This window comes from Schistocerca gregaria, chromosome 8, assembly GCF_023897955.1.
Source record: "Schistocerca gregaria isolate iqSchGreg1 chromosome 8, iqSchGreg1.2, whole genome shotgun sequence".
NCBI classification, from domain to species: domain Eukaryota; kingdom Metazoa; phylum Arthropoda; class Insecta; order Orthoptera; family Acrididae; genus Schistocerca; species Schistocerca gregaria.
Genome location: NC_064927.1, coordinates 379,280,386 through 379,424,564, shown reverse-complemented (window position 1 = coordinate 379,424,564; position 144,179 = coordinate 379,280,386). Strand labels below are relative to the sequence as shown.

Here is a 144,179-nt window from a genome sequence, read left to right as displayed (position 1 = left end):
CTTTCACTTTTAGTCAGGGATGAATATTTTCAAGATGATCACAATACATACCAAGAATGCAAAGAACAACCTTCATATCTCTTCCTTTCCTCTTTACCATATTTGTTAGGTAAAGTGCCTTTTACGATAATCTGTCTCGTGTATTGTCTTCCCTCATATCTTCTTCCACTGCATTTATAACTAAGAGCCTTTACTGGGACATTTTCTCTGCCCATACAGTCTACATATTTCCTCTATTTCTTCCCATTTCACTTTATTGTGTCGTTTAGGCTATAAATTCCTGACTTTTCCCTTAGATCCTGATTTAGATTTTATCTTGTATGTCCTTCCAGTCTTCTTAACGTTTCATTTTCTGAGCCTGCATTTGGCGTTCCTGATTTTTTGATGCCCGCCATTCTTCGCTTCCATAAGGAAGGGTTGGTCTGCTATTGTTTTATAATACTTCAGCTGGATTTCTTGATTTCTTCCCTAACTTTATTCTGCAAACTTGTTACGAGCCTTCCATTTACGAGAGTATGTTTATTTAATTATTGGTCCACGACATGGTTATGTTCAAAGTTAACGACGCATCTTAGATATTTAAAATGTGTAACTTCACTCAAAATTTTATTCTTCGAGGCTCTTTTACATCTTACCAGCTGTCTACCCTGATATTTCATCACTTTCGTTATAGGAGGGAGTTCTGAAGAGTAGTGCCTCCAAAGTTTTTATCTGAAAACTCTTAAAACTTTTTCAGTAAAACAAACATTATTAATATTCCGCAGCTTTCTTCCCTCATACCTACATATTTATTTCTCAAAACTGTCTCCCTGGCGACGAACACATTTCTCACAAGGAGATACCAGTCTGTTGATACCATCTCTGTACAATGTTTGGCTGTTAACGGAGCCATAACTCAACTCTACTTGCACCGCTTCATCACTGTCAAAGTCCTCGAAGGTGTTCTTTAAGTTTTGGAAACAGATGAAAGTGGCATGCGACCGCCGGCCGGAGTGGCCGTGCGTTTCTAGGCGCTACAGTCTGGAGCCGAGCGACCGCTACGGTGGCAGGTTCGAATCCTGCCTCAGGCATGGATGTGTGTGATGTCCTTAGGTTAGTTAAGTTTAATCAGTTCTAAGTTCTAGGCGACTTATGACCTCAGAAGTTAAGTCGCGTAGTACTCAGAGCCATTTGGGATGCGACCAAATAGGGAGTGTATGGAGGATGGTCGACAATAGTGAACCCATGGCTTCGTACTGCTGCACATTCAGCGCTCGTGTGATATGTGGCGTTGTCATCTTGAAGGAGAGGCAGAGACTTGTGTGGACGAACTCTTCAAATTCGAAATCCGATTACAGCACGCTGTTTCTCACGCACCGACATAGTCACGTTACACAGCGCCATATTACGTGCTACTATTCGGAGGCCTCTGTCGGAAGAGGTCTGCAGGTGTATAGACGTGAAGAAGACAGGTACTACATGTTACTAGTGTTTATTTTATTTAAAAAGCTTTAAGAGTTTTCACACAAAAAAATTGGAGGCATTACTTTTTTTTCACCACGCTCTCGTGTATATGGGCAAAGTTAGGTTGTAATCTGCTGCAGCTCTCATCTGAAAGTTATTTTCATTCTCTGTAATCAGAGTTAGGTCATGTGCATATACAATTTAGTCTAGTCTCACGATCTAAAACATGATCTAAAAGTACTCTTATGTTCAACATTTTCCATTTAATGTATACACTGAAGATTACTGGAGAATTAAAACAGCACACTCGACATGCCCCTGTTTGTGTTCACTCCCTTTGTGACTGTATTTCCCATATCTTCAAGAATTTCAGTGTTCCTGTGTAGACCCCTACAAGGAACTATGAGGTGAGGTGGATAACCTCATTCAGTCATCATATTCCATGTCATTCTTCTGTTCACGTTTCCAAATGCATATACAATATAATGCCAAAATGGGTTTCCCTATTGAATTCTCGTCTCTTTTTTATAATTTTTTACAGTCTAGAACCATGTTCATTTATACCTACATCTACGTGATTACTCTGATATTCAGAATAAAGTGCATGGCAGAGGGTTCAATGAACCACCTTCAACCTGTCTCTCTACCGTTCCACTCTCTAACGGCATGCGGGAAAAACGAGCAGTCAAACTTTTCTGTGCTAGCCCTGATTTCTGTTATTTTATCGTGATGATCATGTCTCACTATGTAGGTGGGGCCAACAGAATGTTTTCCCAATCGGAGGAGAAAACTGGTGATTGAAATTTCATGAGAAGAGCCCATCGCAAATAATAACGCCTTTGTTTTAATGATTGCTACTTAGTTCACGTATCATGTCTGTGACACTATCTATATCCGAATCCCGCTCCAGCTACTGCCGGGTCTGGGTGCTGACGCGTCCTCTCCATTTGCCTCGGTCCTCCCACCACTTTTCTTCCTCCACTACTGTCAGGTCACACCTCTCCTTTCAACAGATATTCTCACTCCCATTTTCCACCGTGTTCTTGGGCCCCCTCTAGGTCTTTTCCCATCCATCTTTAGTTCTTCCATAATTTTGGGGAGTCTCTGCCCATGCATCCTCTTAACATTGCCATACCATCTTAATCTCTTTCTTTCAATTTCTTCTCTCATACTTTCTTGTTTGAGGTCCTTTCTAATCTCTACATTCCTTATTCTGTTCATTCTTGTTTTTCCCTTAATTGCTCTGAGCAATTTCATTTCCCCTGCTTGCAGTCTGCTCCAGTCCCTTTGTCATTGTCCATCTTTGTCCACCATAGGTGACAATGGGATGTAATAATTCTTATACATAAGGAGTTTTGCTCTTTATGAAACCTCATTATTCCACATCAGATGTTTTATTGTTTTTTAGAAATTACCTCCCTTCTGTAACCTCCTTTTAATTTCGTTAGTTATTCTAACATCCCTAGATATTTCACTCCTTAGACAATTGAAACTATCTGCCACTTTGAGGGGTTCTCCATTCAAGGTAATATATCCATTGATTCCTTTCTCTCTTCCAAATACCATTACTTCACTCTGATCTTTATTTATTTTTAATCCATACCTTTTCATTATTTCCTTCCACGCATCAAGCTGTAACTGTACATCTACCTCTTTATCACCCCATATCACCATATCATCTGCAAAAATCATCTTTTTGTCTTTTTCTTTTACTATATCTTTAATTGCCCTATTCATTCCCTCCATCACAACATTAAAAAGTGCAGGAGATAGAATACTTCCTTGCTTAAGTCCTTGTCTTATTTCGAAGTATTCAGAGTTCCCCAATGGTGTTCTAATTCTACAATTGTGGCCTCTCTACATTGTCTTTATAACATTAATATATCCATCTTCTATATCTATCTTCTTCAGTTCTTCCCAGAGTCTTTCCCTGTCAACTGAGTCATATGCCTTTTCTATGTCTATAAAAACCATTATCACCCTTTTGTTATACTCCCAACTTTTTTCCATCAGTGCATGGATAGAAAATATCAGGTCGATCGTGCTCCTTCCTTTCCTAAACCCATGCTGTTCTTCACTCAGCTCCTTTTCCATCTTTCCACTTATTCCATTTAGTAAAATTCTTTCAAAAATCTTGACTGTATGACTCATGAGGGTTATTCCTTTGTAGGTTTTACAAAGTCTTTTATTGCCTTTCTTGAAGATGGGAACAATGTCTCCTATTCTCCAGTCGTCAGGTATTTTACTATTTCTCCACACACTTGATAGTACACTATACAGCCACTGCATTCCTACTGGACCTGCTGCTCTTATCATGTCCACTGATACTTCATCAGGTCCTGGGGCTTTCCCCCCATTCATCTTCTTCACAGCTTTTTCCATTTCTTCCCGTGTAATTTGTCCTAATTCTGCTTCCCAACTTCTCTCAATTTCCTCATTATTTGTTGTTTCCTCATGTACCTGCTCTTCAGCCTTTAACAGCTTCTTAAAATGTTCTTTCCAGAGATCTTTTATATTCCCTGGATCTTCAATAATTGTACCGTCCTCTGTTTCAATCTTTACTGGTACTTCAGAAGCCTTCCTTTTATTTTTCATCATTTTATAAAACATTTTCTTATTGCTCTTCACATCTTCTTCAAGTTTTTTGTAAACTCTTTGCTGTTTCCACTATTTCTTTGCACTTCTTCTTTTCCTTTGTATATATTTTATGGTCTTCGTCATTTTTAGTTTTCCACCATTTTCTCCATGCTTAATTTTTTCTTCTAACTGCTTGAATTGTGGTATCATCCCACCAACATGTCTGTCTTATTTTTTTCCTTTCCAGATGTTCTGCCACATACTTTTTGTGCTGCATCGACTAAGATGTCTTTGAATAAACTCCATTCTTTTCCTACATTGCAGAAAACTTCTTTTGGAAATTTTTGTGTTATTAATTCTCTGTACTTCTCTGCACATTCATTCTCCTTCATTTTCCAATCCTGTATCCTCATCACTTTCTTCTGTTTTCTATTTTTCACACACTGATTCAGTTTCCATTGTCCCACCAGTGAACTATGGTCTCCATCTGCACTCACACTTGGAATTACCTTCACATTTGTTACTTTCTCTCCCCATTCCCTATCTACTAGAATATAATCAATTACACTCTTTGTTTTTCCATCCCAATTGTATCTGGTGATAACATAACTTTCTCTCTTCATAAACCAGCTGTTTGCTATTTTCATTCCATTTCTCTGGCACAAATCCAGGAGTCTTTCCCCTTCTTCATTTCTGCCTCCCAAAACATCCCAATACTTGCTCAAATCCCTTTCTGTCTTTGCCTACCTGTGCATTAAAATCTCCCATCACTATATTAGCGCTCTCTATATGGTTTTCTAACACATTTTCAAAGTCCATCTTCTCTTCTTCGCTACATCCCACTTGAGGTGCATAAATCTGGATTACTTTTAGTGTTTCATTTTGGAATCTCAGGTTTAAGATTATGATCCTGTCTGATATATATCTCACATTTTCAATACAGCTTTGTACATTCTTATTCACCATCACTGCCACACCATTTCTTCCAGACTTGTTATTCCTACTCCAGTACAGTTTTCTTCCTCCTCTCAAATTCTTCTCACCTTTTCCCTTCCACTTTGTCTCGCTTAATCCCAATATACCTAACTTCCGCTCTGTTAGTACATCTGCCATTTCTTCCATTTTTCCATTGAGGGTTAATATATTAAGGGTGCCAATATTTAGTTTATTTTTTAGTCCAGTTGATTTCATCTTCTTGTACTGATGAATATCATCAGGTCTCCCATCATTTGCACCAGTACTTGAAGAAGCAGTGGGGTCAAATCCTGAGTGGTTCGTTCCGAGGCTCGTCTGTGTTTTGAAAGCAATATGTGAAGACTTTCCTACTGGCTTGCTAGGCCTAACGCAAGGAAGGATTTTCTGTTGGGGTTGTCTCCCTTAGCCTTTGGAGTTTATCCTCCACCACAAGGCAGTGGTTCCCTTCTCATTTTATACCCAGAAAGGAGGGTTGTCTCATGTGCCAGCTACGCCGTTCCGAAGTTTTCCTTCTCCGCCGTCGCTGCCATTAAGGTCTTCACCCATAACCCTGGGCATGGGTTCCGTGTTATACCCCACGGGATTGGGTCCCTGCCTGAACTCAGCCATCCTAGCACTCCGGCCTACTGAAGTGTAGGATGCCCACCTCCGCGACGTGGACGCGCCAGACAGGAATTACTCCAGTGGACGAATAGGGAAGGGCACCCTACCTCCCTGGAGCCCGGTTAATGATTGTGTATGGTGCCACAATAAAAGGGCTGTGACAGTATCTCCCCTATTTCACGATCATGCAAAACGAGCTGCCCTTCTTTGTACTTTTCCGATGTTATCCGTCAGTCCCACCTGATGCGGATCCCACACGGCACAGCAATACTCCAGAATAGGGCGGACAAGCGTGGTGTAAGCCAGGGGGGGGGGGGGCAAATGGTCTGTGCAGATTGGCGAATATTTCGTCATTCTGCGCATGACGTCAGCATAGGAGCACGTTGTGTCGAGACGCCAAAAGAGTTGTTTTACCGGTGTTGTTGTTTTGCTTTAGTTTGTGGTGTTGTTGCGGTGCTTTGTAAAAGTGTTGCGTTAAAATGCCTGGGTGTGCTGTAACAGGGCAGACAGTTTGCAGGCAAGAAAGACAATGAAAAATGCAATTGAGCACCTGGTTAGTATGTCTCCGAAAAAAAAAAGAAAAATAGACCAGTCAAGAGCGACAGATGAGTGTGACACTGATAGTAAACATATCAGCTAACTCTGTAAACGTATAGAAGAATTAGAATACAGGAACCGTAGACTGATAGCTACGTGTGCAAATCTCAGGTGTAGTGAGAAGCGTTTGAAACTCAAAGTGAAAGCTTGTCGTGAGAAAATAAAATATCAACAAAAGTGTCAAAAGAAGCAAGTGCAGGAGAAAGTGACTCAAATATTAGGCAAATTGTTTTCAAAACACAGATAAACTGCTTGTTGAGTGGAAAGAAGCGAGCAAAATGGCAAAGGAAAGATATTTGTAAAGCGGTTACACTTTGTGCTGTGTCTAGGAAGTGTTATTTGTTTTTAAGAAATCAGGTCGGTTTTCCACTTCCAGGATTGTCAACACTTAAAGAGATGGACGTCACTCTCTTTCAGATGCTTTCCTGGTGTGCTGACAGAAGTTTTGCAACTAATGAAAGCCCACTCATCTGTATTGACAAAAACTGAACGTGTGTGTGTGCTATCATATGTAGTGAAAACAATATGCACTACTGTCCAAACTAAATATCCGGAATTTTCGTCACACGTTATAAAACTGTATGTCAGAGCACGACTTTTCATTTGTAAGCGGTTCCTCAATACGAAGCATAAAATGCAGAAAGCAGCAGCAACACAGAAGCGGAAATCAAGACAGTGGCACTCTTCTTCTACTGCAAACATCTAAACAGGTAAATCAACTGTTTTAAATAATTTCCTGAGAACGTATTGGTGTTATAAGTAGTTGCTTGTCCTTAGTAAGAGTCGCTTGCTGCGCTAGCCGCTGCCTCGCTTTGCCCCTACAGTGACGCCACTGCGCCAGCTAATCACAGCCGATTTAGCTTCTGGCCCAACCTCCCTTTTAAATAACCTCGGTGTAAGCAGTCTCTTTATTATACCTGTTGCATCTTCTAAGAGTTCTGCCAATGAATCGCAGTCTTTGGTTTGCTCTACCCACAATATTATCTATGTAATCGTTCCAATTTAGGTTATTTGCAATTGTAATCCCTAAGTTTTTAGTTGAATTTACAGCCTTCAGATTTGTGTGACTTATCGCGTAATCGAAATTTAGCTGATTTTTTTAGTACTCATGTGAATAACTTCAAACTTTTTTTTATTCAGGGTCAATTGCCACTTTTCGTACCATACAGATATCTTATCTAAATCATGTTGCAAGTCGTTTTGATAGTCTGATGACTTTACAAGACGGTAAATGGCAGCATCATCTGCAAACAATCTAAGACGGCTTCTCAGAGTGTCTCCTATGTCGGTAATACAGATCAGGAACAACAGAGGGCCTATAACACTTCCTTGGGGAACGCCGGGTATTACTTCTGTTTTACTCGATGACTTTCCGTCTATTACTACGAACTGTGACCTTTCTGACAGGAAATCACGAATCTAGTCGCGCAACGAAGGCGATACTCCATAGCCACGTAGTTTGGTTAGAAGACGCTTGTGAGGAACGGTGTCGAAAGCCTTTTGGAAATCTAAAAATATGGGATCAATTTGACATCCCCTGTCGATAGCACTCGTTAATTCATGAGTATAAAGAACTAGTTGTGTTTCACAAGAACGATATTTTCTGAATCCGTGTTATGTGTCAATTAATCGTTTTCTTCGAGGTCCTTCATAATGTTCGAATACAGTATATGTTCCAAAACCCTACTGCAAATCGACGGTAGTCAATCGTTTATTGTCTCATTCTAAAACCTAGTTCTCATTCAGATACTCGTTTCCCCATGGTATTTTTTGTCTTTTATTCAGGACTGTGGTGCATAATTTGTAAGGCGAATACAGTAGGCTTATTTCTCGACATTTACTATGTTTATTTTTTAATGATAAATGTTGCTTCGGCTCTTATCCAGCCTTTTGTATGTTCTTGTTTCTCCAAAGCTGATTAAAAATATGAAAAAGTTTAAGCTGTAAGAATAACCCTCCATATTTCGACATTTTCCTATTAATACCATCTGAATCTGTCTCTTCCCTATCCTTTGGAGCTTTTAGAGCTTCCATCCGTTCCTCCTATTAATATCGTCCAGGACGTTTGTGTTATTTAGTTCAGGTATTGTCTGAATTAAAGCATAATCATACCAGAGATTTTATATTGAACTGCACATTCGTTCTTAGTATATAACTGAAGCGTATGTGATCATTTCTTGTCTGTTGATTAATTTCATCACTTTATAAGCGATCTTTTGTTTGACCTATAAATCTTGCTCTCTATTCCTAATAAAGTGTTCACATGATTGTGATTGCTCTTTCCAGGTGAAGTATTTCTCTTTATATTCACTATTGTTGTCAATTGTGGTATTATTTGTATAGAGCTTGAATGCTTCTTATTTTTATTTAGTTGCTCCTTCCATTTCTTGTGTCCAAATCTTTATTCCTTTGCGTTTCCTGTGTTTCCTTTTCTTCCTAGAAACTTTGTTATGTTTGACATGGCTTTTTAAGTGTATCTATTCTTCTACCAAGTCTTCTACCGTTTCCAACATTGCTCATATTTATTTCATCCGAGTTGGGTAGAGATCTCTTATTCTGTTATCTTCTAAAAGGTACTCCTTAAAAACTTGCACTTCCTTTCCATCTTTATTTGGATTCTTCAGTTTTCTCCACTGTGGATGGACGTCAGTTACTGACACCAATAAGAAGTGGTCTGATCCGATATACATTCCTCGATAAATTGTGATATCCGTAACCCGTCCAGGGAATCTCCCGTTCATTATTATTTGATCTAAAATATGTACATCCGCTTGCTGACCAGGTGAATTTGTGTATGTCTTTCTTCCTAAAGAGAGTATTGGTAATTTTTAAATGATTAAAGGTAGCAAAATCTAAAGGTCTTTTACCATTTTCATACATACGTTTTCTCCAAATGAGCCAATTTAATTTTCAAGTTCGTATATTTGCAGTTCTAACACTGAGATCTGTCTTGAGTGAAATCAGATTTTTATTGTTTACACAAGCAAGGTAGGAAGGAGGATTATGTTTTAACGTCCCGTCGATAACTTGTTCATTAGAGACGGTTCTATAAATGTCGATTATTTTTCGAAGCATAACGCGAGTAATGTGTTATTTTTGTAATATAACTGCTATATGCATGACATTTTGTGTTTACATTTCTCTACACACGCTATGTTTAGACAATACAACGTAGTTCGTTTGATAATGGTCACAAGGCCGAAACTGAAGTACTGGTTTTTATGAATAAATTGTTTTTTATCGACAGTTCCACATATTTCAAATTAAATTAGCTAGACTGTGACCCTTAGCTACTAAATGATAATTCTCGTTTCTCTTTCTTTTAATAATTTGTGTTGGCATTAAGACTTTTTCTCTCCGCGTTAACACAGAGGTCTAATTGAATATAAAGTAAACGTGTAAAAAGAATAAAAACAACGTTTTAGCTACAAGATAATACTTCCGAGTCACCAGTTGCTAACGACTGCACCGTTGTACAAATCATACTACGATCCTATTTAAGTGATTCAGGAGATAACAGAAGGATAGTTCCAGCATCCAGGTTAGTTTTAGGAACAGTATGCATAGAAAAGAGCACCTCATTCTCAGCTAAACATCCAGAAATGTATATTATACAGAAAAAAACTCAAAAATCCCTCCTGGTTTTAACTGTATCGAAAACGCTGAGCCATTCTTGCTCACATTCGAAAGCATGATACTACCGTAGCACTCTCTTTATTATGAGTGTGCGATATGATAGTAATACAGTTTCATATCATTCTTATCGCGCTTTGCTTAGAGGTTTATAGTGATGACCCTTTGTGTCGTTATTTCCATCTATTTAACGTCAGCGTTTTAACTTTGCCTTTACTCGCAAAGCAACAAAATTCTCGTTATTTCAGCATACGTAAATTCAGAAATGAAACAGTTCCTGGTGTAATCTTTGCCCTTGTATTGTTACGTTAAAAATAACGGTCAGAATTCCTCTAGGAAAATGTACTGTCGATGAAAGTTTTATAGCGGTCGTTTCTGAAGGAGTGACTGGCGCGATATCACAGAGTAAATTCCAATGATTTGTCTTTGGTTATGATAGAAAAGAACTCTACTGAAACTTAAGACAGAAGGTAGTTGTTATGGTGGTTGAACTGTTATTCTAATCGCGAATAGAAAAACATTATCAGAACTGAAAACCAAATTCACACCAACACCTTCGTCTGCAGAATCAAACAATTGTATTCACTATGATTATCACTCTACGTTTTCTCCTTAGGTACATGAATGTCTATGTAAAAGAAACATTCAGTAACAGACAAAATTGCTATACAAGCAATACAAAGGTACGCTAAAGAGACTGGTGGTAAAATGCAAGTCGGCATTTCGTTATGTCTGTGTCGGCTGTATATCGGTATCAGAGGCTGGCTGCAATCCTTTAGTAAGCTTCAATATATCTGACAGTAATATACTAATGGAACTGCGAAGATGTATGAAGAGATCATTGATAACAACTACATCCCAAAATGAAATATAAGTGCCATATTTACACAGTGCTTATAAAAATACATTAGCCCTCACAGGTTCAAATTAGTGGAAACAGTTTCTGGTAAAACTATAAATATCGTAAACAACATATCCACATAAAATTACTTAAACCATTATTTGTAAATTCTGATTATAACTGGTTGTTTAGAGCTACTTAACACAATATGACAGCAGATTCGACAGCCATCGTTGTCTATGACAAAAGAATGTATCAAAAAGGACAACTACGAGAATTCGTACAACCTCGTTCACACAGCTTATAGCAAAAAAGTTTTCATTCACGTGGTACGCTAGTAACGAATCTCATTAATGCAAGCGCAGCTAGTGTTGTCACGTTAGTGGTTTTACTACTAAATCTGGTGGTTTTGAGTATCTGACTAGGGCGCAAATTTTGTGTGTAGAAGCTTCTGGGGACTAGAGCGAATTTTAAAAATATTTTGGCGATTTTACGGTAATATTATTTTTGAAAATCATTTGATCCACTGAACATACAGCAAATAGTACTATTTACTTTGCTAAAGTCTATTATGTCGTCAATTAATATCACCAAATATTTGTAATACACGGTATCGTGTCTTCGTTCCCGTATTGTTATCTGCTGATGTTATTATGAGCTTCACTATTAATAAATCTGGAACAGTATGCATAGTGCATACCTTTCGTGTCGGTGTTAATGTGGAGCTTTTTGCGCCAGTGGATATTGTTTTAGTGCTAAACATGGAAAGGCGAAGTATAATGAGAAATTTTGTTCTGAACGGCTATGGTTATTGCAAATGAGATTCGCGTACTTGTCTTATACAATTATTGAATATAAGGTTTTAAAATCCTGACTCACTGTCTACTGAGATTTTATTTGTACCATGTATCATCTCAATGTGCATTATTCTGTGCTGAAACATCATCATAAGTGAAAACAACATTGAATGAGCCCCATAGAACTGCCATGTGGTCATTACATTTTATAATATTCAGTGACATCCTAGAAAGTAATAACAGCAGCTTTCTGAAGCTGTTTCCGGGCTACACGTGTATATACTATAAATAGTTGGTTTTGTGAAGCGCAAAATAGACATGTAGACAAAAGCTTGCTGTAAATATAATGGGAATTAGTAAATGCACGTACGTAGATATGTGAAAGCTCTGATATTGTAGGATTACACCTGTTGTTGCCTTTACTTTTGTGATTGTCTTCGGATTGAACGATTTTACATACCTCTCCACGCTGGTCTATGGAGCGTAAGTGTCTTCATCTCTGTGTAACTACTGCAACCTACATATTCCTTAATCTGATTACTGTAATCATCTCTACTTCTTCCTCCACGCTGGACGTTGTGGCCGAGCGGTTCTAGGCGCCTCAGTCTGGAACCATGTGACCGCTAAGGTCGCAGGTTCGAATCTTGCCTCGGGCATGGATGTGTGTGGTATCCTTAGGTTATTTAGGTTTAATTAGTTCTAAGTTCTAGGGGACTGATGACCTAAGATGTCAAGTCCCATAGTGCTTTGAGCCATTTGAACCATTTGGCTCTTCCTCTACAGTTTGTTATTATCCTTCAAACTCTTTTTATCACGAAACTGATTGCTCCAAAACGCCACGGGATGTGGTCTATCAACTGATCCCTTTTTTATTTTTAGTCAAGGTGTGCAACAAATTTCCCTTTTCCTAATTAGTTGTTAGTTGTTCCCTTCTTCCGTACTGTTCTGTAGAATCACATTTGAGAAATTCGTTTCTTTCCACACCTGCTTACCGTCCACGTTTCACTTCCGTATACTCTACACAAAGACCTTCAGGAAAGACATCCTACCACATCCTAGCACGTAACTTTAATAAGGTGTTAATAAATTCCTGTAATTAAGAAATATTTTTGTTGCTATTGCCTGTTTACTGATGATGATTGTGAGTTTAAAAAAACTAAGGTCGCCAGTCCCTTATTTACCCTTCCCCGCCTCCCTCGATCCCAGCACGAATTTAGTGTTCCCCATGCGTATGCGTCTACACTGCAAGTATGAGAAAATGTTCTGGGTATTTGCGCATTGTGTATCTGAGGCTGGTCGTGGGTACCAGCGTGGTATTCAACTGGTGGAATGTGAGAAACCGCCTAAAATCGACACCCAGTCTGGTTGCTACACTAATCCTCGTTGTTAATCGGTAGAGCAGATTTCAACCGGGAGAGGGTTCGCTATTGGCATTCAGTATTGTCTACCCACTTCTGCCATCAACAGTTACTTTGTTAACCAAATACGAAAACTAAGTAACTATTTTTAGTGACTCATGCCGTAATGTAATTCCTTTCGCATAGTCTGATTTAATTAGACTATACTTCCTTACTTTTGTCTTACTTTTGTTGTTATTCATCTTACGATCTCTTTTCAAATGCTCTTCCAATTTCGCTGCGGTCTATGGCAGAATTAGAATGTGAACGGCAAATCTCTAAGTTTTATATCTTCTCCCTAAATTTTAATCCCCTTTCTAGCTATCTCCTTGGTTGCTTTTACTGTTTATACGTTGTACAGTTTGCACATTGTCTAGGGTACGCGCAAACACTCTCTCACTCCTTTTACACCTGGTGTTCCCTTTAATGTACTTCGACTTCTATAATTGCACTCTGGCTTCTGTACAAATTGTAAATGAACTTTCGTTCCCTGTACCTTAAATACTTCAATGAGTGCGGTACAGTAAACACTGTCAAAAACACTCTCTAGATCTACAACTTCTATAAAGTTGGTCTGTCTTTCTTTACCCTGTCTTCTAGTATACTTCGTATGGTTAATATTACCTCGCGCTTTCTTACATTTCTCGCAACTCAAATATCTTCCCCGAGGTCACCTTTTACTAGTTTTTCCATCTTCTGTAAACAAATCCTATCAGTGTCTTGGAACCATGACAAATCAAAACCGATTCGGCAGTATTCACACCTGTCAGCATATGTGCTCTAAGGGACTCGAATTGTAACATACTTCACGAGGTTTGTCTCACTTACCTTGCACAATAGCTGGAATATTTTGTCATGGTTGGCTCTTCCAGGGATTTCAGTAATTCTAAAGGGATATCATCTTTTCCAGTTGCCTTGATTGAACTTAGATCATTCAGTTTTCTGGCAAATTTCTTCCTCAGTATCTTATCTCCTAGTGAGCTATATTAAGGAAAGGGGAATAAATAATCAGATGTCGAAGAGTATCGGTTAGTACCGATTAAAACTGAAACGACCACAAGAATGTGGTTATAAGGAAAGCAGATACAAAACTCAGATTCTTTGGAAGAATCATAAATCACTGTAACTCATGTACGAAGAAGGTCGCTTACAAACCTTTGACATAATATTTAAAGTTCTTTCTGCACAACAGGATCGTACCAGGCATACAAACCTCTACAATTCAGCTTGTACATGGCACAGGATCTTAAACAGAATACTTTAGGGTCATAGACAAAGTGCCTGAAATGTGTATTTACATTTTGTTGGTGTAAACTACTTGCACCGTATAGAAAGTCGTGGTAAAAGTTGAAAATGACTACCACCAGTTCCACGGGCCCTTATCCATGCGTCTTCTGCCGCACAACCTAACACAATCTCAAATTCCCTGAGCAAACAGTTCTTTGTGAGAGACTCTTAACCACAACACTCTGCGACTGGGGCGATCAAGTTTCTCGTAAGTTTCTCTTCACAGCAGTAAATTTCTTCCATTTAAGATGATGAATGATACGAAATTTTTCTCTGTACGTCCAGCTTTGTAGGTAGTACATCTTGCCACTATTTTCTTTAAACTTAATTATGAATTTCTTTTAATTTGATTTTTTGTTGTATGTTTCGTCTACATGTTTTATACTGATATGATGTTAAGAATCGTAAACAATACTTATTCTGAGCTGCCTAATACCAGGAAGGTTGCGTCATCAAAAGAGTTCTGGCCACAGCAGGCGACACACAAAATGTCGCCTGTTATTAAAATTTAACTGTGTGATTAGAAAGGTACAGACTCCAACAGCATCAAGGGTGGAGACGCTTCGAACCTGTGCCATATGCCACTGTGCTGTATAAAATTCGTTACTGTAATGAATAAATGAAAAAATATGATACACATATCAAATAAATGTCTGTACGTCCTGTCTTCTTCAATCATTCTCAAGCTGTGGACAGTACTAAATCCTACCAGTGACACACTAAAAACGATTAAATAATGTTTTTGAAAGTAGCACCAGCAAATTCGATGGATATCATTACGAAATTTTGGCACGCAGAGTGCTAGAATCTTTTTCTTTACATCAGGGTTGTACAGGGCATCCACACCTTTACTGACACCTTTATAATATTACTACCAGATCCTAAAAATATTCAGTTTACACAGATGTGGCTCACGACGTCGTTCAAGACATTGTACTGCTTGAAATATTCATTATTTTACGGCCATTATTTCTTTGCCTCAAAATAGTTTAGTATTCTCAACTGCTGGTACACTTTTATCCTGAATGTCTTTTATAATGGGTTTTATGAACAGTCGTACTCTATTTGGGAATCCAGGTCCACCTGTTATGCAAACAACTCTTTCATTTAATGCTCAAACATATTTCTGCACCATTTATGAGTACAAAATAACAACAGTTGTTTGCGTAACAGGCGGACCAGAATTCCTGTAGTGTAGGCTCCAAACACGGCTGCTCTTAGAATTTCAAAACAAAATGATAACTTTGCATTCTCTACACCTATACTCATTTACATACAACATTAGGTCCGGATAGGTCATATAGTGGGTGAATGACTTGAGGAAAGGAATTTTCTTTCTTGAAAGTTTAAAAATGTCGTGCAAAGGAAGCCGAAATTTTAGGATCTGTAATGTGTTGCAAGCGATAACGTTAGTCTCCCCATGACAACAACCTTCGATTCTACAGTAGCACTTTCGAATCTGGTTTATAGAAGTTTTCATCACCTGGCAGAAATGTAGTGGTGTAGAACGCTACGTCATTAACCAGGCCGCTAGTGTCCTAATACAGGGTGTTTCAAAAATGACCGGTATATTTGAAACGGCAATAAAAACTAAACGAACAGCGATAGAAATACACTGTTTGTTGCAATATGCTTGGGACAACAGTACATTTTCAGGTGGACAAACTTTCGAAATTACAGTAGTTACAATTTTCAGCAACAGATGGGGCTGCAAGTGATGTGAAAGATATAGAAGACAACGGAGTCTGTGGGTGCGCCATTCTGTACGTCGTCTTTTTGCTGTAAGCGCGTGCTGTTCACCACGTGCAAGTGTGCTGTAGACAACATGGTTTATTCCTTAGAACAGAGGGTTTTCTGGTGTTGGAATTCCACCGCCTAGAACACAGTGTTTTTGCTACAAGACGAAGTTTTCAACGGAGGTTTAATGTAACCAAAGGACCGAAAAGCGATACAATAAAGGATCTGTTTGAAAAATTTCAATGGACTGGGAACGTGACGAATGAACGTGCTTGAAAGGTAAGGCGACCGCGTACGACAACCACAGAGGGCAACGCGCAGCTAGTGCAGCAGGTGATCCAACAGCGGCCTTGGGTTTCCGTTCGCCGTGTTGCAGCTGCGGTCCAAATGACGCCAAAGTCCACGTATCGTCTCATGCGCCAGAGTTTACACCTCTATCCATACAAAATTCAAACGCGGCAACCCCTCAGCGCCGCTACCATTGCTCCACGAGAGACATTCGCTAACGATATAGTGCACAGGACTGATGACGGCGATATGCAGGTGGGCAGCATTTGGTTTACTGACGAAGTTTAGTTTTACCTGGACGGCTTCGTCAATAAACAGAACTGGCGCATATGGGGAACCGAAAAGTTCCATGTTGCAGTCTCATCGTCCCTGCATCCTCAAAAAGTACTGGTCTGGGCCGCCATTTCTTCCAAAGGAATCATTGGCCCATTTTTCAGATCCGAAATGATTACTGCATCACGCTATCTGGACATTCTTCGTGAATTTGTGGCGGTACAAACTGCCTTAGACGACACTGCGAACACCTCGTGGTTTATGCAAGATGGTGCCCGGCCACATCGCACGGCCGACGTCTTTAACTTCCTGAATGAATATTTCGATGATCGTGTGATTGCTTTGGGCTATCCGAAACATACAGGAGGCGACGTGGATTGGCCTCCCTATTCGCCAGACATGAACCCCTGTGACTTCTTTCTGTGGGGACACTTGAAAGACCAGGTGTACCGCCAGAATCCAGAAACAATTGAACAGCTGAAGCAGTACATCTCATCTGCAGGGGAAGCCATTCCGCCAGACACGTTGTCAAAGGTTTCGGGTAATTTCATTCAGAGACTACGCCATATTATTGCTACGCATGGTGGATATGTGGAAAATATCGTACTATAGAGTTTCCCAGACCGCAGCGCCACCTGTTGTTGACAATTGTAACTACTGTAATTTCGAAAGTTTGTCTGCCTGAAAATGTACTGTTGTCCCAAGCATATTGCAACAAACGGTGTATTTCTATCGCTGCTCGTTTAATTTGTATTGCCATTTCAAATATACCGGTCATTTTTGAAACACCCTGTATGAGTACCAAATATCTCCAGTTACATGCAGTGAGGGCTTGAGAGTCTGTTGATGTGGATCCATTCGTCGGGTGGCGACGTTGATTACGTAACCAGTGACATAATATATACATGGCACCATAACCATTCCCAGTGGATATAAAGATGCATACTTTCTATGATATTTTTCATGTCATTGGAAAACGGATTGAAAGTCAAAAAGAAAGAGATTGAGCAAACCCACAATTCTGGGCTATCCTGCGAGCCACTCGCTTTCTGTAGGACTAGCAAAATATACATAAAAAATGTAAAGTATCAGGTGAGAAAAAACGATTAAACGTCCAGTCCCTAGAGAGGCCGACAACGGGAAAACATCAGAGATCAGCCGTGGGAATAAAACCATGAGGAGACGAAATTGCTTGGAATATTTCAACTTGGAGGACAAGAAATGAGCATCCTACAGCTGAAATATTTTGATATCGAAAACCATCAGTATAGTTGTGGTATCAGGCGCCAAATGTGGCGTATTGACACCAAATGTAGTGGGTGGGTGCCAGGAGATGCCGTATTAAAACTCAGCGAGAATTTTCCAAATGATTTATTTGTCTCCACTACAGTGCTCCATTCACCTCTGTCTGCGTCACAGGGCCCCGCAATGCTGAGGAAGCTCCCCAGCGGCCTGTGCAACACAACGCTGTGTCGTGTCGGCCTTGGCCGGACCTTGAGTTCCGATGACGTCAGGATGGCTGCATCAGCAGCCGACTCAACGGGCACCATCCCCATTGAACCGCACTGCTCCGGCGGGAGCCGTAGGCCGGCCCCCCTGCTGCTTCTTCCTTGCTGGGGTAGCAGAGAACGCGGCGGCAACGATTACCCGAGATCCGGCGACCGAATGTGTGGCCCTCGCCGCGGATGTCTGTGGCGTGTTTCAGGAGCCGAGACGACAGCGCGCGGTAGTGAGCGGAAGAGTGGCTCGCCCTGGTTAGCTGCGGACCCCGTGTCAGCCTCAGTTGGTTGAACCAAAGACCCGCCGTGGACTGGGACGCGGGAACACGTGTATGAGACCCCAGTAGACACGGAGATGGAATCAGTTGCCAGAATTGTAGCTGCCTGTGATGTGATTCGAAACACACCAGGGACATTTGTCAGGGTGCGTTAGAATCTAATTCGACGTTGTCATGCTTGCACTGAGGTGGATGGCCGTCAGTTTCAGCACATGTTGTAAGACATAGTACAAATGGTACGTTCAGAGCGTAAAAGACGATATTTGCAGTTAAGTAAAGTAAATTAAAAATACACAGTAATGTGACTTTATTCCTATTACCTTCTTAAGATGGTTTCTCCGACCCTAGGTTCCCTGCCTCAAATTGCTCAGTGGAGCATCCTCTATGTCTTCTTAAATTTTTATGCGCTCTCTCGGGAACATCCTGTACGAAGTCTCCTGAGGCAGCTGTTGCTCTTGTGCTGTCAACAACAGCCTACGCATGGGACAGTAATTCCCTAGACAGGCTGTTGCTAGTTTCCGGCCAGTGGTGCAGTATTACAGAATGTTTCGAGTAGTCCATAACTTATTGCCGAACGGCAGGTGAAGATGTGAAAGGATTACGATGAACATGATGCAAAATACCCGGTCCTCCACTGTTGTGCTCAGACGTGGTCAACTGGAAACTTGACGCCAAGAATGTCTGCCCTCACATTCCCATACAGATTAGTATCGGTCCAATGTGACATCCGACTCCTCCCCTAATCTGGATATTGCACGACTTCACCAGTGGCCAAATAAAGGTCCACAATGATGCCCATTAAGAGTTCTCTCGGGTACTGATAACGCCGTCTGAGATGAGTACGCGGCATCTCTCTGTCCTTCCTGACGCTGTTCACGCCCCCTACGTCCCAAACCAGGCTTGGTAACAACACGAAACACGAAGAAGGTTAATGCACTATGGAAAAAGTCCTATCCATCACAGAGAATTCCAACGCAAATCATTCAATAACCGCGGATGTGTGTAAGTGTACGAAGCTACATTGACGTGAAGCCATGTACTCTGGATGATTCGCTTTCTTTGTCAGGAAGTGTGTATAAATTCTTCGCAAGCAGTATAGAGCGCATTGTCTAGGGTACCTCATACCAAAACCACACGCACTTTCGTCCGCGTTTTGACTTAGCAGTATAAATCTTCATACACCAAACATATCAGTTCTGAAACACCGCCCTTACGAGTACTAATACACTGAACAGCCACAGAAACTCGTACATCTGCTTAATATAGTGTACGGTTCCTGCCAGCGTAGAAATGCAACAACACGACGTGGCATGGACTCGATTAATGTCTGAACTAGTGCTGGAGGGAACTGACACCATAAAACCTGCATGGCTGTCCATAAATGCTTAAGAGTACGAGGGGTGGAGATTTCTTCTAAACAGCACGTTGCAAGGCGTCCCAGATACGTACAATAATGTTCATGTCTGGGAAGTTCGGTGAGCAGTCGACGTGTTTATATTCAGAAGAGTGTTCCTGAAGCCACTCTGTAGCAATTCCGGACGTGTGAGGTGTCGAGTTGTCCTGCTGGAATTGCTCAAGTCCGTCAGAATGTACAATGGACATAAATGGATGCAGGTGATCAGACAGGATGCCTATGAACGTGTCACCTGTCAGAGTCGTATCCAGACGTATGAGGGGTCCCATATCACTCCAACTGCTCACGTCCCATCATTACAGAGCCTCCACGAGCTTGAACAGTCCCCTGCTAATATGCAGGGTTCATGGAATCATGACGTTGTCCACATATCCGTACATGTCCATCCGAATGGTTCGCACGCTGACACTTGTTGATGACCCAGCACTGAAACCTGCAGCAATCTGATGAATTGTTGCTCCTCTGTCACGCGATTCTCTTCAGTCGTCGTTGAACCCGTTCTTGCAGGATCTTTTCCGGCCGCAACTGATGTCGGAGATTTGATGTTTTATCGGATACGGTACACTCGTGAAATGGTTGTACGGGAAAATATCCACTTCATCGTTACTTCAGAGATCTGTGCCCCATCGCTCGTGCACAGACCATAGCACCACGTTCAGACTCACGTAGCGCTGTATTCTGCCTGTTTACATATCTCTATATTGGAATACCGATCCGTATACCAGTTTCTTTGGCACTTCAGTGTTGTTTGCCGACGTTCAAATACTCTGAGGTCCACCATAACTCACTCACAACTATACTCTTCTGACCACTTGTGGCACTTAGGAAATATTGGAGACTTTGCATAGGTGCCGTTCGAGCTGAACAATAGCAACCTGGAGGCTTCGGTAGCATCTCCATTTACGTTGAAGTATGCATTTCTTACGGTGTTTCCACATTTCTGTCCAACTTCTGTAAGGGAAAGAGTTGGCTTTGCGAGTAGGTGTAGCACAATGGACCGCCGTTTCTAGCTCGTAAACGAAATTATAAGACAGAACAACAACCACTTCATTGACACAGTGCCCGAAATTCAGAGGTTTTGAGAAACTGGTTTCTCAGCTACATCGAAAGCCCCATGAGAAACAAGGGATCAATGCAACCAACGTTCACATATTGAGAAACATGCAGACTGCCTCCTCGATCTACACGAAAAATCAAATGGCTTGCAGAAAATGCAGAAAGAAATCGAAAAGTCATATACTATTACTACAAAATCTGTCACTATTTTTCTGTGGTTCACATAATTAAGTCAAATCATAAGAACGTTAAAATGACGAATTCATACACAAAATAATCACTTTGCTCAGTTTTCATTGGGAAAAAGACACTAACATTTCCAGCAAAGAATTAAGCAAAAGAGCATCGTAACACTGGAACACTGAACTTCCACCAAGCTTGTGTCACTGGTCGTACACTGTCAACGTGAACCAGAAGCTCCATTAAGTTTCTGCCTTGCAACGGTTATCGTTGGAATCCTGCCACGATATATGTCCTGACAACCATTCAATTATTTTGAGATAAACTATACACTGGAGGCTGTTGGTACACGGCACTGACTCTACACCGAACATTGGAAACGTGGCGTTTGCGGGTAGATTTACAGTGCGTGGTCCCTCACTTGCGGCGTTCATCGTTTCTAATGATTATTTCTCCATCAGCGGAGCACAGTCACTTGCATAGCAGTGATAATTGCGTGTACTCCCCCTGTGGAACTATGGGCCCGAGCAATCGAACCTCAATGGTCAAAAACTTGTGTTCAGGCTGAAGACAACAACAAACAAAGAATTAATGAGTGTCATGCAATTCACTCTACGAAATTTCTGTGTAATGTCATTTATCTTCGCATTTATTCTACACTGATCGATAGACTACTCCGTCTTCTTCCCTACTACATTGAGAGTGTTATTACTCTGTTTCATTTATTTCAGCCAATTCCCAGAACGTCATCTTTTCCTTTTATCATTTCCCTGCAAACGAATAAATCTTCTGCTATTTTTACTTCTTGCTCAACTGACTAATGTAGGCGATGTTGTGGTACTGAAAAAGCTTTTTGCGTTTAATTTACAATAATGTTGGAAGCTGAAGAAATAAATCAAAATTTGTGCCGCGACCGGGACTCGAACCCGGGTCTTCTTGCTTACTAGACACTGGAATAGTATTGTGATGATGACGAAGTTTGGTTTGTGGGGGGCTCAACTGAGGGATCATCAGCACCCGTTCAAAGTCCCAACTTTTTCGCAGTCCAGTTTCTTACACAGTCCAATCGACCCACTGTCACTGATGATGATTATGATGAGGACAACACGAACACCCAGTCCCAGGGTAGAGAAAGTCCCCAACCCGGCCGGGAATCGAATCCGGGACCCAATGATCCAGAGGTGGCAACGCTAGCCACTACACCACAAACTGCGAACCGGAATAGCGTTGTGATCTATACGATCTATACGAGCACATGTACGATCACATTTACGATCTAAACGATCACATGTAGTACAGGACTTCCCCATTACGTCCAACTTCGGGGTGCTATTCCAATGCCGGAGAGCGCTGGTGATAGTGGCACTGTAGGGGGAAAATAAGCTTGAGCTATGAATTGAAGTTTTTGTTGGTGAGAGCACTTCACTTGGGCAGTTCGTGCAGCACTGTTCATCATAGTGCTGCGGTGGTGTAACGATCAGCTTTTCTGCCTAGTAAGCAAGGAGACGCACCTACGCTCCTACAAGGACAAATTTCGATTCGTTTCTTCAGCTTCCAACATTACCGTAGATGAAGATGAGACTTAAATGTCTCAGCTAAAATTTAATTATAAGGTTTAATTTACAGCTCATATTCAGTATTTCGCCCTGTCTGTGGTTCGCCAGCAAATTATCTTCTATTCTCCCATAACGTCTCTTTCTGTTGTTTCCTCCTTTATCGTATTACATTTAGATTGTTGACCACAATCCTAGCTTTGTAGTTCCACTTTCATGTTGTCCAATATCGTATCCCTTCAACACAGTTTTATAAAACCTTACACACACGACTATAAGAGCATATCTTATTTTCGTAACACATTGTTAGTAATTCATTGCGGATTTAGAGCTAACTATCCCAAATAAACCAAAAATGAATTAATATTGGTGTCTGGTAATACTGCTGAACCGCTCAATTCAAACAGCATGTAAAAATTGGCATCCTTAACAACTTTCGTAGCTTTACAATCAATTCTAAATACGTTTATAACTGAAACAGCCACCTGCATTAAACCCTCCTTCCCTGCAGTTGCTCAAAGATTATTTCAGATTTTGCACTCACTTTGCTACAATTTTCACTAACTATTCTACACCTAATCCCAAACATTTCAAAATTTTTTTATCCTCCTCGGAATGTGATTCCTATGTAATTCGTTTTCTGTGGCGTTCTGACCCCAGTTCGCAGTTTCCATCTTCTTGGTCCTTTGTGTCCCCAATTTTCTTAATTGCATTCAACGCGTTTTCTTTCTTTCTCTCCGTACATGCCCTTTTTCCGGACCGTGTACCCTTCCACTTCTTTCAATGTCCACTTCGTACTCTTATCATCATTAAAATATTCATAGTGTTTGTAGTTCTTGCTTCGTTTCCTGATGGAAACCCTCTATTCCTCTTCTCATACTAAAACCATACATATTGAAATCATTCTTATCAGATAATTCACCTTTCTCAGCTCTGCTAGCACACTCGTAAATTTGAGCCTAACTGTTCGAAAGAAAGTATTGGGCAACGAAAGTCTATTTCGTTGTCCCAACGGTAGCTGTGTGTAATGTTACAGCTCCTTGCTACTATAGTGACTGACAAGGAGCGTGCGTCGAATATGGCAGGGTTTACAACAGTTATCAACTTTGATTAACTGCATCTGCTACAAGTAGCGCCATCCTACAATCACTGCCAGCATTTATGTATATCGTATGGTGTCATAATACGGAGACACAATACTACCTCAAACTCTCCAGTTCATGTGCCCCTCTTCAAATGTTGTCTATCGGACTGATATGGTCAGCATTAAGAGGCTACCTGAGAGGAATGTATTGAAACAGTGTCACCCTAAATTACACACAAAACACAAAGACTTCACTTTAGTGTTATTGTATGATGACTTACAAATGAAAAAAATAGTGCTATTTTGCGCCGCTCTAAACGAATTCCTCTATAAGAGCCATTAAATTTTACCACCTCATCACAGAAAAACAGATTTATATTTCTGGATATTCGTATAGTTAAAAGCAAATCCTATTATGTATTGTCACATTTTTAATCTGAGTGTAAGTGGTTTTGCACTTGTACAATTTAATATTGGAAGCTAACAATAGTGGGGAAGACATGGTTTAAAGAATCGTCGATTGACTCATTGTTAAGTTTTTATTTTCGACACAACTTTAGTAACCGGTTTCAGCCCGCAGTGGCCATCTTCAGATGCTACAAGAGGAAAAACAGAGGCGCTTATATTAAGACCTTAAAAATAGTAAAAATACTTTTCCTACGTCTACTTGTGCGTTAAGTAATGTGTAATTGTAATACTTGTGGGTCACCCCTGTGGGTGGTGTTTCACAAAGAAATGGCCAGGCATTGTTACACTGAATATAATACCAATATTTTGCTGATTCCAGACACCTTATACTTTTGACTCTTATGTGGCAGGTTATAACACACTCTCGTTTTTATGTGGCCTAATGTCTTGAAGCCAGTTTTAGCCCCATTCTTCCGGAATATGAATTCCGTTATATATTTTATAGTGACGTGCTTGGCCTCATAGGATGCCGGCTGTACATGTGATTTTTTCTTTTCTTTTTTTTATTATATTTTCATATATCGGATTCGCTATTTCAAGGTCATATGAAGACACGTCAACCTACGAACATGCATGTGACCCTGAAATAGCAAACGTCCTATACGGCAAAATTAAATCATGTCCACCCAGTTACTTATATCGAACCGCTTTTTTTTTACAAGTGATCTGTGTTTAGAACTACGTAGTTTTACTGTAAGCATTTTTGTCACTGTTCATTACAACAGCATCAGTGAGGAAACTGTTCTCACTCTTATTTTTTCATCACTACTAGTTTATTTGCACTTATTGTCCTTTCTTATTACAAGTAATGAATGCACACCTGGGTCGTCATATCTACACAAACGCAACACCTGCACATGTGGATCACACTACATCCATAACTTATCAATGTGCAATTTCCACTTCTGCAGAGATGACGTACCTCTGTATTCTGAGGTGAATACCGTACCTACAAAGGTGCACTTGTGATTTCAGAAATATATGTACCTTTCCTTGGCTCTGATGGCTCCTACTTCCACCTTTCTTAAGACAAGAACGAAGGGGGTGGTGTTGCTAAGAAACAACGGGAATTCCTGTTTACGGAATCACATAAAATGTGGCCTTCAGAGTTGGAACAGATGTGACAATACGTCGAATGAGAATTGTTGTAATCACCAGTTTGGTTTGATGCACTTCACGACTGTGGTCTACCTAGTGAACACCTGTCCATCTCTGTATAACTTACGTCTTCTATACAAGCTGTCGTCTCTTGTCACAACCGCCCCCCCCCTTCCACGCCCCTACACATCCCCCTATTATCAACTTCACAATCCCTTCACGACTCTGCAATTGTCCTGTCAAACTGCCCTTTTCTGCCCTGTTTCAGCGCCTGTGTCCAGTGGAGCATCTCATTCGCTACACGATTTACTCAAAAGCATCTCTTCTCTTCTTGTCCTTTTTGCTAACAATGTGTGTCTACCGAGGCTACCCATGAACAGTCGTTCCGCGTATCGGGGTGGAGAAACTGCTGCCAAATTAATCATTCTTACGCCTGTCAGTTGTTGCGTAGTACTGGGTCTATGAACATTATTTATCAGCAACTGGAATCTTTCATCCACTGTTGCACTCATGAGTCGACGTCCCCCACTGTTGACATCGATCTTCCATATAGAAAACTAGGAACTACTTACAAGTAAGTGATCAGTAAGCTCGGCGTACATGACCTTAAGTTCGTTTACCAAGAACGACATAGCATTTGGACGACATTACGTGAACTACAAACACTTCCTTTTCGAACTGTTGATGTATTTGTGACGTGCCATAATGTGCTTCCTAAATTTTGTACAATGTTATCTCTGCAGGCGTTCTGAGCTATTAATACGTTTGCGATCCACATCTGCAGTTGCCTGCCACAATTCACCGCATAGTGTACTACAGGGTATCAGTACTACTCTTTCACCCCCTTCCCTGAATTTTGAAAAGAGGCAGCCATCAACTTTTAATTATTTCCTGAAAAGATCCGTGTTATGGACGGTAACGTAGGGGGGGGGGGGGGGGGGTGGCGTGAGAGGAAGGAGGCAATCATACGGACATAGTTGATAGAAAGGGCGTAGTTCTGAAGTTTAAGCAGGAGACCAGGATGCCATACGCAACTGTAGACTTTTTCGAGGTCTAGGGATACAAAAATGGTGGAGCGAAGGGATTTGAGATGGAGGGATGGGAGATGGGCGAGGTGTAGGATTTGGTCATCAGGAGAGAAGGAAGGCCGAAAGCCACAGTGGGTGTTAGGGAGGAGGTGATGGTGGTGGTGGAGACGGTGGCGGATGCGCCGGGTAAGGATGAATTCTGAGAGCTTGCTGAACACAGAGGTGAGACATATAGGGCGATAGGAAAAGGCATCAGACTGAGGTTTTCAGGAAAGGGAGGGCCATTGTGCGGTAGGGCGGTTCTCAGCAAGGCGGTGGAAAGCAGACCAATATGTGGGAGAGTTTATTAGGAGCGTGGTGTTGAGTTGTGTGCATGTTGCCAGGCATGGCGTTTCTTCGTAGTAAGCGTGATGCTGATGTGTCGTTGTAGCCAGTGGCGAGTGCGTGTGTCCCAGTCACAAGTGCAGAGAAGGATCGGTGGAGGCTATGGGATTCACGAAGGAGAAGGATGGCCTGTGGGGACAGGGCTGGGCAGTGAGGGTGGATGGCTTAGGTAAGGATACACGTGGCTACGGCATAGGTCAAGGTCTGGTGGAAGAAGGTAGCAGTGTGGGAGATGTCGTCAGAAGATTGGAGGGTAGGGTTGTGGCGTTCGACCTGGGTGTGTATGGAGTCCCGGTAGGCGTCCCAGATGACGCGGGAATAATCATGGACAACTTTAGGAGGAACGTCAGGTAGAGGAACGGGGTGGGGATGGCGACCATCAGAGATAGTGAAGAGAATGGGGGTGTGGTCGTTGCCCATGAGGTCAAGGACTTCCGCAGTGAAGCACCCAAGGAGGTTGGGAAGGGCCTGGATAATGTCAGGAGTGGTGTTGGTTTTGAGGCAGGTGTGTTTTGGAAGGGGAACCAGGTCTCCCTGGAGGGTGGTGATAAACCGATGCCACGGCTGGAGATCAGCAAGATCACGGCTGTGGATGTTGAGGTCTGCAGCAATCAAGTAAGTAGAGAATGTGCGGTCAATGTGGTGTAAGACGTCGTGGTCTCCTGACCTTCATTGCTTACATATTCCGCCCTCACAATCATATTCCGCACATCAAGACGCTTCATTCGAACCCAAACTCGATAAGATAAAATCAAAGTTATATGAATTCGTATAAACGATATGCAAATAACTAATAAATTGCAAGTGCGCACCGTGGCTGAAATACTCGAGGCTGGTGAACACACATACATTCCAACGCGACGGTCACAGGAGCTTTTAGTTCGAGAGAGGCAACCGCACGTCAGGAGGTCAGTCCCAACCAATCTACGTTGTTCGGTGGCCGCCCGTGGAGCAGACAGCGTTCGCCCGAGGGAAAGGAGGAACGACCCCGTGTTCGGCTTAAAAGCAAATTCCGCTACATTGTGTGGGAGCGGCCAGCCTACGCATTCTTTACACATAGCACGCAGTTTCAGAGATTTTCACAGGGAGACAGCAAACGCCAAACGCTGATACTACAGATTTCCGGATTGGTTGCCTTAAATGAAAGTCATTCTCCCGTTTTAGAAGAGCAATGCTGATTGCCAGACGATATTTCTGACGCCTTGAGCTGAAGGAATAATGGAAGAGACCGAAAGATATACCCCTTCACGTCTGGCGTGGAGAGACGCCGTTCCGTTGTCGCTCTTGGAGCGAGGCACAAGTCTCTCCTCAAAACTTCACTGGGAGAGCACCTCTGTCGAGAGCGAATCTCTATATTGAGTCCTTGCGATTAAGCGTTGTTCACTGGGTTGGCCGACACACTAATTGTGCAGTCTGAACGGACAGAGTTATAGTTAAACGCCTGCGAGCGAATTTTTGAGTGGCATCGCGATGGACTGGTTATCTTACCGGTGTACCACGCCAATAGTTAGGCTAGCGGCGAATAGGAATCCTTGACTTCATCAAGGCGTAGGGAGAGTTTGATTGGCGAAGGTCAATCCAGATAGAACGAGAATTATCTTATTTGTGAGCAGCGAGCGGTGCAGACAGCAGTCATCGCAGCTTACGGTATTGTGCACTTCAGCTATTGCGAGCCCCATATTTCCTCCACAACAGTACACTCCACTGCATTTCACACGCGACAGCCTCGACCGTACCTAGCAACATTCTAAAGGATAATTATTCAAGTTGAGTAGGCGCACCTCTCAGGCATTCTGCCAAGTCAACAACAATCTCAAACTTTGTACAGAAATTTCATTAGCGAATCCTATCCTTGAGAGGTAACTTCACATTCCGAAAACAACCAGGATATATCTTGTTCAATTCATAACTAAAAGTGCCATTGTGGTTTCTCAGAATTTTTGCAAAATAAATAATAACTTTCGTTAATTTCATGTTTTTCTTACACTAACTAGCACTACTCCAGTACCCAAGTATCCCACTAATTACGTAAGAAATTTTGTGAATTTTTGTGTCGTTTCCTTACAGCGGACGACTCCAGAAGATATATTATTGCTAAAAGTTTTTCAGGCATTTCTCTTTAAAACGTTAGGAGCGTCTGTCTGATTTCTGTAGTAGTTTGGGGGTGGAAATTGCATCTTGCAGGAGCCACAGGGTAAAGGGTACATCTCAGATTAATCCGTTGCGCAGAATAACATAATCTCAGATCAACCCCACGCTCACAGTGGACCAGGAAATCGTATGGGATGGGGGTGCGAGGGCGGATGTGGATGGTATAAAATGTTTTGTAATAGTACTAAAAATATTTCTGCAATTGTAAATTTTAATGAGAGTGACGTGTTTGGGTATTAACTTGCGTACCCAGCACACTGGTTGATACGACCCAGGCTATTCTCTGGTAATCTGGTTGTTTCGCCTGTAAGGAAGGGCATCGTTGTGTCTGTGGATATCTGGTCTGTAAGATCATACTCTGTTTATGTCGTTCACACTATGGTATGCAATTCACGGTATGTTGTATCAGTATACGACGTGTATTCTGTGCATTCACACCACAACTGGCAATATTTGTCTTAATTTGGTATCTATGTGGATGTTAAACAGTCAGTCAATTATGTGGTGTAGTGGTTCCAGAAAATTTTCCTTATCACTGTAGTTTATTACCAAACATGATGATATCAGAATCTAGCGTGGCAGTCCAAGATTGTGGAAGGTTAACATTCCCGAAGATGGAGGATATGTAAAGTGTCATACAAGTCTGTCCTCAAGGCCACCGTAAAGGGCTTTTCTCGCAACTCCTATTACTTTATGGTGGACATAAACCAGGCTAAATTGGTAGGAAATTAGAATAGTGCTCTGCTTATTTAAACGTTTAGGACCATTTTCTGAGTTACTCCACATATTTGTGTAGCAGTGGCATATGACTTATTATCATTGTCACATATTTCAATAGGAGAAGAATGTCTAGCATAGCTTTGGGGTGTCCAAGGTTATATATTATATCATTATCACTAAACGAAGTACTGTTGACAGATTATGTAAGTGCACACGCCGTCATGAGCTACACTTGTTTGTAGTTCCAGTCTTGATGTTGTCGGTGTACGCTGGTGCTTCTTACACTTGCGTCACTCCAGCGAACACGTTTGATGCTATGTGTATTTTGTAGGTTCATCTTGTTATTACTGACAAATCAACATGCTTATGTTGTATCATGAATGGAATGTCTTCCTGCTCTGTAAATATATATACGCACTTTAAAATTCAGAAGGCGCATAATTTATATTTATACATTACTTAACTTCTGGAAAAATTCCCCGTTTACTGTAATTTCTCCTTTGTTGCGTTGTATGATGGCAGCAAGCTTTTGGAATAAAAGTATTATTCAGCGATCTTGGTTTCAAAAGAATTTTCTTTTTATCAAACAGGAAATTAGTTACATAACTATATATTTTCGAGGTGACCACCACGGAAACGCCAACGTCATGTAACCGATGTGTCATATGACGGTGCACTATATGTGTTCTCTTTCATAAACAGTATGGATCGTTACAACATTGTTCCCTTTCAATTTCAGAAAATTAATTACCGCAAAATACTCCAACTTCTCAATCGAATCAAATTTAATACGCTAAGAGTTCAAGATGTCAATCCTACTTTTCTGAGCAAGTCAGAACAAAAATTCTTCAAGTGTATCATCGAGAGAGGATGTGGCTCTAACCGAAAATAGTGCTTTATAAAACTCAAAAGTTAGATTTGCTTTTTTCTCGACATTTCTAATTTGTTTGCATAATTTTGCTAATACGTGATTTGTTCCGATGACATCAACAATGAATTACCGTGTTGCTTTTTGCTTGATTCAAGCTCAACTTTCTGTCAAAAACCACTTTTGTCAATGATAACTGCATGTTGGAAAAATACTTTTTCTTCTAAGGCTGCAGTATAAGTCATAGGAGCACTTAAGGTACACTCCTGGAAATTGAAATAAGAACACCGTGAATTCATTGTCCCAGGAAGGGGAAACTTTATTAACACATTCCTGGGGTCAGATACATCACATGATCACACTGACAGAACCACAGGCACATAGACACAGGCAACAGAGCATGCACAATGTCGGCACTAGTACAGTGTATATCCACCTTTCGCAGCAATGCAGGCTGCTATTCTCCCATGGAGACGATCGTAGAGAAGCTGGATGTAGTCCTGTGGAACGGCTTGCCATTCCATTTCCACCTGGCGCCTCAGTTGGTTGGACCAGCGTTTGTGCTGGACGTGCAGACCGCGTGAGACGACGCTTCATCCAGTCCCAAACATGCTCAATGGGGGACAGATCCGGAGATCTTGCAGGCCAGGGTAGTTGACTTACACCTTCTAGAGCACGTTGGGTGGCACGGGATACATGCGGACGTGCATTGTCCTGTTGGAACAGCAAGTTCCGTTGCCGGTCTAGGAATGGTAGAACGATGGGTTCGATGACGGTTTGGATGTACCGTGCACTATTCAGTGTCCCCTCGACGATCACCAGAGGTGTACGGCCAGTGTAGGAGATCGCTCCCCACACCATGATGCCGGGTGTTGGCCCTGTGTGCCTCGGTCGTATGCAGTCCTGATTGTGGCGCTCACCTGCACGGCGCCAAACACGCATACGACCATCATTGGCACCAAGGCAGAAGCGACTCTCATCGGTGAAAACGACACGTCTCCATTCGTCCCTCCATTCACGCCTGTCGCGACACCACTGGAGGCGGGCTGCACGATGTTGGGGCGTGAGCGGAAGACGGCCTAACGGTGTGCGGGACCGTAGCCCAGCTTCATGGAGACGGTTGCGAATGGTCCTCGCCGATACCCCAGGAGCAACAGTGTCCCTAATTTGCTGGGAAGTGGCGGTGCGGTCCTCTACGGCACTGCATAGGGTCCTACGGTCTTGGCGTGCATCCGTGCGTCGCTGCGGTCCGGTCCCAGGTCGACGGGCACGTGCACCTTCCGCCGACCACTGGCGACAACATCGATGTACTGTGGAGACCTCACGCCCCACGTGTTGAGCAATTCGGCGGTACGTCCATCCGACCTCCCGCATGCCCACTATACGCCCTCGCTCAAAGTCCGTCAACTGCATATACGGTTCACGTCCACGCTGTCGCGGCATGCTACCAGTGTTAAAGACTGCGATGGAGCTCCGTATGCCACGGCAAACTGGCTGACACTGACGGCGGCGGTGCACAAATGCTGCGCAGCTAGCGCCATTCGACGGCCAACACCGCGGTTCCTGGTGTGTCCGCTGTGCCGTGCGTGTGATCATTGCTTGTACAGCCCTCTCGCAGTGTCCGGAGCAAGTATGGTGGGTCTGACACACCGGTGTCAATGTGTTCTTTTTTCCATTTCCAGGAGTGTATTTACGATATAGTAGACATTTTCACTTAACTGATTTACTTATTTCCGGTGACTATTCAGCTGCCGTATCACAGCACGGGAAATATCCGATATGCTTTTGAGTTGATGAAAATACTGTAAAATAACACCTCTTTCTCAGATCAGCGATCAGAATAGGACTGTCTCGATCCATTTCATTATGTATTGCTAAAACAATCATGGAATCCTGGGCCACCTTCAGCATTCCTCAAATAACTGCAAAAGAGGCTTTGGAGGGAAGGGTATAAGATGTGGTTGCCCACAATTCTCAGTAATCGTTCATAGAAAGCCTGAAGCATTTAGGTCGTTTTGGACGGCGACGTTCACTTTCCATTTAACTAAAGACAAATTATTTGTAGGAATTCTGTTACAACTAATTATAAATTTAGTTTATAACTGATGATTCAATTTGTTAGTCTTTACCCGACTCGCTGGCCATCCCTCTAGGCCCCGTTTGAGCATGGGGCCTTTTCAACAGGATAAAGAAATGAATGGCTACGTCTGCCATAACGCCTGTATTGTCAGAGATACTTATGAGGAACAAAGCTGATAAACACGTTTAACACGTTTAAATATCTACAGCTATTCACCTAAAATATCCATCTACATCTACATCCATTCTCCGTAAGCTACCTGACGGTGTGTGGCGGAGGGTACCCTGAGTACCTCTATCGGTTCTCCCTTCTATTCCAGTCTCGTATTGTTCGTGGAAATAAGGATTGTCGGTATGCTTCTGTGTGGGCTCTAATCTCTCTGATTTTATCCTCATGGTCGCTTCGCGAGATATATGTAGGAGGGACTCTTCGGTGAAAGTATGTTCTCGAAACTTTAACAAAAGCCCGTACCGAGCTACTGAGCGTCTCTCCTGCAGAGTCTTCCACTGGACTTTATCTATCATTTCCGTAACGCTTTCGTGATTACTAAATGATCCTGTAACGAAGCGCGCGCGCTCTCCGTTGGATCTTCTCTATCTCTTCTATCAACCCTATCTGGTACGGATCCCACACTGTTGAGCAGTATTCAAGCAGTGGGCGAACAAGCGTACTGTAACCTAATTCCTTTGTTTTCGGATTGCATTTCCTTAGGATTCTTCCAATGATTCTCAGTCTGGCATCTGCTTTACCGACTATCAACTTTATATGATCATTCCACACCGCTAATATTTGCCAACCGAGTTTCGATGCTGATTTACTGTTTTCAAGGTATGGAAATGTATAGGGGTTCCATCAACGTTTGGTACTGCAGTACTTGTGACTACAATTATTTACCCATTTTTCATCAATCGACAGAGTATTTTTCAACTTTGTCACACGAATTGTTCCTCGTATTCTGGAAGAATTTCCGCCAAAACGTAGAATACTTATATCGGGTGTTACTGAATGACATTTTAAAACTTTTGGAGATTGTAGAGGATGAAATTCGGAACATTTTGCAAAAAGCAACTATACGCAGAAATGTAAAATACAGTTTGTACAGCAGGCCACTGTGGCCGAGCGGTTCTAGGCGCTTCAGTTTGGTACCGCGCAACCACTACGGTTGCAGGTCCGAATCCTGCCTCGGCCATGGATGTGTGTGATGGCCTTAGGATAGCTAGGTTTAAATAGTTCTATGGAACTGATGACATCAGATGTTAAGTCCGATAGTGCTCAGAGCCGTTTAAACCATTTGAACGGTTTCTACAGCAGTAGAAGATATTTGATCTATTACTTGGGTAACTACCCTTCCATCCACAGATGTTACGTTATTGCTGCGTATGGAAGACTGCAAACACACAGCTACGTAGTCTTCCTGATTCTGTGTACAGGAAGCTGTTCACATAATGCTTGTCATCCTTCAGTTCATCCTTTATATCGACTGGCGCTGTGCAATAACGACGCAGACGGTCAACATGAGTCAGTGTACAGTTCTCTGCTTACCGTGCTTTACGTACTATAGTTAAGTTTCGACTTCATGGAGGATCATTACACATCTGGAGATTATTCTGACATGCCTTTGTGTTACGGTGAAGCAAGCGGGAATGCCAATTCACCTCATCAGTTCTATGCCGGGAGGCACCCAAAAAGTCGACTTCCTCGTGCCCCTTAAGTCAGTCGCCAATATTGATAGTCGACTGAGGTACAGTGAAACCGTGTCAGCTGATACACATTAAGCAGGTGCTGTTCGCAATTTTCCATGTTGTTTTCTGATGAATCAACTTTTAAAAGGTAGGGTATTTTTAACTCTTGCAGTAGCCACCAATAAGATGCTGAAATGCACGCACTGTCTCTACGAAAAGTTACCAGGTTTTTGTGAAATTCTTGGAGATCGACTTACAGGACCATATAAACTTACCAGACAGTTTGCACGGTGCATGGAATTAGAACCATCTGGAGAATTCCTTGCCTGACCTTCTGGAGGACGCTCCCTTGCTACTGCGCATTACTTTGTTTTTTCAGCGCAACAGTGCCCCATCGCACTTGTCATCTGCCTAATGAATATCTCACGGAAAACTTCACGCAGAGAGTAAATGGAAGCAGAAATCCAGATCATCGTCCAGTACGCTCCCCTGATCTTACCCCTCTAGATATTTTCTCTGATGACATGTACAGTACCTTGTGCACGCGCGGGTGAGGGGGTGCGGGGGGGGGGGGGGGGGGGCAGCCACGCGATGAATATAGACATCCAAGTTTATATTCGGTAGGTTTAAGGTCACCTACAACTAATATTATATGATCTCAACATTCCACACTACAGTGTGTAGACTTTTGTTAAATGATTCTAAAACTGTCGCTGCGGAATTGGCTGGGCGTTTAACACATCCGATAATTAACGTTAGCTCACACAGAACTGTCACAAGCACCCTCTTAGCCTTATAGTCAGACTTATTTCGGCCTCGATAGGCACAAAAAAATTTTCGACTCCAATGAACACTCACCCTCCTGTGGTGTCTAATTTGTCTTTTCAATAAACATCACATGCCTCGCTAAATATTTCAGAGCTCTCATCTCTAGATTCATTTTAACGTGACAAGTTTCCTGGCGGCCAGTAAACTCAGGAACATTGCTGTGAATACTTCGACAGTTTACTGTTAAAATTTTGATAGCTGAAGTGCTATTACTTTGTATGCTGTCTGATTTCGTTCTATGCCCATCGACAGGCGAGCGTTCGTCATTTACCTCAAACTAACGCCTAGTTTACAAAATCCCCATATGCGCTACACAAGTACTCTGCTACCCGAGTCATTGCTTCCTTTTGTGTTGCACACCCCTGATTTATCAATGGGATTCTACAGCTCTCCATCTTATAACTCGGTCCAGAAATCTGCAGCCGACACCGTTACAGAATGGTAGGGGCCCTTGATTGAGACTCTTCACTCAGCTGCAATCCAACGGATGCCTATCAGTCGCTGGGAACAATACTGAAAATTTTGATCTCTGCTTGAATCCCACGAGAAAGGCCTGCAGTTTTCACGTCCTCCCACCATCGCTCTTACAGTATGTACTGAGGGTACAAACCCAAGTAAAGACGTCATTGGTGTCGACGTGAGTCAAAACATGTGGTTGATTGCGCCCTCCGTTCTTAGTAGCTACAGGTACGGACTTTTTCACATCGCGGATGAGAACCCCCACCAGACATACCGAGAGCACATTGGACTTTTACCAGCCCTGGAAGCTATTTCCCTAAGCGGCTCCATAAAGTGCCCAACAGGAACTCCTGATAACTAGCAAACCCCTCCCCTCTGCTGAAGAAGCGGCCAGAAATACACGGGCGAGGCCAACCAGCCAGCTTCCACACTGACTCAAACGCGTTACCATCCGCCGCTCACTCTGTGGTGTGGGTGGATGCTGCAAGGAGCCTCCGCAGCAGAGACCATGGGCTAAAAGGCGATACCTGAGGTATCCTCTACGTAGTGCCAGATTCTCACCGCCACTACTCCCAGAGGCAGCAGAAGACGGCTGACTATACCCAAAAGCGTCTTCAGCTATTCGCTAACTGCCGTCAGTTCCTCCTGCGTCCACTCACACCATGCACACATTCTATCCATCCTAGTATCTGTGGCTTAAGAATTAACTATAAAAGCACACAGAGAGAAGCTAAATATTAACTTGCTACTCTACTATGTGCCACCAACGGAAGCTGACCTCTTACTGGCCGGCCGCTGTGGCTGAGCGGTTCTAGGCGCTTCAGTCCGGAACCGCGCTGCTGCTACGGTCGCAGGTTCGAATCCTGCTTCAGGCATGGATGTGTGTGATGTCCTTAGGTTAGTTAGGTTTAAGTAGTTCTGAGTCTACGTCTAGGAGACTGATGACCTCAGATGTTAAGTCCCATAGTACTTACTGCGCTGTGTAGCTATCCGTTCGAAAGAAATGACAAATGTGATACAGAATGCATGAATCTACACTTTTTCAGTTACTAAAACGCGAAATTACATGCATGGAAATTAAGAATTAAACTAAGAGGAGACACAGAAAAGCTAAATATTTAACTTTCCTGATCTGGTGATACGTCACAGATGGCAGGCAATTGGAACCTGACTAAGCTGCCTCAAATATGAGTAGATATTGAAAAACTTATTTTCCCTCCTACTTCCAATTATACTTCCCCAATTACAAAACAAACGAGGCACAATGGATAATTATAAAGAAAGAGATAAATTAATAATGAGAGTTAGAGTAATTGAAATAATAAATCTGAGGTACTCTGAAGATCAGTGGCTTCACAGCCACGTAAGTGGCTCATTAACGGAAAAAGAAGAAATATAGGCCTATATTCTTTCTGTCTGTCAAACCTCTAGATCAGACAGCCTAATTATGAAGGTGAAGTTGAAGCCATCAGATTTCAATAAGTCTACTACTCAACTACTGACACACATTTGACGAAACTGTCATATTTTGAGATTACAGAGCAGCAATGTTATCTACACACAGGGTCCAAAATTCACAGAAGTTAAAGGACTGCAGTAAGTAATTATGTCTCTACAACAGAAGAAAAAGAAAATTGCCATTAATTGGATGGCAACTCACTGTTGGTTAAATGGTAATGACAAACAGGTTTCCAGTCAAAAAGAACGCAAAAGTTAAACAGTCTGAATAACCCAAAGTGCCGTACTTTTCAGTTCAGCACACTGTTAACAACATATTTTAAGGAGAATTAAAACGAGACATTAAAATTTCATGTGATGAGAGGATCTGGAAAAACATCATGGACGAATCATTGACCACGAAGAGAAGCAGTTGCCATAATCCACAAAATTAATTAACTTGACTGTAGGACGGCCCAACTACATAACATATCCACTCTGACGTCTTGAGAATGTGTTCAGTGCACAAGATTTGTTCGATCATATATAAACAACATTTAAAAGAGTTTAAAAAGTTAACCGATTGAAATTGAGACTTAGCAATTTTGTACTGACAAGCAAGAAGGCGAATGACAATAAGCCAGGTGCCTGAACGTTATAATAATAATAATAATAATAATAATAACAATAATATTTTTACATTGCTGTCTTATTCCTGTTTCGTGTATGAGTTTCTACGTTTCATCAAACACTTGTTCTGCTTACAGGGATGAAGTGAAAAATCAGATACCTTTTGTGGCCGACTTCGTGTGTCGTGGCAGACGCCGATCTATGACCACCAAGTGCAGACGCCCGTTTCAAGTTCTTCACAGTAGCATCAAATGTAACTCGTTCTGTCAGAGTATTATTGTACTTTTTGCAATCTAAAAATAAAAATGTTACAAAATTCTAGCCTAGAGTAAAGTCACTTTTCCTTTCACATTCGATTGTCTCCTGCAAATTACACTGCACTCTGCAGTGTATTCCGATGAGCTGCAATACCACAACACCTTTTACGCGATCTGCGTAACATGAAAGTATGGAGAAGGATGTGTATTCCTTAACGTAATAGACAACAGCTTTGTTAAACGATGTCCCAAAACTTTCTCCTCCATGAGACTCTTTTTCCGAGATCTATAAGCTGTTTACGGGGAATACAGGCGAGTTGAGGCGTGAGCAGGAATTAGGATATAGGAGGGAGGCGTGATAGAGTAGTCCGCGAAGATGGCAGGGCGTCTTAGTGGTTAGAGCCTAGGCCTAGTGAACAGAAGACCTGGGTTTGAATCCCAGCCTTCGTACAAATTTTCATTCGGCACTGCATTGTGCATATGTACATCTGTGCGTTTCTCTTCCCAAATTTAAGAACCGGTACTTATCACTTTCCGGTATAGGCTGAACTGATCAAGGTCGATTCGTGTCAGACGTCACTGAACGGAACACAACGTCAAAATACTGCCAAATGCACTTAAAATGACTGCAGTCACAAAGCTCGTGAATGGAATGGATTGGGATGATCAAAACGGAATGTCACAGTCAATCAAGAAGAAAGTGTTAATAGTAGCATTTTCTCCTAACATTGGAATTTATCTATTCTCGCTCATCTCACTCATGATATAGTAGTGGAATACGTGCGTCTTAAACTTGATTCCTTTGTCTCCTTTGTTTACGTGACTCATTGGGAAGATTGCACGAGGACTTGATATCCGCCCTAAGAATGTCCTCCCACAAGAGAGACTAAATGTCTTGAAAGGGGCAATGATACAGGTTTTCTTAATGAAATATATTTCAACAGAGAAAACATTAGCTTTGCTGATGTCTTGCTATAAAATTTGACAGTTATAAAGAGAAATAAGATGCAAAGAGTGAAATGAAATGATGTAATGTAATATTCGTGATATGTTTCGAAATGTTTGGGAAACACTTTTTTTTAGTCTACCAGTGACTATGTAAAATTTTACCATTTGTCAAAACTTCCGTCGTAAATTTTCTTTAACCACGAATAAACTCTTCAACCATTACTAATTTCTTAATCCTGGTACCATATTCCCCTTCATATAGGAGGGGCAGTCCTGCATAACGTTGCTTTCACCACTTAGTGCAGACCAGAGAGACTTGATGTTAAGGTGACGTCCCACCACTCTACCATTCCTCTGAGATTTTCCGTTTCGCTACACGATAGGCCATTGACATCCACTGTGAATCATATTTTATTTGTCCCATTGCTATTCGTTCATCTTATTTCAAAATGGTTCAAATGGCTCTGAGCACTATGGGACTTAAAATCTGAGGTCATCAGTCCCCTAGAACTTAAAACTACTTAAACCTTACTAACCTAAGGACATCACACACATCCATGCCCGAGGCAGGATTCGACCTGCGACCGGAGCAGTCGCCCGGTTCCAGACTGAAGCGCCTAGAACCGCTCGGTCACATCGGCCGACCTAATTTTATTTGTCGATGGCAAGCATTGATCTACCAGTCAGAAGTTAAGAATTCGAAAATATTACAGAACACAAATTTTAGGAAGAAAAATTACAAGTTAAGCAAAAAATTAGAAGAAATCACAAATTTAACAGATACATTAGTTTAAGAAGGCATTCAACATGCACATATTAATATCAGTATTTGATATCCAGTTTCAGCTGTTGCTTTCAGGACATTATTGTGTGTCCCAGCGTACGTTTTCATATAAAAGTGTGGGAGATGTGATCTACGGGTTGATCTGCTGTTTTGCAGTTACATTAACTACATTCAAAACAGAAGGCGATGCCCCACCTATGTTACGTAATCCTATAGTTCGTCTGGCACAGATACTTCGTGTCGTCTTTAGGTGGCACCAAATCTTCCTCGATAGTGCGACTCCTGTTGTTAGTATAGTGTGGTCTTCCTAAATTAAATTCTCAAGAAAACATCATTACATCCTCGACCGTTTACACAAAAAGAACTGAAATGTCCGACAAGTCAAATTGTGATGTTCGCTCCAATTCTTCTATAGGACAGTTCTTGGAGATTTTTGGTGGAACACGACGACCATGAACATGTCTGTCAACCATATCCCACGTATACACGTGGGGTTTAGGTAGGGCCTCACCGCCGGTCATTCCACTACTTCAATGGCCAGGCTTAACGAGACATAGGTCGCAACATTAGAATGAATCTACGACCACCACCGTATGCAACAGTCACCAAGTGCTGTCCAACAGGATGTGTTCTTTATACTGCCTGGCGGTAAGCGGAACCATGGATAACAACAAGACTCGTATGGCTATCAACATGGAAGCATCCCCACATCACAGAACTCGATTTCCTGGGCAACATTTGGCAGGTACCGCTCACCACCAGTCCCCACACACTCAATCGTCCATCAACTTGCAACAGAGGATATCTGCACTCGTCTGTGAATAACTTGTTTCGCCAGAGACGAGGTTGCCATTTGCCATGGGAATGCAGAACCGGAGGCGAGCTTAAGATGTTTTCCCAAGCGGGGTACTGGAACAGGACGTCTGGTTCGTAAGGTCGTTTCTCGTATCCTGTTCTTTGCAGCCTGATCGTATACAGCGGCAGCAGTCGTCTTTCTGAGATCGTCTTGCAGTTTTCTGACGGTATGCGTATGTCACCGCACTGTCGATATGGCCAGATATCGATCTTCACGTGGGGCTGTATGGCGTCGGCGGCCTTGTCCAAAAACAGATATAATGCTGAAGGGATACCGCAATCACTGGTTATATAATGTTACTTATAATCCGTCTTGATTGCAAAAATGTGTATTCACATGACCAGTTCCGGCTCCTCTAGAACCATCTTCAGATATGCAATTTCGGTTACAGGAGGAACCCGTCCACACACAGCAACCTTCACATGCTGCGTCACATTAATGTGAAGGTTGCTGTGTGTAGACGGGTTACTCCTGTAACCGAAATTTCAGATCTGAAGATGGTTCTAGAGGAACCGAAACCGGTCATGTGAATACACATCTTTGCAATCAAGACGGATTATAAGTAACATTGACCTTGTCCAACTAGCCTTGTATAGTGACCTGCCTCGCAGTAGGGGGTCCTCACCCAATGAATGACACATAGAAAAGCATTCTCCAACTCACTTTCTTTTCTGACCGGGCTCCCTGTAGCGGTTAATAATACTTTCAATCAAGGTAATGGTTGGCACACTGTAGCCATTGTGCGTGGAGGTACGGGAGTTCCTAACGTACCTGGACTTGAAAGTTTTGTTGGTAGAGACATTATTGCCTGTCGTACTTACCATATGGCAGAACTTGCAAATAAAGACTTTGGTAAATCAGCTTATATGTCGCCTTCGGCATTGTCTTTGTATACTCGTAATAAGAGAAAAATATCTGTAAATTAGTCTGTACTCATTTGGGTTAAAGGTAAAGGAGTATGTGAATATGTAAAGTTTGTTGATGACGGTACTATGTATTTTCATAAATAAATTGATCTATATGCAAACTGATCTGTAGCGTCAGCCATTAACCGGACAAGGGTACATCTAGAACATGACATATGAAAAGCCATTGACATCTGCAGCAACATCTGCTGCAAAAAGACCGTTCTTGTAACTGGCACTGCAATAAGATGTCACACTATATGTGGCTGGTTGAATATAACGTCCACAAATGAAAAGTGCCGCTAGTGTATCTCACCCGAAACACCGGGACTCCGGTACTCACTTCCTTCTGAACGCTCACTGAAACTGTAACGTGCAACACAGACAATAGATGGCGAATGATTTTAACTGTTTCCTGCATTGAAAGCAAAGTTCCCAGGCCACGCAATAACACCACAGGTACCGTCTGCATCAAAATCGATTTAACATACTGGACGTTGATAACGTGTTCCCCTAATTCTTGTGAATAGTGTATTTCTGGTCTTTAGTTTTTGTGCAATTACGCAATTACATGCAATATTTTTATAAGTACATTTGACTTTGCGTTTTTTAAATTGATTACTGGGAATAAATGCGCAACTTCCTTTTTATCTGTATTTGGCCACAGACATCTGTTTCAAGTATGCAGTCACAAATCATTCTCCTTCTTTTAGATGTTCAAGCGGCTGTTGCCAAAGCAAAAGCGTAGCAGCAGCGGTAACAGTGGTATTACAGTTTTTATTTCAAATGAATTACTAGTATTTTGTGCTCTGTAGCGATTTATTATGCTGCACTCCGAGAGTCTGGTAAGCTTTCGGAGTAAATCTTTTCTGTCAGATTTAGCGCACTTAACATCTTGTGGCAAACAGCAGTCACTTCCCCGAATAGAGCTACTGTTTCTAGGTCTTTCTGGAATACTGATTCAAAGCATTACGTAAAAGGTAGGGCAGTTTATAACTTATACTTGTGAGGTTCCTGCTAGGTTTTGGAATATGGATTACTTGTGACAACAAGTCCATAAAACGTCCTGAACTGTAAAGCCCTCTCATGAACAGTGTCTAGGCTCACTCATAAACTAGTAGGCACAGCGAAGGTAAACTAACTTTCGTCTGAAACGTGGCTTACAGTTGCATGTTATGCGATGGGCATGTGGCCCCATTACGTTATGCAAAGTATCAAATAATATTACACTCTGAATCAAATGAAGAAACACTAACTCTTTTAGCTGCGCCAGCCTCAGATACCTCCCTTTTATGTTGGAAAAAAAGTGTATAGGAGAGCGATGTATAATGTTCACAGTGGCTGGCTCTAGTTTTGATATTAATTGAAGCGAGAATTCAAGAATAATTTTACCACTGCTAAAGGCAAGTAGTACACTCCAGATCGGGAGATGGTATGATAACTCTTAAGCGCAAGTCGGCATCCATCCATCCAAATAGGAAAGTAATATCAAGGAGAACTGATTTCCGAGGGTTCAACAGGTAATGCAACAAACTTCTTTCTGAATGCACGTTGGCCTTATCCGGAAGTACTGTTCAACATACTATACCCCACTCTTTCGGCTAGAAAACCTTACTTTTCAGAATAATCTCTGATCAATGCACCTGGCTGGGAAGGCGTGTATGCACGCATGGGGCCACTCCGCCAGTCAATGTTAGAGCCAAAGTCTTGCCGCATCAGTACCTCCCCGTCATACACGTACTGCTTCCAACAAGTGCACCCTCCATTGGGCAAAGCAGATGGAAGTTGGAAGATGCGAGATCCATGCCCTAGGGTGGATGAGGAAGAACAGTGGAGTGAACTTTTGTAAGCTCCCCGCGAGGGTGTAGACCTGAGTGAACTCTTGCATTGGCATGGAGAAGTGAAGTTCATTTGCATTTTTGTGGCGACGAAGAAGCTAAAGTCTTTTCTTCAGTTTCCTGGGGATAACACAGTACACTTCAGACTTTATCACTGTACCACGAGGGAGGACGTCAAACAAAACAACCCCTTCAGAATCCCAGAAGACCTTCGCATGTCGTTACCAGTTAAGGGTGCAACTTTGAACTTTTTCTTCAGAGAAGTGAGGTGTGGAGCCGCTCCATGGATCACCATTTTGTTTCCAGATCAAAGTGATGAACCCATGTTTCATCGCCTGCGACGATGTTCGACAAAAAAATTATCACTATCAAACTCGCAACGTGCAAGTTATTCTGCACAGGTGGTCCTCCATTGCTGTACGTGGTCTTCGGTAAGGCGGTGAGGTACCCAGTGGGGGACACACTTTTGAGTACCCTAACTGGTGGGCGAGTGTCTGAGCACTGCCAACAGATACGTCCATTTGAGGAGCAAAGTATTTAACTGTAATCTGCTGATCATCTACAATGAGACTGTCCGCACGTTCCACACTTTGTTGTGATGATGACGACTCGTCGTGCTTTTGTTCACTGGCGCGTCTCTGTAGATATTCTACAAGCGCCGGTGAATACCTCAGATGCTCTGATTTTCCGCCAAAAGAATCTCAATTATAGCTGTCTGCTTGGAACGTGCCTCCGCTACAGACCCATTCTGAAGGCTACGTATAGCGCCACAACCCATAAGGGATGAAATGAGAATCTTCCACGATGTCCCAGAACGAATTCCTCATTTTTTCAGGCGAAATTATCTGTAGAAAGAAATGTGTTACGTTCATAACTAAACACATGTAATTGTCTCCAAATGCAATTAATGCAAGGTAGCACATTCAACACTAGTGGTCAGAAAACAGGAGGTACAGAAAGCATTTAACACATGTAAGAACACGAGACAAAAGACACTCTACACGTCACAGAACTATGAAGAAACCTCGTTGGCAGGGAATATGACAAAATATAATGTTCTGTCCTTCGGATGAATTATTAGTAAACAGATTTCTTACCTTGTATCGTAATCTATTCGACTCACAAAGACCCAAGGACAGTTTTTCCACATGGAAAACAAGCTTTACGAGCGTGAATGTTTCATTGCTATTCTCCTCCTTAAAATTTCACAACACGAAATAATAAATTGATTGCACGTGAACTACTCCATCTCTGCAAATGGTTAACAAATGCGTTTCGTATATCTGCTTATCTTGCACACGGAAAACCTATACCTCATCCACTACATCGCCCTGAAAACTGCCAACCACTCCACCAGAAGGCAATAAAGTGTTTTTCCAAAAATGATTACCAGCGTTCGCAACGAGGTAGGCTGGGATCTGATTGGTCTGCCCAGCCGGAATCCAAAATCTTCCTGAACGTAGTAAAGACCGATTCAAAGACAAAGTATGTTGGTCACAGTCGATAACTAGGTATAGAATTGCGTTAACAGCTTAACAAATACACGATATGAGTGAATAACGAAAGTCGCTAACGGAACAGTTATCTTTCATCATTCTCCGCTTGTAATTAAAAGCAGATTTGGAATGTTTCTTTTGAGGAAACCAGCAGAAAACATTCCAAACTGATCGTGTCACATCCTACAAAAAACTGAATTCAGCATTGCACTTTAGCCTGCAACAAACAAATACACATCTCTTTTCACACAAAATTTGAAGTACGCCTTCCTCTCTAAGTAAGTACATTCACAATAGAGACAACACCGCAGCTCTAATTATCTGTGCAAAAATGGATGTTTGCAAAAGTTTAGCAGTAAACGTGAGGAATGTATTTGTATGTGTACATGGTGAAGCACATATCCCAGAATTCTAATGCTCACTCGGCGGCTTCTAAAATTGAATGCTGCGATTGTTGTGACTACAGCGAAATGCGGGCCTGCTTTTCGGTAAGGAGCTGTTCCATTTGATTTAAGAGATGTCACATATTATTTCGTGCATTAAATCTCGCCACAGCACTGTTAATACAAATTCGAATTATTACACAACATATCTCTTATATGAATCAGTGTTTGTCACTCGTGAATAACAATCTACCAATTCTACGAAGAAGACTGGATCTGCATTTACATCTGATTGAACTGTTACGATATTTTCTTCGTTCCTTATCCATAGGTTTCGGAAGTACTCTAGCCATTTTTCATCGGTGATATTATTCCAATGTAGGGTATCTTTCTCCTATTTGTTGAGTGCTTCTATTTTTCTTATTTGTCTTCTACATCTACATCTACATCCATACTCCGCAAGCCACCTAACCTCTCTCAGCTCTGTCTTTTCACTCGTCTCGTGTTTCATTTAACCTGTGCTATTTGTCTATTATATTGAATATGATCTTGTAACCTTCTTCTATCGAGATATTTTAAATAATGATCTTCCGTTCCACTAACCATCCCTACTACATCTTAATTCCATTATGAAGACTTCTTTTGTTGGTATATTTCATCCTCTTTTCTATAGCCTCTTCAGCTGATTTCGTTATTATATGGCTAATTTCTCTCCACTCTTCATTTACGCTGAAGTTTATGTTTTGATTCTTTTAAGGGGAGGTTTACTATCTTGGGCCCCAAAAATGCATGTTCTTTGAGACTTTTTTCCGCTGGATGTGTTGTAGATATCAATATCAAATTTTGTCAAAATGTTTATTGATATTTCCTCTACAAACTGGAACTTTTTCGACCGGAAATGTCGAAGAGCAAAGGTGGAAATATCGTCGGAAGGAAACAAAATTTCGATGTAGAACTCCAGGCGCGGTATGTGACAGGTCAGCCGGCTCGTCTGGAATCGAAATTGAGTTGACGTTAGCGAAGTATGTAAGATTCTTTAGTAGTTGTACCTCGCTTAAGTTATTTGGACCATAGGAAACAAAATGGGGTCCATTTGAAACAAATAGTGTTTTTCTAATCGATTTTTCGACTTCGTCGGCCAAGTAAAAATATTTATAGTTGATGGATCGGTGTAAAAGTGGTACAACTCCTAGACAATTTAGTTAGCTTCGTCGGAAACAAACAATCATGCCAATGGGTTCAGTAGATTTGAAGTTACCATACCGCGCGATAAATAAAAGTCATTTCGAGAAAAACGCGTTTGAAGTTTTGACTACATATAAATGCAATGTTACACAACGTACCTTCAGTCTGCTATTATACATAAACTAGTCCTTCCCCATCTTCCTCATAGAGGTCGTTCTGCTCGATCTGGGCCATCCTGCGCTGCTCCAGAGGCGCTCATACGGCCAATGACAAGCGGTTTTTGGCTGCTTGAATCAAGTGGTCGCCCGAATGCTTGGCGAACTGCGTTAAATAGAGTCCCAGAGTGACGTCCATCGTTGTCATGGTCTTCAGAATTGCTGAATACCCTTCGTTGAAGCTGCTCACTGCCAGGAAAGTCGCAATCTCCACAGTCTTCGCTCCAGAATGCAAATTCTTGGGGGCCAACTTCCAAATACACGCGTTCAAACTTTCATTTGAATTTTGTGTGTTTCCTCCCAAGCACCGGTACAAAACTCGTGCTCCGAAAGAAAAACACTGGTGCGTGAAAAAGGCCGATTTCAGGCAGGTGCATTTTTTTGTTCGACCGCAAATAACAAACATTTCCGTTCCGTATTCAGGAAAACCGTTTCAGGGGTGATTCTCAACACTTTTTTGGATCCAAAAATGCAATGTAAAAAAATGGAGTTTTTAACCAAAAGATAGTAAACCTCCCCTTAACATTTCATAATTTCATCCATTCTCAATTAGTACGAGTATCTGACTCTAATCTTGGTATGGTAGTACCCAAGTTGATAACTCCCACGCTACAGAATTATGGCTGCAGTTGATTATCTATGTGAGCCGTCCCTCTGCCTGCAGTCTCGCAGCCTTCTCTGCAGCAAGCATCTCACCCCTGGCTTGAAATTTCCCACCCCGAGTGTCATTCCGCTCGACTATGATATGTAACAAATGTTCCTCTAACAGGACTACCTGTAGTCTTGTGTGGCAAAGTAATCAGCCGAAGTCATGGAATGTGCGGCTGGTCCCGGCAGAGGTTCGAGTCCTCCCTCGGGCATGGCTGTGTGTGCTTTTCCTTACGATAATTTAGGTTAAGTAGTGTGTAAGCTTAGGGACTGATGACCTTAGCAGTTAAGTCCCATAAGATTTCACACACATTTGAACTTTTTTTAATCAGCCGATAGCAATGCTCAGTATCTCGTACGTCCTCACGCCAGTGTTCTCATGAACTCCTTCATCTCTCATTTCATCATGAAAAATATACAAGTAATTAGTAACGCTTAAACAAAACGAGCACTCATTGATAATTATAGAATCTTGAATGACGAATCTTATTTATAAGTAATAAGAGTGACTCTCGATCTCCACTCAAGGAACATATTCAATATTCAAATATTGACTTTTAAAAGAAAAAAAAGGTATGAGCTGGCGTAAGGTGGTGTACCCAGAGACACTGAACAAATAACATATTCGTATAATACTTAGAACAACAAATTAATGGTTGAAACATACGTGGCTTACATATTGAAATTCGCGTCAGTGCGCTTAATTATAGAAATCCCAAGATACAAGCTTTTGTTCATGATGGTACCAAAGAACCTTTTTAATTTGGTGTCTTAAGATCCTTTTTCTCTTAACACACACTATCGTCATTGAACTACCTCTAAGCTACTGACAGTTTCGAAATTCCTACACCCAACTACTGACAACACTACAGCACAGCTACTCTCAACCTTCAAAATATAAACTCTCTAGTTCTCATTCAGTTTCCTGCAGGCAGGATTCTTAGATTAATAAAGTTTGTAGCTTCAGTTAATGAGGCAGAAGTATATATAATACATACAAACACACACACACACGCACACACACACACACACACACACACACATATATATATATATATATATATATATATATATATATATATATATAGTCAGGAAAAGAATCATGGCTCTTATCTTTAAAATTTCTCCTCCATTTCACCTAAAACAAAGTGAAAAATATTCTGACATTGTTGTAAGCACATCTCCTGCAATCGTTAGTCGTTCGTATTGCCTAGATGAGATTATTTCACATGAACATATTAAACATGTTATACAACATAATGACCAAAGCATAATCAATTCAAGGAAAGATATGATATGTAAATACATAAATGTGTATAATTCTGGGATGCCTAAGACACCATTTCATTCAAGGTTGATATCAAACTACGTTAATTGTCGATACCTTACCAAGACCTGACACCTTTGTTACCTGTTACCATTTCCCTTTTGGTACGCTTTCATTTTCAGTTGTTTTTTGGGACCCTCTGCTTAACAATTTGTCCTCAGCAATGCTTTGTAATATACACCCATCGCAGCTTTCATTCAGCATTTACTAGTCATTCTAAGTTCCTGGGGAGAAAATATTCAACCAATACGTCTAAAATTATACCTGATCTTAAATCATACTACATACTACATGTCAGTGTACATAAATTCAAATAAGCACCAGTAGCTACATGTACCACATCTCAAGTCATGTCACAATACAATTCACCATCTGTACTCATAAAACAGTGTCATGTTAAACATGTGATGAACTTCTCTCAAACACTTGGCCCAGAGTGTTTCCACTTCTATGGCATTGTGGTGCAAAACTCACTTGGAATAATCCTACATAGAATGGGAACTAGTGAGCTAGTAAATTTCTTCTGTTAGACTTAACAAGCAATTCTCGACCCACAGTAAAAGATCTCACTGACATTTTAAGTATATCATACCACTAGCTCTTCTCAGTAGTTTTCTGAATGTTAGTAAAAGCAAGCTTGACAACATGACTGTGCCTCAGTGTGAATAATGAAGGCCATGGAATAATCTTCCTGATCTTATATAGTGGAAGCAAATTTTTCAAAACCAGGACTGATGGTAGCGGTATTGAATCATTAGTTAGTTCGTTTATCACTTGTTCTATCTATTTATTGTACGAATCTTAACAGCAATGTTAGCAGCGACAGCAGACAACATTGCAAGCTCATTCATAACTCATTCTGAAGGGTTTGAAACTAGATGACATGAGGAAATGTAAATTGTTTTGATCCTCAAATGAATGAAACTTCCTGGCAGATTAAAACTGTGTATTGGACCGACACCCAAGATCGAGTCTCGAACTCGAGTATCAGTTCTGCACAAAGTTTTAATCTGACAGTAAGTTTCATTATATGATTCTTCTTCGTTGCAACGGCTGTTTCTAAACATAGCCCATCAGGATCGAGTTCAGTGGAACTCACACTGCATTGATGTCGCTATAAAACCCACCGAATTACTACATAACAAGTGATATCAGCACTGTACTCAACATTGCTCCTCAAGTCATCACCATTAGAGATCATTTAACGGAATAAACCACATTGTAAACCAGGAACACGAAACTCCAACCGAAAGAAAGGTAGCCTACAAATATTCACTAAGCCGAATCTCCATCAAATTAGTGCCCGACGTACCCACGCTCATGCCCACTTGCTGCATCACAGGAACACCCGGCGTTGAAGCTGAAGACGATATGGCCTCTATCGACATGCCGGCCGTATTGCACACAGAGTCACTCTATGTACTGCACTACAATCGAGGGAATCGGACTCTGTTGAAACGCTTGGTAGTTGTATCCGAGAAACACACGAAATTACTTAACCAGCACGAATTGACGAAGCTGTAGGAGCAAGGAGTCCGGGACGCCATGTCTGATACCACTCTAGTTCTCATACTTAAATAACACTCAACGGCCCTGCTCCAAGACATCCGGGGAATAATCTATATGAGAAATCGTCCCGCACCAGGAACCTTTTCTGTTAACTGCACATCAGGAAAATACGGGAGGAAGTACAAACATTCAGTAACACGCAGTGATACGAGACATATGCTGAGCTGGGTGCCACACGACCAGATGGAATCCAGCTCAACACATCTCAATGGTGCGACACTACATACACTCCTGGAAATTGAAATAAGAACACCGTGAATGCATTGTCCCAGGAAGGGGAAACTTTATTGACACATTCCTGGGGTCAGATACATCACATAATCACACTGACAGAACCACAGGCACATAGACACAGGCAACAAAGCATGCACAATGTCGCCACTAGTACAGTGTATATCCACCTTTCACAGCAATGCAGGCTGCTATTCTCCCATGGAGACGATCGTAGAGATGCTGGATGTAGTCCTGTGGAACGGCTTGCCATGCCATTTCCACCTGGCGCCTCAGTTGGACCAGCGTTTGTGCTGGACGTGCAGACCGCGTGAGACGACGCTTCATCCAGTCCCAAACATGCTCAATAGGGGACAGATCCGGAGATCTTGCTGGCCAGGGTAGTTGACTTTCACCTTCTAGAGCACGTTGGGTGGCACAGGATGCATGCGGACGTGCATTGTCCTGTTGGAACAGCAAGTTCCCTTGCCGGTCTAGGAATGGTAGAACTATGGGTTCGATGACGGTTTGGATGTACCGTGCACTATTCAGTGTCCCCTCGACGATCACCAGAGGTGTACGGTCAGTGTAGGAGATCGCTCCCCACACCATGATGCCGGGTGTTGGCCCTGTGTGCCTCGGTCGTATGCAGTCCTGATTGTGGCGCTCACCTGCACGGCGCCAAACACGCATACGACCATCATTGGCACCAAGGCAGAAGCGACTCTCATCGTTGAAGACGACACGTCTCCATTCGTCCCTCCATTCACGCCTGTCGCGACACCACTGGAGGCGGGCTGCACGATGTTGGGGCGTAAGCGGAAGACGGCCTAACGGTGTGCGGGACCGTAGCCCAGCTTCATGGAGACGGTTGCGAATGGTCCTCGCCGATACCCCAGGAGCAACAGTGTACCTAATTTGCTGGGAAGTGGCGGTGCGGTCCCCTACGGCACTGCGTAGGATCCTACGGTGTTGGCGTGCATCCGTGCGTCGCTGCGGTCCGGTCCCAGGTCGACAGGCACGTGCACCTTCCGCCGACCACTGGTGACAACATCGATGTACTGTGCAGACCTCACGCCCCACGTGTTGAGCAATTCGGCGGTACGTCCACCCGGCCTCCCGCATGCCCACTATACGCCCTCGCTCAAAGTCCGTCAACTGCACATACGGTTCACGTCCACGCTGTCGCGGCATGCTACCAGTGTTAAAGACTGCGATGGAGCTCCGTATGCCACGGCAAACTGGCTGACACTGACGACGGCGGTGCACAGATGCTGCGCAGCTAGCGCCATTCGACGGCCAACACCGCGGTTCCTGGTGTGTCCGCTGTGCCGTGCGTGTGATCATTGCTTGTACAGCCCTCTCGCAGTGTCCAGAGCAAGTATGGTGGGTCTGACACACCGGTGTCAGTGTGTTCCTTTTTCCATTTCCAGGGGTGTACTTCTACGAGGACCTAATGGAACTGCCTACTACGCAGACGACAAGGCAGAACTAATAGCCAGAACACTAGCTGCGTCTTTCACACCGAATCTGGTTTCTGCATACACAGTATTGAAACGGACCGGGTGGTTACACAACATGAAGCCCAGCACGCTAGCGATGAAATCAGATGTGCTAGCACACATGAAATCACATGGGCTATCAAGCACACCCTAGCTGGGAAAGCTCCGTGCCCTTTTGACATTCAAACCCGAATCCTCAAAGAGTACATGTATGTAGCCTTAAAATATTTAACACACACCAAGAATATCATCCTACGACACCAACTCGTCGCTGACTTTTGTAAAGTGGCAAAGGTCTTGATGTTTAGAAGCCAGGGAAAGACCAATCCGCCCCACAAAATTACTGACCCGTCAACATGCTGAATAAGTTGCTGAAAGGTGACAGGCGCATTAGGCCCTGCATCAACAAGGAGACCTGAGACCGGAGCATTTCGGCTTCAGGAATCAGAACTTTGCAGTACAACAACCTCTCCGTCTAGTAGAACGCCTGCCTGGCGGCTACAAATGCACCGAATTAACTGGGGCTGTGTTCCCGGACACCGACAAAGCCCTCGACTGTTTGTGGCGCAGCTGCAGACTCAGCTACGCTTGTTTCCCCGACGCACTAGTATGTCTCTTAATCATATCTTACTTACATTCAGGACAAACCACCAACACGACATGTATTCCGTCCTCAAGACAGTGTCCTGGGGTTCCCATTGTTTAACCTCCATAACAACGTTTTTGTAACAACACATAAGACGATGGTTGCCATCTACGCAAATGACACCGCCATATTAGCGCATGACTGGAAACCATCAAACATTAACTCACATCTACCAGTTTAAGTAGTTCTAAGTTCTAGAGGACTGATGACCATAGATGTTAAGTCCCATAGTGCTTAGATATTGCGATCCTCGGGTGGAGAAATGGCGTGTCAGGGTAAACGCTGACAAGTCTGAGGCAGTTCTCTCCATAAAGGATGACAATTATTGAACTATCTGAAATAAAATAGTCATAACGTCTGAATGGTTTGCGTTAGGACGTTCAAAATGTACGACCAAGGGGCATGACGGTAATTAGTATGGTGTGGTTTAGCTATGAAGTCCGCTTTCATTTGGGTGGGTTCGTCAATATGAAAAACTGGCACATTTGGGGGACTAAGAACCCACATTTCGCGATCTATAAGACTCTTCACACTGAACAGGTGACTGTGTGATGTGCAGTGTCCAGTCTTGGAAAAATCGATGCAATATTCCTTGATGGCACGATGACTGCCGAATGGTGCGTGAAGGTCTTGGAAAGTGATTTCATCCCCATTATCCAAAGTAATCCTGATTTCGAGATGATGTAGTTTATGAAAGACGGAGCGCAACCCCATTGAAGCAGGAGGGTGTTTAATGTCCTGAAGGAGCACTCTGGGGACTGCATTTGGCTATGGGATACCCAGATACCGCTGGCATGGGCCTCTTTGTCCCCATATTCTCCGGATTTGAACACATGCGACTCCTTTCTCTGGGGCTATATTAAAGACAAGGTGGACAGCAGTAACCCCGAAACCATTTCTGAGGTGAAAACAGCCATTCAAGAGGTCATGTACAGCATCGATGTTCGACACTTCAGCGGGTCTTGGTATATTTCACTATTCGTCTGCGCCACATCAACGCTAATGATGGCAGGCATATCGAACATGTCATAACCTAAATCCGAATTTATCCGTAGTGACGTTTACATGATGACTGGGTGTTGTGTGATGTCCTTAGGTTAGTTAGGTTTAAGTAGTTCTAAGTTCTAGAGGACTGATGACCATAGATGTTAAGTCCCATAGTGCTCAGAGCCATTTGAACCATTTTTTGACGTTTACATGTTGAATAAAGTGTGTGCACGCCATGGTTTGTAACTGATTTGCGGTTTTTTTTTATATTGTTCAATAACTGTTAACCTGTACGTAGACCACAACTATTGCACAAACACTATAGACAAATAACAGGGCATGCGTGCCCAACACATTTCCGTTAAAAAGGCGGATATGTCGGTGTCTAGGTGGATCGGAAGCCCTCTTGTGGGGATGGCATAAAACACCTCGCGACAAAGTATACGCTATGCTCAGACACCTAGTCTTAACAGGCAAACCACAGTGAGCAGCAGGATGTCAACGTCCATAGACGAGACAGTTATTAGACCACTGAGGATACAAGCAACTCCAGCTCCGACACGTCTACACCACCTGCAGTTCATACATAACGAGGTAATCCTGGCAGAGACAGCAAAGGACTTGGGATAGCAGTTAAATGGAATAGGACGTTGTTTTGAAAGGAGGATATAAGATGAATATCAACAAAAGCAAAACAAGGATAATGAAATATAGTCGAATTAAATCAGGTGACGCTAAGGAAAGTACATCAGGAAACGAGATACTTAATGTAGTAGATAAGTTTTGCTATTTGAGTAGCAAAATAGCTAGTGATGGCTATAAGTAGAGAGAATATACAATGAAGCGCCAAAGAAATATGTAAACAGGTAGAATACAGCGCTGCGGTCGGCACGCCTATGTAAGACAACAAGTGTCTGACCCAGTAGTTAGACCGGTTACTGCTGCGACAACAGCAGGTCATCAATATTTAAGTGAATTTGAACGTGGTGTTATAGTCGGCGCACGAGCGATGGGACACAGCATCTCCGAGGTAGCGACGAAATGAGGACCAATGACGACTGAAGAGAATTGTTCAACGTGACAGAAGGTGGTGGTGGTGGTGGGTAGTGTTTAACGTCCCGTCGACAACGAGGTCATTAGAGACGGAGCGCAAGCTCGGGTTAGGGAAGGATAGGGAAGGAAATCGGCCGTGCCCTTTCAAAGGAACCATCCCTGCATTTGCCTGAAACGATTTAGGGAAATCTCGGAAAACCTAAATCAGGATGGCTGGAGACGGGATTGAACCGTCGTCCTCCCGAATGCGAGTCCATTGTGCTAACCACTGCGCCACCTCGCTCGGTCAACGTGACGGAAGAACAACCAATCCTCAGATTGCTGCAGATTTGAATGCTGGGCCATCAACAAATGTCAATGTACAAACCATTCAACGAAATATCATAGATATGGGCTTTCTGAGCCGAAGGCTCATTCGTAACCCGTTGATGACTGCACGACACAAAGCTTTACGCCTCGCCTGGACCCATCAACATCGACACTGGACTGCCCATGGCTGGAAACATGTTGCCTGGTCAGACAAGTGTCATTTCAAATGGAGACAACGTCCTGAATCCATGGGCATTGCATGTCAGAGGGGGACTGTTCAAGATGACGCAGGCTCCTTAATGGTGGGGCGCGTGTGCAGTTGGAGGGATATGGAACTCCCTGATACGTCTAGATACGACTGACAGGTGACCCGCACATAAGCATCCTGTCTGATCACCTGCGTCCACTCATGTCCATTGTGCATTGCAACGGACTTTGGCAATTATAGCAGGACAATGTGACACCAGATATGTCTAGAATTGCTACAGAGTGGCTCCAGGAACACACTTCTGAGTTGAAACACTTTCGCTGGCCACCAAACTCACCAGGCATGAACATTATCGAGCATATCTGGGATGTCTTGTAACGTGCTGTTCAAATGAAATCTCCACTCCCTCGTACTCTTACGGATTTATGGACAGCTCTGCAGAATTGATGGTATCACCTCCCTCCAGAATTACTTCAGAAATTAGTCGAGTCCATGCAACGTCGTGTTGCGGCACTTCTCCGTTCTCGCGGGGGCCGTACACGATGTTAGACAGGTATAACAGTTCCTTTGGCTCTTCAATGTAAAATGGAAACTGACAATGGCTTGGAAAGCATCACTGAGTAAGAGAAATTTGTGAACATTGAATACAGTTTTAAGTGTGAGGACGCCTTTTGTCAAATTATTTGTCTGGTGCGTAACCATGTATGAAAGTGAAACATGGGCGATAAACAGTTTAGACAAAAATAGAATAGAAACTTTCGAAATGCGGTACTACAGAAGAATGTTGAACATTAGATGGGTAGGTCACGTAACTAATGAGGAGGTACTGAACAGAATTGCGGAGACAAGAAATTTGTGGCACAACTTGACCAAAAGAAAGGAGCGCAGACAGGACACATTCGGAGACATCAAGGATTCACCAGTTTAATAATAGAGAGAAGCTTGCGTGTGGTGAGGTGGTGAGGGGGGGAGGGGGTAAAAACCGTAGAGAGAGACGCCAAGAGATGAACACAATAAACAGATTAAGAAAGATGCACGTTGCAGTTGTTATTCGGAGATGCTCGCACAGGATAGAGTAGCACGGAGACCTCCATCAAACCAGTCTTCGGATTGAAGACAATAATAACAAAGCATCGTTCCAAGATACACACGCACCGCAGAGCTACGTAATGAAAGCCGACTCGATCTCTGGTGAAGTTATTCAAAAAATCTCGCTGCACGACAGTAGAAGAGCTCGAGACACTCCAACAACCCTTTCGTCCTAAATCTGAGAAACTGGCATCAAATACACAGGTGGAGGGTATAACCGTCCAGAAACGCTTTTTCTTGTTGAAAATTAACAACCTATGATAATCTTAAGCTCAGCTAACAAACGACGCAACATCGGCACACCTCTGTATTACAGGAAACCTAACTGAGACCGCCAGCTGCGTTCATACTACGTACTAACCGGCGAAAAGCAAACCTGAATATGATTCTACACATCGAACGCCAATGTTATTACCAAATTCACCTTTATGGTGACGACTTTTGGATGTTACATGCACGCTGACGTTGCATCTCGCCCAGGAGATACCGTCGGACACCATATAAACGGTAACAACTCTCTACTAACATTTTTGACACCTGTGCATGAACTGTCGCTACTGGCAAAAATTCGCCAGCTGCCCCACTAACCGCCCAGTCTCTCGCAAAGATTTTTGTTTCCGTAGATGCTGCACGTGTCACTTTTTCCGCTCTGCCCACAAAACCCTTCAATCGCTTTCTGTTTACAGTCTCCTCGACGGGAACGTAATTTGTGTGTCACCGCACCCAGACGATCGGAAAAAATCGCAAACCAGAATCCTGCGGCTCCCCGATTAATATAATAATACTTTTCGCAGAGCTGACAGTATAACTATTTTTGCTGGTCTCCATTCTAGTGCGGGGGTGGAGGGGCCCCAATTTTTCGGATTTTTTTTATAATAAAGAGAACAGAAGAAACTGCTTCGAATATTTCACTTTGAGGACAAGAAATGCACTTCCTAAGGCTGAAGTCTCTTGATATCGGAAGCCGTCAGGATACATATGGACAAAGTGTAAGCACTGCCTCTTGAATTACTGTGTCACAGCAATTTGTATTAAAAATGTAATAGTGAGTATAGAGATTTTTCCTCGTAATAGAGCTCCACCTGGGGCTCTGTAGCTATCTGTTTAAATCCACTGTTGATGGTACGAACTGAGTCTATGCTCCCACTAGTAGAGGACAAAGATTCCACACTTTCAATGCTGAACTCGTGAGGGGAAGACTGCCTCACATTCCTCGTAGGTGGGTAGTTAATATACTATTTGAGTGATGACGCTTTAGGGCAATTAAATGTTTCGTTATGTACTGACGTCGAACAGACAGCAGAGGTTTATTAGTAAGGCACACACCGGATTCGATGGCGTTGCTCCAAGACATGAACGCAGGCATCGGAATTGTACCATGTCAAGTTTATGAAATGTATGTTTAGAAGCGCTTTGATACCAGAAATAAAGACAGACATTTGCAGGTTATACAGGTTGATAACATCAGCAAACAAAGGAAACTGAATAACGTGAATGCCTCAAGGATTAGTGCTAGCGCCGATTTTTTAAACCTCTACATCTCTAACATGCCTGAAATTATTTGAAGTAAGTTCAGTTAATCTGATAATATATTTTTAACTATCCGAAACAACAAATTCGAAGATGCTGAAAACACTGTCACTGCTGATTTAAATAAAATGCATCTGTATTTCACTAAATGGATGCTAATAGCATTTTCCACAAACACTGAAGTTTGCGTTTAAACAATAAAATGGTGGGATATGAGTTGAAGATACGTATGAATAGCACTGACCTTCGCTGTCAGAAACATCCAAAGTACTTAAGAGGTACTCTAGACAGGACTTTATCCTACAAAAGACATGTCGAAACCCTACTCCATAAAATAAGTTCACGCAACAATCTTATTCAGAGGCTCTTTGGGGAGCATCAGCAGATACACGACGAATCTCTGTACTCGTTTCAGTGTAATCTGCAGCCGAGTACTGCCCACCATGTGGCTAATCAGCAATCATAAAGGACGTGGACATCTATCTCAACGCTGATATTAAGTTTATAGCTGGATGTATAAAGACTACCCATCTATATTGGCTTCCAACACTTAGCTGTATACCCCGCCTTCCTTGGAGAGATAGGAAGCCTTGGCGAAGGTATGTACGAAAACTAAACTAAACTAAACTCCTCCCGAACAAGCCATGAAGTCCCAAAGGTACCGACCGGCTGCCGTGTCATCCTCAGAGTCACTGGATGCGGGTATGGAGGTTCAAAAATGGCTCTGAGCACAATGGGACTTAACATCTGAAGTCATCAGTCCCCTATAACTTAGAACTAATTAAATCTAACTAACCTAAGGACATCACATACATCCATGCCCGAGGCAGGATCCGAACCTGCGACCGTAGAAGTAGCGCGGTTCCAGACTGAAGCGCCTAGAACAGCTCGGCCACTGCGGCCGGCGGAGATGGAGGGGCATGTGGTCAGCACACCACTCTCCCGGCCGTATGTCAGTTTACGAGACCAGAGCCTCTACTTCTCAATCAAGTAGCTCCTCAGTTTGCCTCACAAGAGGTGAGTGCACCCCGCTTGCCAATAGCGCTCGGGAGACCGGATTGTCACCCATCCAGGTGCTACCCCAGCCGGACAGCGCTTAACTTCGGTGATCTCACGGGAACCGGTGTTACCATTGCGGCAAGGCCGTTGGCGGAATATAGGAAAGTAATGAGTAATCCTCTACTTTACATCCACGACGATGGCCCAATATAGGAAACAACTAGACTTCGTTCTGGAAACCCCCCTCTGGGAGAAGCTCAACAACCGCTAGCTACTGACTTGCCCAGAGACAGTAAATGGCACGACAGCTCCACAGATAGTGCCTCTACCTTTGATCGCGACCGTGTAAATCCAGTGGACAGACCTAAGAGCTTTGAACTTTCACGACAGGCCTGAATAGAGCCCAAACAGATTCGGAACGGGACAAAGTAGGGAAACCTACCCAGTTCTAGCTGAAGCTGAGGGGCTCCAAATCAAACTGTTCAACACATCGCCAAGGACTGTGAATTAAGAGCTCATCAGCATTGCCTCCCTCAAGGGCATTGCCAACATTGACAGAATATGAGAAAACAAAGTTACGTAATTTACCTACTGTGATATTATGTTTTGTTTTACTTTCTTATTGCATTCTACATTTTATCTCATTTTCCTTATCTGATTTTGCATGGTTGATTGATGTATTTTATAGAGTATTTCATCGCTGATCATGTAACCAGTGTAAATCATGTGTGTAGCGCCATACGCTGAATAAATAAATAATTCGGAAACATCCGCAATAGAAGACTGAGTGGACGAGGATCTTAATGCATGATATAGAGAACAGATCTCATTCCGTTAATGCTGTTTTGAGTTTTCTTGATTATATGAATTAAGTGATCACGCCATGATAAGCGCTCGTCAAACACAGTAGCTAAAAATTTCGCTTTAGACACCAGCGGGAAAGTGAGATTTTCGAATAAAATGCCCAAGAAAGCACACCTTAGAGTTTGCTCCAAAACTTCGCTAACCTGAAGGTGCTCCTTCCACAAGCGCTCCTATTTTACTGTATCACAAAAATTCTCAAATATACAAAACCCTTTTTCTTTTACACGAGATAGTAATGTGTGTACTTGATAATGATTCTAATCTCCCAATGTATGCTTCACAATCTCTCTTTTTTTATCAGTATCAGTAGTTGATATGTCTAGAGTTCGTACTTATAAGTATTGAATCCCTTAACCATTTATATTGCGATTTTTCTCTCCCTCTCCCTCTTTCTCTCTCTCAACTTGTGTATAATGTGTGAGTACAGTACAAATACAAGACCCGGGATTATATCGTCGCCTTAGTGCCATTACTACCGAGGAAACTTACAGCGCTGGCTACATGCACCGGTATAAAAGGCTGGCGGCAATATTAGGTCGTGTCACTCCCTGTGGACGTCGCCAGCAGATAAGATGAGGTCGGGTCTGTTATGGACGGCTGCTCTGTTAAGCGTCGTTTCTGCTAAGGCACAGTACCTTGATGACTGTGAGTACATTTAGGAAAACTTCCTACATATTATTTTACTCATCATTCGCGAATAATACGTATCTTGTACCATCTGAAGCCTAATTTATCTGGTAACTAGGAGTAAACGGCCTGCAACGTGATAGTTGGCACCAGTGCTGATATCCTATGCATAACTAATATTTTTAGGATGCTTACACGTTGTGACATGGATATATAACATGTATCCCGTCAGTATGAGAAACAGCTGAAATCGCATACTAGTAATAATAAATACTTTGCTTCAGTTTACTGTCGTAATGCTACTATTTTTCATGCCGTGAAGTGCATAACATAATTGAATGTTATCTCATTACGGTTATTATTGGGATAAATAATGTTAACAATCGTTTTAAAGTGTAAAACCTACAAAATAGTAGAATTTTATTAGGGATGAAATACTTTTTTTCCAGAAGCAAGGAAAAACAATGCCCTACCTTCAGCACACCTTCCGATTGATTGGCTTCAACAATCCAGTTCCTCGAAGATTGACCAACAGATTTTTTTTTTAAATCTTATTATGTTTGTTCTCATTTTCTGTTTAATTTTCTTCTTACTCAGTTTCACTGTTTTCAGTGAATGTGTCTCGTATTTCAGGACAAAATATTATTTGAACTACATACGAACAAATGATATGGATCGCTAATTACTCATAGCCGAATAAATTGTAGCCATAGAAAACAAATGTATCACACATAATTAACTGAAGAAACACTATTTTGTTGAACTAAAATCAACATGAACTTGATTTCATTTGTTACACTTTCAGTAACGTAACTTAAATTTATTCATGTGGCATGAAACTGGTCGAAGTCAGGTCATTTATGAAATAATGAAATAATTTTAACTGCTTCATTCACTATTCATATAGTGGCACTATCGAGTAATTGGAATAAAGTTTAAATTGAGTGAATCACTAAACATTATTTTATAACTTACAGAACGGTAAAAATTATTTTTGGATTGTATTAAAAAGAAAGTGCATTCGGGTGCTCCAGTCCTTCCTTTGCGACGTCAGACTTGTCTGGTCCGAACAATAATCGCTCCAGACATCTACTAGTTAGTCCGAGAGTGACCAATAGCTTACGTGTCCTTTATCCCGTGACTACCTAATGAGATCTAATCATTGTTTCTATGAGATGTAGCTCATTTCATGAATAAACCTAAATGGAACAGATGTAGTTTTCATCCAAAGACTCTCTAGAACTACAGCTGAATTCCAACACCGTTTCTCTTGAACTAAATCAAGTTACTGACAAGAATCAACTAGTAGTAAAATAAGCATTCTACTCTTTTATGATTACTTCAAAATATATATTGGTTTCCTTTCCAATTGGATAACTCTTTACTATTAAAGAATGGGATTACGCTGCTAGAACTGTAAACATCACATCAGAAATAACTCCATCATTAGCACTATCCTGTGATGTTTTTGGTGGAATATTACTTCCAGAATTTAAGATTTTCCATCCATTCTTGTGTTGAACATGCAGTTGGCATGATGTAGTCACTTTTATTGGTACAAATGCGCATGTGCAATATTAGTTGTAATCCAAGTTTGAACAACAGACATTTCTATACTCATCTCCCAGTTAAGTATTATTATACTGTTTATGTATGACTGTTCTGACTTATAAGGATTTCAACATTGTTTGCAGGGCACCTGAATTTCTGTAAGGTTTTTCTACTGTTTAATGTGCTCTCAAGCAATACAGCGTCCATCACATATCCGTCGTGTTGTCGAAGTTTGCAGCATCTTGGAAAGTCTATCACTGCGATTTCATAAAGGTGCGCTGGGAAGATTGCGTCCGTAACCTTATGAGGACTGTTGATGAAACAAGTCTCCTCGAAAGATAGTCCTGCCTGTACCGCAGCGTTGTTGGTATGCTGTGCTGAATTAAAACGTACGTAAATCTTCATCCTGCTGCGGTATTTGTCGCTGCAACTCTCACTGCTGGTGTACCTATTTATTTAAGACATGGAGAAATTCAAAATACAGTTTTATTCATATGGCTTCGCTGGGGATCAAGGAAGAAGTGTCCCTGAAGAGTGTGTGGATACTGCAATAGGGCGATCCCTGGGCAACGCCTTCATACCGGCTAATTCTTCCAAGATGGTGCTGATACAGCAAAAAGTTAGCAAGAGAACCAACATGTGAACAGTCCTTCTCAGGATCAACCAAACATGGAACACACATCAATGTCCATTGGTATCAGCTTGCGAATAAATTACTTGAACACTGAATCGATTTCATCTGCTAAGAGTCAATGTCTCTCACACTCGATGCTTCGAAACGCTGTAGACGTTACAGCGGCAGAGGAGATCCATATCAAGGATAACACAGGACTTTACAGAAGAGGATATATGCTAGTTGGAGCCATAAATGATGAACAACACAATGTCAGACAATTACGAACAATGTCAGATCCCATCTTGGCTATTACAGAGTAACTTATTAATACATAACAGCAGATGTCTTTCCTATGACTATAGAGATTTCCGGCATCACTGTTGTAAACATTTACAAACCTTCACAAGCCAGTCTGCCCAGTCCACATATAAGCCCTTTAGTAGTCCAGTTGTATATGTTGGTAATTTCAACAGTCACAGTCATGTATGAAGGTGAAGAAGAAATACATGATCTTTTGAATGGAATGGACTGTCCAATGAGTACAGAATATGAATTGAGAACAAATCGAAGAAAGACGAAAGTAATGAGAAGTGGCAGAAATGTGAACTGTGAGAAACTTAACATCAGGATTGTTGGTCAAGAAGTAGATGAAGTTAAGTAACCAATGACGGACGGCGAAAGAAGGACATCAAAAGCCGTCTAACATTGGCAAAAAGGGCATTCCTGGCCAAGAGAAGTCTATTAAATTTGAGGAAGAAATTTCTGAGAATATACTTTTGGAGCACAGCATTGTATGGTAGTGAAACATGAACTGTGGGAAAACCGGAACAGAGGGGAATCTACGCATTTGAGATGTAGTGCTACAGACGAATGTTGAAAATTAGGTGGACTGATGAGGTAAGGAATGAGGAGGTTGTGTGCAGGATCGGAGAGGGAAGGCATATGGGAAAAACACTGACAAGGAGTAGAGACAGGATGATGGGATATCTATTAAGACATCAGGGACTGATTTCCATCGTACTAGAGGGAGCTGTAGAAGGCAAAAAACTGTAGACGAAGACAGATACTGGAATACATCCAGCAGATAATTGAGGATGTAGGTTGCAAGTGCTACTCTGAGATGAAGAGGTTGACACAGGAGAGAAATTCGTGGCGGGGCGCATCAAACCAGTCAGAAGACTGATAACTCAAAAAAAAAGGTCATGTCTGTTGATATCAGGAAGAAGACAGCAAAGGAACTATTATAAGTGAATGAGTGGAAACTACAATCTCCAACTTGTGTAAAAAGCTAAAGATGAGTTATATGCTAAATAAGAGGTACGTTTCGATCTGGTGGATGGCTAAATTATTATTATTCTGATTTGTGCAGTGTATACAACTCTGGGTATGACAGCATGACAAAACGAAAGATCACCATGTCGTTATTACGCAGCTGACATCCCATTAGTTACATCCGACCCTCAACGTTGATGGAAATTTCAAGTTGCGAACTGGGAACTGTTTCAGTAGGGTCTTAATAATACAGTTCAGTGGATCTCTGAGAAATGTATTCCACGTGCGTTCCGAAAGAATTACATCCCCAAATAGTCTCAAGAACGCGATGAGTTGTATGCTAAATATCAACAATCTCACAATGTCACAACATCTGATATTCTGTTGAAGACTCTCAATAAGAACAGAATATAAAAACGGCTTAAAGCAACGGCAGGACGAAACTTTCCACATTACAGTCGAAAAGACTGAAACCTTATAAGAAACTTTGTAGAGGCTCAAGGTTTGTCAGAAACAGAGTCCCCCATACAAATTTAAATTCGGTTGGTACCAGTCTGATGAAGTAATTGGGAACCAAAATAGATAAAGCACTCACACAAACTGTACGATTTGTACAATAAGATATGACGTCTAAAACCACTTCTGCATTGAGAAACGTGATGTACCCTTGAATACACTAAAGGGAAATAAAGCTGTTAGCTCTCATGGCCTGTGCCTAGAGTTAAAGCTATCTAATCTAGAACACTGATTTTTTCAGTGAGAACTAGAAATTTAACGAAGCATTTCAAACAGATAACTGCCGTCGTCCTGAAACAAGGCAAAGATGCTTCTCACTGCCCACCTGTATCTTTCCTCAGGGTGTCCTACAAACTACTAGAAACGCTTATTCTGCATCGCATTCTAAGGATTTAGGAAACGTCAGAGCTATAGCGACCACGTCTTAACATTGACAAGTCTAGTAGGAGCTGGATCTCAACGAGTTCTCAAATCAGCTGCAGTTTTTGTGGATCTTATGAAAGTTGATGATACCGCGTGGAGAGAGGGATTGACGCGAGAGCTTATTGAAATCAGCCCGAGACAAAAGCAGGCACAGTCATTACTTTGTAGAATGTCATTCGTGTCTGTTTTCTCGTTTTAATTTTTAACCTTCTCTTTATTGTACCACACATTTGCTCGAACATGGGTGACTTGTAACGAGGAGACACTGCCTTAACAAAGCAGTGTCCATGTTGGCTAGAGCATTCGATTTACTTTTGTCTGACTTCCGCTGTATACTTTCCTATCAGTGTCTCTTGGCTAACTGTTGGTTTTTCGACACTGGCAGTATAAGGTTTCGACTCGCGAGGGTATCTTTCATTCCATTCTTCCTATTTTAAACAGACAGTGTAGGTTCGATAGCTCGGTGAAAGAAATTTCTCCAGTGAAGGAAACGTCAATCAAACACTCTGTAGCTCCGGAAGCATTAAAGTGACAGGTCCACCATAGGACCGTGCTAGATAGGCCCCGTAACAATATCTACATCTACATCTCCATGGATACTCTGCAAACCACATTTAAGTGCCTGGAAGAGGGTTCATCGAACCATCTTCACAATTCTCTATTATTCCAATCTTGTATAGCGCGCGGAAAGAATGAACACCTATATCTTTCCGTACGAGCTCTGATTTCCCCTATTTTATCGTGGTGATCGTTCCGCCCTATGTAGGTCGCTGTCAACAAAATATTTTCGCATTCGCAGCAGAAAGTTGGTGATTGGAATTTCGTGAGAAGATTCCGTCGCAACGAAAAAGGCCTTTCTTTTAATGATTTCCGGCCGGCCCGTTCTAGGCGCTTCAGTCTGGAACCGCGCGACCGCTACGGTCGCAGGTTCGAATCTTGCCTCGGGCATGGATGTGTGTCATGTCCTTAGGTTAGTTAGGTTCAAGTAGTTCTAAGTTCTAGGGGACTGATGACCTCAGAAGTTAAGTCCCATAGTGCTCAGAGCCATTTGAACCATTTTAATGATTTCCAGCCCAACTCCTGTATCATTTCTGTGACACTCTCTCCCATATATATATACAAAACGTGCTGCCTTTCTTTGAACTTTGTCGATGTACTCCGTCAGTCCTACCTAGTAAGGATCCCACACCGCGCAGCAGTATTCTAAAAGAGGACGGATTTTTTTACTAAAAGAACTTCATAAATGTAAGCCAGATCGACGACTACTCCTTAGATTTTGTGGAGCAATATTAGCTGGGGCAATTAATGACTGAATGATGGTAGATATAACAGTCCCGGTGATAATTCTCGTCGCTTCATCAAGCTGCCTGTCAATCTTCGTTGTGTGTGTGCTGTTTTCTCACATAGGTGCGCAACACGCACTTGCATAATACACAAGAGCGAGTACAGCAGTGTAGAATACTGGAATCCGCAGCCCAACTTCTGCCGGAAATCTTGCGAGGTAGATTCAGTCTTGAGCCAAGCTTCTTAGTAAACTTGGTGCATTGTTGTTTCAATGTCAAGAACCGCTTTGTTTCGTGTCGATGTCACATCTTTTAATGTGTAATTGTTATCACACGTGCCAAATGTAGCCGCATCATCTTACTTTGGAACACCGAGAAGTTTAAAGGGTCGATTACACTTTTTTTGAAAACATAACCTGTATATTTTAGTCTTCCTGTGCTGCTGCGCTTATTAGGTTATTGCCTTGAACATGGCAGCAGTTCATATAAGAGGCGATCAAAAAGTTTCCGTTCGAAGGCGTTCGTATGCTCCGTTCTTGCAATCGGTATGCTAATCAGGAAAAATCGCCGTGGGCGTGAGAATATCATAAGAGAGGGTGAAGATCCCATCTTGGTAAAAGAGCGTGTCTTCCTGCGTGAAGAAATCCGTAACTGTCTGCTGCACGTCCTCGTCCGTCATGAATAGTCGAATCTTGAAGGCCTTTTTTAAGAGACCGGAGGCTTGATAATATCATGGGCAGAGATGAGGACTGCACGGCCTGTACTACACTGTCTCCCACTTGTATTGTTGTAACTTATGCGCTACGACATGTGCAATATGGAGACGTGCGTTATCACGAAGAGGCAGCACCCCTTGTCGCAGTTTTCCTGGACGTTTTCGACAGGCATGCTACCACGTACGTAATCTTCACACTCCCTACGATGTCTTTACTAAAAGAGTAACACTATGTTGCTCCTGTTTGGGCACGTTTCGTGATAATGTCACTGTAGTTCACGTTAGCGTATTAACCACACGCACATCGGGAAGACACGAATGCCACACTAATACCTTGCCTACATGTTGTTGCTTATATACGCGCATCGGAGTCCCGCTGCCTCGCATAAAGCTTCAGCAACGGTGACTTTTGATCGCCCCACCGGCTCGATTTTACATATCATTTACTGTCTGGAAATAGCCACTGAAGGGGTGAGAGCCATGTACCTTTCAAACAGGCGGAGGTCCTGTTGAGAAAGGAGCGTAGGTCACGACGCGCAAATAGCCAGACTTTATCCATCCAGTATTTGAGAGTGAGATCACTTAGTGACTTGAAACAAACTTGACACATAATTTCACACATTTACGAGGCTTTTTCTTGCTGACACCCCAGAAAACACTGAAAGGATAAAAAAAATTATAGCTTACTATGTTTTCGCTCTTCACTGCCGCATCAGGCTGGACGTTTAAATTTGTTAGTTCTTTACTCGTAACTCCATACGGAGCAATATTTAGCAGGCAGTATTCGCATTTACCAATGAATGTACTTGCAAAAATATATCATAGTATGACACATAATTCTGGAGATATGACGTCATATGCATTGAGCTGCGTGAAATCAAATTTGGAGAGCGAAATTCGCTATAGTTACAGGTGAAGTATGTGTGTAAATGTGTGTGAAATATACAGGTATGTGACGTGCATGCACAGCAAAGCAATGCGTGAAAAGCTCATGTAGATCACTGGATTGATTTGACCTAATTTTGTCACATATACACTCCTGGAAATGGAAAAAAGAACACATTGACACCTGTGTGTCAGACCCACCATACTTGCTCCGGACACTGCGAGAGGGCTGTACAAGCAATGATCACACGCACGGCACAGCGGACACACCAGGAACCGCGGTCTTGGCCGTCGAATGGCGCTAGCTGCGCAGTATTTGTGCACCGCCGCCGTCAGTGTCAGCCAGTTTGCCGTGGCATACGGAGCTCCATCGCTGGTAGCATGCCGCGACAGCGTGGACGTGAACCGTATGTGCAGTTGACGGACTTTGAGCGAGGGCGTATAGTGGGCATGCGGGAGGCCGGGTGGACGTAGCGCCGAATTGCTCAACACATGGGGCGTGAGGTCTCCACAGTATATCGATGTTGTCGCCAGTGGTCGGCGGAAGGTGCACGTGCCCGTCGACCTGGGACCGGACCGCAGCGACGCACGGATGCACGCCAAGACCGTAGGATCCTACGCAGTGCCGTAGGAGACCGCACCGCCACTTCCCAGCAAATTAGGGACACTGTTGCTCCTGGGGTATCGGCGAGGACCATTCGCAACCGTCTCCATGAAGCTGGACTACGGTCCCGCACACCGTTAGGCCGTCTTCCGCTCAGGCCCCAACATCGTGCAGCCCGCCTCCAGTGGTGTCGCGACAGGCGTGAATGGAGGGACGAATGGAGACGTGTCGTCTTCAGCGATGAGAGTCGCTTCTGCCTTGGTGCCAATGATGGTCGTATGCGTGTTTGGCGCCGTGCAGGTGAGCGTCACAATCAGGACTGCGTGCGACCGAGGCACACAGGGCCAACACCTGGCATCATGGTGTGGGGAGCGATCTCCTACACTGGCCGTACACCTCTGGTGATTGTCGAGGGGACACTGAATAGTGCACGGTACATCCAAACCGTCATCGAACCCATCGTTCTACCATTCCTAGACCGTCAAGGGAACTTGGTGTTCCAACAGGACAATGCACGTCCGCATGTATCCCGTGCCACCCAACGTGCTCTAGAAGGTGTAAGTCAACTACCCTGGCCAGCAAGATCTCCGGATCTGTCCTCCATTGAGCATGTTTGGGACTGGATGAAGCGTCGTCTCACGCGGTCTGCACGTCCAGCACGAACGCTGGTCCAACTGAGGCGCCAGGTGGAAATGGCATGGCAAGCCGTTCCACAGGACTACATCCAGCATATCTACGATCGTCTCCATGGGAGAATAGCACCCTGCATTGCTGCGAAAGGTGGATATACACTGTACTAGTGGCGACATTGTGCATGCTCTGTTGCCTGTGTCTATGTGCCTGTGGTTCTGTCAGTGTGATCATGTGATGTATCTGACCCCAGGAATGTGTCAATAAAGTTTCCCCTTCCTGGGACAATGAATTCACGGTGTTCTTATTTCAATTTCCAGGAGTGTATTACTACTTGGAAGTAAGGACATGCGCCCTCCTATTCGGCTGGGGGTGATAACGTGGAGAGAGGAAGAGGGAAGAGAAGATGGTAAATCTGAGGGAAGGAGGAGATGGATGCAGATAGGGGACATGAGGAGATCGACAGAGGCAGGGCGAGAAGGAAATGGACAAAGAGAGAGAGGAGGAGGAGATGGACAGGAAGAGGGGGAGGAGGAGCTGGACAGAGAGAGATGCAGGAGGAGATGGACAGAGAGAGGGCGAAGAGGAGATGGACACAGGAAGGGGACGGGATGAGATGAAAGAGGAGGAAGGGGAGATGGACAGAGAGAGGGGCTAGGAGGAGATGGAGAGAGAGACTGTGAGGAAGAGATGGACACAGGAACAGAAGAGGATGAAATGGACAGAAGGAGGGGGAGGAGGAGATGGACAGAGAGACGTGCAGGAGAAGATAGAGCGAGGGGGAGATGGCCACAGAAAGGGAAGGGGATGAGATGAAAGAGGATGAAAGGGAGATGGACAAAGAGAGGGGCTAGGAGGAGATGGAGAGTGTGACTGTGAGAAGGAGATGGACACAGGAATAGAAAAGGATGAAATGGAGAGACGGAGGGGGAGGAGAATATGGACAGAGAGACGTGCAGGAGGAGATAGAGAGAGCGGGAGATGGCCACAGGAAGGGAAGGGGATGAAATGAAAGAGGAGGAAGGGGAAATGGACAGAGAGAGAGTCAGGAGGAGCAAATACAGAGACGGAAAGAGGTGTTGGACACAAGAAGGGATGGGGATGAGATGAAGGAGAGGGGAGTGTGAGATGGACAGAGAGAGGGCAGGAGGACATAAATAGAGAGAGGGGTAAGAAGAGATGGACAAAGAGAGGGGCTATGAGGAGATTGACAGAGAGACTGTCAGGAGGAGATGGACACAGGAACAGCAGATGATGAAATGGACAGAAAGATGGGGATGACGAGATGTACAGATAGAGGTGCAGTAGGAGATTGATAGAAAGAGGGTGGAGAGGAGATGGACATAGGAAGGGAAGGGAATGAGATAAAAGAGGGGAGAGGAGTAGATGGACAAAGGGAGGGGCAGGAGGAGGTTGACAGAAGGAGGGGGTTGTGATGGACAGAGGGTCAGGTAGGAAATAGAAGATTTGAATTAATACACATACAGGCAAGACTGGATGACAGTTGGTTTATTATAATACTCAACTGACTCCTTTATTTGTGGGAACAGGTTCTGACAATTTAACATTTTTTCTAATTAGTTGCCCGATACAACTGTGGGGATTTTCGAAATGTCCCTATGTGAACGTAAAGCTGTTAGTTACCGTAACACACTCTGTTGTAGGGAAGGAAAGAACTGAATGTCTCATACAATTAATGTGCCCCAATATATCTTAAGAAGAATTTGAAGAAGACTTAAAGGTGTTTTCATATACTTGATAGGAGTGTGAGCCATCGATACTTCTTAGAAAACGTTGTACAGTATCATTCCGTAGCCTGCACTGTCAGAAATCTCCTTTATAAACGAATTTTTGTGACATTGTAACGTCATAGAAGTAGTTGGAGGGAACAGAAGAACGGTGTCATCATTGTTTAAAATTTATCCAAATGATTAATATCCTTCTGAAGGTAGCCAGTGTTTCATCTACACTAACCGTGGTGTCAAGAGACTCGTGCTAGTAGAAGAGAAGTTGATGACATCTGTAGACAGTATGTGCGCTTCTTCACGACAATAAAAAACGAACCGCCCTTCTTGGGACTTTTTCGAAGTTCTCCGTCAATCCTATCTGGTAAGAATCCCACAACGGGTAGCAATGCCCCAGAAGAGGATGGACAAGCGAGCGTTACTTAGTCTCTTTAGTACATCAGTTGCACTTTCTAAGGGTTCTGCCTCAACAGTACATTCCGTCGTTCGTTTTCTCCATAACATGTTATGTCCATCAGCTGCAATTTAAATTGTTTATTTTTATCCATGGGTATATCGTTAAATCGAAAACCTTTAAATCTGTGAAATTCGAAGTTTTATCCAAATTTGCCTAAAACACTTTCGTAATCATCTTAAGGACAAATGGTTCAAATGGCTCTGAGCACTATGGGACTTAACATCTATGGTCATCAGTCCCCTAGAACTTAGAACTACTTAAACCTAACTAACCTAAGGACATCACACAACACCCAGTCATCATGTAAACGTCGGGAATCGAACATCTTAAGGACATCACACTCTTTATTGTTCGTGATCAATTGCCGCTTTCCACACCATGTAGATACATTATCTGAATTATTTTGTAATTTGTTTTAATCTTCTGATGACTTTACTACATTCTTAATAACAGCATCATCTGCAAACACTTTAAGAAAGCTGCACAGACTGTCTTCTAAATAGATTAAGAACAGCAACGCTTTGTTGAGGAACCCCATACAGAACTTCCTTTTCACTAGATCACTCCCCGTGATTTTCTATGAACTGTGACCTTTCTAAAAGGAAATCACAAAATCCAGTGTCACAGCTGGGAAGATAGTCCAGGGACAGGTAATTTTATATTAAGCTGCTCGTTAGGTACAGCGTCAAAACCCATCTGGAAATCAAGAAGAATGGAACCAGCTATCGGCACCCCTTTATTACTTCATGTGAATAAAGAGCCAGTTCTTTGTTAAAAGAACTATGGCGTCTGAATTCGTCCTAATATTGTGGCAATAGATCGTTTTCTTCGATGTATTTCATATAGGTTGCTTCGCTGTTCCGTGGGGATTTACTTCCAAATTAGTAATGTCAACAGCTATTCTTGATTCCAGTTTTTGAATCTTTAGTGCATATTTTTCGGTGAAAGAAATTCGGGAAACAATCTTCTGGATTCTCGCTTTAGGGGTGCTATCGTTGGTAACATTTTCATTGCAGTCGCACAGTGAAAGTTCTGATTGTGTCTTTCCGCGGGTATACTTCCAATATGAGCAGAATCTCTTTGTACGTTTGCAACATAGCTTTGTACTGTTGTGAATCAGGGCCAGTGGGAAGAACGGAGCAGAAGAGAACTGAAGCATTTTAGATGTGATGCTATAGAAGACAGTTGAGGATAATTGGACTAATAAGATAAGGAATGAGGAGGTTCTCCGTAGGATTGGTGAAGATAGGAATATATGGAAAACACTGACAAGAGGAAGGACATATGTTAAGACATATGTTAAGACATCAGGGAATAAGCGCCATGGTACCAGAGGAAGTTGCAGAGGCAGAAAGCTAAAAAAAAAATCCACTCAGTGAACAGAAACATAAAATTAATTATAGATAATCAAATATCTGTAGGGAATGGGTATAACACAAAGAGCTTAGAGAAACTGAGTCACGTAACAAAAAATAAAGGGGCACCTGCCACACAAAACCAAACTGTTGATCACCAACATACAAACACTGACACACAGAACATAAATACCCAGAACAAAAACAGAAAGAACACACACATAAGAACACATGAACAAGAAACGCCCACAAAAACAAGCAAATGGTACACTCCCACAGGACAGGCAACATGTTCAAGTAACGAGGACTAAAAAGAGCCTACAAAATAGATAACACAGAGAAAGACAACCAGTACAAATATAGACAAAAGCAACACATCTGGTATTCACCGGCTGAGATGCCATGACTAAAATTCAAGTGATATTGGACAGACAAGTAAAAACTTTAATACTAGATGCACGGAACACAGAAGAGCACTGAAACATAAAAGCTGTGATTGTACTTTTCCTGAACATCTTACAGATATGAAACACATCCCAATAGACACTAATATCCATTTGAAAATTCTCAACTGTAGAAACAGCCCTCCACAAAAACTATTAATTGAGGAAAATTATCAAGTATAAAAACCACAGTCGAAGGGAAACAAATAGTAAATGAATACACAGCTCTCTCTAACAGATCTGTATTCAGACTCATGAAAGAACATTTGGAAGTCACCAACACATGGACACACACACAACTTAATAAATAAACAAAATCCACAAAACTTCAGTTCAATAAATAAATAATGATGAGCCTAATAATAATAAGAACATGTAATTAAAGAAAGAAAAGCACACACCCCTTCATCGGCTCTCTTTTTCTTTTACGCCCAACACAATACTGCCAGTCACAAAATTGCGAGATAAATAACTTTTCTGCATTAAGTTCTGTGTGGCTGCAGATGACACTGTGGAAGGGAACAACTGTAATGAAAAATATAAAAAAACCAGGAAAACAATTGTACATGGTAAAATGTATATATACAAAACTTTATATGATTTTTAAATACTTTCTTAAAAACTCGAATCTATGTCTGTATAAGCAGTAAAGTACATTTTTCCTATTATTTAATAAAAAGAAATAAAACCTCACCAATGATGCTGAAGCCTTAGAGAAACATATCTGGGTAACAGAACAAAAGAAGAAAATCTGTTTTGCTCAAGTTGGAACCCTTCCAAAGACAAATTCATAGATACGTGTACCTAACAGTACCAACACATGCATAGTTCAAGAGTAGGTCTTTATCGACCAGTGTTAAACTCCTCATGGAGGTCATGATGATGATGATGATAATGACATACAAGACCACAGCGACTATTTTAGTGAGAAACTCCTCATGATTCATTTATGTTGTGTTAAAGAACTCAAGCGACGCTTTACAAACACCTATATTTTATGACTGTAGCCAAAATATTAGTCTGTAAGTTGTCGAAGATCTCTTAAGAAATCATAAGATGGCATTACTAATGATAACATAAGTATTACCGTTTCTGCTAATCATTTGAAATACACCTTTCAAGGGCATTTTTCTAAAAGTAGGGAAGACAAGGCGTGATAATGAAAACGTAGTTATGCTGTAGTCACGGCCGCTTCCACTTTCGATAACAAGTTTTCTCGTCATTATAACCAAAAGAGATTGTACAATACACAGCGTTTGAGGGAAAGATCTTTCATACGATTCGTGCCAAACTTATACAATGTTTTGGATGAAATTTAGAAAATGTTGCGAAGTAAATCCAGGAAAAGAATCGAGGGGAATTTCAATCAAAAGACCTGGTGTAAAACGGGTTGGACTTTGCGAATTATTGTTTTCTCGGTCCCGTATAGAAATTTGATGCAACAGAGAAAGTTAACATAGCAAATTAATATACCTGAGTGGTCTTCATAATACTTCCTATGGTTTCTTTATAGTCGGACAAAAAAATATTTCTTGTTCCGTGACAAATATAGAGTAATATCACTACTGTCACAAATATATGGAGAAAACAGGCTATAAGAGTTTATAAAAAAAATCGCAAGCACTTTATAGATCCACGTACGAATTTACTTAATTTAATATATCGGCCAGCACGTTTCTGTTACAGTTTTCTATCTATGACATCTGTGGCCAACCTTTCCTTGATTCTGCTCTCGTCAATAACATTTATTTCATATCTTTATGAGAGCATGCACAATGCAAATCTGTAAACGAAATATGTGCTTAACTGACATAAGCAACGGGCAAAAACCTGTTTTTCCATCTACGTTAACCTTAAAAATTCTTCATTAAAGTTGTAGATGAATCCGGGACTGTCAATAAACGTTTATCGGTGATATTAATGGAAAACTTGGTACCCCATCGTAATATAAAATTTCATTGATCATATTCCTTTATCTTATAGCTGAATCTTATTGATACACAGGGAAGATGGAAATACTATTGATTTATGACTTTAGATCATGACTATTAAAGCATTTGGAGGACCTATGAAAAACATGAAAGGACAAGTGAAAATAAAATCATCAAGGCGACCATCACGTCCAACATTCCACTTTGGCTTTTTACATAAAATACTTCCTGTCTTTTAAATTCCATACTATTCCTTGATGGCTGTATTCATTCTCTCTCTCTTTCATAATCACAGTGATAAGGTGGCAACTGTATGTAAGGATCTTACAATCACCTATATTAAGAATGGTATGTAACTTCAAAAAGATACGGACGTGTTGACTACACATTGCGAACAGACGCTGTTTTTGTTGAAGCCTGTCACGTTTATATATGACTAATGATATTAACTTTTTGTGCTCAGAGGATAAATCACCTAAACATAAAGTGGTATGCTTAAGTAGAAGTACACCAGCTTCCTTGGCATGGACAAATATTCAATGTCTCATGTGGACTGCTACCCTATAAGATTTGGCACTAAGAACATTCACCTCACCTTTAGTCTCTGAGTGGCCACACAAAATGCCCCAAAATCATGCTTAAGGATTAAAATTCTGTCATTTAATTTAACAGGACCAAAGAGTTTAAAACCTGAAACTACAGGACTGGATGAAAATGTGGAAACACAGAGAGAAATACATCCCTGAACATAAATACAGATTATAGCCAAGTTGTATCAGACCACGAACGGCGCCTGTGCGATGTTCTCAATTAGTTTGCAAGTGTCATTCACTGTCAGAACAGTGTCCTGTGACGTTCTAACTGCATTACGTAGGAGCTGAGTGAATTAGAAATTGAGCAAAATGTTGGTGATCGTGTGATGGGAGCTCCCGTAAAATAGAAGTATTTGGTGTTTCAAAAGGCACTGTACCGACCTCTTCTATCACATCCAGGGAGAGTGGCAAAGCATTATCCGATAAGTCACAACACGGAAGAAACTGAGTCCTGAGTGATCGTCACAGACGGTCATTGAAGAGGACTGTGACAAAAGGCAAGCGGACCACTGCTGCAAAAGCCTCTGCAGAACTGAATGTCTCACCCGTGAGCGCTGTCAGCGCCAAAACACCATGAAGCGAGCTCCATAAGCAGCTGGAGTTCCAAACCTACTCATCAGGAATCAAGTGGCCGTAACAAAAAAGCGTACTACCGAAGCCTTAAAACCTGGTCTATGGAGCAACGAAAGACAATCATTTGGTCAGACGAATTTTGTTTCACACTGTTTCCTAATTCAGGTTGAGTTTACGTCGCAAGAGTGACATATGTCAGTGGTTCGGTGATGCTTTAGGCACCCTTTTATAAAATATTTTCGTTCGTTTTTGAACTAGAACTGCCTTGGTTAGTTGGTCGTATGAATAATTTTTTGGGTGACTTTGGCGAGAGAAACCAAATATATCTGCCTGCGAGAATACAACAAGATCGAGGATGTGCACAATGCTCTTCGGTGAGATATTTCTTCAACAAACTGTTTTTGAATTATCCTTTATGTTATTACTCATATGAAATTCATGTTACAGCACTCATTAGATTGATAAACGGCAACATTGATATCAAAGCTTTAATCTCACAAATGTTAGACAAATAATTAATAAACATGACAAATACCTTACAATTAAAGTTACTCAATCTTTGATGAACAATCGTAAGTTCCCTGATACGGATGTCTCACTCAACAGTGATTCCTAGCTACGCGCGGCTACAGTGCACCAAAATAGAAAAAATTAACTTGATTCCTCTTCATATGCTTCTCTAACCTCATTACATCTCATTTCATTCTAAATCACTAATCGAATCTTTCTCCTTTGTTTCATAATGTCCAAATACGAATCGTGTTACTGAAAGACATATGAACTTAACTTTATGTCTAGCTTGCCACGAATCCTCTGCTCGGTGTCTGTCTCACTACTCTTCTCTAACGATAGGGCTCCCGCAGTCTTCGCGGCCAAGCAGCGATGATAAATACAAGCGTATCTTCCAGCGACATAGCTACACTCATCAAAGACAGCGCGCCAGTGTTAAGCAAATCAAAATTGTAGCTTAGCGTTTGAGACATGCAAAGTATGTACAAATTCCAGAAATGCAACTAACAAACTCTCAATGGACCTGTTTCACTACCCCACGACCTCTCCGGCCAGAATTTGGCAGGTCGATTTTTGCATATGGCAAAGATTATACTAAAAAAATTCGTCTATACAGTATTACACGAAAGTAGTGGTAAGCTAGGATGTTTCACATTATATCACAAACAAACATAAAAATATTACAAAATATACGACGTATACATGTCATGTGCATGTATGTACTGTAAAGAAATCATGAAAAACATTTTTGTTTTGTAAGTAGTGCTACTCAGTCGAACATCAATTTATTTGCAAGACGGTTTGTACACGTTGTGCTCAGGTGCACTCCAAGTAAAGATACAAATGTTGCTTACATTAGTGTTCATATGCACTCAGAATATGTTACATTTTGTTTGAAAGAAGTATGCACTTTATAAAAAATTGTCCATTGCATTAGTGAGCACTAGTTACAAAGTCATCAACAGTGGGAAAAAATGACATTCATGGCGATAATTATTTTTGTCGTTATTCTGCACAAAAAGCTCTTGATTGACTGTGATTACATTGTCTTTTCGTCGTAGCATACATGTATCGAAGCAATGTCTTTTCGTGGTTCTTGGACACTAAGCTGTTGACATGAGTGTACACATTACACTACCTACCACGTGTTGAAGTGTCTTTTAGCACTTATAACTTTGTAATAGTTCATTAAGAAAAAGGGTTTTATCATGATTGTCTGTGAGGTGACTAAGAGCAAATTCAGAGAATGCAGTATTTGTCCATAATAGGCCTAAATCTAGTGACAGGTTAGGACCAGACCACTCACAAAAGGTTCTGCCATGTCATTTTAACCAAATGTCTGTGAAGTCATCTGAAATCTTGATAGTCGATGTGGCTTTTCGTAGTAAAGAAAACGTTTATAACACGTCGAACTTTCTCACGGTGTACAGAGTAACTCTGAGTGAGTCCATGAATGCGCTTCTTTTACAAAGCACACATATTCTGTTATAATACAGTGAAAGAAAATAAACCTAAGACATTTATCTGCAACTATGTATAGTAAGCTCTCAACTTGCATGACGACGAATAATAAACACTTTTACGAACATCGAAATTACATTTTATACAAATGTGTCGGTAGTGTCCTCTCAAAGAAAATTAACATAGTCGAAATATCTTTTAGGGGCTGTGAGAGGAAAGAAACATTAAAATATAGTGAACATTACGTATACAATGCATTGCGAAACCGTCAATAGGCAAACTTTGTTATTAGTCTTCTCACGTTTTACACGAGTATGAGTTGCCTCCGTGAGTTGTTATGCGAGCGTAGAATCGTTATTTCTGCAGAATGTATTTTTGTTGTTTTTTTTTTTTGCTTTTTTGTATATTCGAGTAAATGCGCATAAGGATAGAGGGTAAAGGAAAGGGAAAGAAAGGAATGAGCTCAATATTTTGCTGCTGTAGGAAAAAAAATTATTACATTTTTCTTCGGCTGTCAATCACAAAACATAAAGCAAATTAAAATGTGATCACAAAATCTTAATCTATGCACGTGTCAATTACTTATAATTGAGCCAAAGCCAAAATTTAAGTGGTATCAAGAAGAGTACTTAACATCTACGAGCAAGCAAAGTAAACACACAGAATGAAAATAATTAATAAATTACCTATTTCCGATGAAATCTGATAACTATAGCTGACAAAGAATGAGAAATTGTATTACCGTATGAATGAAAAAAATTCTATTCGTGCAAGAAAGCTCACAAATTGATCAAAGCAAGTGCATGGCAATAAGCGTTTTCAATCCTTCACGTTACTATTCACAGAGAAAAAAATGCATTTATCTTCCTGTAAATTCATAGATTTGTATTATCGTTTTATGACACCTTATTGCAAACCGCTTAAATTCTACTCGTCAGAGAAACACACCAAAACACAACCAACAAAGCATGAACCAAGGATGAAGTCATCACGTAGTCCCTAACAGTCTCTAACAATCCATAACGTCGATATTCCATACTTAATATCATAAATCGTAAACGTCTGTATAATAATTATAATAAGTTCGCTATCGCTATCTCTTCACATTCTCATTGTAACAATACATAAATCATCGCTTCACATACTTCATCTATAATAAATCGCTAAGTCTTCACTTCACATACAATATACATATCAAAAGTCTTACAGTGAATGAAGGAACTCTGGTTACAGGTCAATGGAAGATTCTGAGATATCCATTTCTCTTTACCATTACTATCTGGAATCCATTAATACTTACTTCTGAAAGTTCTGTAAGAGAAAATGTATTATGATGCTTAAAATTCGATGATGTAGTTTCTCACGTTTCTTTTATCTTCTATGATGCCTTTGTCTTTAGCGAAAAAACCATTGCTGTATTCTTTTGCGTAATCTTTGCCTGTAAAACAATGGATTGTAAAGATGTCTGTCAGATACACTAGAGAATAACGTTGTATGTGCTACTACAGAAAATGCATAAAACGGAGGAAAGTAGCACAGGTCAGACCAATGTTCAGGAAAGGAAATAGGGGTAACCCATTGAATTACCGACCCATATCACTGACCTCAATTTGTAGTAGGGTTTTGGAGCATGTACTGTACTCGAACATTATGATTTACATTGAAGAAAATGACTTATTGACACATAACAAACACGGAATCAGAAAATACTGTTCTTGTACAACACAGCTAGCTATTTATTCCCATGAAGTAATGAGTAATGTCGGCAAGGGATCTAGGGTCGATTCCATATTCCTAGGGTTCCAGAAGGCTTTTGATATCGTACCTCACAAGCAACTATTAATCAAATTGCGTGCATATGAAATATCGTCTCAGTTGTGTGACTGGATTTGTGATTTCCTCTCAGAGAGGTCACAGTTCGTAGTGATAGACGGTAAATCATCGAGCAGAGCAGAAGTGATATCTGGCGTTCCACAAGGTACTGTCATTGGCGCTCTGCTGTTACTGATTTACATAAATAATCTAGGTGATAATTTGAGCAGCCCCCTTAGATTGTTTGCAGATGACGCTGTAATTTACCGATTAGTAAAATCATCAGACGATCAATTCCACTTACAAAATGATTAAAAGTTGGTACTAAAAGAAATCCGCCAAATTTTCGGTATACGATAAATCTCACAAATCTAAGGGCTGTCAATTCGACTAAACACCTAGGAATTACAAATACGAGCAACTTAAATTGGAAAGACCACACAGATAATATTGTGGGGAAGGCGAAATAAAGACAGCGCTTTGTTGGCAGAACACTTAGAAGATGCGACAAACCCGCTAAATAGACAATAGACCGCCTACATTACACTTGTCCGTTCTCTTCTGGAATATTGCTGCGCCGTATGTGATCCTTACCAGGTAGGATTGACGGAGGACATCGAAAAAGAGCAAAGAAGGCCAGCTCGTTTCGTGTTATTGCGCAATAGGGGTGACAGTGTCACTGAACTGATATGCGAGTTGCAGTGGCAATCACTGAAACGAAGGCGGTTTTCTCTGCGGCGAGATCTATTTACAAAATTTCAATCACCAACTTTCCCTTCCGAATGCGAAAATATTTTGTTGACACCCACCTACGTAGGGAGAAATGATTATCATAGTAAAATAAGAGAAATCTGAGCTCGCTAGGAAAGATTTAAGACAAAATAGCTTTAGGGGTACCTATTTCCCACACTCCAATTGAGAGTGGAATGGTAGAAAAGTAGCATGAAAATGGTTCGATGAACCCTCTGCCAGGCAATTAAGTGTGAATTGCAGAGTAACCATGTAGATGTAGATGTAGATGTAGAATATACGAAGTGGCTTATACTTACAGTACTGTGAGAGGCACACAAACTGTTATTGTTATGTGCGCCTATATGTCAATGGAATAAAACTCGAAGAAAAAGTTTAACTGCTATGTATAAACGGTTGATGACCAAACAAAGGAAAAAGGTGTTGTCACAGCGCGACTGTTATGTATTGGTGAGTTGTTTTCAACATTAGGAAGAAAGAAAGAAAGTGAAATAATTAGTCAATGGTTTTCAATTGGTGATGTGATGTAGACCTTTCGAAGCTTTCGTTCTGAATGTCTCATGATATATTACGTTGGGATGTGAAATTCGTCGAATCCGAAACGGTCTGTTATAAATTAATGCAAATTTTTGACACATGTTCTTTGCTTTACAAGAGATTGGGAGTGTTCGAAGTAAAATTTTTTGTCCAGTTTCGAATTTTCTAGTGGGACCTACCTTCTTTTGTAGCGTTTTCCTCTTCTCAGCTGCGTTTTTATATTAATAATGGCAACGTCAATCAGTTCATGATGATGTAAACACTGCGACTTGGAGAAACAAGTTCTTTTATTCTGTCTGGTGCATTTTTATTCTTCAGAACGAAATGTGGCGAGAGTAACGTTGAATCATTAGGAATTGAATTAAAGCTGTCCTGAAAAATTTGAATATATTTGTCCCATTCAGTGTGCTGTATGTGGCACCTTTCACATGGGCAGGAGGAAGCGTGGTACCTGGCAATAAAAATGGGTTTAATCTTTCTATTGTTTAATTTCAGTGTCCAAGTTGCCGAACAAAATTGTGGTCCATTGTCAAATATAACCTTTTCCACAAGTCCTACGTGTGGGTCGGCCGCGGTGGCCGTGCGGCTCTGGCGCTGCAGTCCGGAACCGCGGGGCTGCTACGGTCGCAGGTTCGAATCCTGCCTCGGGCATGGGAGTATGTGATGTCCTTAGGTTAGTTAGGTTTAAATAGTCCTAAGTTCTAGGGGACTTATGACCTAAGATGTTGAGTCCCATAGTGCTCAGAGCCATTTGAACCATCCTACGTGTGGTGAAAAATACTTAGTGAATGCAGCTGAAACAGTTTTGGTTGTAGCACTACTAATTGGCGTAAAGGAAACAAATTAAAATGTCAGCTCAGCTGCAGTAACCCGTAGAGAACGACCACCGCTAAATGACGTAATTTAATGGGGTGAATTGGAAAATGTGGAGCCAAGTGTAACGCAATGAAAGATTTTGCTTGCTGGCAGAGTTTGCATTCCGCCAAAACGCACCTAATTCTATTCTCCCTGTTCATGAAATAGGATGTTTGACGAAGTACGAGGAAACACTTTCCTGATCCGTGATGAGCATAGCTCAGGTGTATTTTCCAGATCAGTTTGTTTACAAGACTGTGCACCTCGGACACGGGTGTGTGTATTTGTCGTTAGGATAATTTAGGTTAAGTAGTGTGTAAGCTTAGGGACTGATGACCTTAGCAGTTAAGTCCCATGAGATTTCACACACATTTGAACATTTTTTTGTTGACAAGATCTGCATCACTAATGACTGTAACTGAAGAGCCACAGTCGAATGCCCTGGTGAAATTATGTTAGTCAGTTTTTATGTTGATAATAGGAAGATACACATTCTCTTGCAGCTGTTCTTTTTCCTGCAGTAAAGTGTCTCTTGTGTTCCAACGTGATAATATTTTATGTTACTGCGTTCATGACGTTTTGCTGTGCTCACCTACAGTATGCTAAGCTTCAAGTCATTGTCTGTCCGGAGGATGGAAGCAACTAATACACAGTGTTGCTGCTGTCCGCAACTATCATTTTGCCTGTCGTCTTGCGGTTACTATCTCTGTAATTCGTAATTCTGAGGTGTGGTTCTGTTGTCTGTTGTCGTACCTTCTGTTGCATAATCGTGACGTTTGGAATGTAACTCATCATTTAAATGAACATAATGGTTTCCATTATTATTACTATTATTATTGTAATTCTACTGTGATCCGTAATTTTGCTGGGACGAATTGTGAGCAGGCTGGTGTGGCCGTGCGGTTCTAGGCGCTTCAATCTGGAACCGCATGACCGCTACGGTCGCAGGTTCGAATCCTGCCTCGGGCATGGATGTGTGTGATGTCCTTAGGTTAGTTAGGTTTAAGTAGTTCTAAGTTCTAGGGGACTGATGGCCACAGATGTAAGTCCCATAGTGCTCAGAGCCATTTGAACCATTTTTGAACGAATTGTGATTGCTATTATCGAGTTGCTGAAACTGTTGGTTGTTGCCAGCAGAATTTTCGTTATGTTGTTGACTGTACTGATGCTGATCATACAATGTAGGCTTTCACGGCCGGTATTGCAACTTTAAACTGCCGCTTTACCTCGGAGGATGTCTCCCACAGCCGTAAACTAAACATTAGGCGAGAGTTTTATACATCGCTCACGGCTTATCGGACTTGTAGTTTTAAGTGTATTGAGGCTGTCCGTTGAAATCGTTTCGCTTGTTGTGATTATTCTGATACCAAGCTGAAGTTAGCAACTGTGACTGATTTTTTGCAAGTGCTTCTAAATTGTCAGAAATTTCATTTAATTTCGTGTCATTGTGGTTTGTCAACTGATTCTCAATTGCTTCACTGTGCTTTCATAATTTTTGGTCAATATGATTTGATACCTAACTAGAATTTCGTTACTTTCTTTCTGTTTTGTGTCAAAATGTGTATCTTATATTTTATCATTTTCCTGTCGTCGAGTCGCCAAAATGTTACTTTCCTATTGTTTTCTGTCAAGATGAGTGTCCAGAATTTTCTTGTTTTGCGCGAGTAAAATCTGAAGCATACCCTCGAGGTCACTGGTCTCAAAAGAATTGCAGTTAATCATTGTGTGACGAGCTGATTGTTCATCAAATTCTCATTGTCCATTTCCATTGTCACCTGACTTTGCTATGTCTGTGATGTGGTGGATTCCACCTGTCTGATATCTAAAACGTGCAGAGATGAAGTAGGTGCATCACTGACGAAAGAAATATTTAGACTTCTTAACACATTGCTATCCGAATTCGGTAACGTTCCCATATTTGTTAGAACGTTACTGCCCTTGAGGGTAGAATCTACCTCTTGCATTTTCGAGTTTGTCTGTTGGATGCAATAATTCGTCAGAAATCGCTATGTTATTTTCTTTTGAACTGGACGTATCTAATAGTTGAACAGTACTGGTACAAGAACTACTGTTTACCGTATTATGATGCGTCGCAATAAAGAACAATATTCACAAGAAAATAATTGTCAAAATTAAATATGTTAACCTGTATGGGAAAGAAAACACAACTAAGTAATTTATAGGCGCAGCACAAAAACTAACTACAAACAAAATGTTACAGAGAGCAGTGCACGTATCTGACTACAAACTTCACAAAAGATTCCTCGACGAGCGAACCGAACAGAGTTGTCACCCGATGAAAGTTTCCATTGTAAATTATTTTCGTTTAATTTTCAACTCGTACTGGCTTCTTTGGTTGGCTGCTGTTATTTAGCACGAGGCTCTGAGCACTATGAGACTTAACTTCTGAGGTCATAAGTCCCCTAGAACTTAGAACTACTTAAACCTAACTAACCTACGGATATCACACACATCCATGCCCCAGGCAGGATTCGAACCTGCGACGTAGCGGTCGCGCGGTTCCAGACTGAAGCACCTAGAACCGCTCGGTCACAACGGCCGGCTCAACAAGGTGTCTGGCACAGTTGTTATATCGCTTATTGCTGCTTCACTGGCATGTTATCAAGATGTAAATGAGTTTGAACGTAGTGCTGTAGTCTGCGCACGAGCGATGGGACACAGCATCTCCGAAGTAGCGATGAAGTAGGGATTTTCCCGTACGACCATTTCACGAGTGCACCGAAGGAATCCGGTAAAACATCTTCGACATCTCTGCGGCCGGAAAAAGATCCTGCAAGAACGGGAACAACAATGACTGAAGAGAATCGTTCAACGTGACAGACGTGCAACTCTTTCACAGATTGCTGCATATTTTAATGCTAGGCAATCGACAAGTGTCATTCAACGAAATGTCACCGATATGGGATTTCGGAACCAAAATCCTATTCGTGTACCCTTGATGACTGCACGACACAAAGCTTTACGCCTCGCCTGGACCCGTCAGCACCGACATACGACTGTTGATGACTGGAAATATGTTGCCTGGTCGTTTCAAATCGTATCGAGCGGATTGACATGTAGGGACATGGAGAAAACCTCACTAATCCATGGGCCCTGTGTGTCAACAGGGGACTGTTCAAGCCGGTGAAGGCTCGCCGCCAAGCTGCGATGCAAAAAAAAAAAAAAAAAAAAAACTTCCAGCGACGCAGCTACTCTGATCAAAGATTGTGCGCGAATAATAGGCGATTCAAAATTTTCGCTCAGCGTTTGAGACATCCAAAGTACATAGAAATTCCAGAAATGCAAACAAAAGACTCCAAATACACCTGTTTCACCACCAAGTAAGCATTACTACCAAGGATTATGTGAGTATTTTGGCTGATTAGGTCCATCCCTTGGTGCAACGTTTATTGTCCAATGTACATGGTGTGTCCAAGGGGACACGGTCGCTGTTCACATAACCTGCATCGTCAGGACTGGTTTTGTGAACATTAGGATGAATCGTCGAATATTCTCTGATCACTACAGTCACCAGATAGCAGTATTATTTAAATTTTTGGGTGTTCTTTGGAAAGAAGGATGCTTGATCGCTATCCACTTCCATCCTTGTTACCTGAAGCTGCCACTATTTTGCAGGAAAGATGGTATGACTCCCTTGAAAACAGAACAGCGCCTGAATTTGTCCAAAACCTGCAATTGGGTTTCCTACACATTTGGTATAATAATTTGTGTTTGGTGTGTCGATGTCAATATATAATCAACATCTTTTATGCCGAAACATGTAAGAATACACTTCTCTTTAATGAACTACGTGCAGACAGCATATGGCTTCTATATACTAAATGGATAATACTTATGATCTTAACTGCAACACTCGGTGTTCATTGAGATCCACATAAAGCTTACCCTTCCATCAAAGATTGAATAAAATTCAAATTAATTAAATCCATCCGACTATTCTTTGTTAGTGTCCTACATATACTAATACTTATATACGTAGCTCCACGTTACATTTTGTTTAATATCTGTAGTATTTTAGTGTTCCCTATTTGTTATCATTCGCCATGCTCAGTCCAACTTTTAATCCTCCTAACAGTATTTGCCCGATTAGGGACACAGAAACCAAGGTTTAGGCTTTATGTAGGAAGTCGTTATATTTTGTTGAATGACCTTGCAAGACCCTTAGTATCCTAAACCCAGTAGCTAAGATGTTGAGTAACCGCCATATCGGAATTCTCAAGATAACTTACCATCTGTGATATGAAAATCATCTACCAACACAAAAAGTGGTTTTATGATAACGTCTACAACGAGTAGAAATGGTTTTGACTGAAAAAAATTAATATTAAGCACGCTTCATGGGTACTCGCCTCTATCTTCTGACAAAATTAGTGCGTCAGTTAATTAAGTTTATGAAAGGTGCTAATTTGAATGAAAAGATATGAGATTTTCCTTAAACATTTATAATTGTCATTACGTTTCAAAATTACAAAAATCTTACACAGTTCAAACCTATTAAGCTTACTCAAAACACCTACTATTCTAGTTGGAGTCACGCAATGACCAGTTCGTTGGTATACGCTTGAAAGGGTGTAGAAAATATAAAAAACTATTTCGTGAATGAGGTATCGGCTTATTAAATAGGATCGCGTAGCCGAAACAAGAGGTAAACAAAACGGGATCTACCACATATTGATCGTAACCGCGAGCGCTACTCTGCAGAGATACTGATCCAACATCGCTCGCCCCATAGTAAAGTAAAAAAGTCCATTACCTTCTGTTGCAGAATTTGCATATAGAAAGAAGCTTGTTCATGCGCATTATAACCACTACAAAACCATTGCTACCTTGACGCATAGCGGCCTCTCTTCTCTCAGTACATGTTAATGCTCAACAGCACCCCAATCGAAATACTCTGCAGCAGAACGCCTTCTCTCCAAAGCAAACAACCACACCCTCACTAGACGTTGTCTGAAGCCACAAACGCCTCAAAGACCTCAGAGAGACTGTGTTGCTGAGACGGTCGTGAATAAACGGAAGTTAGTGTGCCATAGATACATCAGCAAAGATCGTTCGCGAGATGAACGTACATAAAAGCAGAATATATGGACGATGGTCGATTATAAACACTTTAAGTGCTAGTACCACAGACTCCTCTTATTCAGTTTCAAACAAACAAATATAACTTTCTGGTGCCAGATGTAAACATTACTGGTCACCTCCTAAAAAAAAGTGTTTTAATATTTATTTTTTTTGCATCTAGCTGTTTAATACATTCAAACAGAGTCGACAAAGAGATTAACTGTCCCCTCTAAAGTATGTGCACTTCTGTTAATGTACATTAATGTGAGGCGTGTGCACCTTCTCATTCATGAAGGCTTGGAACCTTCAGGGTCACTTTCAATGAAGTGTGTAGCTTACGAGGAACTGATTGAGCATTGTAACCCATTATTTTTAACTCCCTTCGCAGTGTCACTGTGCTAGCTGGACTGCTAGCTGCAATCTGGAAATCACGAGTGATTCCTTCCACTTGTTCCACAGTGCTCGACAGTCGCGGTCCATCTTTGCTTGAGATCTACCTGGCATTGATTTAACTGTTTCTCGTTTACTCTTCCTAATAAAATCTCCATCAGTCGACTTGGGCAACTTTAGAAGCGTTGACACGCTCCTGATGGATTTGCTACTCAAGTGACATCCCCTGACTAGCCCACATTTAACGTGTCTCAGCTCTCCTGACTGACTCATTCTGCTGTTACTGCGTCTCTGCTACAACACAACACTCCTCGCCACCTCTTATACTGGCTGATCCGATTCTCGTGACGTATAGCGGTCACTTCCGCAGTAAACAGGGATTTCCGGATACTTCTGATCAGATAGTGAATGTATACATCTAGAAATTTTCATGTAGATGCTTTCCTTTTCATACCAGAATATTTTCTTATTTCATATGGTCTTACCATTGTAACAATCACTGTGACATCATTTTTGTTGATTTAGGAGACTACACACACAAAATCATATTAAGTTGACCGTCGGTAAAGCAGATGCCAGACTGAGATTCAGTGGAAGAATCCTAAGGAAATGCAATCCGAAAACAAAGGAAGTAGGTTACAGTACGCTTGTTCGCCCACTGCTTGAATACTGCTCAACAGTGTGGGATCCGTACGAGATAGGGTTGATAGAAGAGATAGAGAAGATCCAACGGAGAGCAGCGCGCTTCGTTACAGGATCATTTAGTAATCGCGAAAGCGTTACGGAGATGATAGATAAACTCCAGTGGAAGACTCTGCAGGAGAGACGCTCAGTAGCTCGGTACGGGCTTTTGTTAAAGTTTCGAGAACATACCTTCCCCGAAGAGTCAAGCAGTATATTGCTCCCTCCTAGGTATATCTCGCGAAGAGAGATTAGAGCCCACACAGAAGCATACCGATAATCCTTCTTTCCACGAACAATACGAGACTGGAATAGAAGGGAGAACCGATAGAGGTACTCAGGGTACCCTCCGCCACACACCGTCAGGTGGCTTGCGGAGTATGTATGTAGGTGTAGATGTAGGACTTGTCCTCTACACTTTCAAAAATCTGCACCTGTCTTATCTTTGTTTTCATATATCCTCCAAAAACCTGTTTTCTCACAAATATTTCTGCGAGAAAAATTTGCAAATCTCTATAATCTTCAAGGTACAAGGTACCTTTTTGCCTAGTTTGTAAGGTATATTAGAAAAGACAGTGTAAATGTCCATACCCGATGGAAGCATTAGCAACTCCTAGAAGAGAAAACAAATAAAACTCTCAAGGAAATTAACAATTAGTCAATATGCAGCAGAGTAACACTGATCACAAAGAAAACAAATGCCATTAATGTCAGTATGCAGAAGCTAAATAATACTATTAAATTAATTGTAGATGACACGTCTACAGCCGCGCGGTCAGAGGCGTCTTGTCACGGTCCGCGCGGCTGCCCCCGTCGGAGATTCGAGTCCTGCCTCGGGCTTGGGTGCGAGTTGTCCTCCTTAGCGTAAGTTAGTTTAAGTTAGATTAAGTAGTGTGTAAGCTTAGAGGCCGATGACCTCAGCATTTTAGTCCCATAAGTCCTCACCACAGATTTCCATTTTCCACCTCTGTACACTGACTAACAAACACAACATTTGCAGGAATGAATATTGATTCTCAGTTGAAGTGGTGTGAACACACAATGATACGTCTATACTGAATAGCATCAGCATATTATGCCCTTAAAGTAACGTCATTAGTATGTAACAGCCAGCGTCTTTTAGCTGCGTTCTTTTCTGTACTCTCAGTTTTTATCTATGAAATATGAACGTAGTTTGAAAACCACAGAAAAAGGATATAACAGTAATAACCGAAAATAGTAGGCCAGCTTATTGTAAAGATCCGTTCAAAATACTAGGGATTTAAATACACCATATCAGTAAATTACAAATCCGCCGGATGCACCAAAAATAACATTGCTAGTTACTGCAGAAAGAGCTCTGTCACTTGACTGTAGAACAAGAGCTACATTGAACTTACATTTACCTGGAGCTACTCAAAAAAGCATTTTCTGCTAAGGAATAAGACTGTAAAATAAGTTGCACTAGGAGATTAAAGAGATTAGTTAAACAAATGTATTTAAAAAGACCGTTAAAAGAACCTCTTAAGGAATACACTCTATACATTCAAAGATAACGTAGATAACACATAGTAGGAGTTTGGTATAAAAAGTAGCACATATAAATAATAATAACACCAATAATAAAATATATTTCATTTCACATAACACTTTCACGCAATTACTTTTTCCTTCCTTTTCCCTTTTCTGGAATAAAAATAATCCAAAAGCTACGCAATATTCAATACTTTCTGCGCTCAGCATCTCGCTCTTTATAAAATGATACTGACTAGGGTATTCATGCTAACAAACGGGATGTACCGGAACACAAAACGGAAGTAAGACATCGTCGTTATGGTCCTGATATCAGCTGATAGTGGGTGTAGTGCTATACAGTCAAACCGTGTGTGCGTATTATGTGAAGTGTGTGCAGTGCGAATAACTGAACAGTATAATACTGGCCTTTTACATCCTTAAATAACTCGTTTGCAAAACTGTACACTAATTCCTGAGGTGCTGCGTTAAAGTCTTCTTACTGGTTTGCTCTGTTTCCAGTGCGCTTACTTTATCCGACAATTGTCGCGTCGTCTGCGTTATTGTGCGGTATGATTCCTTTAATGCCTTTATTTCACTACTAACTGCTATGAAGTTCGCGGAAATTTGTCCACACTGCTCTTTCGCGGCGTGACCAAGAGTAACTTTTATTTGGTCGGAGTGATCTTTTGTCTTTTACTCGAAATTCTGTTTCATTCGCATATCTATTTTACTCTCAAGATCCTGTGCCATAAGACCGAAATTATTTTTTTAAAATTGCTCGGGCTGTTGTTTGTCCAGAGCATTTACTTTACTGTCAAGGCTTTGTGTCAAAGATCTAAATTATTTACCATAATGTTTTCTAATTTTTGAAACAGTGAAATCAAAGTACCTAGCGTTAGAAAAGGCTGTTGCGAAACTGTTTCTACAGAATAAGCCTGTATTTACGATTCGACCTCAATGGTGACTGTTCCTACAACTTCGGCGTTCTTTTCCTGCCTGGTGTTATTTTCGATATTTTATTGTAGTCTAACTGTAGCTCCTAGCTCCTGATTTCTCTTCTATCAATTTTAGTCATAACACAAAATATGCTTTAAATTAAGTTCACTCGCTTTGCTTGCAGCAGCGTACTTATAAACTCTGGGGATGCCAACATTGAATTATCCCGCTCAGATCGCGAGAAGAAACTAGCTGCAGTCTCGAACACATTAACCACAATAAGAGGACTGAACATAAGAAGTGTTAATTTCGTTTCGATCTCAGTGCAGTGCTAGTAATATTGATTCGGACTTCGTATTAAAAATATGCAGGTTCTGTTTGGAATGAAATGATTAAACAGCAAGACGCGATACATCATCGGCCAGACGACATTCGAACAATATACAATACTCTTCCCGAAACACATTTTCCAGAACAGAAGAAATACAACATAAAAGCATATGTGAAAAATCTATAGGAGACTAAATTGCCAAAAATTAAATATTATTCAGAATAAACCAAATTACAAGACTGTCACACATACCTACAACCATCCTGCCAGAAGGAAGAAACGAAAAAGACAAACTTTAAAATTTTGAAAGACTTCTCCATCTATCAAGGTGGGACCATATCAGGCTAGGACCTCGTCAGGACACTCTAAGAAGGAGGTGTGGAAACGAAGTACAAAATTTATTTAATGTAATTATTTTTTATTTAGAATACAATAAAATGGAACTAGTTGCGGCAGAATTAGTTGGTTCATCACATTTTTCGGAAGCTTTCGCCTCTTACAGCAAGTCTTTTTTCCGTTTTATTTATTTGTAAAACCCTTGTAAGTGAGCATGTAGCTAAACTGGCACTATAATCTTCATGCCCTGTGTACCTGCAGTAAACACTTCAAAAATTACATACTTGCACTCATTGTTCGTATTAATTTTGGAAAGAATCGTCTTAAGAGATTACTATCCTCTACTTCCGCGTGGCGCTACTTTAATAGTTCCGCCGTCTTATTGCAGAAGAAGTTTGGTATTTCCTCGAATGATGGCGCTGGATCTAGAACATACTTGCATTGTCGATATACGTTATGCAACGTCTAATGCAATCTGTGAGACGACCTTTTCAACATAAGCTTCTTAACATAAATAAAACTACCTGAGGTTGTATTTATATGCAGTGTTAGATGGCGTTACTTCAGTTCTTGGACCAACCTCGTAATAGTATTTCGTAAAGTCGGGACAACATTGGGTCTTGTCAGGATATCGAGACAAGAAGATCCATAACGGTGACTGTTCTGCATGACAACCCTGTCTCCACCAGATCTGTCTACTGTTTTCACGACTGATCATAGCTTCTCTTTACATATCGATATAGTTATCAAAAATTCTTTGATGGTACAGGGTATCATTACTTTTACTTATTTGTTATAATTTAAACATCTTTCATTTTACATATATATTTCATACTGACAGCAAGAATAAAATTTTAAAAACAATCGTTTAAACTTACTTCTTTTTGTTTAACTTCTGACATAACTTAAGACAGTTTCATTAGCAGTTATTGTTATCACTTTTAGACGCTACTGTTCTGCGAGCAGCTCGATACGCACACGTTGGTTTCTTCTTTATTTTATGAACAAATGACAGCGTAGTTCGCTGAAACAGGTAATGTAACACTTTCTTTTTAAGGAAAAAATTTGTATAGTGTAGTGTCAAGGAAACATTTAAATGTACGCTCATCACCATAAATGTCTGAGCGCGGCTACATCTAAATTTAGAAAAATCTAATGTGATTTCATTGTTTTCACAGTTCCAGTATCTATGCGAGTCAGAAGAGACGTAAATATGCAGCATGGCTGTAATAAATGTTTGTACTTTCCTGGCAGGTTGAGAGTGTGCATCTATTTCCCCTGCACACCACCTCATGCAGGTAAGTAAACACATAATTTCAGCTCTTGTGATACATTGCCAGGTTCTATAATGCAATATGTAAAATTAATTTGCCTCTCTGTATAAAAAATTTTAAGTTTACTTAAAACTAATCAGTCAACTCTTCCTTTGTGTACACATCACAACGTGTGTTCTCAGTGGTAAAACTGCAATGGTTCACGAAACGAAATGGCTTCTTTTTTTTTTTCGTAGTAACTCCTGTGGAGAACTTTGCTTCCGATCACTCCACTTCCAACTGCTTGCTCTTCGGATACGGGCAGCAGCCACAAACTGCTCTTCATCACCCCCTCTCGCGTCTGCCGTGTTTCTGCTACTGCTGCGATCAGTTGCCGCTTGGTTGCAGGCCAATTAGTTTGTTCTCTTGCATACACAAAATGAGAACACTAATTAACATTTCATAAAGCCCTTCAGGCTTTCCCGGCGAGATCTTGACAAGTGCAATAATCAGGTCTACTGCCGGATGTTTGTGTCGCTCTGGCACAATATTTCGACCACGTAACTCGTTGCCTTCTTCAGGTACTGTAGTCTCAGGTAGCACTGAAGAAGGCAACGAGTCACGTGGCCGAAATATTGTGCCAGAGCGACACAAACACCCCGCATAGTATCGATTATTCCACATATCATTTCATAAAGCATTGACGGCCGACGTGGTCGAGCGGTTCTAAGCGCTTCAGTCCTGAACCGCGCGACCGCTACGGTCACAGGTTCGAATCCTGCCTCGGGCATGGATGTGTGTGATGTACTTAGGTTAGTTAGGTTTAAGTAGTTCTATGTTCTATGGGACTGATGCCCTCAGATGTTAAGTCCCATAGTGCTCAGTGCCATTTGAATTTTTTTTTCATTAAGCATACATCAACCAAAACCTTCGTGACACGATTAGAAAGAAAACTTAACCAGTATCTGTACACGCTAAAGTATGAGACAACTGCAGCACCAAAAACGATACAAGTGATTGAGATAACGATTTTACTATAAGTTCCGTACCTAAAAATATGAGTGTGATTCAAAAAGAAACGGCAAACTACTTTTTGTGAAGCATATATTTCACTTACAGATACATATGAGGTGCCATTTTTCAACGCAACTACTCTCCTTTTCGATACACTTCTCATACCATTGCACCAACTTTTCTATTCTATTCGAATAAAAGGTTTCCGCTTGTGCCCGTATCCAATACTGCACCGCTTCTTTAACCTCACCATCACTTTCAAATCGTTGTCCTCTGATAGTGTACGCCAAGGTTCCAAACACGTTATGCGCAAATCTTCCCCGCCTGTTGCTAATGACACCGCCTTCCTAGCCCTTTAGCCTATCCTTCAACAGTCCCAGCGTACCCTCCCAACCCACCTTGACAGTTCACCTCTTGGTGCAACCAGTGGTTCCTTCTTATCAGCCCCTCCAAGACCCAGACGATAATCATAGGCCACTCCACCCGCTCCTTCCGTCTCCATGATTTCTACCTAACTATTTATGGCCATCCTATCCACCTCACTCTTACCCTCAAATACCTTACCCTCAGCCTCGCTCGCCACCTAACCTGGACTCTCCATCTCCTTACCATCCAACACAAAGCCCACATCTGACTCCGCGTCCTGATACTACTGTCCGGCCAGATATGGGGACTGCATCCTTCCACTGTCCTTCACATCTAAATCCTTGATCTGTCCCATTGTTATGCCAGCATTACTTGGATTTCCGCCCCTCCCAGGTTCTATAAAGCCCTAAAAATCCTCGAGCGCCTAGTCCTCCGCCTCGCCTTCCGTATCTGCCTTCTGTCTCCCATGCACATCCTCTATGACCTTGTCCCCTTCCCCCACAGCGGCCGGAGTGGCTAAGCGGTTCTAGGCACTACAGTTGGAACCGCGCGACCGCTACGCTCGCAGGTTCGAATCCTGAATCGGGCATGGATGTGTGTGATGTCCTTAGGTTAGTTAGCTTTAAGTAGTTCTAGGTTCTAGGGGACTGATGACGTCAGAAGTTAAGTCCCATAGTGCTCAGAGCCATTTGAACCATTTTTGAACCTTCCCCCAGCTTCTCCATTTCCTTGAACACATATTCACCCTTTACATTGCCTGCCGACTTCATCACCCCCCCCCCCCCCGGTGTCACCCTTCCTCTCCACTCACAGGCGATTGCTGCGCCTTTACCATTGTGACCCGCCATCTCTCCATCTCCACACCCTCCACCTCCTTTCCCAACACAACTTCCAGCACCTACCCATCCTGGATGATAAACTTTTCCCTGACATCTAACCCTCCTACCAATTCTAACCCCACGTTCCTCCTGCTCCTCCTCAGGGCTCCCTCTCTTCCCTCTCCCAAGTGACTTCACCCCCTACACCCCCTACCTCTCCTGTGCTCCTCTTCAGTGTCTCTGCACTCCCTCCTGCCTGTTTCTCTCTTCATCTCCCACCACACCTGTCTTGGTACACCCCCTGACCCCCTGTTCCTTTCATCCCACCATCTCCCTCACTGCACCTTGCTCTCCCCTCTTTTACTGTCCCCTCAGGCCTCTCCCTCGGCAGGTTCCTTCTGGTAGGTTTGCTTCTTTGTCATGTGTGCTTCGTCTCTTAAAGTGGTTCTAAGGTGTCTTTGTTCTGGTGTGCTTTAATACTGTGGGCTACCTTCAACCTGTGCATGTGACGTCAGTGTCTTTTTTGCGCTCTACGAATCACCAACTATCATTTTTAACTTTATGTACACTTTTTTAATTGTCCCCCAATGAACGTCTCTGTGTCAGTGTCTCTTTTACCTTCACTGTCTCCCCTTACTCTGTTTTTATGTCCCCCTTTTTATCGCCTTTATATGTATAATTTTCTCCTTTTATTAACTGTCATATCAGCTGAAGAGCGGCGGATTGTGCCACTGCCAGCCCTGTCCTGCCACAATGAAGGGAAAAAAAATCCAGACACATGGTAGTCCGAAGGAGTAAGATCGGTGCTGTATGGGGAATGCAGTACAGCCTGAAATCTCAGTCTCTGAATTACGGCATGAGTTGTAGTGGCCAGTTTGGGGGCCCGTGCTGTCGTGAAGGAGAAGAATGCCTCTAGCTGCAAGTACCCACGGCGACTCCATCCAGTTGGGGTACTTCTTTCTTAAACTTGGCACTGTACTGGGCACTGTTCACTGTTTCACCCCTTTCCTGATAGAGCTCCACAATCAGCCCTTTCATATCCCAGAAGAGGGTGAAAAGGACCTTTGTGATAGAGGGCCGAGACTTGAATGTCTTCTTCGCTGGCAAAGATGTGTGTCGCCAGTGTGAAAAGTGTCTTTTGCTTTCTCGTTCTTAGTGATGCACCAGGTTTAGTCTTCTGTGAGGATACGTGTCAGAAAGTCGTACCCTTCAGCGGTATATCGCTCCAGAAACGATGTTGCAGACAGAACACGCATCATCTTGCGGTCACCAGTGAGCAAGCTAGACACCTATCATGCACACGAAAATGACACTTGAGGACCTAATTAATAATCGTATGAGCAGATGCGACAGTGATACTCAGCTTCCTGGCTAAAGCTTCTCCAGAAATACTCAGGTTTTCACGACTTACGGCATCAGAACATTCCAGATTTTACATATACATCTACATCTGCGTGGATACTCTGCAAATGACATTTAAGTGCTTGGCAGAGGTCAGTAACGACCATGCTGGGTCTGACATACGTCCACTTTTAAAGGCATTTACCCATTCACACACTCTTCTCGAGCTAATTCAGCTATCTCCATACATTTCGAACATCCTTATATGAATCTGTAGATGTTTTATGCCCTGCAACCACAAAAATCGTATTACTGCTCGCTGTTGTTCTACGCACAGCTGAAGGCATGATCGTTTTCTTTCAACTGCCTTTCCTGTTGAGCATATGCCAGAACATGCGTACATCTACACTTCCCGGGAGTTTCAAATGCCTGACGTGTTAATTGCATTTAATACTTATAGTTTGCTGTTACTTTTATAATTGTCCTCATAGATAGTTAGGATTATAGAAAAGCAAATGATTACTTAAGAACTGGTGCTATATTTTTATTTATTTAACCTGGCCAGATATGAGCCCCGTACTTACAATCACATTTTACACCAAGCCCTTAACAATACAGTTCAATTAAATATTTACTAAAATACTGTAACTTCTATAAGTCGGCATTTGGAATAACTCATCAGTCACAAAGAATAACAAGCATACTACTCTTAGAGTTTTGACTCATTGAACCGATTGCACGAGACTGGATTATCAATCGATGGAACACAGAATGCAATAGCAAAGTGCATACATCTCATTGCTCAGGATATAAGTACAATAATGGCATACATAACATAATACTTTAATCAAACTTGGTACCATTGCCTTACTGTAAAGCAACGGTTGTTGAGGGGATGAGAAGCACCTACGCTATGTGATCAAAAAGTATCCGGACACCCCCAAAAACACGTTATTCGTATTAGGTGCATTGTGCTGCAACTTACTGCCAAGTACTCCATATCGGCAACCTCAATAGTCATTAGACATCGTGAGACAGCAGAATAGTTCGCTCCGCGAAGCTCACGGATTTCGAACGTGGTCACTTGTGTCATCCGTCTGTACGCGACATTTCAACACTCCTAAGCATCCCTACGTCCCCTCTTTCCGATGTGATTGTGAAATGGAAACGTTAAGGGACACGTACAGCACAAAAGCGTACAGACAGAGACTGCGGGCAGTTAAAGAGGGTCGTAATGTGTAACAGGCAGACATCTATCCACACCATCGTACAGGAGTTCCAGACTCCGTAGGTGTCCACTGCAAGTACTTCGTGCCAGGCCAGGCCTCACCGAACGATATTGATACCTTTCCTCAGTGCAGCACTCCGTGTAGAATGAGCTGCCATTCCCCAAGGAAACTTCCCGCACCTGATTGAACGTATGCCTGCGAGAGTGGAAGCTGTCATCAAGGCTATGGGAGGGGGAGGGGCGGCAAGGGGGGGGCAGCAATACAGTATTTAATTCTAGCATTAGCGGTCGAGGGGGCCACGAAATTTAAAGTCATTTTCAGCCGGGTGTCCGGATACTTCTGATCACATAGTGCACCTGTTAAAGGTGCAAGGATGGGGGTGATTAAGAAGTGTAGCCTGAGACATGTGAACTCCCAGATTTTATTAATCCGTTATTTGAGAATGGGAGCACTTAACGACTTGCAACAAACTTTATACATAATTTAAAACACTTACGAAATATTTTGTCGGTGACAACCCTTACAAAATGATTAAATTAAACAAATTAAATCTTACCACTTTTCCTGAGTTTGTGCAGTAAAAGTAGAGCACGAGGCGTGACGTTATAATTTATTACTTCCTTACTGTATTCGGCATTTGGTCGTGCGGTTCTAGACGCTACAGTCTGGGGCCGAGAGACCGCTACGGTCGCAGGTTCGAATCCTGCCTCGGGCATGGATGTGCGTGTTGTCCTTAGGTTAGTTATGTTTAATTAGTTCTACGTTCTAGGTGACTGATGACCTCAGAAGTTAAGTAGCATAGTGGTCAGAGCCATTTGAACCATTTTTTAATTCGGGATTCATTGTACAGGAAGTACGCAAAAATACCACTGAATGTAAATGCAAAATTATATCACTGTATGCTATTTAGTTCAGGAGATATGACAACAATGAGATGTGTAAGAAACTACCGCATCAGACATAACATTTAAATTTATTACTTCTTTGCTACTCGCTCTACTCGAAATAAATTTCGCAGGCAGTATCCACCTACAATGTTATACCACTGTGCGACACATAGTCGAAGAGATATGACGTCATAAACAGCGAGATGCGTGAAAAACTGCCGCATCGTGCGTGGCTTCTAAATTTTTTACTTCAAATCCATTCGCAATACATTTTGCAGACTGTATCCACATATGACGTTGTATGTACCAACAGAGTTGTATCACTGTATGTAACGTAGTTCAGGAGATATGACATCATAAACGTTAAGCACAAGGCCTGGAGCGTGGGTGTTGAGCTATAAATACGCCAGGTTTCTTTAGTACTATGTACATAGGTTACCTGTAACATTTTTAAAGTTAAAAATATTAAATATGATATCACTCTTAAAGATTTTCTCTCTTGATATTTTTAATAACTCTGTCATTGCTAGATCGTGAAACTGTTCTGGAGTCCTCAAACGTTTCCTCATTGTTATCACTTGACATTCTTGTCTGTTCTGTGATCTTCCGTCTGGAGACAGTGATCTGATGGTTAACACCTCAGTTGTCGGCTATATCCACTCCGCTGGACTTCTTCAGGAATGATGACCAGTACCGATCTGATGAACGCATCTATTCATGTAACATGCAGAGTATTACGTCTGTATAGATTTCCGCCACCATTACTTGTATCAGAGCACTTGGAGATCTTCCAGTTCCTATGACCAAACTGTATACTAACTACGCTCCCTGACTGTGTATTATGTTTAGATTTTGTAAGCCTCCATACCTAGCTTTCCTGTTGGTATGTCAAATTTTTCAATTCTTGGCGAAGTGTAATATTACTTGAAGCGCTTATGTCAACCTGTCGCCACCTATTTCGCAATTATTTTGAGTTCACGTGGTGCCGAAATATTTCTGAAGTGCGACATTATTTCTTTGGCTATTTCTACTTTAGGTTTATCACTTCTTGGTTCGGGACTTGTTCTTAAAAATAAATTGGTAGTTCGGACTCTCACAGCCTAATAAATACTGAAAGTAGATAGCAAGGAGCTTGGAATCATCTTTTTCCCCAGCGCCCCATTTCGGCTTTTAAAGCATAAGTTGGGGGATTAATGTAGTCGGAACTCTATTTTAAATTGTTAGTGGAAGCTTCTAGTGCTCTTTCGTGTGAAGTCTTCATCCGTTTCATTTAGTATGCTGTGCTTGTATTTACGTTTTCTTGTTCTGACCAATTTTCGTTTCACTTTTCTTTTTCTTTTTTTAATTTAAGGAATTGCTATGCATCGATTTCTGTTTGTCAGAACCCGACAGGTTAGGCGAGAGCGCTAATGCGCAGCTTCCTGGACTCGGGTATGCGCGCTGGCCCCGGATCTAATCCCCTGGAGGATTATCGACGTCGGCCGGCATGCTGGACAGCTTGTATGTGGTTTTTAGGCGGTTTTCCGTTTCCAGCTGGGTGAATACCGGGTTGGTCCACGCGCTCCGCAGACATCTGAACACATTCGCACTATTCCTAGGATTACACCAGCCACAGACAGCTGGAGCACACTAATTGCATCTGGAGGGGATACAGTAAGGTGGCAGGAAGGCCATCTGGCTACTCCTTCCACTTAACCCTGCCAAATCCGATCCTAACCATGCCAACCTTGTGAAACCACTGGAAAAGGTATAGGTAAAAGAAGAAGAAGAAGAAGAAGAAGAAGAAGAAGTTTTCTGTTTGTAAGAGTTCCATAGTTGCACGTTTTAAACCTTTCATACGTTGGTTTGTAACAACTGTCATTCGACTGTCTGTCTTTTTCTTGGTAGGGTGCCGATGTTCGAGACGCCTGGCGTATTGAGGTTTTAAGTCATCTCTATTAGGTACTGCATGGGACAATATATTAAATTTGCAAGGAAATTATCTCTCTTAATTTAAGTGTTCATTGGCAATTCTTTTGTCCTAGTCATTTTCATTTTGGATTTGTTGGGATGAGTCTTTGCATTCAAATTATGAACATTTTTTACTTTATCATTCCTGATCCTCCCTGGTGATGGCCACACGACCTACTTCAGATACTTGTTAATGTTGCTCGTGGAATATGCACGTTTTCTTTTGGTTAGAAAAACCGAGGCAATATTTTCACTTTAGTTGCAGATTGAAGGTGCGATAGCAACCAGTTATGCATTTTCCGTTTGTGGTTGTTCTTTCAAACAGCTACCATAATCAAACTATTCTCTTAAATTTCTTTACTGTACCAGTTTTTGCCCACTGAAGACTCCTAGCAGCAGTCTGATGTGTTTCTTATAATTTAACTAACTTCTTCCTGGTGTTCCCAGGAGGCATTCTCTTTTGCACAGTCTTTTCATTTCTAATTCCTTATGGCGGCGTATGCGTTGATTACTTTGCTCGCCTTAATTCTTGATTTGATCGAGAGAAGTGAAATTCTCTCAGATCGAAATCTGAAATTTTAAGTTGAACTGGTGATATTTTGCGTAACTGAAAATTCATTCAGTCCTGCTCGGATGCTTAAAATACCTGAGAAATTCCGGCCGAAGATATTTGAGAGACACCTAGAATAATACTCTGGGTATCCCAGACTCCCATATCCGACATAGCCTAGTACATTCACCACAGTCCTGATGTTTCTTTATTTGCAGTGATTCGCGTCGGGCTAGTACGTTGGAAGTAAATGGGAGATCGTAATTAATCGATCTCATTTGTACAACTAAGATATTGTGACTTTGAGATTCAGGGACTTATCAAGTAGGTAAAAAGACAAGGGCTAGTAGAAATCATTGGGGAACAGAAGAGATACTGAATTCAATTGATGAAAGGAGAAAATACAAAAATGCAGTAAGTGAAGCAGGCAAAAAGGAATACAAACGTCTCAAAAATGAGATCGACAGGAAGTGCAAAATGGCTAAGCAGGGTTGCTAGAGGACAAATGTAAAGATGTAGAGGCTTATCTCACTAGTGGTAAGATAGATACTGCCTACAGGAAAATGAGAGACTTTTGGAGAGAAGAGAACCACTTGCATGAATATCAATAGCTCAGATGGAAACCCAGTTCTAAGCAAAGAAGGGAAAGCAGAAATGTGGAAGGAGTATATAGAGGGCCTATACAAGGGCGATGTACTTGAGGACAATATTATGGAAATGGAAGAGGATGTAGATGAAGATGAAATGGGAGATATGATATTGCGTGAAGAGTTTGACAGAGCACTGAAAGACCTGAGTCGAAACAAGGCCCCCGGCGTAGACAACATTCCATTAGAACCACTGACAACCTTGAGAGAGCCAGTCCTGACAAAACTCTACCATCTGGTGAGAAAGATGTATGAGACAAGCGAAATACCCTGAGATTTCAAGAAGAATATAATAATCCCAATCCCAAAGAAAGCAGGTGTTGACAGATGTGAAAATTACCGAAGAACCAGTTCAATAAGCCACAGCTGCAAAATACTAACACGAATTCTTTACAGACCAATGGAAAAACTGATAGAAGCCGACCTCGGGGAAGATCAGTTTGGATTCCGTAGAAATGTTGGAACACGTGAGGCAATAATGACCGTACGACTTATCTTAGAAGAAAGATTAAGGAAGGGCAAACCTACGTTTCTAGCATTTGTAGACTAAGAGAAAACTTTTGACAATGTTGATTGGAATACTCTCTTTCAAGTTCTGAAGGTGGTATTAAAATCCATGGAGAAGAAATAAAAATGTTGAGGTTCGCCGATGACATTGTAATTCTGTCAGAGACAGCGAAGGACCTTGAAGAGCAGGTGAACGGAATGGACAGTGTCTTGAAAGGAGGGTATTAGATGAACATCAACAAAAGCAAAACGAGGATAATGGAATGTAGTCGAATTAAGTCGGGTGATGCCGAGGCAATTAGATTAGGAAATGAGACACTTAAAGGAGAAAAATAACTGATGACAGTCGAAGTAGAGAGGATATAAAATGTAGACTGGCAATGGCAAGGATAGAGTTTCTTAAGAAGAGAAATTTGTTAACATCGAGTATTGATTTAAGTGTCAGGAAGTTGTTTCTCAAAGTGTAGCCATGTATGGAAGTGAAACGTGGACAATGTCTCCCGCAGTCGGAGACGAAACGTTGGGAATTGAGACAAAATTCATCAACCGACCACGGCATAACAGCCCGGACAAGTATAATGGACATGATATTTCCGGCCGTGAAAGTTTACATTTTAGTAAAATAAAATTCTACCAAATAATTGCCTTCCTATTCGTGTACTGCGAGTGTTTGGGTCCGACACATAAGTTCTCGGACGAGGCATGAATGCCCAATAGCTTGTCGTCTCCTTGCGCTTTCGCAACCTCAATCGACAGTTGACAGCTTTTGATTATCCCACGACATTCACTGTTTCTATGAGACTGGCCTCCATAACCTGGCCTGTGTCAGTCTCATAGGTCAGTACTTTTCCCCATTAACAACCCAATGACTCCGCCGACCGTCTCCTCTGTGTGGTCAGAATATTTTGTTTACTACTCACCTATCGAGCTGCTTTGGGTCAGTAATACGTCGGTGATCGCTAAGGTCGCAATTTTCTGCCTGGCCAAAATATTTCTTCTTGGAGGCCGTCGAGGTATACTTGACCCCTTGGTTTGATAATACGTAGCTATGTTTCTTTATTGCTGTAAAGATAGACTTTAGTATTTACATTTCCAGTGCCTTGTCAAGGTGATCGGTTTGAATTTTCCAACTGAATATTAGCCACGTTATCAAACAGAGAAGTGTTCTGATGATCTTGGTCAGTTCCGACACGATGTTAGACGCATGTCGAAACGTATACGGTAAAAACAAGTATAGAAAATCGATGTGCACAGTTGCTGCAAATACTTATATTCGTGCTCCACTGCGCAGTACAGATAGGTATGTCATCTAACTCACTAACAGAAAATTACTATTTTGTTAGATATCAGCTTACGACATTATCGCCTCTTATAAAGATGTAACTGGGAAATGAGCGTCTTCACTGTGTGGCCTGCAACGAAAATTCTGATCCGCTCGCTCTCTTAAATTGTCGGTCACACACGCGCGTAATATTTTCTCCCTGAACTTGAACGGTTTTGTTTTCAGTGTCATAAAATGAGTTTCTCTGGCGTAAATTAAGTAAAAATTAATATCACTGACAGAAGCCTACATTTGTATCATATTTACTGTGTTCCAAATAGCATTAAGCCTCATTGTTTTGAATCAATACGCAATTACGTTGAGCACCAACTCTGTCAAAATCCGTACTACTTAAAAGCAACAGTAGCTATATAGCTATATCATCAGTAATGAGCCAAATAGCATTTTAGGTGTTATTACAATTGCATGAAGTTCATATTCAGATATAAACAAACAGTTTGGTTCTTTAAATTGTGCTTCTCACAAAATTCCCGTTCTTTCGGTATAAAATCATTAGTTATAATTTATAATTATATTATCTGAGAAATCCCCTAATAGTCAGGGTATTAATTTTGCCAATTTTATATCAGAGACGTAAAATAAATTAACTGTGTTGGTAGTGTAACATGGAAAACATTTCATTTCCGTATAGTCGTGAAATCAACTTTGAAATTATACAGTAGACTCGATATCCGAGACAGTTTCTGTATGCTGGGTGCAGTTGCTTTTCGTGTCTGCAACGCGATTTTGTAAACGTCTCTATTTCAGTGCCTCTTTATAGCTTTTCGCCTACAGCCCTTTGCGTTTCGCAGTTGAAAGCTGTCAAATTCACTGCCAGGTGCCAGAAATCTTCTTAAGTTAACTCGACTATAGGAGTGTGTTAGTAGTAAAGATTAAATGTACCAGAACTTTACACATGATGCGGCATTTTTCACACATCTCAGTGTTTGTGTCTTATCTCTATAACCATGTATAATGACGTATTTGTGTAGGTACTTTCCGCCACATATGTGGATACTGTCAGCGAAATACGTTGCGAACAGAATTAGTTGCAAAGAAGTAATAAATTTAAATGTCATGCATCATGTGGGAGTTTTTCACTCATCTCAGACGTCATATCTCCTGCTCTATGAGTCACACAGTGATGTAATTTTGTAGGTACAATCAGTGGTATATCTGGATACAATCTGAAAAATGTCTTGCGAATAGACGTAGCGGCAAACAAGTAGTAAATTTAAACGCCATGTACAATGCTGCAGTTTGTCAGGTGTCTCAGTGTTTATGACATCATGTCTCCTGAATTATAAGCTGCATCATGATATAATTTTGTAGGTGCATTTAGCAGCACATGTGAATACTGACTGCAAAAGGTCTTGCAAATAGAGTTAGTACAACATAAGTTACACATTTAAACGTTATAGAGTAAGTAGCACGTAAGTTACACATTTTAAAGTTATGCATGATGCGGTGTTTCTCAAGCATCTCAATTTTTTTGTGACGTCATACCTCCTGAACTAGTATAGGTGGACAATACTTACCCCCACAGATATTGTTGTCTGACAGTAAGGAATATGTGCACCAGGTTTGGTTGAAATTGGTCCAGTGTTTTAAGAGGAGATGTGGAACACATACACACACACACACACACACACACACACACACACACACACACACACACATTCACACACACATTCACACACACATTTTTATAATATGTATGGATTTTGTAGTCAAAATCATCATTTTCTTTTGCACATGATTCACTTGCATTTTGTTTGTAAAGATTGTTATTTCTGGCAGTAAAATCATCCTGTGATGTTTGTTCATCAGTTTATGAGTTTTCTAATGTGATTCTATTAATTAATTCAGTACAAATATGTTGTGCATGTAGTAGCTGAATGCTACCATTAATTCAACCCACAGTTGCAGAAATAACCTGTATGCTATACTTCATTAAGGTAGACCCTGCCCACTATGATTATTAACACTTGTTTCATTGGGCGGCACTATAACAGAAATGTGGCAACACAATGAGAAAGAACTAATAACATTTTTATTAAGAGTATGTTGCAAAATGGCACTTAACTTTGGTAGAATTTGATATGTCACAGTTGATATTCTAAACCTAATATAACGGTATCTAAATGATTTTGCTATCCCTTTACAGTCTCTATATTTTCACTACGACTGTAACTTAGCGGACTCTCTGTTACTGACCCTAGCTCTCTATAAATAGGAACTGCTTAAGTCGGAAGGTGGTCTTCAAAGTACGGTACAGAGCTGACTGTAGGCACTCAACTGAACTGTCTAACAGCTGACCAGGAACTGTGTGAGTGTCCACAGCTCATCATATTTTGGTGCCCGTTTGCGGATGAATTTCCATATCTGCAAGTAAAAGACGGAGGTGATGAAGTCTGTGGTTGCCTGCGTTCCCCATGGCGGCTTTCCCCACTACTGGCGGAAGTATACGATGCACTGGAAGACGTGGGGCAGAGGTAGGAAGAGGTGCAGGTCTACAAGCGCCATCTGGAGGCTGCTACACGCAACTGACAAATGTAGTGGTTGTGCCTATATGGTTGTGACCTCTCATAGTGTTTTCTGTACACTTCTTCCTTGGAACACAACGAAATGAAAATACATTTTAGTTACATTCAAGTGTTTTTTAAGCAATTTTTTGTTGCGCTATTTCCAATTACATATCACCCACAGGTGTTGAAAAATGGAAATGTTGCAAAGCGTCTCGCACAAATGCCCTATATCAATCACAATGGGACAATTTCATGTAGTACCCTCCTACATAGCCTGCTATGTCACTATAATCTTTTTTAAGAAATGTTATCATAATTTAAAGTGTAGCTGAAACAGAAATAGATGAGTCTACTTACAATTTTCCATACCACTCAATGCATTTAACGTGCGGTCTTGTGCAAAAATGAATAAATAAATAAATAAAAATTGAAATTTTAAGAAAAATCAAGGTGTTGTCAGAATTTTATCTTGTGTGAAATCGAATTTCACGTAAAATACCGTCTAAATTTACATTTAAGCCAAATATATTACAGGCTGCAAGAGTCAGTCACCAACTTTGTACATGCAATCGTTCTATTGCCCACTGAACGACTATTCTGTTTGGGGAATAGAATCTCTGATTCCGGAGACGTATTATCAGTCATTTCGAAAAAAACATCATACGCATAGTATCGAAGATAGTAAAGGTAGATATGTGCGAGAACTATCGAACGATCAAGTTAACACCGAGAACAGGGAAGAAAATTGAGTATCACGATCAGCTCTGTTTGCGGAAATGCCCTTGATAATGAAACCAAGACTTACGAAAAATCATTCTGCGTTCGTTCGACATGTCGTCTTAAAAAATGTCATTCGAAAATGTAAAATTATACAAAACGTCCGGAATTCTGATGAAAATAGGAGTAAGTTATGTGGAAAGACGGACATTATGCAAACGTACAAGAACAAGGGGGGACAATAGCAATGGAAGAACAAGAACGAAGAGTTTGTATTAAAAAGGATCAAGTGTAGTCTCCAGTCTTTCGACCCTGCTATTCAATATAAATACATAAGAAGAAGTGATGGAAATAAAAGAAAACTCCACACTGAGAGTAAGATTCAGGATGAAAGGAAATCAATGATAAAATTCTCTAATAAAATTGCTATTCTCAGTGGGAGTGTAGAATTTCAGGCTATTTTGAGTGGAATGATCAGTGTAACGAGTACAGAATATGGAGTGCGAGTAAACCGAAGAAAGACGAACGTAAGGAGAAGTAGCACACACAGGATTAGCGTTAAACGTAATGTCAGAAGTGGTGACAGCGAAGTAGATAAAGTGAAAGCACTGTGTTGCCTTCGAAGCAAAACAATACGTGATCGATAAAGCAAAGTGGAGATAGAAAGGAGACCAGCATAGGTAAATTTCTAATTGGAGGAAGAAATTTCTAACGATGTACGTCTGGAGTACAGTAATGAATCATGGACTGTGGTAAAAATGGAAAAGAAGAAAATCGAAGCGTTTGAGATGTGGTGCCATATAATGATGTCTGAAAATTAGGTGGTCTGAAAAGATACGAAATGTCGAGGTTTCCCGCAGAACTGGTGGAGAAAGAAAGACATGGAAAACACTGACAAGGAGACAGAACAGGGCTTAGGACTGTATTAAGACATCAGAGGATAACTTCTATGGAATTAGAAGGAACTGTAGGGGGTAAAAATTGTAGGAAACGGAAACGACAGAGATTGAAATATGTCCAACAAACAATTGAAGATAGAGGTACAAGTGTTACTCTGAGATTTTGAGGTGGGCTTGGAGAGGAATTCGTGATGTGTCACGTCAAATTTGTAACAAGACTGATGATTCTAAAACTTATTACATGCAATCGATGTTTTCTATATGAAGATCAGTAGATCATTAGGATTAATCAAAATCTTTAAAGTTAAGAATTTTTTTTTCCTTTTCCATTTTACTTTGTCTGACTTCTTTGTTTTAGGGAAATTAGTGTCGTGCATTATTAAACTATTCAGAAGTCTGATGATCCAAAAACAAAGTGTACGAAATAATATTGTGTGTATGAAAGTCAGCAGATTATTAGAATTAATAATAATATGTAAAATCAATACTTTCTTCTGGCAGGTCCACTGAATTTTACTTTTCTTTGATGTTTTTGTTATGGAGTATTTACATATGATTGACAGCTAACCCGCTTATTGTTTACATTGTTATTAAAAGTAAATTTAATAGGTAAACTACGGTCCATTTTAGACAAATGATATTTAATGGTGATTATTTGTGAAACAGACATAAAATAATTACCTTTCATTCATTCTTAATTTAAATGCTCCAGCTGTTACAATGTTAATGTGAATAAGTATGTAAACTGCTGATGTGTCTGTTTCTTTTACAGACGTCAAGAACTGCGTATGGTGCAAACAATTTGGGCCACATAAAGTATGCGTCCAGTACACGTGTTTAACTAATATTAATGGTGGTATGTACAAATTCTAAAATCATTGTTTTAAGCTTTTGATATCTAATTAAGTAGTGGGTGTTTATAGAAAGAGCTAATAGACAAAACGTAATTCCGCATTTCCACCACACTTCATAATTACTTTCGCATTATTATTATTGTTAAGGTTTATAATTGACTAATATAGAACTTAACTCTACATTTCCTACTGCACCAGAATGCCCCACCGATGTGTAATCTTCGTTAATAATTCACTACAGCAGAACTGAACTCTGCGTAGTGTACTACACTCCAAAGCCTCACCAATGACTAGTCTTCATTCGTTCTCCCCCCTCTACACACGCATCTAATACTTTTTTTCTGTTCCATAGTAAAAGCAGCACCATCCTAACTTTTTTGTTATTGAGGATTTTCCTTGGAGATCTTTCTGCTACTAATTTTTCTAACACCTTTATAAGTAATATCATGCTCCTCTCTTCGTTTCCACTGCGTTTCAGATGGTTCACATTTCAGTTTCATACTACGCTGAGCTCACTTTCGGATTGGTGTAGGGGCAGCGATAAGGGGAGATGCTATCGTAAGCAGTATAAGAAAAAGACAGAATAACCAGCGAAAGAGTAATCCCTCAAGGGGAAGAGCGGAGAAAAGAAGGCATTTTCTTCGCGAAGCACTATTGACCAATTTTAGAGAACCGGCATTTGAGACCGAGTGCAGAACGATTCTACTGCCACTAACGTACACTATGTGATCAAAAACCCGGCCACATGGCTGAAAGTGACTTACAAGTTCGTGGCACCCTCCATCGGTAATGCTACAATTCAATATGGTGTTGGCCCACGTTTAGCCTTGATGACAGCTTCCACACTCCCAGGCATACGTTCAACCAGGTGATAAAAGGTTTCTTAGGGAATGCAGGTCATTCTCGCCGGAGAGGAGAGGTATCGATGTCGGTCGGTGAGGACTGGCACAAATTCGGCGTTCCCAAAGGTGTTCTATAGCATTCAGGACTCTGCAGGCCGGTCCATTGCAAGGGATGTTATTCTCTTGTAACCACCCCGCCACAAAAAGTGTATTATCAACAATTGCTCGATCGTGTTGAAAGATGTAATCGCCATCCCCGAATTTCTCTTCAACAGTGTAAAGCAAGAAAGTGCTTAAATCACCACTGTAGGCCTATGCTGTGATAGTAACACGCAAAACAACAATGGGTGCAAGACTCCTCCATGAAGAACACGACTACATCATAACACCACCGCGTTGAATTTTACTGTTGCCATCGCAGACGCTGGCCGGTGACGTTCACCACACATTCCCCATAACCCACACCCTGTCATCGGATCGCCACGTTGTGTACCGTGATTCGTCATTCCACACAACGTTTTTCCACTGTTCAATAGTCCAATGTTTACGCTCCTTACACCAAGCGAGGCGTCGTTTGGCATTTACCGGAGTGATGTGTGGATATGAGCAGCCGCTTGACCATGAAATCCAAGTTTTCTCACCTCCCGCCTAACTGTCATAGTACTTGCTGTGGATTCTGATGCAGTTTGGAATTCCCGTGTGATGGTCTGGATACATGTCTGCCTACTACACATTACGACCCTCTTCAACTGTCGGTGATCTTTGTCAGTCAACAGATGAGGTCGGGCTGTACTCTTTTGTACTGTACCTGTCGCTTCACGTTTCCACCGACCGCGTTCGAAATCCATGAGTTCCGCGGAGCGCCCAATTCTGCTGTCTCACGATGTCTAATGACTACTCAAGTCGCTGACATGGAGTACCTGGCAGCAGGTGACAGCACAATCCACGTAATATGAAAAAAGTATGTTTTTGGGGATGTCCAGATACTTCTGATCACATAGTGTACATTTCACGTAAGGACCACGAAGACATGATAAGAAAAACAAGGGCCCATACGGAGGCTCATAAACACCTTGCTCTATTTACGAGTGGAATAGGAAAGAAAATGTATAGTAGTGGTACCTGGTACCCTCCATCAGTATCCTACTGAACATTTATGCAGCTGTACGATTATATATATAGAAGTAGAACTTCTTACGAACACGAGCGCAGAACTTCAGAAGTTTAAACATGATAAGGCGGCTAGAAAGCTTGAAAAAGTAAAATCTTAAGGCCCACTCTACACATAGTAAGGCTCAATATAGTGAAGTGGAATGAAGAATCGGGTTACTGGTCTAGTATAATATCAATAGCAGCAGAAAACTGAATAACGTGAGTGATGTTGGTAATTAATAGGTAGGTAGGACAGAGAGTGAGTCAGCGTGAACAGTGCAGTGACTGGATTGCTCTCATCAAAATCGGCACCAAACCAACGCCAGTAATAATGGCTTACATACAGCCGATAACGTCACAAGGAGAAGATGGACAGTAGAGCAAATATGTTAGCATACTTAACGGGCAACTCAGTATGTAAAGGGAGAAGATAAGCTAATAATCAGAAATGATGCGAACGCGGTAATAGCGGAAGGCGTAGAGGAGTGAAAAACTGGTTCAAATGGCTATGAACACTATGGGACTCAACTGCTGTGGTCATCAGTTCCCTGGAACTTAGAACTACTTAAACCTAACTAACCTAAGGACATCACACACATCCATGCCCGAGGCAGGATTCGAACCTGCGACCGTAGCAGTCGCACGGTTCCGAACTGCGCGCCTAGATAGAGGAGTGAGTGACAGATGATTATGGGCTTAGTAGCAGAAATGAGAGAGGAGAAAGACTGGCTGAATTCTCCAGTGAGTTTCGGAAAGTAATAGCTAACACCCCAAAAACTACTACATCAAGAGATATACTTGGAAAAGACCTGCAGACAGGTAAATAATGAAGCCAAGGAGCAATGGCTACAGCAGGAAAAAATCTGAAGAAATCGAAAAAGAAATGGTTGTCGGAAGAACTGATTCAGCTAATAGGAAAGTCAACATAGCCTTCGGTGAGATTAAAACCAAGGGCGCCAACATAAAAGTGCAGTGAGAATTACGCTGTTAATCGTATAGGAGAGAGAGAACAGGTGAAAAAAAGTACACTGAAATCCTCTACGACGGATAGGACTCGTCTGATAAAAATTTCTAAAATTATTGGGGACAGACACAGCCAAACGACAAGAGACATAGCATCAGACCTTCAGAAAAATATATCCTTGCAGTCCCGAAGAAATCACGAGCAAGTAAGTTTGAGAACTATCGCATGCTCTGCTCGTACATCCAAGTTACTGACAAGAATAATACGCATAAGATAAAGGCATCAAGGAAAAGAGTTCTGACGTTATGCTTGATAATGGAAGCTAGACTTAAGAAATATCAATACAAGTTCATAGGATTTGCAGATAAAGAAAATCGGGAGATGCATGATTTTCAAAATTCTATGAAAAATATACGTAACCTATAGGAAAACGAAGGGTAATATACAATATCTACAAGAGCCAAGAGGAGACCAAATATTAGAGGGCAAAGGACCAAGTGCTCTGATTAGAAAGAATGTAAGAGCGTTTTGCAGTCTCTGGCCCATACTGCTCAACCCATCCGTCGAGCAAGCAAGAATGTAAATAAAAGAAAGTTCAAGAGTAGTATTAAAATTCAGAGTTAAATGATATCAATTACAAGAGTGAAACTTCCTGGCTGTGTTGGAAAGAGACTAGAACTTCTTGTCTTTTTCTTTCTTCATTTTGTACTTTATTCTTTTCATAATTTGGTCTGTGTGAATTCACAGGACACTCCTTTAAGTTCGTTGTTGCTGTTGTTGTGGTCTTCAGTCCTGAGACTGGTTTGATGCAGCTCTCCATGCTACCCTATCCTGTGCAAGCTTCTTCATCTCCCAGTACTTACTGCAACCCATATCATTCTGAATCTGCTTAGTTTATTCATCTCTTGGTCTGCCTCTACGGTTTTTACCCTCCACGCTGCCCTCCAATACTAAACTGGTGATCCCTTGATGCCTCAGAACATGTCCTACCAACCGATCCCTTCTTCTGGTCAAGTTGTGCACAAACTTCAATCATTAGTTATGTGATCTACCCATCTAATCTTCAGCATTCTTCTGTAGCACCACATTTCGAAAGCTTCTATTCTCTTCTTGTCTAAACTATTTATCGTCCATGTTTCACTTCCATACAAATACTTTCTGAAACGACTTACTGACACTTAAATCTATACTCGATGTTAACAAATTTCTCATCTTCAGAAACGCTTTCCTTGCCATTGGCAGTCTACATTTTATATCCTCTCTACTTCGACCATCATCAGTTATTTTCCTCGCCAAATAGCAAAACTCCCTTACTACTTTAAGTGTCTCATTTCCTAATCTAATTCCCTCAGCATCACCCGACTTAATTCGACCACATTCCATTATCCTAGATTTGCTTTTGCTGATTTTCATCTTATATCCTCCTTTAAAGACACTGTCCATTCCGTTCAACTGCTCTTCCAAGTCCTTTGCTGATAGAATTACAATGTCATCGGCGCACCTCAAAGTTTTTATTTCTTCTCCATGAATTTTAATACCTAATCCGAATTTTTCTTTGGTTTCCTTTACTGCTTGATCAATATATAGATTGAATAACATCGGGGAGAGGCTACAACTCTGTCTCACACACTTCGCAACCACTGCTTCCCTTTCATGCCCCTCAACTCTTATAACTGCCATCTGGTTTCTGTACAAATTGTAAATCGCCTTTCGCTCCCTGTATTTTACCCCTGCCACCTTTAGAATTTGAAAGAGAGTATTCCAACGTTGTCAAAAGCTTTCTCTAAGTGTACAAATGCTAGAAACGTAGGTTTGCCTTTCCTTAATCTTTCTTCTAAGATAAGTCGTAAGGTCAGTATTGCCTCACGTGTTCCAACATTTCTACGGAATCTAAACTGATCTTCCCCGAGGTCAGCTACTACCAGTTTTTCCATTCGTCTGTAAAGAATTCGTGTTAGTATTTTGCAGCTGTGACTTATTAAACTAATAGTTCGGTAATTTTCACATCTGTCAACATCTGCTTTCTTTGGGATTGGAATTATTATATTCTTCTTGAAGTCTGAGGGTATTTCGCCTGTCTCATACATCTTGCTCACCAGATGGTACAGTTTTGTCAGGACTGGCTCTCCAAAGGCCGTCAGTATTTCCATTGGAATGTTGTCGACTCAGGTCTTTCAGTGCTCTGTCAAACTCTTCACGCAGTATCGTATCTCCCATTTCATCTTCATCTACATCCTCTTCCATTTCCATAATATTGTCCTCAAGTACATCGCCCTTGTATAGACCCTCTATATACTCCTTCCACCTTTCTGCTTTCCCTTCTCTCCTTAGAACTGGGTTTCCATCTGAGCTCTTGATGGTCATACAAGTGGTTCTCTTATCTCCAAAGGTCTCTTTAATTTTCCTGTAGGCAATATCTATCTTACCTCTAGTGAGATAAGCCTCTACATCCTTACATTTGTCCTCTAGCCATCCCTGCTTAGCCATTTTGCACGTCCTGTCGATCTCATTCTTGAGACGTCTGTATTCCTATTTGCCTGCTTCATGTACTGCATTTTTATATTTTCTCCTTTCATCAAATAATTCAATATTTCTTCTGTTACCGAAGGAGTTCTGCTAGCCCTCGTCTTTTTACCTACTTGATCCTCTGCTGCCTTTACTACTTCATCCCTCAGAGCTACCCATTCTTCTTCTACTGTACTTCTTTCCTCCATTCCTGTCAATTGTTCCCTTATGCTCTCCCTGAAACTCTGTACAACCTCTGGTTCTTTCAGTTTATCCAGGCCCCATTTCCTTAAATTCCCACCTTTTTGAAGTTTCTTCAGTTTTAATCTACAGTTCATAACCAATAGATTGTGGTCAGAGTCCACATCTGCCCCTGGAAATGTTTTACAATTTAAAACCTGGTTCCTAAATCTTCGTCTTACCATTATATAATATATCTGATACTGTCTACTATCTTCAGGATTCTTCCATGTATACAATCTTCTTTCATGATTCTTGAACCAAGTGTTAGCTATGATTAAGTTTTGCTCTGTGCAAAACTCTAGCAGACGGCTTCCTCTTTCATTTCTTAGCCCCGATCCACATTCACCTACAAAGTTTCCTTCTCTCCCTTTTCCTACTCTCGAACTGCAGTCACCCATGACTATTAAATTTTCTTCTCCCTCCACTACATGAATAATTTCTTTTATCTTATCATACATTTCTTCAATTTCTTCATCATCTGCAGAGCTAGTTGGCATATAAACTTGTACTACTGTAGTAGGCGTGGGTTTCGTGTCTATCTTGGCCATAATATTGCGTTCATTATGCTGTTTGTAGTAGCTTAACCGCAAACCTATTTTTTATTCATTATTAAACCTACTCCTGTATTACCCCTATTTGATTTTGTGTTTATAACCCTGTATTCACGTGACCAAAAGTCTTGTTCCTCCTGCCACCGAACTTCGCTAATTCCCACTATATCAAATGTTAACCTATCCATTTCCTTTTTTTAATTTTCTAATCTACTTGCCCGGTTAAGGGATCTGACGTTCCACGCTCCGATCCGTTGAATGCCAGTTTTCTTTTTCCTGATAACGACGTCCTCTTGAGTAGTCCCCGCCCGGAGATCCGAATGGTGGACTATTTTACATCCGGAATATTTTACCCAAGAGGACCCCATCATCATTTATCCATACAGCAAAGCTGCATGCCCTCGGGAAAAATTACGGCCGTAGTTTCCCCTTGCTTTTAGCCGTTCGCAGTACCAGCACAGCAAGGCCGTTTTGGTTAATGTTGCAAGGCAGGTCAGTCAATCATCCAGACTGTTGCCCCTGCAACTACTGAAAAGGCTGCTGCCCCCCTTCAGGAACCACACGTTTGTCTGGCCTCTCAACAGATACCCCTCCGCTCTGGTTGCACTTAAGGTACGGCCATCTGTATCGCTGAGGCACGCAAGCCTCCCCAACAACGGCAAGGTCCATGGTTCATGGGGAAGCCTTTGAGTTCAGAGAACAGAATTATCTAAGCGGGTCCTCTGAGCTATCGTGCCGGCGTAAGTCAGGACCTTTGCCTTTAGCCAGCAAGTGCTCCACCAACTTAGCTACTCGACTACGAGAGCACCACGCACGACCCGTCCTCACACCTTCACTTCCGCTAGTTCTTCACATCCTGCCTTCCAGACATCACAGATGTTTTCCTGCGAACGTTGCGGAGCTAGCACTCGTGGAAGAATGTATATTCCCTAGATATGACTTAGCCACAAGCCTGGGCGATTTTTCCAGAATCATAAACGTGGAATTATGGGCTTCATTGATGGCACCGCTATCCTGAGTGAAAGTAAACAAGAATTACCGGACTTGCCGAATGGATCAATAGCAAATAAGTACAGAATATGGATTGAGAGTAAACCAACGAAATAAGAAAGTAATGACGATTAGTAGAAATGAGCAAATCGATAAACTTAAAATCCGAGTTAGTGACGACGAAGAAGACGAAGTGAGGGAACTCTGCTACCCTGAGAACAAAAAGAAATAAATAAAAATGTATTTTATATTTATTTGTCATTGAAAGTATTACCATTGTAGGCGTGGGTGCTCACAGTAATCAAGCTGCCTTGCTTCAACGTTTGATTTACAAGCAAAACAAACGTCACTGAAACTGTATTGCCATTAATGACATGAAGGTGATTAGTGTGCTTTCCCCTCAGTAAAAATGGTGGTGGAGACAAGTTGCGGGGGGACTCTGAGAGCAGGAAACAGTGCTTCGCGACTGCGAGAAAGCGTATGTCGTTCCCGTCTTCCAGAAGGGCCGTTGAACAGATACACACAACTACAGACCTGCATCGTTGACGTCGATGTGTTGTAGAATTTTGGAACTTGATTTATCTTCAAGAATTATGAAATTTTGGAGAATAAAAATCTCCTGTACAAAAGTCAACATCGATTACGCAAACAGAAATCCTGTGAAACTCAGTCCCTTCCGTTCCTCCATGAAATCCATTCCGCCGTAGACAACGGCGCTCAGGTTGATGCCATGTTCCTTGACTTCAGGAGGGCATTTCACACCGTCGTTTAGCGGAAAAATGCTGACCAGATTCGAGACTGAAGTCAAGATGTCCTTGCTGATAAAAATGAACATGTTGCTCTTAAAGGAACAAACCGACAGGCGTAAAGATATTTACCGAAGTACCTCATGGAAGTACGACAGCAACGTTACTGTTTACAATGCATATAAATGATCAAGCAGAAAGTGTCGGAGGTTCTTTGGCGCTGTTTGCAGAAGATGCTCTTGTCTGCAACAAAGTAGCAAAGCCACAAAGAATCCATTAGCAGAGTGTTGTGCTGCTGAGGAATGATCAATGCGGCAGGTTCTGGCAGTTGGCACTTAACGTAAGTAATTGTAAAATATTCCACGCACATAGGAAAAGAAAGCCAAAAATATACGACTGTTCTGTCGACGAGAAACTGCTGTAAACAGTATCCAAAGTAAAATATTTAGGAGTAACTATCCAGCTCGACGTTAAGTGGAATCACCACATAGAACAGATGCTAGAAAAATCAGATGTCAGGCTAAGATTCATAGGAAGAAACTTAAGGAAATGTAACACATCCACGAAGGACATAGTTTATAAGGCCCCTGTTCGATCAATTCTTGACTACAGTCCATTAATATGGAGTGCTTACTAGGTAGGATTATAGAGGAGTTAGAGAAGTTCCAATGAAGAGCGGCGGGTTTCGCCACAGGATCGTTTAACTATTAAAATTGCGAGAGAGCACTTTCCGGGAAGAGTCGGGCAACATTTAACTTCTTCCGCTAATGACACGATGAGGAAATTCGAGAAATTAGAGCAAATACAGAGGCTTACCATCAATCACTCTTTGCAAGCGCTATCCGCCAGTGGATCTGCGTAGGGTGGATGAGTCAGTGATACCAGAAGTATCCTCCGCCACGCACCATTAGGTGACCTGCGGAATAGGATATAGATGTAGATTCGTACTTTTAAGATAGAATTGGTAAGAGTGTTGTATGAAAATCGATGTCGGAGGTATAGGAGAGAGAAAACTATTGTTGTAATGTAGGACTTGTGTAGGCAGTGAGAAGTGAGTTGGAATCCTCATTTGAGAGCGGATAAATAAGAAACATAGCAGTTGTTCGGAATGATACGATCTCAGAGATGGAAGTCAAAAATGGTAATTGGTACTCGAGTTTGATAACTATCAAACATCTCACTTAAAGTATCACTGTATTCACCTGTCTGTAGAATTATGACTTTCTGAGATACTTCGCAGTCGTTTCATTAATTGTGGCAATTTTTTCTACACTACCGGAAGAAAAGTGAAGCACCCAGATATGTGGTCGGATTTCATTTAACTTCATATACGTATAGAGCTTAGGCGGGTATGTAACTGATAAGAGTTCCTATTTTCTGTTACAACGGCTATCAGAGTGCATCAGTTTTTTCGTATTTAGTGCTGTAACCACCCCTGGTAGGGTGCCCCTACCGTCGTCTTTTATGCAACTCGCGATGTTACAATATATATATATATATATATATATATATATATATATATATATATATATATATGTGTGTGTGTGTGTGTGTGTGTGTGTGTGTGAAATCTTATGGGACTTAGCTGCTAAGGTCATCAGCCCCTAAGCTCACAGACTACTTAACCTAAATTATCCTAATGACAAACACACACACCCTTGCCCGAGGGAGGACTCGAACCTCCGGCAGGACCAGCCGCACAGGCGATGTTACAGCTGTCCTTCATAAACTACGACCAAGATTTTCATATTCTCTCACTACGCGCAAATTATTAATCCTACAGAAAAATGAACACGACATTTTGTAGAAAATTGTATATAGCTTTATTTTATACTGGGATATATTTTGGCAGGAGGCCTTAGTTTTTTAGTTCTTCAACAACAACGTGCAAAAGTGATCTTTAAACGCACAACCAATCTCACACTCAGCCCCCATCTGTCAGGATTTCTAGCATATTGTTCGTGGCACTCCCTCCTACCACTGTACATATATTTACGACTGCACGAATGATTTCCAACAGTCGACCTCTTTTAGTTTTAACTGACTAGACATATCACGCCACTGGCTCAGCCAAGCACTAAAAAACTGTAAAATTCTGCCTAGTAGTTTTGTGAATTTTAACATCATGAAATAAACAATTACATCGTTGTATTCGTCAGACCTACTAACTACGAAGCCGTCCGCGGTGGTCTAGTGGTTCTAGGCGCGCAGTCCGGAACCGCACGACTACTACGGTCGTAGGTTCGAATCCTGCCTCGGACATGGATGTGTGTGATGTCCTTTGGTTAGTTAGGTTTAAGTAGTTCTAAGTTCTAGGGGACTGATAACCACAGTAGTTAAGTCCCATAGTGCTCAGAGCCATTTGAACCATTTTTTTTTTTACTAACTACGAAACCACTGTGCTTGCAAGGGTTAAGTTTGGATCTAGCTGTCAACGTAATTACGTTTGCAAAAGTAGTTTTTCTTTCATTACCCTCACGTGCACGGCTAAATTAATAATGTTAACGAATAGCTGACTATCCTGGTGGCGTAACAGCGCAATTAACGAAGACCGAAAAGGGTCGAATAACGGGAATGTTTCGTGTACAAACTTTTGTACAGGGGTAGGAGGGAAAGTAGCGAACATCTTAGAAAACCTATCTGGTGATCAGTGAGGACGGCGTGGAGGTGCGTTTTAATGTCACAATTGCACGTTTATCATGAATAACACGAAATCCGTGGCCAGCCTGTCACTGTCCCGAAGCACAAGTGAAAAGGAGTTGGTAACAGTAAGGTATTGGAGCTCCAGGTGCAATTTTGGTACCAAATTGATAAGCAAATTAATTAAATTGATCAATTAACCATCCCCACCATCTACTCCAACGTCTCGGATAATGTCATGTGTTTTCCCCATTTGGCACGTGTGTCCCCACCCCTTACCCTCCCCATCCCTCCCACTCCCCCTCACCCACATTCCTTATTGGTGGGAATTAGAATTTTGGCGGGAATTTCGAATTTTGGTGCAATTTCTTCGTCCCAGGACTACGCTGACGTTCCACCCCAGCCGGGAACTCGCGGGAAATTAAAAATGGCGGTGCCCTTTCAGGATCTCGAACCCTTGTCTTTCAGGGCATAAAACCCAAGTGATGCTTCGTTCCTTTCGACGCATCAAAATTAAACACATAACCAGTCTGTAGTTGCCATACACTTCTTTATTACAAACACAGACACAGATCTTTCAAAATTTACTCAAGCTATTTTCACAAATCAAAACAATGTTCATAAAAGCCTATTAATAAAATTTAACTGACATAATTGAATGCTTTGCGACTTACATAGGAACTGGCTTCCATATCAAATTCTAAAGTGCTTCCATGGACCGATTTTAATCAACTGTAACAAATTAAAGTATTTTCAGATTATTGCACTCGACTAAGCTACTCTTAAGTATTACTCACAGGTACGAGGTTCACTTACATAATAATAGCATATTAAATAGTTATTATGGAGCCATTGGAATTTTTTACGTCGAAAACTAGTGATGGACGCGAGCAGACCGAAAGGTGCTACCAGATAGAGGAGATTCACGGAGGATAAGGTAAAATGGAGCTATACTCAACTTTGGGCTACAATGAAACTTCCAGAAAACTACAACGCTCCACCGGAAAGATGGAATTGCAGGACAGTAACAACGTAACCACAAACACCGATCCAGGTCCTTAAATTTCCTTCTTGCACCGTGATACCCCGATCGGAGTTCGCTCGCGTCGCGTCTATCACTGCCAATTGTCTGACACATAAACATATTAGCGGCAAACAACATTCTGGCGAATCAGATAGACAAACATTTCTGCCCAACTGGTTATAAATAAATCTTTCATTATACACGGCACCAATGAACCCAAGACTGACTAACCTTTATAAGCACTGGCCCAGTAACGGCTCTTAAAATTTGATTAGCCAATTCTCGAGCACAAAGAAATAAAATAATAACATAGGAACAGGAAATAGGAAAATTCTTTCGGCTCGCTCTTGAACGTCAGGAATATACTTACGTGCTATCTGGTATCACTTCTAGCTACGCATTAAGCACGGCTTCCTGTCTATTGGTTGTGTGTAGCTTGCATTCCCTTAAATACGATCAACATATCAGGCGCCTCGACCAAGTACAGTGACAAATAACTGAAACAAACAAGGTAGTTTTCAGTGCACTCGGGTATTCAATTAATGTGAACAGAACCTACCAAGAAACAATTCGACGACTCCAGTCCGTTTGCTTAGAGTAACATGTAACAGACGTGAAGGAAATCTGTCCTTCAAATCTCCAGAAAATCCCAGTCACCATCGGCAGTGGATCTGCATTCAAATGGCGAAACACGCCGCAGCAGATACCCACGCTCCTTCGTGGTACCGACTCGATCACTCGCCAGCGCCACACGTCACTGTCGCTCACACAGCTGATATCCGAACGCAAGCCCCTGCAGAGCGCGCGCGCCGCACTTAAACAACCATCCGCCAAACATGCGAAGAAGACAAGCAGGCATCGAAATTCGACTCATAACGATCGGTATGACAATCGATGAAGAGTTCAGCAAGTGTACCCCCCCCCCCCCTTCCCTCCCGGAAACAGTCCAGGTGCAAGAGCAAGAGAGGAAGTTTACTTATTTTGGTTAGGACACTGCAGTGAAGATCGGTCCTAATTTCGTAAACAATCAATAAGATCGTTCCTAATTACACAATTATATGCATTGTGCTAACAGGGGGTGCTTAAAATCGCAATACAGGTAAAAATTGACGATGCAATACAAATGGTGTTATCCTGCTAGGGAAAAAAACCACAATACCATTCTAAATCAATGGCAGGCCTACTCAAACTCTGCCCGTCACCTACATGCAGTCGGTAAATAAGTTGGAGTGGAAGGTACTATCTTTATTTTTGACGAGAATTGTGTGCAACTGATGAGATGCTGGTGATGGACAAAGAGAAGCTTAATAAGTGTATTATCTCTAAGTATACAGCCATGGACCGTGTCGATCTGTTTGACGTCAGAGTTCGCTACAGACGCCACCTGCTGCATTGCTCGACAATCGCCTCCAACCCAGGTGCTCGAAATTCAGGGAGGCCAGTACATGCTGCCATAACTGATGGAAAGTGCTCCACCGTTATAATTATACATAGAAATTGTCGTGAAAAAAACAGTGCTCGTAAACAATGGGTCATAATGCAACACTTGTAGTGGGGATAGGGAAAAATCATCGCAATAACAAGCACTCCGTCTTCAGGCCACAAGTGGCCCATCGGGACCATCCCACCGCCGTGTCATCCTCAGTGAGGATGCGGATAGGAGGGGCTTGTGGTCAGCACACCGCTCTCCCGGTCGTTATGATGGTTTTCTTTAACCGAAGCCGCTACTAGTCGGTCGAGTAGCTCCTCAGCTGGTATCTACCATATGCTTTGCGTTCTAGAAAGTAGTAGAGTATTTGTAGTTTTTTTTTGTTTTCTTGTCATGTATCATTGGGTTTGTGTAGATTAATTAGGCATTGTATTTTATATGTATTTTCGAGTATTGTGAACCTACTAGGGGCACCAATCTTTTTGAAGAGGGAGGAAGGGTGATGGTGATACCTATCCTCAGGTCACTGGAAAGGGAAGTGTAGCGTCTAACGTATGTTGAGTGTTGTTGGAGGAGAGATGCAAACGTTGTTCTGCAGAAATAGATGCATGGGAGTAAATTTTGCGGCAAAGCTGTAACAAACATGTGTTGAACAATGTAAGAGTCGTACGATTTCCTGTTTAAATTTTTAGTTATCGACAATACTGTGGCACACAATCGGGACGATAATAAATGTCTTCTTTCCTCAAAAATAGACACAGTGCATTTTCTTTCAATTTTAAGAACAAATTTTGTATTTTACGTTCGACTGCAAGATACAATAGACATTTCTCTCTCTCTTTCTCTCACCTCCCCCCCCCCCCCCCCACACACACACACATTTATTTTATTTTATTTTATTTATTTTTTTTTTTTTTTTTTTGCTACGTCCAACGAAAGGAAAAAGAACTACAGTACCACCGCCGATTACAGATGACCCAACTACACAGGTCAGGCTACACAACCCCCTGCACATGTCCAACCTGGGTAAAACCAAAAAGACTTCTACTATTTTGCTGTGAAAACTACCTATCACCTAAGAATGTTCTTGTTATTTTTAAACACCCACTGAAGTAAACAAAACAGAGAATTTGATGAAACAAATCTATGTTATGCGATTTCTTTCACTTTCTGCAGGACCTGACCATCATTTTGCAGGACAATCCTCAAGCACTTACAGTGGAAGCTGTTACTGATTTGTTTGACTGATGGGGCTGCTAAGTGATATACCACCCACTGCGCTCCCCTGACTTAAGCCCTCGTGAGTTCAACTCGAACTCTAAACTGAAGGAAACACTTCACAGCATTCGCTTCAGAATTGCTACAAATTCGTTGGGCAATAGACCGCACGGCTCGAACTGTTAACACAACGGGCACAGCTAAGAGTATTCTACGACTTCCACATCGCTGGCAACGGGTTATACACAATGCTGCTGACTACTTTGAAGGTCAATAAAACTTTGAAACACATATCTATTTTGTACGAGCTGTAAATAAATAGTTGCCAGTATTAATGTTCTAATCCTCGTACACTGGAGCAGGTGGCCAGTGGCAGAAGTCGCTTGCACAGACCTGTGTAAAGCTCTGTCAACTGTGCAGGACAAAGACACGTCCAACAGACTGTCAATCACAAGAGAAAGTCCCTGTATTGTTCTTTCATGAGCAGTTTAATACACTTTTTTTTCATCTGTAACACTTCCCTCTCCCCCATACTGCACAACATTCACTATACATGCCTTTCCTCAACAACCTCGCTCTCTCTCTCTCCCTCCCTCCCTCCCGCATGCACACATGAACACACACACACACACACACACACACACACACACAAACGCGCGCGCGCGCGCGCGCAAACAAACAAACAGACAAAAACAAAACAAACACCATAGACGCCAACAACAACTTAAATAAAAAAATAAAAATTAGTTTTTGCTACTTCCAAATGACGGGTTGTCGATTGTGTAGCAGACTCACAGCTACAGACATAAGAATTCAATAGCTTCATATAAGGTAAGTAACCTAATGCAAACATCCAACCTTTTTACAAATAACCTATAAAACCAGAACCTTACATTTTTGTGATAAACTTCATATAATGCAGCAACCCAGTAATACATATCTCAACTGTGAACTGTAAACAGACCATGTACAATATTTGACAACAATCACTTCATTCATGATTGTAAACATTTTGTACGAAATGTTTTCTCTAAACATTAATATGTAATAACAATTTTACAGGTAGCAAAAAAAAAAAAAAATCGTGCCTGCCCGAGTACTTGCCACACGCCGATATTTTGTTTCTTTTCTTTTTGTGATCGGTGTTTTGAAAAGCATAGTCTTGCTATTTCTTTTTATATTTCGCATTCGCATTTACGAGACATTACCGTAGTTAGAAAGTTATATAAGACGTTATGTTTCATGGTTCACAAATCTAGCTATAGAGATCGTTTGTTGTTATTGTGGTCTTTAGTCCAGAGACTGGTTTGATGCAGCTCTCCATGCTACTCTACCCTGTGCAAGCTTCTTCATCTCTCAGTAACTACTGCAACCTACATCCTTCTGAATCTGCTTACTGTATTTATCTCTTGGTCTCCCTCTACGGTTTCTCACGCTGCCCTCCAATACTAGAGATCACTTACGGTACGAGTATTCCATACCATATGACTGGGATTACACTGTTTGATAATTTGTACTAATACTCCTATGTTTCAGCTCAAGGTTTCAATACGAAGCATTATTGACGTAACTTGCTGTTTCGTCACAATAGTATCAGTAAGAAACATCTGCCACTCTTGTTTCTTCGTTATCACGGATTATTGATACTTATTGTTCTTCCTTGTTGTAGGTAAAGAATGCACACCTGGCTCGTCATATCTACACAGATGCAACATCTGCACATGCGGGAAAAAGCCGAACGATGAGGAATCGACGTGCAGCAACAACTTCTGCAGAGATGACGTTCCTGCATACCCAGAGGTAAATATCGTAGTTGCGTTACAAGAATATACCTGTGATATCAGAACTACGTCCACCTTTTCTAGGATCTTAGTCCCCCTCCCGTCTACCTTCTGTAAGCCAAGGAAGAAGGATGCAAAATCCCAAAGAAACAACGAGAATTACTGCTTAACGCGTTGTATACAGAGCCGTTTGCAGTGTTGCAAAACATGTGACAGTGGGTTAAATGACAGTCGTCGCTATAGTCATGTGTTTGGCCCGACGCAGTTCACCGTCCTCATCTACCCAGTAAAAGCGTCTTCATCTCCGTATAACCACCGCTACCTACATGATTTTGAACCTACTGGTAGTATACAGGCCTTGGTGACGTATCACAATATGTGCCCCCCTTCCTCCCGCCTCTACATTTCCCGTTACTACCAACTCGACAATTCTTTCACGACCCACCAGCTGTCCAATCAAGCTCTCCCTTCTCTTACAAGGAGAGCCCACGACGTTTGGAATACGGATTTACTACAAACTTCGTACACTCGTAGCACTCCATGAGTACAACAAAGTGTGTACTTCGCAAGCGTTATGGAGAAAATCGCAAGATAATTTAGGTCGTCAAATATGTACCTGTGCGTGGCCGTTATTATCACAAAGCGGCGGCCGTTGTTACCACGAAGCGGAAGCAGCTGAGTGACTGCCGGCATGGTAGCTCAGCGTGTTCGGTCAGAGGGTTAGCTGCTCTCTGTAATAAAAAAAACCTGAGTTAATCGATCAACAACGAACTTAAGCGGATGTCTTACGATCTTATGACGTCCACCCCGAGCAGATGCAACGAACAAAAGTGAACAAAATGAAGAAAAAAAGAGTGGTTAGCGTCTAATCCCCGTAATCGCAGGTTGGTTGCTGGTGGATCGAGTCACGTTCGTGGCCTTTTTTTTCTTTACAGTACAGTAATACTCTTTACTATTTATATTACAATTGATATAACTGGAAAATTACATGTAATCAGATGAACTTTTATTAAATTTACAACGTTATTCGGCAGTCTAGAAATTTTTATTATCACAAATAATATAATATTCATAACTACCGAATAGTAAACGACCAAATGCATAAGTAGTAGTAGTAGGGTATTTTGCCCTACGGTAGGTCTTGTCATGGGTTAAGCCTCTTCCACTTTTGTCTGTCCATAGCCATTCTTTTCATTTCTGAATATTTGTCTCCTTTGATATTGTCCACCATTTGATATATTCTTCTTCCTCTTCCCCTTTTTCCCTCCACCATTCCTTCTATTCCTTCTTTCAATAAACAGTCCCTCTTCAAACAATGTCCAATCCAGTGCTGTTTTCTCTTTCTTTTAACTTTCAATATGTTTCTTTCTTCTCCAACCCTTCTTAATACTACTTCATTCCGTACTTGGTCTTCCCATTTCACTTTTTCCAGTCTTCTCCATATTCTCCATATCCACATCTCTAGTTCCTCCAACTTCTTTCGTCATCCTTCCTCAATGTCCAGGTCTCCGTACCATATAAACCATATAAACGCATAAAGTGATACTGAAAATGTTTGCTTGTCCGTAATTTGAGAAATCCCTTATACCTGGAAGGAGCCCGAAACTACTTGTTACCTGCAAGTTTAAACTGCCACAGACATCTTTCAAAAAAAGTTCAACTAATCGTCGCTTTCAACTTTACGACTACAAGCTGCAGGATGGTATTTTTCGTAAAAACATGGAAAATATAAAGTTAAACGGCACTAGCTGCATTGAATAAATGCTATGTTTCCACATACGCAATGTCGTTTGAGGTTTTCCATGGAAAAACAAACATCGCTAACATTTTTAAAAACCTCTCTTTCATCCGATTATTTGGAAGCAAACCATGCATAAGAAAGCATTTCCTTAAATATCGGCGCTGATAATTGGTCATGTAGTATCGAGTGTATTTAATAGCGTCTTCAAGAGAAGCAATTTCTCGTTCTCTGTCGATTAACTAAGAAAAATTGGAGTGCATTTCGGAGGTACGACTTTAACCGTACATGTTTCAAGTTCTTCGCCATCGGTTAAAATTTGTCGTACAAACCAGGATTCGTCTGACTCCCCCCGCCCCTCCCCCCCAAGAACCTATTATTACTGAACCTTTGGTCCGAAGTTCCCCGTGGCTTCTCGCAAACAAAGATACACGTGTGGCAATAATTCGCCACAAATTGTATCGCATATTGTGCCGTGTACGAGTGCGTCACCTTATTCATGTCGCGCCTTCTGACAAACACGGTCTTCGAATTTCTTTCAGCGGGAGTTCTGTTGTATGTGGACTGGTACTGGCAACCTGTCTGGTTTGTATTGATAGCAATTTTTTTTTTCGAAATTCCGGATAACTGCCCTCGTCTGCAATTGAAACGTTCTCGCGACTTCCAGCGTTTCTTCTGCAGACACACGTTCCCTCAAACTCACATACTGCGTGATCTCCCTCTGTCGAATTCTGTGCCGTTGTTTGAATTTTCGTATCCATGAAAGCGATGCTTTGAAGATGAATTTCTCCGACTGGAATTGGCCTGCAGCAGCCAGAGCCCACTGCTGTAGGTTTCTGGTTGTTACCTGAAAAGTAAAATCAAAATTGCATTTTATTGATATAATTATTTCTTCGAATGAGGTTGCTGAAGATATAGAAAATTAGATGCGGAGCCATAAAAATGTACACTTACTTGCTGATAATTTTGTCGAGACTCCACGAAACGGTCATAGGTCCACGAATCACTCACCGAGTATTTATCGATCGTCGATCCTCCAGATTTCATGTTTTCTTCTCATCTCTTCTATTCGTCGTTTCTTCTCAAACTTCTAGACCCTTTTATCTGGAGAGTTCGAGGACTCCGTTTGGGGTGTTATTTCGCCAGTTTAACAACTTTTATTTTGGTCGCCAACGGAACATACTCGCCTTTTGACGCCTTTTCTGCTGGCTCATAATTTTCATCGTCGGACGAATTTTCTTCGACTTCGCAGAATTGATCTTCTCTGTCTACTTCACCAAAATTAATAAGGTCCTCGTCAATGATGAGTATTTTTTCTCCTCACATTTCCATGGTAGCCCGATACAGTTCTTCTCACCATTGCATCGGCAGAAATCGTTGCTTATGCTAATGCTAATGCTAATCAATGACGTCCGCTTCTTGAAGAAGACTCTCACAATATACGAAGGCATCTTTCAAACGACGTTTCGCAGCTGCACTATGGACTGAATATTAATGACATTCCTCGTCCGCAGTTCTCGAGTAACCGGATGTCACTTCCATTTTTCTAGTCACGATGTAAGGTTTTATACTTCACGAACAATTCGCACATTCTTTATTTCTTCCTGCTACATAAGCAATGTCTCACCGCTGTGCGAGTTAACCGTCGAATTATCCCCTCGTTGGTCGTTTACTAGTCGGTAGTTATGATTATTATATTATTTGTGATAATTAAACTCTGTAGACTGCCAAATAACGTTGTAAATTTAATAAAAGTTCGTCTGTTTACATGTATTATTCCCGTTATATCAACTGTAATCTAAATAGTAAAGAATAGGACTGTGTTGACGACGACCTACGATTGCGGGGGCTTGGACGCTAACCAACTTTTATTTTTCTTCTTTTTTTTATTCCAAAAAAACAGTAACAAAAATGGCTACAATGAAACGACATAAATAAGGTGACAGATAATTGCAGTCATGAATTACAGCATTCCAAAAATGAGTCTTTAGCAGCAGCACAATTTAGCACCTTCACTGTCACCTTCAACTGGTGGCAGTTCTGCAGCACATTTTCTTCTTCTGCAGTCTGAGGTTCCTCATCATCATTTGCCAGACCCAAATTAATCATTCAGTGTATCCTTGATGTGTGTTTCTTCCAGGGTAAATCACGTGGACAGAAGAGCAGTCCCGAACAGCGGCATCGCAAAATACTTCACTGCCTTGTTATCTTTGCCAGTTCCAGCCTTCTAAACGCATCCATAGGGAGTGCAAGATCTTCCTTTATATCAGACACTAGATGTTTGTTGCCATATTCTTGTATCTGTTGTACTGCTGATTTATTTTTCATGTGTGACTTGGAGGTGAGGTTAGGGTCGGGAACGTGACCCAACCCGTTCCCTCTCTACTAGGAATCCAGTTCCTAACCTATACCCATTCTGTTGAAGACAATTCGGAGCATGTTACCATATTTCTTATTGTGATTCTGATACTTATGTATTTTCTTGAATTCATTTTCCATATACATCTTGTATTCAATATGTTCATCGCTCCCAATATTGTTAAAAACGTAACTTGTATATTTGCCCATTAACCAAGTCACTGCGTTATTTTTTGCCTGAGGGTAGTAACTTTCCTCTGGTCTGAAGAAAATGTTAGTCGGTACATTGTTTGCTGAAGTTCTTGTTATTCGAGCACTTTTCTCCCTGGTCCACCTCCAGTTAATAATCCGATCTCCACATGTGTAACGATGAGGCACACTATCAACGAGGTTGCATTTGCTGCAGAGGTTAGTGTCACTTAAACCGATGTCAAAGTGACGCTCATTAGTGCTGATGATGTTATTGACTACCTTGTACCACGCTGATCTCACGTCAGACGAAAGAACATCACTACTGATATTTTTCCAGACCACATTCCATGCTATTCCAGCATATTTAGTTTCTATGTTATTTTTCCTTTCCTGTTTCCGTCTTTCACCTAAAATCGCCTTTGCTGTAACATTTTTGGAGTTTAAAAGCTTTTTGCTGAGATAACGTAGTACAAGATAATACTCCCAAATGTGTTTCGGCTTAAAACTTATTTTTTGTATATTTATCTGCGGCTGGACACTTTCTGGTATGACAATATCGTACAGTTTTGCTGTAATGCACCCTGGATCATTACACATTATGCGCCATGTTCGTTTGACATACAATGCCATAGCTTTAGACTTGATGTCGGTTAGACCCATTCCTCCATTGCTTGGATTTAACAGCTGTCTTCCCCTTCCCACAAGAACTTTGCTGAGGTGGACATGATCGTCTTCGCCACCATTGATGGGAGAACCTGCGCTATGTAGTAGGCCTTGGATAAAATACGTGTAGATAAACAGTATTCTCTGGTTGTGGTCTACGCTACCAGCCGCCGCCGCTTCATGTTAGTAATGGCCGCCGCTTTGTGATAATAACGGCCGAAATTATCTTGCGATTTTCTCAATCATGCTTGAGAAGTCGCGCTGCTGCTTACACGTTTTGTTTTCCTCATGGAGTACTACTAGTGTACGAAGTTTGCAGTAAATCCGCGTTCCAAACGTCGTGGCCTCCCCTAGTTAGTCAAGTTCTCTCACACCGAGCGACGTGGCGCAGTGGTTAAGCACTGGACTCGCATTCGGGAGGACGACGGTTCAATCCCGCGTCCGGCCATCCTGATTTAGGTTTTCCATGATTTCCCTAAATCGCTCCAGGCAAATGCCGGGATGGTTCCTTTCAAAGGGCACGGCCGACTTCCTTCCCCGTCCTTTCCTAATCCGATGAGACCGATGACCTAGCTGCCTGGTCTCCTTCCCCAAAACAACCCAACCCCCCTCAAGTTCTCTCACAGAGATTTTTCCTCCCCGATTCTCTTGATTGGTTGCACGCTTAACACTTCTGCCTGTTCTCTTCAGCATTCATCTTTAGTACAATAAGAAGCGTTACGGTGATGGAGAATATGTTTTTAAGCTGATCAGTGTTAGCTCCGACTGCCAGCTACCGCACAGTGATGGGTCTGTTGTCATTACCTGCCAGCAACCGGAAACTTCCTCCCAGTGCCTCATTTCGCTCTCGTCCACTGTTACACATTTTACTGTTACTGTTTCGACATCCCCCACCGTTGAAATCGAACTCCTACACAGAATATCAAGACCTGCATAAATAAGTGATTCGTAAGATCGAAGCACGAGATCTCAAATTCCTTTGACCAACAAGATAGTCGCACAACGAGACGGCAGCTTTGAATGAGTTGGAACTCTTAATCAACCCAGACGGCAGCGATTCTTACGTGCAAGATGATGAAAACAGATCCGTGAATAATCTGCACTTTTCCCAATACGGCCTCGATCATCTTCGAGCAGCTGGTCACCAATTCTTTCGCGATTCCCATTTCTTCGTTCTCATGAGAATATGTTTGACCACTTTGGATACATTAGTGCCACCTAACCACTGTGTCATATAATGGTGCATCATTGCCGAACACCTCGGACAACTCAGCATGGAATGTTGCAGCATTATTCCCATTCAAATACACAAAATTAATTTTCCACGATACTCCATTTTTAGGAATCTGTACCTAAATCGCTAAAAACGGAATCCTTATAAGGTCAATTTGTCGTCCGTCTGTCTGGCTGGCTGACGGTTGAGAACATTTTTTTCAGGAAGGCGTAGACATACTAAGTTGAAATTAATGTCTCATACAAAGGTCTATAATCCCTTACCAATATAAAAAGTTTAAGCTGCTACGTCAATACAATACAAGAATGGGGCCACTTCAGTCATAAATTTTGATACTCGAAAATCCATTTACCGTTGACCTACAGTCACGAAGTTTAGCAAAGAAGCGTGGTTTTTACAGTATACGTAAAGGGAACAAATCAGAAAACTGTTAATTTGTTACTATATCACACGAAAAAAAGGATTTTTTCATAGCAAATGCAAAATTACACAAAAAATTTAAACTTAAACCATAAAATTAACAAATTGTCAAACAAACGTGTTGGAATTACCGTGACCTATATCTTGCAAGTATCAATATAGATAACACGCAAAAATTGTCGAAACTCTCCACCCCATCGATGGGTGTACTATGTGTAGGGTGAGTTAGCAGGAAAGGCACATACTTTGATGGGTGATATTATTTATGAACAAGACCTTTCATATGGATTGTGTCCTGTTCCAAATGGTTTCCAAGATATGACATTTATAGTGCATTATTATTTATTTTCTGTCTATTCAGACATTGTCACTGTTTACGAGGTAGTACAGCACTGTGCAGGAGGATAAGACGAACATCTCAATGCACGGCACTTGTGGTCTTTCAAGCCAGGAAACTCCCTCACATTGGCCTACAAAAATTATTTAAGTTACAGAGCATGTGCGCCGCGCGATATTTTCAGTATTGTTCCACTCTTTCCGAACTAAGTATTAGTCCTAGAGAAAAACAGGAATCAGATTTTTATAGGAAATTTAATGAAGTTTAATTTTGTATTGGGGCACTTTTTCGCTGGTTTTGAATTTGTTATGGAAAAATGTACGAGTGATATTAAATGTGTTTTATTACGGAAACCATTCGGAAAAGAGTATTTCTTCATATAAAGCTATTGTTCAGAATCACTAATCGTATCACTTGTCAAAGCATGTACCTTTACTCCTGACCTACCCTGTATATACATAATTAAGTTTCTACTCAATCCGCAAAACGCGATTCCCACTTACACATGGCCAATTTTATAAGTGGAATCAAGTTTAGTCGCATGTCCAAAGTGCCAAGTATCTTTTTCTTGATAACTAAGCGTAAAATTTCTTCCATTGCACCATCGAGAGAGGATGAAGACGGACTGAACTTGAATGCAGTTCAAACAAAAAATTTTGATGTGGGAAACTTTTTTTATAAAATTTTATCGTTTTGATAGAAAATTTTAGGATACCTTGAAGTTAATAACGTATTGTCGTATTGCTTTCTTTTCCTACTCCCACAAAGATTTTATGAAAAGAATACGGCCCTTGCGGGCGAGATGTGTATATTAGAAATATGTTTCTTTATTTCAGGTTGCATTACACGTTGCTATGGTGTTACAGCAACGTGTGGGGTACGTATGTAGGACAGTAAAGAATTCACTGTCCCGAATAATGTTATTTTTTATGAGGACTCTTTCTGTAATCAACACATCTATTGCCCCCAAAATCTGTAATAATCCACAACTGGAAATATCTGCACCCGTCATCTTCAATACCCTACAGTTGGAAATATCTGATATTGGTTTGAGAGGATGAAGATGAAATAACACCTCATTTGCGTCCTTAACAGTCACTAAAAAGTTTTTATAATCATCTCTAGCCATTTCGGTAGGTACAGCAGAAACAATTATGTAATCGTTGGCATCCTGAAAATCTCCTCAAAGAAGTGGGAAACTTGCTTATTGAGTAAAGGTATAAGGTGTACCAAAATTAAAAGGAGACTGCAGATACAACTATAGTATAATTACACTTCACATGGAAGCTATACATACCTGCCACTGATAATGATGCATCAATCACAGCCTGTAGGAAGTAAGCAGATGGTTTCGTTGTAGAAATTCCTGGGATGTTCATTGACCCAGCCGAGCGGTTCTAGTCGCTACAGTCTGGAACCACGCGACCGCTATGGCCGCAGGTTCGAATCCTGCCTCGGGCATAGATGTGTGTGATGTCCTTAGGTTAGCTAGATTTCATTAATTCTAAGTCATAGGGGACTGATGACCTCAGATGTTAAGTACCATAGTGCTCAGAGCCATTTGAACCTTTTTTTTTTTCATGGACCCATTTCGCAAGGTATGTAGTAGTTCCTTGCTGTACGTGAAACCCTGGCATTTCAATGATTATTTTAAGGAGCCGAAAATGCGAGAGTCAAATGGGGAGATAACGGAGCTGTAAAGAGGATGTTCCAGGATCTCCATTCGAATTATTTTAAGGAGCTCGAGGGTTTTTAGCGTTATCCTGAAGAAGCACAATCCAGTCAGAAAGCTTGCCCCTGCGCTTGTACTTGATGGCCTGTTTGAGCATCAGCGACATGTATCAATACTTCTGACCGTTTACTGTTGCACCCAGTGGTAGCCAGAGGACGAGTAGATGTCGTTCTTTGTTGCAAGAGAAAGTGATCGTCACTTTCCTGGCCTTCGGGGCAGAGTGGGCTTTTTTTGGACGAGGTGAGGCGAGATGCTCATCCATTTAGAGGCAAGGTCGAATTGGGCAAGCCAGGTTCCACGTTTCATCACTTGTCACAACCAGAGCAATCATATCCATTCCTTGTTCCCCGTATATCAATAGAAGCGTCAGGCGAACACCCATTCTCCTCATCTTTGGATTATCTGAAAGATGCTTAGGCACCAACGTACTCAAACTTTACCGTAACCAATGTTGTTGTTGTAGTTGTGGTCTTCAGTCCTGAGACTGGTTTGATGCAGCTCTCCATGCTACTCTATCCTGTGCAACCCTCTTCATCTCCCAGTACGTATTGCAGCCTACATCCTTCTGAATCTGCTTAGTGTATTCATCTCTTGGTCTCCCTCTACGATTTTTACCCTCCACGCTACACTCCAATACTAAATTGGTGATCCCTTGATGCCTCTGAACATGTTCAACCAACCGATCCCTTCTTCTAGTCAAGTTGTGCCACAAACTCCTCTTCTCCCCAATCCTATTCAATACCTCCTCATTAGTTATGTGATCTACCCATCTAATCTTCAGCATTCTTCTGTAGCACCGCATTTCGAAACCTTCTATTCTCTTCTTGTCCAAACTATTTATCGTCCATGTTTCACTTCCATACATGGCCACACTGCATACAAATATTTTCAGAAGCGACTTCCTGTCACTTAAATCTATACCCGATGTTAACAAATTTCTCTTCTTCAGAAACGCTTTCCTTGCCATTGTCAGTCTAAAATTTATATCCTCTCTACGTCTACTATCATCAGTTATTTTGCTCCCCAAATAGCAAAACTCCTTTATTACTTTAAGTGTCTCATTTCCTAATCTAATTCCCTAAGCATCACCTGACTTTATTCGACTACATTCCATTATCCTCGTTTTGCTTTTGTTCATCTTCATCTTATATCCTCCTTTCAAGATAGTGTCCACCGTAACCAATATTCTGGTGGATTATATGATGCTCAATTCGCTTTAATAAATTGATGTTGAAATATCGATAAGTCTACACTTCAACAGCACTCCGACGATTCGTCCGTATGAACTCATTAACGATCGAAATCGTGGCAGTGATGGTGGCAACGAGCGCCTAGCCAGAGCGCGGCATGTCCTCGATATCTACTTGTCCCGTCCCATAACGTCTACATCACCGGAATATTGTGCACCGTGCGAGTTACTGCTCTTCTTACGCCTCTTTCATCCTGCGATAAATTTGTGAAGTATGCTCCACTACTGTGCGAAGAAATGAAATGAAATGTCGAAATGTGTGTGAAATCTTATGGGACCTAACTACTAAGTCATCAGTCCCTAAGGTTACACACTACTTAACCTAAATTACCCTAAGGACAAACACACACACCCATGCCCGTGGGAGGACTCGAACCTCCGCCGGCAGCAGCCGCACAGTCCGTGACTGCAGCGCCTCAGACCGCTCGGCTAATCCCGCGCGGCTGTGCGAAGAAACTGGATAATCGCTCTTTGTGCTGATCAGGAGCAAACCGTCAGGCAATTAACTGCGATAACAACTCTCCAGAAATGAGTAAATTGCTGCTAAGTCGTTAACTCCGTTTCTATAACTGGGAATACCATTACGCCGTCTCTCCGGAAGTAATTGACCCACTGGCATGATATACAACGCCGTTACAGCAAAGATCTCATTTTCAGCTGGACATACCTTATATAAAATACTATTGCAAAAATTCGTTATCACCATTCAACGAAAGCCTGTAGGATTTAACTCATTTCAGATGTCTAAGGTGACCCGCACCACTTTAATAGAATTTCATATCGGCTTGAGTAAATCCAAACGATTTATAGAAATTTAACAATAATTAATTATATACGTAGTTTGTGACTGCTGCCTCACCTTTTTTAGTGTACACGCGCTTCACATCCTCCAGGCGTACTTTCATCAAGGGATCTTTCGAACACGCCTGAGAAATGAATGAACCTGTCTATTAAAACCTCTATGCTGTCACAAAGATACATGCTTGACAGTAGTAATTATGACGAACGAAGCTGATAAACAAAGCTGCTAGGGTTCCTCAACACGTTTGAATCTCCACTGTTGTTCACCTATCACAACTCTGTTAATATCTGCCAACTGAGTTGTACTTTCAATTTACTGTGCTCATGAATTGGAAATGAATACAATAGTTGTCAAAGTAATGCTATGGAATGGTTAATTCAGTGTTTTGTACTGGAAATATAGTGAAAAAGTATACTCATAACTAATATTCCCACTAGTAATCACGGTGTTTAAGTAAAAAAACTAATAAAATTTAATCTGATATGTTAAAAAGTGAAAACTGGCGAATAACGATAAAGAAAGTGGAAAAGAGCTGATTCCTCTACAATTAATCGAATACAAAATCGGTCGTCCGTAATTTTGGAGTAACTAAAAGACGTTATAAAATCTGTCCATCCTCAGAATTTGCCGAACAGAATGATCATTAACACACATCAATACAAGCAGTTAAGTTCGCAAGTTCCCGCAAAGACTCTGCAAGATGATAAGTTTTTAGATGCGAACGAACTTTATTCAGCACAATACAGACAAATGTCAAGTGTTGTATAAACGCTCTACCAACGATAATCCGCCTACTCTGTCCTGACCGGTTGAAGATTACTATTCTAATGGTGAACATTAAGACTCACATATTTTTCAAGCACTTAGAATGAAAGCGCTGTAAAATATCCACAATCATACAAAAGAAAGAGCAGAACTCACAAATGGTGATAGTATGAATTTATATGTAATAAGATAAGAGAAAAGTATAGATTATTTTGTTATTACTTTAGTAAGTCAAGAAAAAATAATGCCCACAAATGCTAAAAGAATATTATGTAGACACATATCAATGGTACTGGCACAGTGGATTCATTTTTAGTGCAGTCTTTGCAATTAATTAAAGTATTTAAATGATTTTGGTACCAGGTTACCAGAAGTCGATAACAGCAACGAGGAACCGTGCATCCGAATTCAACAAAACCAAAGAACGATATTTCAGTGCCTGTTTTGTTAAGAAGAGCGACGCAATGTTCTTGGGACTGAGGCGATTATAGCCATTATGAAATACATGAAATGTATTCGCGGTTGCGAATACCAACAACGATCAGCTGAATGCGGAAATTACGACAGTGGAAAATTTATGGCAAACCGGGATTCGAGCTCGGATTTCCCGCTTCATGCGAGTGGTCACCTCAACCGCTTTTTTTAAAATCTCATTTTGTTCGTTGTATTTGTTCGGGGCGGGCGTCCCGTGAAGCTTTATCAAGTTCAATTTTTGTTACTGAGGGCAGCTGATCCTCTTACCGAACACGCTGAGCTACCGTGCCGGCGTTTGGCTATCCGAAACTTCCACATGTCGCAATTACAGCGTCTCAGTCTGTACTTGTACACACATTGTGTAGTTCCCATACAGGAGACGACTTTTTTAATTGAAAGTCTCTGCCCGGTATCGGTGGATAAATATGTCTGTTGTTAAGAAGAACGATGCAATGTATCTTGAGGCATTCATGCATATCATCCCTTGTACAGCAGTTACAGAATATGTGTACGAGTACAGACTCTGACGCAGGATCGGCGAGATATGGAAATTTTGGTCTAGCCGAGGCTCGTGCACGGAGGCCGCTGTTAAGAACACCGGTAGCGTCAAGCGAGTTGTTTGCGTTCGAGTCCCAGTGTGGCACAAATTTTCGCTGTCGTCATTCCCTTGTACAGCTGACGGTAGTTCGTATTTTCAATCGAGAATACATTTCATGTAAAAGAGAAGTAGGTTTTATTTAACGAATCGTTTCTAAAAATCTAATCGCGAAGGAGAGTTCACTATCATTATAATTATCGTAAGAAACTTAGATGTGAGAAAATAACGAGTAGTTGTCGAAGGCTGACGGCTCACAAACATATTCCAATAATTCTGCTCCTTGCTAAATAATGCCGCTGTAATTTTATTCTTGAAAGTGATAATTAATATGAAGAAGCGCCAGAAAATGCGTGCAGTAGTCCTGTTAGTTGAAGCACTGGAGTTCGACGACGTCGAACAAATGTAATTCGTAATGAACGACGTAATTACTGCAAAAATCACTGCATAAATAAGCGCTTGTAACCACTATTCGAATGCTGTAGTTTTCATATATGGTAAACAGTTCGGAGTATGTGCAAACTACTTAAATTACATGACTTGGTAAAAAGAAGCAGCTATTTTTCACACAGTATCTGTGCTTAGGTTTAGTATCAGCGTTTAGTTCATCACATAAAGTGGAACAATGACTAGCTTATAATATTTTCATCTCGATGTTACTTTTGAAATTGAGTTTCGAATTCCTGTAAAACACTTGCACTGTTTACAGGGATAAAGGGGCACATGGGGTCCCTGTTGTGGCCGACTTCATGCGTGGTGAAAGAAGTCGGACTGCCACCGCCATGTGCAGATGCCTGCGTCAGATTCTTCACGGTAGCATCAAATGTATTCCTGGAGTCTGTGCAATCGAAAAATAAAGAAATACTAGACAAGCCTACATTCACTTTCCCTTCCCCATGCCATTGTCTTCTGCAAGTTTCTGTGTACTATGCTGTTTATTTTGCGGAGCTGTAAAACACCTTTTCCACGATTTGCGTGACACAACACCATGGAGATGCAGTTTGTTCCTTAAATGAATATACAACAACTTTGTTAAACGATGTCGCAAACATTTCACCCGATACGTTTAAGTCGTGCAATCCCTTTCCCGAGACGTACTTCTTGCTCTTTCCAAACAGAACGTAAGGAACGGGTATTCATCACATCGAAGTATTTGGTGTCAGGAACAGAAGTGAACATCAAAATATTGCAAAATGCATTTAAAATGGCAGCAGCAACAAAGATGGTCAGCAACAAAGATCGTCAACGGAATGGAACGGGACAGCCAGAACGGATCGTCGCTGTGAGGTTTCTGGTGCAGAAAATATTGACAATGACGTTTCCTGTAAAACATCGAAAATTAGCCTATTCTCGACCATCTCTGCGATGTGGTAGTAGTGGAGTTTCATTTTATTATCTGCTTTAGTTTCGTGACACATTTGGAAGACTGGATGAGGACAGTGCTCAGCCACGAAAGAGGTCAAATATTTGAAAATGAAGTACGATACAGTTATCTTGATGAAACCCATTTTAGTCATAAAATAAGTCAGCCTCGTCCATGATGAGATATACTACGGGCCATTAAAATTGCTACACCAAGAAGAAATGCACATGATAAACGGCTATTCATTGGACAAATATATTATACTAGAAATGACATGTGATTACATTTTCACGCAATTTGGGTGCATAGATCCTGAGGAATCAGTAACCAGGACAACCACCTCTGGCGTATTGTGACGAGCCAGTTGCTCGGGCACCATTGACCAGACGTTTTCAATTGGTGAGAGATCTGGAGATTGTGCTGGCCAGGGCAGCAGTAGAACATTTTCTGTATCCAGAAAGGCCCGTACGGGACCTGCAACATGCAGTCGTGCATTATCCTGCTGAAATGTAGGGTTTCACAGGGATCGAATTAAGGGTAGAGCCACAGGTCGTAGCACATCTGGAATGTAACGTCCACTGTTCAAAGTGCCGTCAATGCGAACAAGAGGTGACCGAGACGTGTAACCAATGGCACCCCATACCATCACGCCGGGTGATACGCCAGTATGGCGATGACGAATACACGCTTCCAATGTGCCTTTACCGCGATGTCACCAAACACTAATGCGACCATCATGATGGTGTAAACAGAACCTGGATTCATCCGAAAAAATGACGTTTTGCCATTCGTGCACCCAGGTTCGTCGTTGAGTACACCATCGCTGGCGCTCCTGTCTGTGATGCTGAGTCAAGGCTAACCGCAGTCATGGTGCTGCAAACGTCGTCGAACTGTTCGTGCAGATGGTTGTTGTCTTGCAACGTCCCCATCTGTTGAGTCAGGGATCGAGACGTGGCTGCACGATCCGTTACAGCCAATCGGATAAGATGCCTGTCACCTCGACTGCTAGTGATACGAGGCCGTTGGGATCGAGCACGGAGTTCCGTATTACCCTCCTGAACCCACCGATTCCATATTCTGCTAACAGTCATTGGATCTCAACCAACGCGAGCAGCAATGTCGCGATACGATAAACCGCAATCGCGATAGACTACAATCCGATCTTTATCAAAGTCGGAGACGCGATGGTACGCATTTCTCCTCCTTACACGAGGCATCACAACAACGTTTCACCAGGCATCGCCGGTCAACTGCCGTTTGTGTATGAGAAATCGGTTGGAAACTTTCCTCATGTCAGCACATTCTAAGTGTCGCCACCGACGCCAACCTTGTGTGAATGCTCTAAAAAGCTAATCATTTGCATATCACAGCATCTTCTTCCTGTCTGTTAAATTTCGCGTCTGTAGCACGTCATCTTCGTGGAGTAGTAATTTTAATGGCCAGTAGTGTATATAGTTTTACGCAGCTTTCAGTAAAGGTCTGTGGAACATTCCGATAACCGTGAACCAGCTTCTCGACGTCAGCGTAGTACAGACGCGTGTCAAGGTGGACACATTGTGTAACCGGTGGTCGTCGACCTTGCATCATCCACGGTAGAAATCTGGGCACGTGTTGTACCTGCTGCGTCACCAATGGCCACTGGCAACCGTCTGCTTGCAGCAGGACTAAGATCAGTTTGCATTCAGGAAAGGTAAAGGTACCAGAGAGGCAATTCTGACGTTGCTGTTGATAATGAAAACAAGGCCAAAGAAAAATCAACATACGTTCATAGGATTTGTCGACCTGGAAAAAGCGTTTGACAATGTAAAATGGGGTAAGATGTAAGAAATTTGTGAAAAAAATAGAGGTAAGCTATAGGGAGAGACGGATAATATACAATATGTACAACAGCCAAGAGGAAGTAATAAGAGTAATAAGAAATTTGTTCGAACATTCAATTCACCGGGAAAATTCACTCAAGAAAACGTAGTCCATTAGTCCAGTCACCGTTCGCTGCTTCTGGATACTGCAAGAAAGTCAGCAGTATTCTCCTACTGATTCTAATTTTTTGAAACTGTGCTCAGAAATTAACTTGCAATCGAGGATCATACCTCTGTTTGGGCTGTAGGAATAGTGAAGGCTACAGGGTGAAAACTGAGAATGAAGAACTCTATTTTCCGTGTTAATTTGTCCGTTTTCAAGGGCTACAAACATATTAAGGCATATTACGTAGATCCAGCCTACAGATCAGCTACTTTCAACTTTTGTGTAGCCTATGAATGAACGGCTGAAAGCAAGGGGAAACTACAGCCGTAATTTTTCCCGAGGACTTGCAGCTTTACTGTATGATTAAATGATGATGGCATCCTCTTGGGTAAAATATTCCGGAGGTAAAATAGTCCCCCATTCGGATCTCCGGGCGGGGACTACTCAGGAGGATGTCGTTATCAGGAGAAAGAAAACTGGCGTTCTACGGATCGGAGCGTGGAATGTCAGATCCCTTATTCGGGCAGGTAGGTTAGAAAATATAAAAAGGGAAATGGATAGGTTAAAGTTAGATATAGTGGGAATTAGTGAAGTTCGGTGGCAGGAGGAACAAGACTTCTGGTCAGGTGACTACAGGGTTATAAACACAAAATCAAATAGGGGTAATGCAGGAGTAGGTTTAATAATGAATAGGAAAATAGGAATGCGGGTAAGCTACTACAAACAGCATAGTGAACGCATTATTGTGGCCAAGATAGATACGAAGCCCACACCTACTACAGTAGTACAAGTTTATATGCCAACTAGCTCTGCAGATGACGAAGAAATTGAAGAAATGTACGATGAAATAAAAGAAATTATTCAGATAGTGAAGGGAGACGAAAATTTAATAGTAATGGGTGACTGGAATTCGAGTGTAGGAAAAGGGAGAGAAGGAAACATAGTAGGTGAATATGGATTGGGGCTAAGAAATGAAAGAGGAAGCCGCCTAGTAGAATTTTGTACAGAGCACAACTTAGTCATAGGTAACACTTGGTTTAAGAATCATGAAAGAAGGTTGTCTACGTGGAAGAACCCTGGAGATACTAAAAGGTATCAGATAGATTATATAATGGTAAGACAGAGATTTAGGAACCAGGTTTTAAGTTGTAAGACATTTCCAGGGGCAGATGTGGACTCTGACCACAATCTATTGGTTATGACCTGTAGATTAAAACTGAAGAAACTGCAAAAATGTGGGAAATTAAGGAGATGGGACCTGGATAAACTGAAAGAACCAGAGGTTGTACAGAGTTTCAGGGAGAGCATAAGGGAACAATTGACAGGAATAGGGGAAAGAAATACAGTAGAAGAAGAATGGGTAGCTCTGAGGGATGAAGTAGTGAAGGCAGCAGAGGATAAAGTAGGTAAAAAGACGAGGGCTGCTAGAAATCCTTGGGTAACAGAAGAAATATTGAATTTAATTGATGAAAGGAGAAAATATAAAAATGCAGTAAATGAAGCAGGCAAAAAGGAATACAAACGTCTCAAAAATGAGATCGACAGGAAGTGCAAAATGGCTAAACAGGGATGGCTAGAGGACAAATGTAAGGATGTAGAAGCTTATCTCACTAGGGGTAAGATAGATACTGCATACAGGAAAATTAAAGAGACCTTTGGAGAGAAGAGAACCACGTGTATGAATATCAAGAGCTCAGATGGCAACCCAGTTCTAAGCAAAGAAGGGAAGGCAGAAAGGTGGAAGGAGTATATAGAAGGTTTATACAAGGGTGATGTACTTGAGGACAATGTTATGGAAATGGAAGAGGATGTAGATGAAGACGAAATGGGTGATACGATACTGCGTGAAGAGTTTGACAGAGCACTGAAAGACCTGAGTCGAAACAAGGCCCCGGGAGTAGACAACATTCCATTAGAACTACTGACGGCCTTGGGAGAACCAGTCATGACAAAACTCTACCAGCTGGTGAGCAAGATGTATGAGACAGGCGAAATACCCTCAGACTTCAAGAAGAATATAATAATTCCAATCCCAAAGAAAGCAGGTGCTGACAGATGTGAAAATTACCGAACTATCAGTTTAATAAGTCACAGCTGCAAAATACTAACGCGAATTCTTTACAGACGAATGGAAAAACTGGTAGATGCGGACCTCGGGGAGGATCAGTTTGGATTCCGTCGAAATGTTGGAACACGTGAGGCAATACTGACCTTACGACTTATCTTAGAAGAAAGATTAAGAAAAGGCAAAACCTACGTTTCTAGCATTTGTAGACTTAGAGAAAGGTTTTGACAATGTTGACTGGCAGGGGTAAAATACAGGGAGCGAAAGGCTATTTACAATTTGTACAGAAACCAGATGGTAGTCATAAGAGTCGAGGGACATGAAAGGGAAGCAGTGGTTGGGAAAGGAGTGAGACAGGGTTGTAGCCTCTCCCCGATGTTATTCAATCTGTATATTGAGCAAGCAGTAAAGGAAACAAAAGAAAAATTTGGAGTAGGTATTAAAATTCATGGAGACGAAGCAAAAACTTTGAGATTCGCCGATGACATTGTAATTCTGTCAGAGACGGCAAAGGACTTGGAAGAGCAGTTGAACGGAATGGACAGTGTCTTGAAAGGAGTATATAGGATGAACATCAACAAAAGCAAAACGAGGATAATGGAATGTAGTCAAATTAAATCGGGTGATGCTGAGGGAATTAGATTAGGAAATGAGACACTTAAAGTAGTAAAGGAGTTTTGCTATTTAGGAAGTAAAATAACTGACGATGGTCGAAGTAGAGAGGATATAAAATGTAGACTGGCAATGGCAAGGAAAGCGTTTCTGAAGAAGAGAAATTTGTTAACATCGAATATAGATTTAAGTGTCAGGAAGTCATTTCTGAAAATATTTGTTTGGTGTGTAGTCATGTATGGAAGTGAAACATGGACGATAACTAGTTTGGACAAGAAGAGAATAGAAGCTTTCGAAATGTAGTGCTACAGAAGAATACTGAAGATAAGGTGGATAGATCACGTAACTAATGAGGAGGTATTGAATAGGATTGGGGAGAAGAGAAGTTTGTGGCACAACTTGACTAGAAGAAGGGATCGGTTGGTAGGACATGTTTTGAGGCATCAAGGGATCACTAATTTAGCATTGGAGGGCAGTGTGGAGGGTAAAAATCGTAGAGGGAGACCGAGAGATGAGTACACTAAACAGATTCAGAAGGATGTAGGTTGCAGTAGGTACTGGGAGATGAAGAAGCTTGCACAGGATAGAGTAGCATGGAGAGCTGCATCAAACCAGTCTCAGGACTGAAGACCACAACTACAACAACATGAATGGACTGTTAAGTTATAATTTTTTCCTAACCCCATGTACCTTTGTTGATCACGTTAAAAATGTGAATCAAAGATCTTGACACTCACTCACCTGAGTGGTCATCATGACTGTTCAAGTGCCTGAGGGCATGCAACCCTACCTAAGGTGTGTTGAAGGCTGATGTCTGTAGTGCCTCACTGGCACAGGGAATTTTTCCAGACAGGTTAAAATATTAGTACATTATCGTCAAACCTCTTTGTAAGAAAGGTGACAAGAAATGCTTAAACAATTATCGTCCAATTTCCTTACAGATATGTCCTAATGTACTCTAGGTAAGTCTCACACTTAAATGGAAACAATTTACTTAGCGTATCATAGTTTGGGTTCCAGCAGAGTTACTCGAATGTAAATGCTGTTTATATAATCACTCATCAAATATTAGAACCCATAGATAATAAAATATCACCAGATGGCTTTCTTGTGATCTTCTCATGGCGTTTCATTGCGTAGATTATGTTAATCCCTTAGAAAACACAAGTTTTGTGGAACTGATGTCATATATATATATCAGACTATATGTAATTATGTATTTTTGTATATACGAGTATTCTGTATGTTCAGGATCTTGTGTCAAGCCTAATGATCGATTTTAACCGCATGTGGCACATATACAGAAAACTTCAGGAGTATCATCACCAGTGTTTATAATCTAGTTACTCCTATAGGAGTAGATATAGACAAAAACGTGTTTCCTCAGTTTACCGCGTATAGGCTGCCCTGTATGACAGGTATGTTGTGCGGGAATAGTATCAGTCTGTCTTTTCAACTTTCTTTGCACGACAGCCTACACATCAGGGACAAGAAATGGTTCTCCAGTGCCTATGATGTAGACTGTCCTCTACAACAGGCATATAGTGTTACATATGCAGGGTAGTCCATTGATAGTAACCGGGACAAATATCTCACGAAATAAGCATCAAACGAAAAAACTACAAACAACGAAACTCGTCTAGCTTGAAGGGAGAAACCACATGGCGCCATGGTTGGCCCACTAGATGGCGCTGCCATAAGTCAATCGATATCAACTGCGTTTTTAAAAAATCGGAACCCCCATTTTTATTATATATTCGTGTAGTATGTAAAGAAATATGAATGTTTTAGTTGGACCACTTTTTTCGCTTTGTGACAGATGGCGCTGTAATAGGTGCAAACGTATAAATACGTGGAATCACGCAACATTCCGCTAGTGCGGACGGTATTTGCATCGTGATACATTACCCGTGTTAAAATGGACCGTTTACCAATTGCGGAAAAGGTCTATATCGTGTTGATGTACGGCTATTGTGATCAAAATGCCCAACGGGCGTGTGCTATGTATGCTGCTCGGTATTCTGGACGACATCATCCAAGTGTCCGGACCGTTCGACGGATAGTTACGTTATTTAAGGAAACAGGAAGAGTTCAGCCACGTG

The 144,179-nt window shown here is 41.5% G+C and overlaps 1 protein-coding gene across 2 annotated transcripts; it reads left to right on the top strand.

Moving 5' to 3' along the window:
- Window positions 1-59,712: 59,712 nt before the first annotated feature.
- On the top strand, window positions 59,713-136,940 carry LOC126284878 (uncharacterized). 2 transcript variants are annotated; one of them, XM_049984117.1, is made up of 5 exons: window positions 59,713-59,798; window positions 91,726-91,845; window positions 107,347-107,430; window positions 123,402-123,532; window positions 136,782-136,940. In XM_049984117.1, exons 1-5 carry the CDS (start codon window positions 59,726-59,728, stop codon window positions 136,785-136,787), a joined length of 414 nt encoding a protein of 137 aa, XP_049840074.1. In that variant the 5' UTR covers window positions 59,713-59,725; the 3' UTR covers window positions 136,788-136,940. The 2 variants fall into 2 exon arrangements, with proteins under 2 accessions (XP_049840074.1, XP_049840075.1); XM_049984118.1 differs by lacking the exon at window positions 91,726-91,845.
- The last annotated feature ends 7,239 nt before the right edge of the window (window positions 136,941-144,179 follow it).

Excerpts from the sequence above, each read along its gene's own strand:
- LOC126284878 (XM_049984117.1), top strand. The coding sequence starts at position 59,726 with ATGAGGTCGGGTCTGTTATGGACGGCTGCTCTGTTAAGCGTCGTTTCT. Across the intron at positions 59,799-91,725 it reads GGCACAGTACCTTGATGACT|TTCCAGTATCTATGCGAGTC; the intron begins GTGAGTACATTT and ends TTGTTTTCACAG. Across the intron at positions 91,846-107,346 it reads CTGCACACCACCTCATGCAG|ACGTCAAGAACTGCGTATGG; the intron begins GTAAGTAAACAC and ends TTTCTTTTACAG.